This window comes from Clinocottus analis, unplaced genomic scaffold (genome assembly GCF_023055335.1).
Source record: "Clinocottus analis isolate CAN_PGR_092001 unplaced genomic scaffold, fCliAna1.0.p SCAF_15, whole genome shotgun sequence".
NCBI classification, from domain to species: Eukaryota; Metazoa; Chordata; class Actinopteri; order Perciformes; family Cottidae; genus Clinocottus; species Clinocottus analis.
In genome coordinates this window covers 7,451,804-7,587,074 of record NW_027175876.1, presented here as the reverse complement: position 1 = coordinate 7,587,074, position 135,271 = coordinate 7,451,804, and the positions used below count along the sequence as shown (strand labels likewise).

At 42.1% G+C, this 135,271-nt stretch overlaps 7 protein-coding genes across 13 annotated transcripts in view; 4 read left to right on the top strand and 3 right to left on the bottom strand.

Annotated features, from left to right (window-relative positions):
- Positions 1-21,016: 21,016 nt before the first annotated feature.
- LOC137785638 (pleckstrin homology domain-containing family G member 1) lies at positions 21,017-58,845 on the top strand. Of its 2 annotated transcripts, none has more exons than XM_068577059.1 (17): positions 21,017-21,198; positions 37,046-37,611; positions 42,010-42,110; positions 43,138-43,207; positions 47,635-47,681; positions 49,475-49,625; positions 50,029-50,160; positions 51,097-51,279; positions 51,377-51,472; positions 51,831-51,917; positions 52,328-52,361; positions 52,464-52,556; positions 52,656-52,717; positions 52,872-53,057; positions 53,156-53,275; positions 53,372-55,226; positions 55,946-58,845. In XM_068577059.1, the coding sequence occupies exons 2-17, from the start codon at positions 37,195-37,197 to the stop codon at positions 56,923-56,925; spliced, it is 4,614 nt and encodes a 1,537-aa protein (XP_068433160.1). In that variant the 5' UTR covers positions 21,017-21,198; positions 37,046-37,194; the 3' UTR covers positions 56,926-58,845. The 2 variants fall into 2 exon arrangements, with proteins under 2 accessions (XP_068433160.1, XP_068433159.1); XM_068577058.1 differs by lacking the exon at positions 21,017-21,198 and adding an exon at positions 27,983-28,191.
- A 1,976-nt stretch (positions 58,846-60,821) lies between these two features.
- Positions 60,822-65,527, top strand: tcp1 (t-complex 1). The gene is made up of 12 exons (XM_068577157.1): positions 60,822-60,914; positions 61,422-61,507; positions 61,788-61,916; positions 62,326-62,423; positions 62,540-62,650; positions 62,777-62,958; positions 63,307-63,433; positions 63,697-63,872; positions 64,016-64,139; positions 64,353-64,545; positions 64,691-64,854; positions 65,112-65,527. Exons 1-12 carry the CDS (start codon positions 60,842-60,844, stop codon positions 65,323-65,325), a joined length of 1,677 nt encoding a protein of 558 aa, XP_068433258.1. The 5' UTR covers positions 60,822-60,841; the 3' UTR covers positions 65,326-65,527.
- Positions 65,528-65,595: 68 nt separating this feature from the next.
- acat2 (acetyl-CoA acetyltransferase 2) lies at positions 65,596-70,129 on the bottom strand. Its single transcript, XM_068577156.1, has 9 exons — positions 69,984-70,129; positions 68,774-68,908; positions 68,492-68,673; positions 67,433-67,550; positions 67,194-67,337; positions 66,998-67,120; positions 66,736-66,890; positions 66,537-66,647; positions 65,596-66,459 (listed from the first exon to the last, which is right to left on the bottom strand). Exons 1-9 carry the CDS (start codon positions 70,030-70,032, stop codon positions 66,289-66,291), a joined length of 1,188 nt encoding a protein of 395 aa, XP_068433257.1. The 5' UTR covers positions 70,033-70,129; the 3' UTR covers positions 65,596-66,288.
- A 486-nt stretch (positions 70,130-70,615) lies between these two features.
- On the bottom strand, positions 70,616-76,946 carry wtap (WT1 associated protein). Its single transcript, XM_068577316.1, has 8 exons — positions 76,774-76,946; positions 76,151-76,188; positions 75,983-76,038; positions 75,828-75,886; positions 75,547-75,677; positions 74,494-74,672; positions 71,980-72,134; positions 70,616-71,836 (listed from the first exon to the last, which is right to left on the bottom strand). The coding sequence occupies exons 2-8, from the start codon at positions 76,178-76,180 to the stop codon at positions 71,178-71,180; spliced, it is 1,269 nt and encodes a 422-aa protein (XP_068433417.1). The 5' UTR covers positions 76,181-76,188; positions 76,774-76,946; the 3' UTR covers positions 70,616-71,177.
- Positions 76,947-78,136: 1,190 nt separating this feature from the next.
- Positions 78,137-81,463, top strand: sod2 (superoxide dismutase 2, mitochondrial). Its single transcript, XM_068577412.1, has 5 exons — positions 78,137-78,243; positions 79,223-79,428; positions 79,599-79,715; positions 80,548-80,727; positions 80,801-81,463. Exons 1-5 carry the CDS (start codon positions 78,206-78,208, stop codon positions 80,944-80,946), a joined length of 687 nt encoding a protein of 228 aa, XP_068433513.1. The 5' UTR covers positions 78,137-78,205; the 3' UTR covers positions 80,947-81,463.
- A 16,120-nt stretch (positions 81,464-97,583) lies between these two features.
- On the bottom strand, positions 97,584-123,320 carry fndc1 (fibronectin type III domain containing 1). Its single transcript, XM_068577529.1, has 22 exons — positions 123,245-123,320; positions 122,589-122,780; positions 121,104-121,172; positions 117,430-117,675; positions 117,077-117,175; positions 116,726-116,843; positions 116,418-116,605; positions 115,750-115,857; positions 115,119-115,307; positions 112,836-115,025; positions 112,546-112,661; positions 111,875-111,986; positions 111,349-111,696; positions 109,745-109,819; positions 108,636-108,776; positions 105,915-106,151; positions 104,030-104,138; positions 101,163-101,242; positions 100,828-100,857; positions 99,827-99,988; positions 99,608-99,730; positions 97,584-98,744 (listed from the first exon to the last, which is right to left on the bottom strand). Exons 1-22 carry the CDS (start codon positions 123,318-123,320, stop codon positions 98,629-98,631), a joined length of 5,124 nt encoding a protein of 1,707 aa, XP_068433630.1. The 3' UTR covers positions 97,584-98,628.
- An 8,906-nt stretch (positions 123,321-132,226) lies between these two features.
- otofa (otoferlin a) overlaps positions 132,227-135,271 on the top strand; it is a 64,093-nt gene continuing 61,048 nt past the window's right edge. For all 6 annotated transcript variants that reach the window (XM_068576604.1, XM_068576608.1, XM_068576610.1 and 3 more), the window contains exon 1: positions 132,227-132,569. In XM_068576604.1, the coding sequence (XP_068432705.1) occupies positions 132,488-132,569 (82 nt within the window). In that variant the 5' untranslated portion in view covers positions 132,227-132,487. The remainder of the gene's footprint in view (positions 132,570-135,271) is intronic.

The window sequence follows — 135,271 nt, the reverse complement described above, 5'->3', positions numbered from 1 at the left end:
TGTGATAAAACAAGGGTTCCTGTTCTAAACATTTAGTTTTGGACTTAAAAGCATATTACTAGCATATAAATGAGTGTTTTCCTTCGTTTCCCAACTTGCAATTATGCCTTATGCATGTTGCTATTCAGCAAGAGAAGAACACTTTAAATAAAAGTTTAGGACAACATTTGATACCAAAAGAATTGTGTTGGGCTAACGGCCTTGTTGAAAGAAGAGATTTGTTTAGAATATTTTTTTAGTAACAAAGAAACTGGATTAAAAAACTATTTAACAGTTTGCCCGCAGTGAATTACTCAGAATGTAGCAATGGCAGCATATTAACCGTAGACGGCTACAATGGCTAGCTTGGTAAGCAGGAACAGATAGAAGACAAACTACATTAACAAATCACAACTAGTTGGATAGTAGTAGATAAAAAGTGAACAAATAGTGGATTTAACTAGAGATATAAATGTGTCAGTTAAACTGCAACTTGGGACTTGTACCGGAAGTTCTTGCAAGCAATGTTAAGACCCATTTTTCTTCATAAGACGTGGCAGCAAGTGCTGCAAACATTATTGTTCAAAAAGCCAGTGAGTATAAATTGACGGTTACAGCTAGAAATGGCACAACAACTCATGTGCACACGTTATCAGATGTGCGTAAACATCGTTAAACACAGGAAATATCTTTTTTTGAGGTCCGGAAGTCATTTTGTGTGTCTCAAAGCCCCAAGTCATCTGAGATAAATGCCTGTTTTGAACAGCATCATTTCCTGATGTTGTAAAGTGTTGCATACAACAGGGCACTTAGACGTGAAACAAATTTGGTTAACTTAATATATTTTTGAAAACTACACCGATTAGCAGGATACTCAAAGGTGGAATTCATCATCAAACGATTCAATCAAAACGAAGTTGCACCAGAGTTGCAACTGATTACAATATATTTCAGTTAAGTCACCTCCAGTAAAAGCAGTTTGTCTTCAGGCTATGGAAGGTTCATGGCCGCACACTTCTCCCTTGAAGTCAAAACTATTTGGTCTGTATGACCTCCACCTTTAACTGAAAAAGGGCAGGCATGCCTATACACGTACGGGGAAAAACAGTTATTATCCAACTATAATTTCTTTCACTGGAGGACGAGACACTGACATGTTAAGAGGACAGCAACGCTAAAAGACAGCGTTGGCATTGTTTGTCTGTTCAGCTGTTACCTGAGGGTAAATCCTTACCACTTTCAGGATTTCAGGGGTTTCAGTTGACAATAAAGCCATCTTGCTGTGAGAAAGATGATATTGGATGGAAGGCTGCAGGGCCAAGCCTTCCCTGTGGGACAATAATTTAGGCCGTGACCTCACCAGTGCCGAATATATTACTCACCAGTCGGCAGACCGATAAGTCACAATGTGAAAGGAGAGTCAATTTTTTGATGCCACTATTGTCTAAACAAAGAGATACAGTGTGTATTTAATTTGTATTGTTTTATTCTATGTTAATTGTTATACACCTTTCACCGAGTCAAATTCCTTGTATGTACAATATTGTCGGTAAATAAATGATTCTGATTCTGATTCCCTTATTAAAAAACAGTATCAACACCCACTTTATTTCACTATTTTTAAAGAAAAAAAAGACAGTTCATTGGAAGGAGAGCCTGGGGTATGAGGAAAAAGTACATGATTATTTTCCTGTCCTCACAATGACCCAGTTTTAATTCAGTGATCACAGACACAATCTGTTGCGACACGGTGTTTCTGTGCCTCAACAAACCGAGAAATAAGGCCGAAAGGACTAAGTGTAGTTTTGGGTTTCCTTTACGTTCTGTTTGCATGGAGTGAGGTTACCGTAACCGATTTCTGGTGCTGTCTGCGTGACAAAAACTGTTGTCCAAGGTTTCACATTTAAAGTAACATCATCCCGACATAGAAACATTTTTGAGGTGTCCGATATTTAGGAAAGACAACAGGTTTGTACTGTATTTTATCATCTAAGGGATGTTGAGCAAGCACACTATTTCCATGCAGTACTTCTACGGTTACAGATATAGCTACCTGTGCGATAGAGCATGATTCAAGGTAGTTTAGAGCATAAAATGACCATGGTGCACTCTAGCTTGTCTAATCTCTAAATTGCCATTAAACAACAATTGTAATTACAATTAACACATAGGCCACATATTTAGATCTTATAAAAGAAACCACTGCCTCATCCGGCAACGAGAAGAGATCAGTAATATAAAAGTCAAAGAAACTTTATAGACACAAAGGGAGGATAAAGTTTTAAGTATCAAAAGATCACACCTGGGAATGTAATTTAGATTATTGCTCGCTACAGGTAAGGTCTCCATTATTCTTTGAGTTCATAAAGGAGATTATATAAATAACTGCTTTGCACAGAACGTTCCCCAAAAGGTCAAACCTGATACCTGACATGAACTAAAACAATTTGACCTCAGCTACTGCTTGTAAATCCTACAAGGGCCTTCAGGGCTGGTTCACATACTTAAAACCGCCTGAGTCAACTGTTGGAGAGAACATTAAAGCGTGATGTTGAAAGCATAAAACAACACGTTATGGGCCCAGTGTGGACACCGTAGTTTACACAGGATCTGGGTTTTACTGCACAATGCACCTCAAATCTCATGTGTTGTTTGTTGGCTGCAGAAAACATTGTGATTGGCAGAGATAATTTAACACCTGTATCTTTTAGGGCTTGCGACATACTTGTTTTCCACCACTGGGATTCTGCAGCATTTATGGGAACAATGGTGAATGGAAAAGTAAGTATGCTTTTGAAAACTATTGCACGTGATTGAAGTTACCAGGCAAAAGACCAAAAACTTGTATTGTGCGTGTGTGTGTGTGTGTGTGTGCGTGTGTGTGTGTGTGTCTGTGTGCGTGTCTGTGTGTACACACACGCGCACACACACGCACACACACACACACACACACACACACACACACACACACACACACACACACACACACACACACACATATATATATATATATATATATATATATATATATATATATATATATATATATATATATATATATATATGTATATACTCACACATAACATTACAAACTGGGTTAATATAAAAGATTGCACCTTAAAAATACATTTTAATCATTTCCATTCATTTCCATTTATTTTACAGTTGTTTCTCAGTCACCTTTAAATCATTTTGAATTGCACCAACCTAATGTAAAATACAGTTCGGTTGATTTTCAATTGGGTTGAGAAATGAGTGTCTGTAAATGGAAAAGAACGTGTTTTTGCAGCGATTACTGCGCCTCTGAGGACAACTTTGAACCTCTCGAAGTTCATCCTTCAGGTGAGCCGACCGACGGCGTCATGATGACGCAACGCAACAGGAACCTGTGCAACGTTGTCGAGGTTTTACCACCGACAGGACGAACGAGGACATCGTGTTGGAGCTGGCAAAGTTGCCAAGTGGGTCAACGTGAACGCAGTTCAGTGGCCAGTGAAAGAGAACTTTCAGTCGCTTTCAATGAAGAACGACTTGTTTCCAGCTGCAGCGGCCCGAAAACTCGCTCATTTGCTGTCTGCAGGGATATCGCCGAAGACAAAGAGTGAGTGAAAATGTCCCCAATGGCGAGCCCCCTTCTCTGTGCGTAATGAATCGACCCACTGGCATCGTGTTTTCAGTGCGGCAGGTGTGTCTGCTCGCGCTGCGTGTAAGCAGAATGCAACTGTGCAGGAGAGAGATCCCCGCTGACGGATACATGCTGAGAGATGATCACGGAGGCAGTGATGCTGGAGCAGGTTGCATAACAGGGGCAATAATAAGGGATCAGTAAGACCAGGGGAAACACTGAAAATCACTCTGGACTGTGAGTGTGTGATGGACAGCAGGAACATGAGGTTCTGCTGTCAGGAGAGTTATGCTCTAAACCCCTTTTGGAAATAGATTTTACATAACTGGGGCAACATTTTTCAAAAGATCGGCCACAGATGGAGCTTGTTCTCTGGACACAGTGATTGACAGTTTCAAATCATCCTTTTTTTTTCTTATTATTTTTCTCCCTTTGCACAGACTTCAGGCTCTTATGTAACAACAGCAGACGGAGAAGGGAGACAGAACTGAACAGGTTTTCTTTGGCATCCACAGGTGATCTTCACACTTGAAGGATGATTAATGTCCATCTTCGCCATCAAGTCCTGTGTTTATGATTGACGAGGCCCTTTTGCCACCATCACATCCACTCCTGCTGTTGCCTGCTGAATTAAAGGAATAGTCCGATTTTTTTGTGAAATACGCTTATTCACTTCCTTGCAGAGAGTCAGATGTGAACAATGACATCACTCTCATGTCTGTACATTAAATGACGCTGCAGCCGGGAGGATGCCGTGACCTTTTTGTCAGAGCTGTTTCCAGTCTTATTGCTATGCTAAGCTAACTCGTATAACTAGTTAGCTGCTTGTGGTGTCAATCTTCTCGTTCATGTCTCAACAAGAAAGCGAGTAAACAGACTTCCCAAAACGCCTGATATGAAAACAAATGATTCGGTCATCTTTAAATGTCGGGCTAAGCTGTGTGTGTTAACTCTGCTTCATCACCGACCAGTATGAAGGAATGAGCTGCATGGCAGTTTCCTTCCTCACAGTTGAAGGATGACAGGTGTTCTCCCCACTTCTAAATCTCGTGGGAATGTAATGTGAGATTGGACGACCTTAGCACCTTCAGCCCCCGGTGTGCCACCCTGTAATGTTAAACCCGGGACGGCCCAGACTCTCCTCTCATGTCCCGTCAGTAGTTTGGTCCTGTTGATTTACTGTCTTCCGCTTGTCTTCTTCTGACATTGAGGCTCTGGGTTTATAGAGCGGCATGTGGCTGGAGGAGCTTCTTCTTTCGGGACCATATTCACGTTAACTGCGGGATGAAGACTAATGACTTTGATTTCTTAATGTTTAACATCGGTAGGTCAGAATTTTAATTTGTCAAATACCTGCAAAACTAATAATATCAGTCTCAGCTGTGCCTTGTGTTTAGTGTTAATTCTTAGCATGCTAATACACTAAACTAAGATGGTGAACATGTTAAACATTACCTGTAGAATTATGGCGTAATCAAGGAAATTATCATTTTTACATAATTATTATCAATTTCATTGAATACATAAACATTACGCCTGTTTTTACCCTGAAATGGCTTCTATGAGAAGGGAAGACTGTGCTTCCTGTGATCTGCAAATGAAAGTGTGCCGTATTTCCACATTTAGATTTCAATAGAATTTGTATTGATTGATCAGCCCTAGTTATTAGCGTTGTCGTTGTGTGCTAACTAGCATTTAGCACAAAGTACAGAGTCAGAGACCAGAGGCTCTAAACCCTCTGATCTTGTGTGACGTGGAATTTTCTTTCCACGTTCTTTCTTTGAAACTCGGAGGTGAGATGTTGTTGTGTATCTTCAAACGGCCATCTGTAGCTCTACCGTTCTCACCTTTTGTCTCATGGAAACAGAACCGTAGCGGCGGCGGGCGGTCACGTTCATGATGAGCTGCAGCTGTCAGGTAGCTTTCTCTCTACATCTCCCGGTTGATGTTTTCACTGGAGGTCTTTGAGACGGATGGCTCCACAGGATGTCTTTGGTCCCACTGTATCACGTTTCTCTCCCTTGAAGATTGTCTTAAATCACTCCACAACTTGCCCTGTTTCATATTGAAGTCTAGGTGAGATGTGTGCAACTGAACAGCACTTGTGTGTTTGCCGCCGATGGTTTATAGGAAGAACAGTTCGGTGTGTGCGTGTATGCCTGTGTTTAATATACCTGCCATCCTCATGTCCAGAGTGATCGAACGCTTTTATCTCTATTCTGCCTCAAGCAGTTCCAGATCGCATGTGGAGTTCAAACACACTGCATGCGGAAGAGACCCAACTGCTTTTCGTGTGGGATGAAGCATATCTCAAGGGTATTGGATGACGAAAGCAGTTACAGTACTTCTTGGGAGACTGATATCATAAAAGCAATAGATTAGAAGGAGAGTTCAAAATAATTGCTTGATTCATTTGAAGAGAAACAACTTATTTTCTCAGTTTTTTTTCAGTATTGACTCTTCTGTTTCTGTTCATAGACTGTAGTAGCACTATAATGAGCAGTTTGATGATGGTATTTGTTGGATTTTATTTTCTCATGAGGGCTAACTTTTGTGAGTGTTTTGAATGCTGCCCTGTTTTCCTAATCACTGCTTCAGGCTGGAGCTGAGCTCTCTCTGCCGCAGGAGCAGGGCACTACATTTTTGTATGGGGGGGTCATGATCTTTCACCTGCTGCTGGCAACCCCCCCTGCTGGGAGGTCACATGTAGGAGCTGAGGCGTGATGAGTCGACAAGCGAGGGGGAGCAAAAGAAGGACGATGAGGGGGCGAGAAAAAGATGGACGCCAAATTGATTGACCAACAATGCTGCAAACAGTGAGCGCGCGGAATTGAGATGTCTGGCAGTCTTGCTGAGAAGCCGCCACATCTATCGTCAACCAGCTTTGTGTCAATCAGACAACTTTGGTTTCAGCTGCACAGCTGAATGACATTTTCCTGCTTGTCAAACAGGAAAAGGAAGTAAGCTGTGCTAACAAGCAGAGCATCCAGCTTTTAATTTTAGCTTCTTCATGGATGCATGAAGGCACACGCCTTCACCAAATCCCTGCATTGTGTGAGGTGTAAAAGTTTGCCTTAGAGGGTTGTTACTGTAACCGTTAGCGCGAACCATTTAAAGCTTTTCATGTCGAGGTCGTACAAATGGAAATGCCACCATTAAGACGGGTACCGACGCCACTATCGGAGATTAAAACACCTGGATTTTTCTCACTTCCTGCCAAGACTGAAGATGCAAAAACCCTGCCAGCCTGGCCCGACATGCAAAGCATGTCCTTTCACATGCAAAGCTGTGTGCAGCCTAGCGTCAAGATAGAAATGTAAAGACGAGGTCACAGTGTGTGTGGCGGTGGTGGGTGGGTGGGGGGGGAGGGGCATTTATGTAGGTTCTGATCATCTCTGCATGTTTTCATGTTTTAAGATCGCGTGATGAATGAGCTGCTGCGAGTGCTTCCTGTTCCAAAATTCACACTTTGACGTCACTTGTGTGTACATCTGTGTGCATGCACGCCAGAGGACAATAGGTTGGTGTTGATATCGCCGTGTGTTTCCTGTTAAAAACGCGCACGCGTGTGTGTGTATGTGTGCACGTTTGTGGCTGCTCGTGTGTCCCGGCCCATATTTCCCTAGTCCAGACTGGAGCAGCAGAAGGACATGCAGAGACCTGCTCCGTGCTGCGCTGGGATATTTGTGGACTGTTGTGTTACTGTGAGACAAACTGTTGGAGGAACGGCCCTTCAAAACCAACTTTTTTCCAGGCCTTGGAAGCTGGAGAATCTACACAGGATACTAACTTTCAATTCGTAGTGTGTAACTACACATACATGATTTAAGTAGTGCACGGCGACAGTGAAAACAACCTGTTGGTTATAACCGACGCCCACAAACTAATAGCGCTCTGCAGTTGTGAGATTAGAGGATGAACAATTCTCTCTAAGTGACTCTGTCGAGACTTAATGTCGACGTCAAACTAACCCAACCGCCTTACCTTGGGACTAATTACAGATAACCCACGTCGGGAACCTTGACCTGATCGTACTGACTCACATGTGTGTACACACACACACACACACTCACACTCATCAAATGGACTTGTCTAGCATCCTCAGGTGACCATCTAGCCGGAACCAGGCAGAAGTTTTGTGTTGACGGTCATAGAGTTCTCATTATTTATTAATCATGCTTCTTCATCATGAACTCTGCACTAGTTCATGATGAAGATGAATGATTTTCAAGAATTTGCATAGATTTCTTTCACCAATTTTGAGTTAAGTCTTTTGGTCTCAGACTGGCTTGTTGAACAAAAAAAATGGAAGCTACAAATTAAAACATGTTGTTCATCCTGAATCCCAAAGATGCCTTCGATATGATGAGGTTTCTTTCCATGGAATAACCTCGGCACCACCGCCATAAAACAGGGTGACGAACAAGCACCTTCAACACAATTTCAGCAGACTTCCTGTTTTGGAATTTTCTTTCGTATTGTTCTTTTAAAGTTATTTTTGCATCGTGTTCGATGCTTGTATACAGTTTCAACCCATTTGATGCTTGTATTGAGAAGGATTTAAGTCTTTTTACTAACACACTATTTCAAAAGTGAACAGCTTTTTACTCAGGTCCTAAAGCGAGTTTCTATACTGAAAGACCTCAAGTGAAAAGAATCTTGCAAAAAGAGTTTGAATTCAGACAGCTTTGTGCAGCTGACGGTGCTCAAAGACGGTAACATTTAAATGTGATGTCACATTCTGGCTCAATGCAGAAATGACTTTGGTCATCTCAGATTTTCAGGTCTGTGCCGGTATTTGTGTCTCTGTGGGAATGTGTTTGTGTGTCTCTGGTTTGAATCAGTGTAAACGGCTGAGACGTTTAGATTATAGTGGCACGATGGACTCGACCTTGGCTGTTAAGGGAGCTCATATGAAACCTGCTGATTACACACACACATCAAATGTCCACTTCAGACCTTTAAGGAAGCGTGTGTGGGTAAGTTCTGTCAGTCACGACCCATCCTGTGCATCTGATAACAGTAACACACTGATGTCTGTATTTGTTCAGCAGGGGAAAACATTCCAGAAGACATACCTAAAGGCTGTGATTTAAGTGCACGTGTGCTCTTTCTATACAACTAACAACCACTTAAAGTACTTTAGAGATCTGCCGTAAAAACATGTTTCACGTAATTATAAGCTTTGTCCCAAGGACAGAGAAAGTTTGGCCCACTGACTAACATTTAAAATGGTAACCTTTGAATATATCTTAATGCGTGCTTTCAGAATAGATTTTAATGCCCACCTGGTTGAACAAGCGCCGTTCTTCGGAGAAAGATTGCCCAGATTATAGAGTCATGTAGAATTCCTTTAAGAGCTACTCAGCAAAGATTTATATTCGTACGGATTACAATGCCGATACGAAGAACCACTCAAGCATATAATACAGTGTCAGAATGTGATTGTAATGCAATCCCTATATCGCTGCGTTGCATTTGAGGGTTTTCCTACTAATCTCTTCAATACCTCTCAGTTTTGTATTCTGCCCTTTAAAGGTGAAGTCCACTCGTTTAACGTGATTAACCAATAGCCAGACCAAGTATACAATGCTGGGACGTCAGACCGAGCTCTCAGGGGTTGAGTTGCATGGTGGGTAATGTAGGGCGATGTTTGGACAAGGTAGAAGAATGTGTGTAATAAAAACAAAAACATTACCTCTGGACTGCTGCATTGATGCTAAATTGATTTTGCATTTATTCATAACATTTTGCAAAAATAGCGCAAAGCTTTTTGAACGAACAACTGTTTGCTGGTTGTAGTCACCGCAGAAGCTTTGAGAAGTTTTTGCCCATGCACTTGCCTCTCCCAGCTCAGTCCTCCCTGCAGGTTGTGGCTGTGTAAACTAAATGCTAAGAGGTCAGGGGCAGGGTGAGACTGAAAGACTCCTGCTCTGAATGCAGACGGCTAATTCCAGATAGCATGAAAGGATTCCTAACAGTAGTGGCTATATATGGGAGTGCAGGTCGGTTGACAAACTCACTTATTGCACCAGATGCCATCAGCGCCCGCTAAGGGTCTGTAAACATTAAGAAGGCCTGAATGGTTTTTGCTGTGTGTGTCTAAACTCACAGTACAGTTGAGTAAATTCTGTATAATAAGGGCATGTAAAAAACCCTGCTTATTGTGTGGGTGTGTATCTCTCGTCTGCCTTTGCCCAGCTGGTGCTTCAAGGTTCAATTTATTCCTCCATAAACTCATGGACATGCTTCCCCTCTAATCAAGCAACACTCTTTGAAAAACATAAATATAACATACCTAAAGTATATGCTCCTAATATACTGTACATGTGTGCTCCTAATATATGGTAAATGTTTAAATATTTTGTATCTTAATGCTGTGATGGTTTTGATCTTTTACTTTTAAAAAAAAATAATTCTGCGAGATACAAATAAATTCCCTTTCAAACCATGGTGGGACTGTCTTGTTTAGTCTTGTGAAGAGTATTCCTGGTGTAGTTTCAGGCATCCATCCTTGTGTGTCCTTTTACATCAAGATTACAAATGCAAACACAATGTGGTGCTTAGTGCAACATCAAGTAAACGGTTGGAGAACGTTGTAGGCAGCAGGTATGTAATAAGAGATGGAGACAGTGTCGCACGATTGTTTGTTTTCAGTGGTTCTTCAATGCAATGGATGCCCATCTACCTCCCTATAGTTGCTCACTATGCTCACTGACTTGTTCTTTTCTTCTGATAGTTTGACTAAATCATTATACAGTAATGCAATAGTTGTTCTGTTTGAGCGATCGAGCAGCTTCAAGCCAAGTTTCCAAGCTCCATATGGAGAGCTGACCCTCAAAGGCTTTTTTTACTCTCTCCATCATGTCACTCTGTGAAACAGTCCTGTAACGTTCCATCAGATGTTTCCTACTGGGGGGGAAAGAGACGGAGAAGAGGAAGGAGCGTGCCAGCATGGGCCAGAGGTCACCAGTCCACCAGTCAGGGAATGTCCCATGACAACCTGCGGCATTTTTATGCCAGTCAGGTGGATTCCTTGCTAAGTTTATCAGGTTGGTACAGTTGGAAACTATGTAGGAGTTGAATTTAGTAGTAGAAAAGAAATGCCTCTAATTTTATTGAGCTAGCCACAGGTAATCTGTGAAGACGAAGAGGTTAGGAAGAGGGCTTTGTGGATTTGTGGATAGTCACTTCTCCGTCTTTAAATGCTGGACAATATTACACTTCACTAGAAAAGCTTCTTATGATACAGTTGATGAGGGAGACAGTTTGTTTATATTTACTGCACCTTTTTTTAATAATTTGAATACCAGTATTAAATTCTTGCACTGATGGGTTGTTGCACTTAAGTCTGCTATATAATGAGGTTGAACCATAATGTGAATGTGTGCCATTGTTGGCCTTAGTGCCTCTCTCCTTCCTCCCAGTGTGCTCCCCAAGGCCCTCTATATGCGGCTGGCTGCTTTCCTCCCTGATTTTGTTATGTCTACAGTCCTCACCCCAATACACTGCACTATTTCTGGCCTCCATTCATTTAAATGTACATGTGAAAGAGGCTTCCACGTGAAAGAGAAGAGTGAAAGAGCGGGTGAGTCAGGCAGCCTATTAAATGCTCACGAAAATATAAAGCTGTGGGGAGAAAGTTGGCGAGTTGCAATAAACCTTTTTTCATCCTCTGTAATAAAATGGAGACTAACCTTGTGCAACCAAAAATATCCCAAATAAATTGTAGTTTTCGGCCTACAGTTCCAAATCTGTTTCCACTCTTTGCATTTGCTCACGAGTGTTTTATAGCAGCAGGCTGAGTGGAGTGAGCAGCTGTATTTGGATGTCGCCAAGGCCTGTACCAACGCACACATCCACTCAGCTGTCCATGCAGGAGGGATGTATGAAGCATGAGGTTTGTCCTGCTCAGCGGACTCTTGCATGCCAGTGTGTCATCGTTTTTATAAATGGATTTAAACAAAAGTAAATGAATGATACCTAGAGATATCTTGAAACAGCCCAGTCAGTATGCTACTGGTATTTTCATCTTGAATATTTTGAATACAATGTAATTCATGAATATGCAACTGCACGAAAAAGGAGCTTTTCTTTTGTACGAGTTTTGTTCATGCATTGTATTGTATATTAAATAACCATTAGCTCAAACAAATGTTGATCAGTGGAATAACACAAAATAATCTACAAGAATGTGTATCGTGTCAGCCGCCAGAGAAGGATAAAAACAAAACCTGGGCCAAAAACATTACTCCGTAACACCACTAGTGGTTAAAAACTAAGGCCAGAAACGGGGGCCACCAATAGGGCCTGACCTGAAGAACCCTGACACGCACACACACATTAACACACGCAGCTGGACAGCCTCCACCTCCATGACTTGACAGTAGCTCTTAATGTCTTTTGCTGTGTTTTAGCAAGTCTGTCAGCACTCCAAAAAGGGCCATGGAGTGACACAATGATTGTAATAAGGAGAATCCCCCGTAGCATCTGTATGGCTAAAGATTCAGACTGTTTGTGCGAGAGTGTGTGTCTGCGTTAGGATGCCAACATCTCTGTGTGGTAAAGCTTTTTGAGCCACTGAACTCTGCACACTGAGCCATTATTGTGGCGCGAACAGTTTCACTATAAGCTGCGTCATTGTCTGCTTGTCAATTTGTGTATGCCTAAAGAGACCGGAGGGGGGTTCTCACCCCGACGATAGCATAGTCTGAACAGGCCGCAAACATAAAAGTAATTTATTTCACTGAGACAGAAGAGCGAGAACTTCCCCCTCCTTCCTCCCAGCTTTCTTTTTTCTCTCCTGTGTCCTCCCCCTCATCCAGCTCTCCCACTCAGCAGCTGTTCCTCTCACTTTCCGTCCTCCCTCCACCCCACCCTGCACCCCTGCATGCTCGCCCACCTCCCCCAATCGGCCCCAGTGTGATGGCTTTGTTTTATTGTTGGGCAGGGGAACCCCTGCCTGCAGTGGGGCAGAGGTCTGACCCCCTCTGAACGCTGTGGCGTAGCAGTGTGGATGACCACATAAGCAGAGGATTAGAAGGACATGTGCTGTCTAAATATGCTTCATGAAGTTTTTAAGCTTAGATTTGGCTCCCCCAAACCCACACCTGTTTCAGAAACTGAGCTGAAAACACACTTCTCTGCTGAGGTGGCAGATTGCCCTTGTGTTACAATTATAGTCCTGTTATTTTGTTATGCTGTTCAAAGATGTTTAATGTTGAATGCTACGTTTGTGTTTCTCACATTTGGTTATTACCCAGACCGCTTTGGTCAATTTATGTTAATCTCATAAGCTTTAATTGCGAGTGTGGTGTTTGACATTTTCCCTAAATATCACCTCCTCCGAACCAATATTTTTCTTGTTTGCTTAGCTTAGAAAAACATGTATCGCATGTCAGCTCCAAGATCTATCATGCTGCTGCCAAATGGGCCGAAAAATCCCCAGTCAAAGACTGGAAACAAACATCATTTATGTGTGGTGTTGACAAACGACTGTTTCCTGTGCAGAGAAGAAAATATGTAGAGGGAGCAAAAACTCCGGAGCAGACTATTCCTGAAATACAAGCCAAAAAGTACAGCACCCTCATGAAAACACCAGGGATGTGTGTTTTCCCGCCAACCACCAACGGGCCTGCATATGGTCCTATAGGAAGCTCGTATTTGTGTCTAAGTGTGTTTACTGAAGAAATGCTCTGTTCTGCACTATAGATTATTATCTCCTTAAATGCCCCATTGCTCATTTTGTTGTGACTGTTGTTGATCCGGTTTCAGCTCACAAGGTAGTCATTATTAGGTGATTTCCTCCAGTACATGAAGTCCCATTTAACATGTCTTTGGTTGGGATTATATTTATTCATTCTTTGTGTCTGTTCTTGATGTTGTTGCACATATTTGACCTTTGTTGGACTAACTTTGATCTCAACAGTTAAAAGCCGAAGTAGAGATGCAGTTTAAGTGCTTAAATGCAGTTTAAGTAACGTGTGGAGGGTGTAAACTACCTTAAAGTGCAGACAACATGTTATTGTGTACCTGAGTCTGATTTAAGGATGTCCGTGAGATGGTTGGGTCAGTGGTTTGAAGATGAAACCACAGTGATTTCCTGTTGCCTGAGTCTGCCTCATCCCTGTACCCCCGTCGCTGGCTGCTGGAGAGTGAGGAAGATAATGGCTGTTTACCCCGTAGGGACCATTTTGAGCAGCTCTTGTCCTCATAGAATCTAACTACTAAAGTAAATGGCTATAAGCAACGTCAAAGTTGTTAAAGTTTACGGGACTTGACGGTCATTGCATGTCTGTGTTTGTTTGGAGCGAAGTCGATCTTACAATATTTATCCCAAACAGCCTCGACTCGTTGTTTTATTTAGATGTGACACGTGGTGTGCTGTGACCCGACAGCCTCTGGGCCATGACGGTTATGAGCTGTCCGGTGGCTTTCTAAAGCCCCAAACGGACTTCCTGTTCTATTAAAGCTGACATGAAACAGACAGGCTGTAATGAGCTGTCATCTCCAGCACTCAGCCCAAATATCCAACTGTGCCAATTGAACTAACATACGGCATCTGTGCAGCTCTGTGTGAGGGCGCGTGTGAATTAATGCATGTCAGGATATGCGCGTGTGACTTGTTTGTTTGTGGGCGTTAGCTCCTGTGTGCCAGAATGTCGCGGCTGTGTAACAGGTGGTATCAGCTTTTGGAGTTGGTCATTCGGTCCCTAGAACAAAAGCTGTGGATTTTTCTGAATGCTGGCTTGTGTCACACTCCTGTGTGTGTGTGTGTGTGTGTGTGTGTGTGTGTGTGTGTGTGTGTGTGTGTGTGTGTGTGGTCAGCTATACCGACTGGCCATTGTGCCCTTGGCCCTCAGCAGATGTGGTCTGAACAATGAGCAGGGTAAATAAAAGGAAGTGGTGTATAAATAGCCTCTTACGTCTGCATGAGGGGAGTTCTTGTGTTGTGTGTCTGTGTGTGATCCCCTTTGATGTGGATGAATTGTACTTTGGGAAGTTGCACTGTACGGACACACCGCAGGCACAGTTTGCTGAACTATCAAACTGTCGTGAATTCCAAGCCCAACGGTATTTCATATGGATTTGTTTTTGTAGCTGATGTCTACTTTTTGAAAATATGTTTTCTTTTGATGCGAGTTCTTCGAAGAATATGAGCTACTTTCAGATATTTATTTTCCATCTGTCAGCAATGCGATCTTTTACTTGACAGTGCTTCATAAGCATCCCGGCAGGCCCTTTACGAGCACTGAAGCTCAGTTAGAAACTTCTCTCTGAATCTCGTCCTGGTGATAAGTGCGCAGGGGAACAATGCTTAAAATAAAGAACCCTCCTCCCTCTCCCATCCAGCGCTCTTCTTGGCTCTCGTGTATCCAGGCCACATATAGACCGGGGCCGTGCATTCTCACCAGCGTCATCATCTCACACGTCCATGTGACCTTTTTTTTTCTTGCTCAGTCACTTTTGCTTGTTTCGCAACAGTTCAATTCAAGAACGAGTTCATTGACCGAAGAGAGAGAAGAATTCATTCTGGTTTTGGTAACTGATCAAGTAATCAAGCAAACGCCCCATGTGACTTATTTCACCCACCTCATGTATTAACTTTTTAATCTGTTGGTCAGACAAAATAACACCGTAGTCCAATAGTTATCTTTAGCTCTGTGAAATTGCGATATAGTTTTGAAATTATATACACTTTAAGGTGCTCAATACAAAACGTATCTCATGTAGCTCAACAGGTCCCAGCGTGGCGATTGCTGAGCCGACGGCTCGTAGCTAGCAGTAGTAAAAGCGCTAACAGTGCAAACAAGGGCGACAGTGCTGACCTGCAGGGGAACCGGAGGCTTGGTGCTACGCCTCCATGATGATGCCGTCGGTCGGGGGCCGTTTGAGCCCAGTGCAGAGCAGCGGCCATGAGGTGACTAGTGAGGCAGACTCACACTCACATGCACTAACAAGGCCGGACTTTGTTGACACAGTGCTCAATTAGCTTTGGATCCAGCATAACTATGTCAATTCCAACTGCCGGCTCATAGAGAAAAAGATGTCATCAAGACCCTATGCACGGTATTACCACGCATTATTAATGCGGAAATACTGCTTTTCAATTTTAAATGACCACTTTAATGGCATTAAATAAACAGGAAGTGTTCGGCTTACCCATTGGACCTCTTCATTTTATTACTTAAAAAGCCATTTATAAAATAAATTTCACTTCAGCTCTACAGACAATTGATTCAGGCAAAGCGAGCAAAGCCCTCAACTTGTTTTTCTAAATATCATTTGTAAGAGGTCTAAAGATCTGATAGCTGCCTTGTATCATAAACTCTGACTGTAAAAGAACCAAAAACATCCGGTTTTGAATCGCTTGTTCTCTATGTATTTACGATGTTTTTAATTTCGCCTGATGAAGATCTCAGGACTGGAGGAGGTTCTCTCCCTGTTGTGTTTCTCTAGCATCTCAATGTTCATGTTGGAGTCTGTGGATGTATATTATCATCTCCGTTTCTCTTGGGGTTAGAGAGTGCTATCAGGGTTTCTGAAGTTGTTGACGTATTTCCTTCCTCTCGGTCACATCTGGGTCGAGTTAAGACCCGTCACTAACATCTGTATCCATTGTAAACACAAGGGGAGGAACTTTTTCCAGTGAGAGAGCCTTTTAACAACTTCGTTTAGGAGGACTGTCGATGTATTTGCAGTGTTGGTGTCCGGCTGTTATTACAGCGACGTGTGACCTCATACTTGTGTGTCAGCTGGGCCACAGCTTAGACTGCTGTTTATACAGTAGCTTGTAATTGAGAGGCACTGGCCTGCGGCTCATGTTGCTAAGCAACTATTAAAAACCTGTTATGCTAATACTTGAAATGAATATCACTCCACGGTTTAATCTCTCCATAAGCTAGACTGCATCTGTGAGACATTCACATCAATGAAACTGCGTGCACATAGTCTCACACCAGTCTGCCAGGGCTTGCATGTTATCAATTGTTGTCTTTCAACACAAAGTTCCTTGTAATTTAATAATTATTCAAATGAATTCTTAACAAACTTAATAGTGCCGGTAAAAAGCAAGATAAGAAACATTTGCTTTCGGTCATACAGGGTAAAATCACCTGCATTGTGGCTGTATGGAAAGCAGAAAGCATGTAATTGTTCTAATCGGCTTCATATATGCAACTTGACTTTGTGCATGTTTTTGTGTGCAAAAGGCAGAAATGCGAGACTGTTGCTTAAAGGTTTCATTTATTTATTCTGGAAGTCCATCAAATGGAGTTTCTGCTCTCAGAGGAACTTGTATGATTTAGTGTGGATTTTTCTGCCTGTTTTGAAGGGCTCAATGAAGACGGTTTAAGGCTTACTCCTAATTTTGGGCTTACTGGTTACAAAACCCACTATTTACTTTATTATGGTGGGGCGAGAGGGTTAGAGACAGAGAGAGGGGGAGTGAGAGACGATTGGAGGAAAGTGAAGCCATGTAGCAAAAAACAAGTTAGAAAATTGAAAGGAAGGGATTGGAAAAGGGCAAAATAGAGGGAAGCATTACAAGGAGACAGACGGCTGACGCTCAGAGGGAGGGTACTGTTCGGGAAAGGAGCGATTTTCTTTTGGTACTGTAAATAATAGCCCCTGCTTGAGTTGGACGGCTTTCATGGCTCCTTTTGTGCGCAGTGACATCTTAGGTTCCCTAAAGAGAGAGGAGGGCTCGGCTTCCAGGGTTTTCACTGGCATGGGAAAGGCAGAGTATTAGCCCAATATGAATATGAGAGAAATAAAGCCTCCACAGGTCAAAGGGAACCGACCAACACACACTCCTGGCTCTTTATCCCACTGAAACCACATAAGCAGACATGCAGGCACAAATGCACACACACACACACACACACACACACACAGACGCACACATCAGCACTGCGTTATCTTATTCTGAGCATGAATGTGTTTTGGCTCCTATTTCTAACAGCAGCCCAGCGGTTGAATTGTGGCCTCTCTTCTGTTTCTAACTATAATGGAAAGCTTTTAATCTTAATGCCGAACACATGCACTCCCTAAGATGTCTCGTTTACATGTACATAGTGGAGGCAGTATCAGTTACACTTTTTCAAAGAGCACCAAGAAATATTATGTAAATCTAGGTGTGTGTTTGTGTTTCAGAGCTGCTCACATGAAGCTTTTGTAAAGCGCAGCACTTTGACAAAAGTCGGATAACATTCATTGTCTCTCACTTTCAATATACTTCATCTGGTCCATGTTGGTAGGGCGTTTTATTTCTTAAAGCTTAACATTACACTTTGGTCCACTCTGACCGATTTTTGGCACTAATAATAATAATATATTGGCCTTCGGTGTTGGGCAGGAACACATACTAACATAATATCGTAATGTGATTACTTCATTCAAACACGAATTATAAAGGATTACAACTTCAGTAATTACGCTACAGAAACTAATCTTGGTAACATTTTAACAATTAAGGGTTTTCTTTTTCTTTTTCTTTCAATAACTTTGATGGAGTTTGTATCAGTTTCTGACTGCTGCAGTCAGCGTGCGGCTGCAGCTGCAGGTTTGGCGAGGTGGTTATCCTTTACCAAAGAGTTAAAGTCAAATGTGCCCCTGTTTTGTTTGTTCAGCTATTTTTAATATGTGTAACATTTTACCGTATGTCAAAAACAATTGTTAAATAAAAATGCTTTCATTTTCTTAAGATTAAAATTGTTTTGGTAATTTATCTTGAATTCATGTGTGGTCACATACTGCCCATCCTGCTCATCTCCTAAAAACCTATTGCTGATCGTTGGCTGGTAGTGAGCAATAAAATGGGTATTTGTTTCTGTCATCAGAGGAACAAAGATCACGTAAACAAACTAGAACTAAGTTTCACTCGTGAACATTTCCTGTGCTGTAAATTAAAAGCCATCAGGAAATCTCTGGGCGGAGGAGATAAAAACGTGATGTTTGGTGACGCTGTAATGACAAAACCATCACATGAGTATGATTCACCTGCAGATGAAATCACATCCTGTTTGATTCCCTCATCAGTAAACAAGCACGATGACCAGCCGGAAATGATGGTGGAGAAGAGGGAAGGGGTTTTCCTTCTGCTGTTAGGGAGGTCCTGAGCTGCCATCTAAAACCAGATTTCCACTTTTATTCTGGTTTCCTGTTGGAAAAAACATTTACTTGTCGACACATGAATGATCCCAGAGTATCCATCAGTTGCTTCAGACAAAAATATATTAACCTTTTTTCATTTGATCCAGTTATTTTAATCTAAATTACCGACTTTTTTGAGCGGCAACTGCTGTTTATTTAAAATGGGATATGACTGATTTCCTCTTTGTGATCAGAGTTTAATGCGGCATATGACTTCAGTGTGCAAGATTTTGTAAGGCCGCATATAAGAAAATAATTAGCAATCAGAAATCACAAATTTCGCAATTAGTTGATTCATAAGTTGATCAGAAAATATTTTTTTAAATGCCGGCAAGAGCCAGTGCATTTTGCAGAATGCAACTTGTCTCTTTTAAAGGATTCTTTTGAATTTCAGAGCAGATCTTTTTCAGATAAATTTATAACAAACAGACCCTAAATTTGCCTCAAATAGCGTTTTATGTAACCTCTGAGGGTTTTAACTGAGTCCAGATCTCTGCTAAATGTGAATACGCTGTTCCTCTAAATGTATATCCTCACCAACCACATTACAAGGTCCCATTAGTCACAGGATGAACAAGACTTTGAGGAATGCGTCAGCCATTGAGGCTTGTCATAACCATATATTATCAGATTTTGGACATCTCAAACAATCACAGGAAACCACTGAAAAGTAAATTTCATCCAATTGTCTGCGTGGGACACGCCACCTGAGGAACGCCACCCGTCTTATGCTCGAAGCAGAATAAAAACAATGACAAGAGCGTCCAGTTGGCAGCGGGCTATCGGCTTGTTTTTCCTCGGTGCTATCTATCGCCTGTCATTGTCTCTGCGTGTTTTAAAGTGCAATGTGTGGTGTTGGCTTACAAAGGATCGAGACTGTGTTTGTGGGTTTCTCCAGGTTAGGATAATAGCAGCAAGTCGCTGACCCACATCAGCCCTGTTTATACTGTTACTGGTCACTGCATGAGGGGGTCACTGAAAGCACGGTTAAAAGATCCTCCAGTTGATTGACGTCTGCTGAAAGTCACTGCATTGTGTGTGCGACCTACTCATGCGTATTTTTAAGAAGATCTAGGTCATTTATTTTCAGAGTTAAGTACATCTCAGTTGGTTTCTTATCAAAGGTCAATGTTTGCCACCGTCTAAGATCGCACAGCAATCCGTGCAGTTTTGTTTTCCCTGGAAAAGCTTAAGACCGGTGAAAACTAGGAAGTGAGAAAGTGTGTGTGCTGACCGGGCCAGGAGCTGCTTTATCAATCCCAGGAAGCCTTGCAACAAGGAGGCAGGAACAACCGCCACTGGCTCCGAGAAAGGGGACTTTCCTCCATCCTGCTCTGTTAGGAAGCAGAACAATGACCAAATGACTCGCACACACACAATGACCACTGGCGTGGATATTTTCTGTGTGTGCTCATGTACACACCAGCTCACAGCAGGTTGCACTTTGAGCTTTGAGGCCTGTGATCTCTGCCCACTGGTTGTTTGTGGGGTAGTCTAACCCTTTACCCTGACCCGATATCCAAGAAGCTGTGGTATCGAAGATGTCACTCAGGAGTCAAGACCAAGAAAAAGGCAGAAAAAGGGGCTCTAAACTGATACTGTGTGTAATGTGACCCACTTGTCATGTTTTTTGGGGTTAGACAAGACAGCTTGTCCTCGTTTCCTCTCCTTCTGCGTCAGCTTTCGGTCACACATACCCACACCCCTCTCCTGTTAATCACTATTATCTCACATTCATTCTGGATCGCCGTCTCTCCCCCCTTCTCTCCTCGTCACAGTTACAGCAACACCTTGCTCTTGCTTTTTTCCAGTGTTAATTTCACTTGTGCCACTTGCGTCGCCTGCAGTGCTGGCCGCTCTCCAGTTCTTGCGGCTCACCCACTCCGCAAAGTGAGCAAGGAGAGAGAGAGAGAGAGAGAGAGAGGGCCCAGTTGGAAAGAGGGAAAGAGGCTAGTCTTGCAGCAGTAATTGGTCAGGAAGTGGGCTGCTTAGATTCTCTCTCTCTCTCTCTCTCTCTCTCTCTCTCTCTCTCTCTCTCTCTCTCTCTCTCCCCCTCTCTCTCGCTCTCCTCCTCTCCCAGTGGGCAGTCAGTTCAGTTGTGTTTTGTGTCCATCTGTTCCTCTCTCTCTCTCTCTCTCTCTCTCTCTCTCTCTCTCTCTCTCTCTCTCTCTCTCTCTCTCTCTCTCTCTCTCTCGCTCCCTCCCTCTTTCCTCTGTGTCCCTCTTTCTCTCTGAACTGATCTCATAGAGGGGTGGACCTCGAACCGGGCGACCTCGACACAAGCCCTACCTGCGTCTCTCTGAAGCCAGTCAGCGTTTCTACGACTGCACGTTTAGTGTGAAACTTTTTGAGTGCCTGAGCTATGGATCTAACGTGTGATGAGAAGACACTGGGATACCAGCGGCTGAGAACAGGCTAACTGCGAGGATGGTCTCTCTGAGGTGAGTCGTCACTGTCTTTAATTTATCATCAATGGTTCTGCTCTTACAACGTTCTCAAACGTCACAGAGCAGAGTTCTTCTTCACAGCCAAGCTCTTTATTTAATCATAATTACAGCGGCCGACTCCACCAAACCTCCAATTACTCGGTCCAAAGTCTCAATTTGACGTGACTCTCATGGCACCTTTGCCCACTTGTCTAATTAGGAACCACAGTGCTGTACTGAAACTGTCAGGTAGGCTGAAGTTGGGGGGGTCAATGCTGAATTGACATATTATAATATATAATAAGTATAATAATATATTCATCTTTGTATTAATGAGATGATGATCAACATGTTTTTGTTTATGTTTGAAGACCCATCTACCGATTTGTAAGGGGCATACATTTTAACATATGTTGTGGTTAGAACAATATAAAGTTGGTTACAAAATAAAATGAATAATTTGTCAGCTGTAACCGGAAACTATAGTTATTTCATAATGTAATCTTATTACAATAACCCACAAACCTTTACCTGTGTGTGTGTGTGTGTGTGTGTGTGTGTGTGTGTGTGTGTGTGTGCGCGTGTGTGTGTGTGTGTGTGTGTGTTTTCATACACATGTGTTCTCCTTCGTGGTGTGTCCTCATTCTGGGAGCTCTAACTGGAGCACTCGGCTTCTGAGGGACACAGACGGACTAAACGGGATGGACTCATTTTTGTCACCTGTTTCCTGGTCATCTGACTTATTTTTTATAGTGGTTTCTTGTACTGTACAATAGATCAGACTTTTATATATATATATATATATATATATATATATATATATATATATATATATATATATGTATATATATATATATATATATATATATATATATATATATATATTAGTAAAACCGGTTCAGATATTATTGATAACCTGGGATCAATACTCTCTATCTCCTCTTTAAATATAGATATTTAAACAATTAACAGAAGTGTGTTGTTTTCGGTTACTTCAAAAACATAAATATAAGCGCCATATACAGCACGTCTTAATATGTGTGCATAGACATAAGTGCATTTTACTCTCAAAAAGATCATGCCACATTGTGTATTCTCATGGTATTGCAAACATAGTAAATCTACCGTTTGTGCACAGTGTTATTTTAGTGTGTCACGTGTTTCCCTAATGGGAGAAAAGCCCCTATCTCTGCGCTCTGCTGGTCTCCTTTCCTGAAGCGAGACCCTAGTCCAGCATTTTAATCTGAGGCCAAACACAGCTTCCTCCATACATCCGCCACATATGCTCCCTGAACACACAACAACTCTGCAAACACACAGACTCAATAGAAAGAACATGAACAATGTATTGCTTTATATAGTGTTGATAGGTAGAAATATCTATCTACAATCCCCGCAGCCAAACATATTCACTTATTAGAAATGAAAGTTATCGTTCCCTGTTGTGAACCACCTGTTTTTCTCCTCTCCTCCTCCTAATGATTTCCTTCTTGTCTGTTAATGTGAATACCAACTCGCTGCATAGTTGAAAACTGACATTATCCCATCGTAAATACTTTTCCTGGGTTCTGCTATGGCCGTGGTGCCACCCTGCTCTATCATTAGCTGCGGCTGTTGACCTTGTTTGTTGTTGACGTAGCAGCTGTAGTTATTTCTGTGTCACTGTTGTTTAGTCTGCTGGAATGGCGAAGACGCTCCTTGTTTTCTTGGGACGCTCCTCCGGCCAATTTTGAGGGATTCCTGCTCTTGTAGAAAAGCTGGAGCCGTTGCCTCAGTGAGGTTTCTGGCCGGCAAGAGGCAGAAATTCCCCGGCACTGTGAGCCGGCCGCTGCAGCCGGAGGGAATACCGTCCGTGAATCTGTTAATGTCATGAATCTGGGAAAACGGTAAAATCAACGCAGGATTTTTCAGAGTTGATCAGGATTGTAGAGTTTACACAGACGACATTAGCCACGGGACAGAGAATGGAAGTTTCTTACTCGTTGTGTTGGTCAGAACTCGGTTCATAATTTATGGACTTTGGTGATCTAATACGACAAAATGTGCTGTCACAAGTGAGCTGCAGCGCATCACTAACAAAAGATCTCTTTCTTGCATCGGCCTGATATAGATGCTGTTCTCAGAAGAATGAATTAAACCCTTTGAACCTCACTTGTTGCATTCTGACAAGAGCCAAGCTAGCAGCGTCCCCCGTTGCCAGTCTTTTTGCTAAGCTAACTAGCCGCTGGCCGGATAGCTTCATATTTAACATGCAGATGTGAGAGTGGTGTTGATCTCCTCGTGTAACTCTCTGCTGCAAAGTGAATAAGTGCATTTCCCAAAATGTCAAACTACGCCTCTAAATTTACATATTTCTTTTAGCACTGAAAAACGTTCCCTGCTTTTAGTTGCCGCTACTGCTTCTTTGTCAACAGATGAGTTAGTCACTTCTGATTGCTTAGTAATAACATAGACATTTGCTGTCTTATTAAGACTGCCCCCTCTTAGTCAATAAGTCAACTAATAGGACATTATGGTTTTACACATTAAACAATTAGACATTAATGCTAATCTAGGAGTCAACAACATCGTGTAAGTGTTTTGCAAATGAGAATTTCTTTGGTCAAATTCACCTTTTCTGACTACCAGGTTCAAACAATTAGGAAAAACATTGTTGTTGGTTTTAGCACGCATCAATAAACCAGTAGTGCTGTTTATTAAACAGGATCACGATTGGAAGGTCAACACAAATGAGGTCATCCTGCAGCTCGGTAGATCTGAAAACGCTTCCATGTGTCGCCGTTACATTTGGAGGACGGGTTTGTCAGTGAGGAATGACTTTTACTTAAGGAGGGGAAACTGTGTGTGAAGGGGTTAATGAAGAGCTCAGGCGGCATGAACAAAAGCTTTAAGAGTTGTGGCACTTAAGGAATCTGTGTGTGTGTGTGTGTGCGTGTGCGTGTGCACGAATGTATGTGTGTGTAAGAGAGGGAGAAAGAAAGAGAGTGTGTCTGCAGATGATCCATCTTGCCAGTGACAAAGACAGACCCGGTCACAGAGGGAGGGGGAAACTGTATATGAATGACCCCTTTACCCACAAACTCCTGTCATTAGTCACAGTCTCTCTGTCTGAATCCATTTCCCTCTCCGTTCAGTCTTCCAATGAGCTCTATAGGTTACCACAGAAACAGCCTTCACTTTAAACTGTGGACAGCTGAGAAAATGAAGAAGCTGTCAGGCTGGCTGTCTGAGCATTGAACCTCGTTTCACACACACAGACGCACACACGCACACACACACACTCACAGCAATAACATCCAGGCCGCAGTCCTCCTCCCTCCATGACATGTTTAAGTGGATAAGGACAGTTTTTATTTCTGAATACACACACATACTAAAACATTCTCAAGAGGCTGCAGTCTTTTAAGTGGGAGTTTACAATGCTGTTGGAAAACAAGTGATTGTGTGTGCACACCAGTAAACGTTGAATAAAGTGTGTCTGAACCCTGTGCCCTGCTTCCCTGTTTGCACTGCCCAAGTGTTATGAGGAATGGGGTTGCTTTATTGACTATACGCATTTTCTTCCTTCTCTCTCTCTCTCTCTCGTCCTCACTGTCTTTCCACACGCCACTTTGCCTTGGAGATGAATGCCTCACTGTCGCCATAGTGACCACCATGGCGCTGTGGCTCCCGATCAGCTTGGCAACGGCGCAAACTCTCAAACCATCAATTCTGACTCTGGGTGCTTGGAGTGAGTCTGAGGGAGAGTCTGCAGGGTGTAGCTTGTTGGGAGAGAGGGCTGATTTGAGAGGGCTGTAATGCAGCAGAGTCGAGTTCGGCCGGTGGGGAAAAACTCCTCGTGGACTCGACTGCATGTCGTGCAGAAACTTTGAGTGTTGATTAATCCTCTAAAGGGTGCACCTGGAAACAGGCAAAGCATGAGGTATGAAGTCTGGGAACTTGCAGATAACAAAATGTCGTAAAAGTTGTCGCAGAGATCTCCACAATTTGTGTCCTTAATGTGGAACAACCTCGCGAAACATTGGATCCTACATTACCCATAATGCAAATCAACAGCATCTTTCACTAATTTTACTTTTACATTTGTTGATGCAGACGTTTTAAAATGAGATACAAAGATGGATTACTGAGCGGTTTGGTTTCTGGTAGGACTGTTCCCAGTCTTGCTAAGCTACGCTAACCGCCTCCCGGGATCACTCTTCTTATCCAACTCTGTGATGTAAATAAGCATATTTAACAAATGTTGAACTATTTATTTAGGACTACCAGCCAAAACCAAGCAAGCCGTCATCTTCGACTCTGGGACATTGTGACAGGCATTTTACAAACTATTAATGACTATTAATGAATTATAATCAACAGATTTATATCAATAATGAAAAATGATCATTGGAGCCACAGGCTGCTGCAATCTTTCTCTCTTCCGTCATGGAAACATGTTCACGAGGACCTGTTCAAGCAAGTTTTCTTTTACTGAATCAAGTCTGTAGTCAAAACATTGAACTAATCTTTGATTGATATCAATACGCTCAGCCTTTCCGTCTCCCCGTTCATAACTGTTAAAACAACGTGTAGCAGCTCATATAGCGATCGTCGTAAGAGGAACAATATTGTTCCTCAGGTCCATCTCCTGCAGGGAGGCCTGGGAGCATTCAGGGGGCATCAGATAAGCCGGACTGCTGCTGTATGCTTCTGTCATCAACAGGTCGTGCATGGCTGAACCGAGGAGTTTAGAGTGTGTGTGCATGTGTGTGTGTGTGTGTGTGCGTGTGCGTGTGTGCTCTGGAGGTGGCAGGGGGAGGTGGACACTATTTGGATTGGGAGTGGAGATTTAGGCGCTTCGTGGGTCAACGGACCCTCAGCCCATTAAAGAGAGGGGTCGTGCTTCTTGGGGTCGTGTGTGTGTGTGTGTGTGTGTGTGTGTGTGTGTGTGAGGGAGCGGGTGTAGTCCAGTGGGTCTCTATCATTGTATGGTGAGGTGAAGGGGGTGGTGTTAGCAGGACCCCATGCTGCTGCGACCAGTCCCTGTCTTTAAAGAGAGGCGACAAATAGTCAACACATTTGCTTTAGTGCGAGACACTGAGGGCCCATTGTCTCACGTGTGTCTTCTTTATGGGACACTAAAACTGTCCTGCTTTCTGAAATTATACAGGTTTAGAGCAGAGGTTCCCAATCTGGGGCTCGTAACACCGATGAGGGGCCAAAAGATTAATCTGAGGGGTCCTTAAATGAGAACAAAAACATGCTACACATTTGTTTATTTGACCAGACCTTCCTCTAAGCTTTTTTACTTCCAAATTATAGTATGATTTTAGTTCCTCAGGCTTCCAAACTGCTTTTTAAACTCTGGAGAATCTCGCTTTGCAAACTATCAAGAATCAAAAGTTGGTATTTAATATTTCAAACATTTCCTGAAATAAATCGTCATTGAACTAGGCTCTTTTACTTTAGTTCCTGTTTGCCTGTTTGTGTTAACGCAACGTTAAAGGGTTGGAGGGATTCAGTATTGCACTTTGATTAAGTCTAAGACTTACAACAGACATATTAAGGACATTTTCACAATGCTGAGATGCTCTGACTTGAACTCCCTTGTATGAGTCAAGTTCCAAAAGAAATGCCATAATGCAACTCGTATTATCTTTAATTAAACTCTCCGTGGATCCACACCTCAATTTTGTAACGCAGCCTTCATGCTGTTAAATGCTGCGGCTGCCTCTTCCTCCTCTGGACGCCGTAACTCATCCACACACTATCCACACAGTGTTCTGGTTTGCTTGGCATAAAGAAAAACAAATTGTTTGATTCCAGCATGACAATTAAAAAAATGGGAGGTTTAATATTGTCCATTTGCATACGCTACCCACATTGAAATTATACAGATGGTTGTATCCCTTTTAAGTCTTGAGCCCAAGATAAAATAATCCCGATGATGACAACTGTGAAGAGTATCATGAACTTAATTTGTAAAATCAGCAAAGGGTGCCTTAAAACACACACGAGTGTGCAGTATTTTGTACATTTACAAAATGTGTATTTGTATAAAAGCATGTTAACAAAAGCCAAACCGTTTGGGAACCCACTTCTGACATTTTGTGCGCTCATCGGGTCCAGCCTCTCTCTGATGTGGGACACAATGAGCGGTGCAGTGGACGAGGAGCTTTTGTTTGAGCTGGCTCTATTGATCAGCCGTAACCCCCCCTCACCTCCTTGTAAAGTGTGTGTACGTGTGTGATCTCTGGAGCTGTGCGCAGTTCAGCCGCCTGCTGAGCGTGCAGCAGACGTACACACACAAAAGGTGTCGCCGGCCCTGCGAGCATCACGAACCCAGCTCGAAAAGTTAGATTTTGGACACAGCGAAGAAGAGGCAGCAATGGAATGGAGAGAGGGAAGATAAAAGAAGGGAAAGAAAGAGAGGAAAAAAAGAGAGGAGGAACTCCCAGCTCCTTGTAATTTGCTCAGGGAGAGAGGGAGGAGGAGTCAAGGGGAGGGGAATACCCAGCAGGGAGGGAGCAGTAGAGAGCAGAGGCCATTCACTCTGACACACACACACACACACACACACACACACACGCACTCACATGCAAACACACACATGAACACTTTTAGACACACACATGCATGCGGTGGATGTGTTGCCACAGGAGAGAGAGAGGGAGGGAGAGAGGCATTCAGACAGAGTAGATCCTTAGCAAGCTGAAGTGAGAGAGAGAAAAGACATCAGCCAGTGTGTGCGTGTGTGTGCGTGTGTGTGTTCGGGAGAAAACCTGAGATCGTATGCTCCTGTCTGTATTTTGGGGGAGCGGACTGCAGAAGAAAGGACTCGCAATGATTTGAGAATCTAAGGGGATCTCTCCCGGCTTGAGCTGCAGCAGACTGTTGGGAATACTCTGGATATGTGACCTGCTCAGGAAATCCTGCTCACCTTTCAAATCTCTGCCTCAATCAAAAAAGAAAAACTAATTCACTCTAATTTCTGGGAAATTGGAGTGAAAAGCACAATGCCTACCGGTAAGCAGCAGCTTTCCTTCTTCTTTTTCTTTATATGTGTTCAAGGACGTTTCCCGGCATGAACAAATTAGAGGCACAAAAGTTTTCTGAAGTGAAGTGATTCTGCGATGTGGTGGGAATGTCAAAGGTGCTGCATGTCTACAGGCTGAATCAAACAGGCTTTAACCATATTCATGAATAAAATCCTGCCTTTGCATGCCTCTCTAGGGACTTCACGAGGCTACTGATGATCAGAATGAGATATCACGTATGGCATCACAAAAACATATCGAAAGGTTATTTTCACGGGCCATCTGATCAAACTTCAGACAGCAACTTCTCAACTGAAGGTCCCTTTACAAGCCAGCGATGGCTGTTTGTCTTAGTGGCTCTTTTGTGTGGAGTGTGTGATATTTTTCCCTCGGCTGACAGCGCTGTGTGAAGTGCCTTGGAGCGTCCGTCTCTCTGCAGTACAGCTGTATGAACAGCGTCTCCGGCTTGTTTTCTCGCCCCCGGTGTTGAATGGAGCCTGTTTGCTTTCTCGCAGACTTTGCAGGATCCATTCTTAATGAGGCTGAAACAACGGTGCGCACCGCTTTCACCATCATGGTGGTTACATGTTTTAACTTTGTTAGTAGTTGCACAAGTCATTAAAATGTAGGCTCTTCAAACTAAAGACCCATATGGTATGAATTTGAACCAACAAATAAAATGGACTACTTTCTTTCTATCTCATATCGCTTCGGGCCGGCACATGTGTCACTTCCCTCTCTCGTGGGGTGTAGCTTTGACTGAGTGTCGAGATGCCATTCTGCAGCCTGTGACCCAAATTAGAGCCTTGAGGGCAGCAGTTGGGGGTGGCTACAAATGGGGATATGGGGGAGCAGAACAGAGAAGAGGAGGGGGCGGAGGGGGAGGGGGGGAATAATTACTGTTTAGAGCAAACTCTTTGGTTTCGAGGTGCCGGAGACAATGGACCCCTCCGTCCCTCTCCTCCCACCCTGCGAGCCCAGTCCCTCTGGGAGGACATCTGCCCCCCATTCTGAGCACTCGCGTGCAAGGAGCTGCAGCCCTGTCGAGGCTGGATGGCTGCCGAGTGAAGGGGCAGATCCCTTTTTTTTTTTGGGGGGGAGTAATCTGCCTGATATAGAAAACTAATCAACAGTTCTTCAATGTCATTCTTCAGTGTTCAGGACGTAACGGTGAGCGACTGAAGGGGATGCAGAGAGTCCAGTGGCGAGCTTTAGGCTGCAATCCAGTCGGGTCAAAGAACGAGGCTAGTGTTTCACGCGCCGAGGGAGGGCGAGGGTGTGTGCAGCCACGGTCGCATGGGTGTCCCAAGGGTGGGTGGGAGAGTGTGTGTCCGGAAATAGGGGGTGTAAGTTTGCAGGGGGGCATTTCTTTTCCCACAGAGGCTAAACACCGGTGCTGTCAGCTAAAACTATGCTGCTCATTTGTCGTTGACGTCCAGAGAATGTCTCCCAGACTCACAACTCTTCAACACAACCCGACGATAAGGGATGTCAATCTGTGTATATACAATGTGTGAATGCCACCGCCCATGGCAGATGCTTCAGTGGTTTTAGTTTATCGCGAGAAAAAGCCATTTGTTGCAAATTAGCCTCCCAGCTGTGTGTGTGTGTATGTGTTTACTTTAGCCATGTTTTGTGAGGCAATGAAAACCACAGGAGTCTATTAAGTCCCACCAAGTTTAAACTCCTGTGAAATTCTGTCTTGAGATGGCTGGAGCTTCTGCAGTTTGTTTTGCACCAACAGTAATAAAGACATGTTTGTTTTCTTTTCATCTTTTCTTTCTCCATCCGTCTTCCGAAAAAAACCATCTGCATTATAATGTGTGAGCCCGGCCGGCGCAGCTCTTTGTGATAAGTTGCTTGTTGGAAAACACCTCCCGTCTCCGATGCCATCCTTTCGCGTCTCTCCCACCTCTGCCCTCTCTTTTTCCTCTCGGCTCCTCGGCAGTCGATTGGCTGCGCTGTGAAATCCTGAGTGACACTTTAAGGTCCTTAGCGTCAGTTGAGATCAGGCCTGCGTCTCTATCAGAAACTGAGTCTGACCTCGAGGTGGACGCAGCGGAAGATGTGAGGCCGTAACTAAACAAACAGTAAGGATGTGTGCGCTTCATCATGCTGCTGTTTCTCTGCTCCGCCTGCAGGGAACAAACACTCTCAGAAGCTTGTTTTTGATGCTTTAAAGATGAGGAGAGAATATGGTCGAATACTTTTAAGGGTTAACGTACAACAAAAGACTTGATTCAAAATGAGACGGAGCAAGTGGGAAATGGAAAAGAAGGGGAAAAAAGCACGGGAGTGGGTGGCGTTTGACCTTTTGACCTTTCTTCTCATCTCTTCTTCCTACTTTTATTCCTTCAGGTCCTCTCCTCCTCTCTCAGTCACACATGTCCTCCTCCCACCCTGTTTCTCCATTTTGTTGTCTTCTTAAATCGCAGCTTATAGTGTTCCCAAGATGTTGCCAAAGAGAAGACAAAAACCACTGGACTATAACTCTCTGAGATGCTTTTGCTTCCAACATGGACTTGCATAAAATCTATCCTGTAACGTCAATGATAAGCCGCATGAAAATGAACTCAGTGGCCATCTGGTAGACTTTTGCAGCATAAACAAGAACACACACGAACAAACATGGTTAATTAAAGGATTCATGGGCTGTACGAAGTGTGTGGTCAGGTCCTGTCTGGGACAAAAGCTTCAGGCTTTTCCCTCAAATGTTGGTAAGTCGCAGATAAATATTGCAGCTGTTTTATTCTGACTATTTCAGGCGTTGTGCGGCTCAGTGGCCAACAGTCGAAGGTGGATTAAACTCTTAAATGTTGCATTCAATGTCTTCCTCACGCCCTTATGAGACCAGATATAGCACCGTTTCCAATTGTCTGCTTCAGCTGGATATTTTCTGGCTTTTAGTTATTTTTATCTTAAATTAATTGTATATTTCCAATGAATCTTTTATTGTATCTATGCTTGGCATGGTTTGAGCCCATAGGAATGTCTTGTGGAGCTCCCACAGCAAACCTTGAGTTACTTTATGAGTTTAAAATGGGGAAAAAAAGGATTGGCTGGGATAAAACGAAGATGGCAAGAATAAAGACAGGGAGTCTGGATATAACTGATATTAATGAAAAAGGAACGAGTGAGCAAATTGAAGCAAGAGGGAATAAGAGTTGAACAGAAGGGAAATAGATGACGAGAAGAAAGCTGTGAAGACGACAGTCTTTCACCAACTGACATGATGATGTTGACGTCTCTCTTTCTCATGCTCATCCAAAGTGTCACAGTACATTTATTTTGTGCAGAAAATAAGTGGTTTTACGGCTCAGTGATGTAGTGACTACTTGTGGATTGTGCTTTGGCCGCCGTTGGTTGTGGTTAGTTTTGTTGGTGGCGAAATGGATGTGAAGAGAAAAAGCTCTCTTCTCATTGCTTCTCATTCGCTAGAGTTATATACAATTAGAGGGTGTATGACAGCTAATATGACATTTTCATTGCAAACTGCCTGGTCCTTTATATTTCCTCTGTCAAGACAGTTTGCATTTTTGTGTCAAAATATCAGAAATGTTGAATGTAGTTCTATTCAATGTCCCTCTGTCTGGAGTTGACATGTTCTCTCCTGGGTGGGTTCCTCCGGGTTCCTCCTGTTTTCTCCCACAGTCCAAAGACTTGCAGCTCAGGTTAATTGTCTGTAAATGAACCTTGTTGTATGTGCCCTGCGATACATTGGCGACCTGTCCAGGGTGTACCCCGCCTTCGCCCAGTGTCAGCTGGGATCGGCTCCAGCGCCCTCGCGACCCTGAGTAGGTTAAGCGGTTTGGATCATGGAAATGTTTTTGTCAAATACCGATGTCTTCAATTGTCCGCACTGACCGTCTCAATGCGGCCCATCATTCATGAGTTTGTCTGCTCGTTCATTGGTCACTAAAGTCATTCCTCTTCTCCAAACGGACCCTGAACCACTCGCTCTCTTGCACGACAGTCCTCCCTCCAACAATCCAAAGTTCAGCTAAAAAGTGAACCTTTAGAGTTAGCCAAACCACCTGGGTATTTTCCAAAGCTGGAGTCCTTTCGGTATGAAATCCCCACTTTGATTTTCCAGAGCTGTGTTTTATTGGTTAGGGTTACTGCCTCGAAGTTGCGTGTAGGCATTGTTTCTGGAGCCAGAACAATACACATTGTCAGTTTTCTACAGTTGTTTTGGACCAAATGATTAACCAAGCATCCCCCCAAAAAATAAAAAATCTGCAAATGTACTTTAAGATATATCTTGAGGTTTAAATGTCCACATAGGATGTTCACATGACAATTATACAACACCGTCAGTGCTGTTTGAGCTACTAGTGATGATCATCAGGGCCGTAAAGAGACGAGGGTGCTGACAGCTGTTTGCTGACCACTCCAGCTTAAAGAGCACTTCAGGTGACCATAAAGAGCTCCACTGAAGTGGACGATTTAAGTGTAGCGTGAGTCATTAAACCTGGCTGGGCTGGGAGTGAGGCTTGCGTGACTGACTGCAGCCTTGTGGGTCATACACATGCACATGTGTGAATGAACACGAACAGACACAGCGTGCAGATGGACATTTAAACTAGTCTGATATTGTGTTGATTCATTCTTATCTATCTTTGCATCATCGTTAACAACTGATAATGATAGATCATCAAGTTCAATTCCTTTTATTATTGAAGGAGTATGTGAAGATAAGGTACATGCTACAAAAACACCCACAAGATCTCACCACAAAGTCCATTTAGTGGCTGTCGGGGAGTTTCCAACTGTATTGCAGTCAGATTTAATCGGTGTTTCCACAACTGGGAAACTTTTCTTTGCTGCAACTCTGCTAAAGAAGAAGATGCGACCAAAATGTCCAGAACAGCTACTAAATGGAGCTTGTGCCAGGATTATTTGGTCAAATATGATGTTCAAGGTCAAACATTTTCAATATATATTTGACTTTCAATCTGAAGTGACTCACTACATGAGGGTGTCTTCAGCTCACAAAAGCGTTCTACACATTTCAATGTCATCCAGATGAGCTGCTGAATGTATCAGAATATATCGAAGAGTATTTAGCCTTTATTACGTCCAAGGGTACTTTGAAGATTTTCATTTCACTTGGATTCTTGAATAAACATTTATTAAAATACATTTTTCTTAAATCTTGTTCATCAAAATAAGCAAAAATACATCTTAGAGGTATTTGTTAATAATAAAAAAAAAGAATGACAAGAGCAAAACACCACATGTGTAGTATATTGCCTGTGTTTTGTACCCGCTGTGCACTTTGTCTGCTTGGTCTTTATTCTGGCTCCTCGTGGCTCTCGCTGTTTGCCTTCCAGACTGGCCGGATTTTCAACTTATTGAACTTGACTGAATAATAAAGCGGCCCAGCTCTTTGTCTTTTTCATGTTAAATGAAAGCCAGAGATTGAAGCCAGGTTCTCTCTCGCTCTCTCTCTCTCTCTCGCTCTCTCGCCAGATTGTTAGTGTGTGTCTCTCTCTCTCCTCTAATCCTTACACATAAACACACACAAAGAGGAGAAACAGTCCCAACCTGCATGCTGAGGAGCATAATTAGAGATCATTTACAAGGATCAGGTTGAACATAATCTGGACAGAAGGTAACTGAAGCTCGGACATCTTTGCTCTCTGTCTGTCTGTCTGTCTGTCTGTCTGTCTGTCTGTCTGTCTGTCTGTCTGTCTGTCTGTCTGTCTGTCTGTCTGTCTGTCTGTCTGTCTGTCTGTCTGTCTGTCTGTCTGTCTGTCTGTGTGTGTGTGTGTGTGTGTGTGTGTGTGTGTGTGTGTATTGAGAAGAGGGGTGGGGGTGCCAGTTGTCTGTGTGTGTGTACAAGAGCCAGTTCACCCAGGAAACAACCAGGGTGTGCCCCAAACATGAAGCTGGAAGGTGGGAAGGAGGGGCTGGGCAAACACAAGATGGAGCAATATCTCTTTGAGGTGTTTGGGTTTCATGGCAAATGGAGAAGCGTGTGTGCGTGTGTGTGTGTGTGTGTGTGTGTGTGTGTGTGTGTGTGTGTGTGTTGTAGTGCAGGTTGCACGTGTCCAAACTCTGCCACTGATATCTGGCCTAAATTGATGGTGTTGGACCATTAAGTTATTAGCTCAGTTAGTGTTATCTTTAGAGTGATAAACTGAATGCATTTTGTGTGATACACACACACACACACACACACACACACACACATACACACACAGTATAGATGTACATATATCACTTACTGTGATAAGGAAAGATATATTATAGATTTGTCAAAGGGCAAAGAAAATGGCAAGTTACCCATTAATGTCGTGGTATGTAATCTAATAAAGGCCTTTGTGCATTGTGTACGCTAACTTGAAAGCAGTTTATTGCTTATCCAAAAACCAAGGCTGTTGGTGTGTGTGAGTTTGCTGTTTTCACCCACCAGATTCCTTCTCCTGTCTGATCTGTAATTGTTAAAAAGTGGGTCAGGATTAGGAGTGCAAACATTTGGATGGATAGACACAAACATGGCTAGTGAATTAGTTCCAAACTTGTCTGAGGGGAAAAAAAAGTTTTTGAATGCTCCAATTCCTTCCTGCTTTTCTTGGCAAAGCAGTGGAGCGAAATAAAAACTGATTCACCGCTTCAGTTTCCTTCTGAGAAACTATATAACCCAAAATGTTGATCATTTTGTATTCCTGTGATACTCATGTAAGGTTGTGTGAGAAAGCAGCACTAAGCAATACTGAACACAATGGATAACCGTATGCCACCTGCCGAGCATCAACAGCAGCTCGATGCAAAGAACAATTAGCTGAGGAAGAAAGTGGAGCATTCAGTTGCTGAAAAAACAAAACAAAGGTAAAAAGAGAATGAATATTTTACTTGTTCAGATTAGAAAGATCTGTGATTAGGTTGATGGGTGTGGGATTAGCTTAGGACCTAACGGAAGAAAAGACTGAAAATGTACAGCTTTCAAGCTATTCCTTAATAATCCACAACTCCCAGTGACTGACGATAAATATGCCAATCAATTTGTAGGGTGAAGTTTTAAGCTTTTCGAGGAAAAAGTAGCTGGGAAAGTTTAGATTTGATCATCACAGGCCCAGCTAGAGCAGGACAATCTGGTACCAGCACAGTCGTGGTTGCCTGAATCAAACCTCTGATTGCTCCATCGCAGACCAGTCAGACCGGCTGCCCGAGTGATTTCAAAAGGAGTGTCACCATGGCAAAAAAGACCTCCAAGGTACCTATTTGAAAGGTGAGAGAGCGGGATTCTTTGAGCTTGTTCTCAGTTTCACGTTTCATGTTTTCAGTCTGTGATCTTCGATGCTTTGAAGTGAGACAGGTTTAGCCTCAGCCGGCGATGCTGGCAGCGAGAGAGCGACACTGTCCTGTAAGGCATCGGATCTCAATGTTGCCACAACACAGGTGCTGCCGGGTCACCGGTACATCAAGCTTTGATGATAAAGACTGGTGTCAAACTCCCACAGAGCTGGTATGAAGCCCTCTCATGCCGTCCTTCCCTCGCTTGTCCTCTCCGTTTATTCGCTCCCCATTCTTCCCGTCACAGCTGGCCCTTCTGTGAAGCTAGACTTTGGAAAACGTTGAGGGGAAACTTGGAAAGCATCCGTCTGATACGCTGCATGTGTGGTTTCACTTCAGCTGGCCTTGGCTGAGGGGCCTTGGGAGCCGGTAATCATATCTTAACGGATCTCTTGGCGGACACAAGGTTTTGAGCCAGTTTGGCACCGGCCTGACGCCAAATAGACCCCTGCACACACACAAACGTGTCTCTCCATTGAAATAGGGCTTTCATTCATTGCCTCCGAGCGGAGTGTTCTCAGCATTACACTCCTAATCTTGTCATTGAACTCGATCTTTTTTTCTGTCTTGCTGCAAAAAAAAATGCTCACGCACACACACGCATGGAGTTACTGCTCGCACAAAAACTTTAGAATTCAAAAGTTTCTTTGAGTGGAACTGAGGACAAATCCGGGAGGGCCGGTGGTCGGCCGTGTGGCGGGTGGTCAGCCAGACTGTGGTCAGCGGGAATGTCAGGAACTGGGATGCTAAACAGAACGACACTGTAGGAATATGAAAGTGGTGTTGTAACATGCAGAGGTTGCATACAGTGAGTCCCTTTAGCACTTAGGAAAAGAAATACAAGGCCAGTACCTGTCGAACGTGTGAATTTGGTTATAATTTGAACGGCTCTGCTGTGTGACTTTACAGCATCAGCAAATCATTTGGACATTACTTTTGAGAGCCATCTTGTTACTATAACAAATATGTTTTACTCTTTGCCTAAAGTGCGTATTATAACTCACGTCATTTAATCATTATGTCAGATTTCAAGCACTGAGCTAAACAGCACACAAGTGTGTTTATTTGCATGATTTATACAAAGGCATAAGGGTGAATATGACAACCATAAATTCAAAATGCAATAACCAGAGTCATTGTTTCGAGACATTAAGACCAACAATAGCACAACAACTGGAGCTTTGTGGGCGTGTTGCTACAAGTTAGTACCGACAGAAGAGGAAACAGAAACCAGGAAGTCCAGTGTGAAACTATATTAAAAACAAGACAGAATACTGCAGTCGAGCCAGGATTTAGCAATTTTGGAAGGTTGTTATGATACGGCGATATCTTCTCTGTCATCTCAATGCTTCCAAGGCTTTCCATTTTAATTTTGGACAATGTACTGCAGCACAACCTTTGCTGGAGCTCACTGCAGGAGAAAATTAGGAAGTTATCGTTGAAAAATACATAAATAATTGAGCATGAACTAAGATCAACCGATCAAAACACTATTTCCATATTTAATATGACTTCTCTTTTTTCCTCCTTATTTTCCTCTCTAGACGATTACAACTACCTGCCTGATGCGTTGCCTCCTCTTCCTGAAGTCCCGGACTCCGGCTCTGTCCTGAGCTCCGTTGACTGTCCGGGCCGCTGCCTCCGCTACCCGGCCTTCCGCCTCACCTCCTCGCGCTACAGCTCCGCCCTCAGCATGGACTCCTCTCTCGACAGCGCCGAAAGGCCCATCAGTTACAGCTCCACCTCTTCCTCAGCATCCTCCCGGGACAGTCACTGCTCGCTGGGCAGCCGCTCCACCCTCGTCCCCACGCCTCACTGCAACCCAGTGACCCCGGACCGGGACTCTGGGGCGATTCGGTTGGAACTGGTCCCCGCCCGGCAGCTGGGATGCCAGGAGGAAGATGAGGGAAACGATGGACGAGTGGAAGCAGGGAGGGGACAGAGCGGTGGACCGACTCTGACAGAACATTCAGAGCCTGAGGTTGGTCCAGATGGGCCAGGGGAACGGACAGGTCAGGTGCAGGGACCCAGGACGTATGTGGACCGGGTGGTGCAGGAGATACTGGACACGGAGAGAACGTACGTCCAGGACCTGCGCAGCATTGTAGAGGTGAGGAACCCTCAACCACAAGAACATCTTAATCAAACACAACCAGGATGCAGAATGATTGGACACATTGGCAGGAATTCAAATGTGTATTTGCACATTTGGCAGAACATCAAATGTAAAGTGAGGCCTGGAACAAATTTGTCTTCATTGTGAAGTGTGTGTGTGTGTGTGTGTGTGTGTGTGTGTGTGTGTGTGTGTGTGTGTGTGTGTGTGTGTGTGTGTGTGTGAGTGAATTTAACATCTTTAATGAGAAATAATGCAGATTCTCTTTCTTGTTTTATCTGCATGATTTCAATGATTAGAGGCCTGAGGACAAATATGATGTAGAGACGATTAACAGACCAGGATCGCAGAAATATCTGTTTTTGCCATACAGCATTTAAACTAAGACTATGCCCCCAGAAATGGGAGCATGCAGTTTGAAGTTTTTTGAAGGTCCCAACTTTGAAATGTTTCCTGGCTGACCCAGTTGAGGCCCAAGCAGCAGCAGCAGTGGAACGCAAGGAGAAACATGGGGCTTTAAATCACCAGATAACACGCATCCCTTCGGTCTTTATGTTTTTTTTTCCCTCACACACGTGACGTGACACACACAACTCAGTGCCTGCTAAAGACCGCCAACACAATAAGGTCACCTGCACTTGCAGGAGAGGTTTGGTCGAGTTACACGACACCGGTGCCTTTTGTGCCGCAGGCACAGGCACACATTCAAAACTTTCGACTATTTTAAACACACCGACAATACTGTATGCACATACTCAAATAAATACACTCTTTTTGTGAGGTTGTCTTTGAACTGCGAGGATACACATTGCCTCTCGTCGGGGCTTTAGTGGCTTTGTTAAGGATTGGGTGCAGTGGTTTGTATCAAAGGTTGCTCTCCTTTCTCTTTGTTTCCCTGCTCAGCTCTTTTTGGTTCTCTGTGAAAATTCAAATTCATGTTGCGTGCAGTAAAAAATGTGGCGCACACATGTGATGTGTGTTTTGCGTTTACGTTCTGCAGCTTAATTTGGATTGATCGTGGTGTCAAATCACTGTTTGGGTGGCAATTGCTGTGAGCATGCATGTGTTTGTGAGCATGCGTGTGTTGGAGTGTTACCCACCTTTTCCCATATCCTCCTCTTTCACAGTGCTTCCTCCCCCACGCTAGAGTGTGTGTGTGTGTGTGTGCAAGTGTGAGTCTGTGTCTATTTGTACATGTTTGTTATTTGAGGTTAAAAAAGTCTATGACTGTTGACAAAAAAACCGACAGGAAACTCATATTCCCAAGAGAGGAGATAAGTAGTGGTGGTTTGGTTTTTGTGTTGTTTTTTTTCCCTTTTACTCCTGATCGATGTCCCAACCTCTCCTGCTCCTCCTTTCCTCCCTTCTTCAGGACTGGAAGGTGAAGGAAAAGGGGGGCGAGATAGAGGAAGGTATGTCGAGGGACTTAACTCTGAGATAACAATGTCCAAAGTAGGTTAGGAAAACACTGAACAGAGCTTAGGAGCTGTACTTAATAACCCTGCAGACCACCTATTCCCACTATAGCAGCGGACCACCCAGCCCTGAAAGACCACGCTTACATGGCAAGACAGCTAATTCTTCACCAGTACTTTAGAAATAGACACGTGCGCTCAGCCTTTGTACTGTCCTATAAGGACAGTTCCAGTGAGTGCACAGAGGATGGATGCAAAGATTGTATCTGTGCGAATAGGGCTTTTAACATGACAGTTTACACATACTAAGGAAGACAACCGGAGCTGCTGGACAGCATTTTCCCATCTGTTATCAGCGCCGTCCGACATGAGCTGCTGCTGCTGCAACCCCCAGTAATCCCTTTGCCCGTGCTGCTTCCTGCCGTGGAAGAGGGTGTGACAGCTTCAACCCAAATATTTAGCCAGACTCTCAAGGGCTCACCTGGGGTTCATCTGTCAGCGACACACACACACACACACACACACTGCAACACATGAAAACAAATGCAAATAGACAACAGAGTTACAAGAAAAGAAAATATCTGAACCAAATACAGGAACATGTTGCAAAAACAAGGAAAGAAATAGAAAGACGAGGAAATCAACCAAATACAGAAACGCTGCGAGTCCTTCAGAACACAATGGAAACTGGTTGCAGATTAACAGTCGTTTCCTGGAGACACTAAAAATACTGAACGCGGCTGCCATATTTAGTGTCCCATTGTTTTGTAACTCATTTCTGTTGCGATTTGCAACTGTTCTGTATTTGTTTGCGACTTTGCAGTGTTTATCTTCTGTGGTGAAGCTGTTTTTCTTCATTTGCTATGGTTTTGTCTACTTGTGCGTCTTTCCTTGAGTTGCAGTGTGTTGTGCGTCTTAGGTCCACTGGTCACATCAAACATTGTTTGGGTGTTAGTTCGTTCTGCGTGATTACCCCTCCTGGGCTCGATCAGTGTGTGTAATGAGGCCAAACCGTCATCCACAAACAACCTCAAAGACAAAGCTCTGATACTTCTTTCGCTCCTCCTCCTCCTCCTCTTCATCTCTTTCCCCCTTAATGCATCACCAGGCCATTTGAAGCTGACCAGGAATTTGGAAATACAGTAAGGTCCAAGGGAACCTCACTTGACCTGCATAAACATTGAAAGTAATGAGATTTGGATGTTTACACTCTACATTGTCTGAAAGCAATCACTTCCTACTTCGGTGTGTATGAAAAGAGTGTGTGCTCGAGGAGGTTAATTGTTAACACGAGAAAACATCAAGTTTGTACTGTGTGTGTGCGCATGTGTGCGTGCGGGTCCGTGTGTGTGTTGCCCATTGTTGAGCTCAGTCAGGCTTTGCCTGAGTGTGATGATTGAACAGGTCAGGCCAAGTCAGATGTGTGACCCCGCAGCTAATAAAGCATCACATTACACATTCACCTCCAATAGTCAACAAATTCTAAACATGACCCTTTGACGTGACCCCACCCCCAACATAACCATCAACACGCCCGATAGCCTCATTATGTTACTTAAATCCTTTAAAACCACAATCTCGCCCTAAAGCTCCTGTTTTACCTTTAAACCCTGAAACATCCAAGATGGCTGTCATCTGTCATCTCTCCAGTCTTTGTCTTAGCTGAAACTATAGGCAAAAGTTCTCTCTCTCTCTCTCTCTCTCTCTCTCTCTCTCTCTCTCTCTCTCTCTCTCTCTCTCTCTCTCTCTCTCTCTCTCTCTCTCTCTCTCTGTCTCAGTCTCTGTGTGTGTTGAAATGATCAGGGTGTGTGTTGATGGCAGCCTGGTACTTTTCTCAGTGTTGTAACGTCTGCCCTGCCTAGTGACAGACTGTGGTTACTGTACTGGATTCTTCCTCCTCCTCAACTTCTTTCCACACCTGCTCCTGGTTTAAAGTACCCAGACGCATTGAGAACATTTTTGTGGATGTGTGTGCAGTGTGAGTGTTCTTCAACAGTGTTGTCTGATTCATTGACTCAAGACCGTGAAGACGATGATGACATTGTGTACAAACAGCAACGCAACAACAACAAATGAATTCCATTTGGAAGGAATGAAGTGCAACAAAAGCAGCTGTTATTGTTCTCACAAAGTCGTGTAAAATCAGGAGGCCGCCTGCACACAAGAAACAATGCTCTGCTGCTGGCTGCTGGTCTCTCCGTCGCTCGCTCCCCAGCTGTGGCTGGTGTGTAATAAGCCTTCTAATGGCAGTGATGGAGACAGTGATAAGAGCCAGAGAGAAAGATCCTCTTGAATAGACTTGCACTGGTTGTTCAGCGAGTAGCCATGTTAAACCTGCTATTCAGCTCTTTGCACTAAACAACAATACAGGGATCAGGCAGGGCCTCGCGCAAATGGCCTCTCATTACCTACATTACAGCAAATAATGTGGTGTTTTCCAAAAGCATCACTAGAATTGTTGTTGTCTAAACCTAAGAACAGTGTTTTAATATTTTTCTATGAGGATAAAACATGCTGTTGTACATTGCTGGGTAATGTAGCCTACACAATGCTGAGTATAAGTATAAATGCTCTGATAAATGAAGTGACGTAAAAGATAGTTTCCTTTAGCTCTGGAAGCAACTGCATCCTACAGCGGGAGGATTGAGCCTCCTGTAGCTTTCAGTGAACTTGTTTAATTGATACATAATTTAAGTTTACGTTACTTTGTTGCTGGTACTGAAACACATGAGCCTGTCATCGCCGGATCAAATGACAAATGCAAATTATCTGCCAGACCAAATACATCACAAGGCTGTCCAACCAAAGTGGCCCAAGAAAATAACCAGCTTTGAAAGCTACTGAGGTGAAGTCTGTAGGAGTTCCAGTCTGTGTGTGTGTGTGTGTGTGTGTGTGTGTGTGTGTGTGCGTGTGCGTGTGCGTGTGCGCGTGTGTACATACACATGGATTAAAACGATGTTCGTTCTCTTTCTCTCTGCAGGACTACTTGGAGTGTATTAGTAATCAGTCTCGGCTGGCCTTGAGCTCTGAGGATAAAGGCTTCCTCTTCGGCAACATCCAGGACATCTACCACTTCAACAGGTACAACGTACGCTGTGATGGAGACTTTAGACTTAAAGCTGCGTTTACATCGGAGTGGATTGAATGGGAAAGATGAGAAAGAGCCCCATGCTTACAAGTTTTTATAGTGCTGGTCGAGATAGGGTTAATGTGCTTCGACAATAACACTGTAGTTACATTTCTATTGGGCTTGATTACCTTTAACCACGGACTGATGTGAGGTATCTCCGTGATGCTTTTGGCACTTCCATAGCATGAAACAGTAAAACCTATGTTGCAGAACAATCGGTGCCATTCTAAAAATAAAAGTTAAATTATCAAGTTTGAACCTTTTCTTTAAATTCCCGAACAATACAAAAATAAACAGGATAGCAGCAGATCAGTTTCAATGTTTTAAACAACATTGATCTTTCAGTTCGCTAATGAGGCCTAAAATGAGGACTAAAATCAGCTCTGACTGTAAATAAATCTACAGACAGCTTTATGTCTCTCTCAGGCCCAACAGACAATGTACTGCTGAGAAACGGGACTGAGCCACCTGTTAGATTCTGGGAAGGACATTGTTGTTTTCAGGTGTGTGTGTGTGTATATAACAAGTCACCGGCACCGGTCTGAGCCGAGGTGGCGAGTTGCGCTTCAGCCATGGTGGTCTTTCTTCACGCCGATGCATTTCTCAGCTGTCATGCGCAGACAATCTGGCCAGTAAAAAGAAACATAAAAGCAGTTTATAGCGGTTGCAATGACCTCATGCTTCAGCCATGAAACAATAACTCCCAACAGTGGCCTTTTTTCCACAGTGTGCAGTTACACACACATGCACACACACTCGCACAACTACACACAGGAGATGCCTGTTTGAATTCATGGAAGTTTCTCATTTGTTCGGCGCCAATTCCCCCCAGGTCTAATTTCTGTCTCTGACTTTTGCTGCTGAAAAACTGTCTGGAGCAATGAATTGTAGGAGAGAAGTTTATATATAAGGACGCAGGAAATTGTGCTGATTTTTCTCGTCAAATACTGATTTCTTTGAGTTCTTTGTTTGTTTAAGGGATCTTCTTCATGACCTTGAGAAGTGCAACGCTGACCCAGTCGCCATCGCAGAGTGCTTCGTATCCAAGGTGAAGATGGTCGCCTTGCTGTTGATGGTTTTTTGTTGTTGATGCTACTACTTCAGTGGTGTTGTTACATTGTTGTATTTCTGAATACTTCTTCTACTGTCTGTCTCCCCGTCTTCACTTCTCCTCTCGTTGAAACTTGTCCAAACAGCTGGTTTAGACATAAACACAGGACAGACATTGAGAAACACTTTTAATAAGTGATAAGTTGACAAAATTCAGGAGAAGACGCTGCATGAAGCATTAAGTTCATTCAGGCCACTAGCATTACTTCTGGTTGTTGGAATGTGAAGCAACAGGAGGTCCGGGAGGAAGGACAACTCCAGAGGAATTTTAAGGGCCGTCCAAATATATAATCACGTTTTTTGTTCTTTTTTTTCACAGAGGGGAATAATAGCAGTGCTTCATAAAGAAAAAGTAGACTCAGCAACTCTTGTCAAAGTATCACTGGTGCCTCTGTCTGGGTGTTTCAGCTTTTATTCACTCATCAACCCCCCATGCTCCTAAAAAAAAAGAAATAGGTTTGCCTGATTATGTCCCATGATGATGTGCTGCATTCCAGCACTTCCTCTTTTACACTTTACATTCCCTCCCGACCCGACTGCAATTACACCGATACCACAGAGCAACTGTCTGACCATGTATAAAAAAACAAGTCGCAGTCAGCATCCCAGGCTCCCTAAATACAGCAGCTGTTGTTTAGACGGAGCAGTTGCGCCGCAGCCCACAGCTCCACTCTGAATAATTAGCTGAGATTCATCAACAAACCAGCATGACGGCGTCTCGTTACCGACTGAAACATGGAACTGCGTGATGGACTGATCTCAGATAATCCCCCAATTTGGAATACGGACAACCTATCTGGAGTTTTATTCTGTACCAGAACAGCATTTATTATATTAAAAAAAAGAAGATGTATAGCTTTCTTGTAGCCGGGGGTCAAAAGCCAACTGAAAGTAAGGCCAAACCACATCCTGCAGGCGCCTCCTGCCTCTGATGACGTTCCTCTCACGAGACTCGTACTCGCACTGCAGGTGTCCATTAAAACCATTTATAGTATCCCTCATTTTTACTGGTAGCACTGATAACTTCCTGCTCCACGTCCTGTCCAACACTCATGTGTTGTGTTGCCTCCTGCTAATGTTAAAGCATGACGACAGTTTAGCTACAGTACGCAGGTTTAAACTGATGCGTGCATGCTGGCCAAGATGTAACCTGAAAATAGTGCATTTGAGTTTGTCAAATTCTAAAACAGACCTTACACCAGTGGTACTGTTTTACTGTTTATCTATATTACTTGATTTTGATCTTGTACTGCTGTAATCCTGTCATTTCCCCACTGAGGGACTAATACAGGATTATCTTATCTTCTCTTATCTTACACAACCTGAAGTTTACTTTGCAATGATGCGTTTCATTAACATCAAAAGTTTCTTCTTGACCTTAAAAATCTTACTACAAGGTGCATTAGTTTCTCTGGAGCCTCTGCAAATGACATTTCTGATGTTCTTGGACATGACTACAACTAGACAAACTTCCACTTTTGAGGAAGATCATCCAATACAATCTAAACCTAATGGACGAATGTATCCGTGTGCGTGTGTGTGTGTGTGTCTCTTCATCTTTTCGCACACTGACTTGTGGTAAAAGGTTTGTCACCAGATCAGTAACTAGAATTCTTTTGTTTTTCTGACAGTTAGTTATGGTTGCTAAGACCCGGAAAAAACGCAAAACCTCTCTTTCACTATCTGCTGTGAAATGCAAACACACACACGCACACACACACTTGCAGTTAATACTTTTGTGGTCCGAGCAGCCAAGAATCACAACTTAGCTCAGTGTTTGAAGAAGAGACAGATTGTAAATCTCCGCTTCTCTCTCAGATAATTGGCCATCTCTCCTCATGTTCCTCTCCGTTGGACTAAGTCCTAGCGGTGCTATGTGATGAGTAAGCCTTTAACGTGTTTTATGGGTTGCTACATGCTGACTGAAGCACAGGGAGCACTATTACAACTAGAACAAGAAGCTTTACTTTTTCTCGCCCCCGGTGAGTGTGTTGTGTTCATTGCTGAGCCGATGACTCACTGTTACCGGTCCAGTCTTGACAACTCGACAATCACTGCTGATGTATGACTTTCTCCTCTTGAAAATGATCAGTGGGTTCTGATACGACTCAACCTTTTCAAGTAGCCACCACTCGAAAATGTAAAAAATCACTCTATAAACATATATTTCTATACATATAATTTGTATCTTGATACTCTGGAAAAATATATTTTTTTATCATGTATGGGAGCCAAAACTCTCACATGCAGCATTTGGATATGATGATTATATGATTTAGCTGAGCTGTATATATTACTAAAAGGGAAGTTTATTATAGATCTGAGCTATTTCAGGGTCTGCTGGTTTCCTGGTTGGGTTCAAAGAGTGTGTGCTGACATGTCAGCTTTAATGACAAAGTCTGTGTGTGCAGACGTGCATGCTCGGCACAAATTTGTACTCCATAGAAGCATTTATGTATCTTGTGGTCTCGTGTCCATGCTCCAAAGGGATATTAAGAGTGTGTATTAGGAGTGTGTGTGTGTGTGGATGCGTGTCGTCACAAATCGATGGTGGCACATCTGGTTGTGTTTAGCCCTGGTCTGTGGCGGCAGACTGCTGGAGACGACGAGGAGAGCTCTGCTCTTCAATTTAGGACGGTTCCCACGAAGCACCTCGGGCTAACAAATCATGAGTCTGTCTGCGTGCGCTTGTGTGTGTGTGTGTGTGTGTGTGTGCATTGAGTATATTTTGGTGGGAGGCAATGTTTGGGTTTGTGTAGGTAGCTTGAATTGCTTTCTGTGGCTTGAATAGCGATGTATATTTACCTCCAGCAAGAAAGATAAGAATCACACAGACAGTATGCAAAGTGTAAGTTCACTATGAATCGCTTGTTATGAAATGTGTGTGTCCACATTGCTCTGTGTGTGTGTGTGTGTGTGTGTGTCATCTGCCCTGTGTGTTTATGATGTCGCTTCCTGAGAGCTGTCCGCATCCTGCGACCCCCCCGCCCCCTCTCCTCCCATCCCTCTCCCCAAGTGTTTATGGACACAAATAGAGTTGAATTGCTCTCACGTTATATCATCAAAAGGGGTTCATCTCCAGGCCTCCGTAAGAACATGATGGGCAGAAAAGGCTTTTAAGAAAAGTGAGGAAATGGCCCGAAAAGATCAATAAAGAGTTGACATAGCGACCAGGAGACAGAGTGGCCGTATGGAGACAGAGAGCATGTGAGGTTTCCAAGAGCAGAGAGTGTGAGCGTCGAGCTTTGAGAAGTCACGTTGTCTCTGAAGTCTTTGATGTTCAGAGAGGCATGCAAGGTGGGAAAGTCTCAATTAAAGGGGCGGCGATGAAGTACGAGGGGATATATAATCTGAGCGCTCAGGGCCGTTGGGATCAACAGAGACTCAAAGGCCAGGACGCAAGCTAATCATAAGCTACGGGGTTGACTTTCAATTAGTAGCAGTGAGCGGAGGAGAGAGGATGCCTTGTCTGAGGGCTCCGAGTGTGTCGGGCCGTAAACATGAAATAAGTGGGCCAGTCATCAAAACTGTACCGGACCACTGCATCGTTTACTAGCAGTAGTTTGGTTTGTTTGCTTTGATTACAAGGCACATATACTTTATATAACATATCATTTAGCAAGCTGTGCTGCTGAGTTTCGCAAATGTAAACCAAATGTTCTTGTTCCAGTCATCCAATGTGTTCAAACCCATTTAATATGATTTGAAGATTTTATTAGCAGACTCTTGCATTGGTTGTGTCATCCAGATTTGGCTTTAAGTTGTGCCAAATGAGACTTTTCAAATCATACTGCAATTAAACTCCGTTACAAAACAGCAATGGTGGGACCTTGACAAAAAATGATGTAGACGTGATGTTCACTGTGATGTAATCAGGTGTAAATCTGCTGCTACTCCACATACCTCCCTACGAACACACATTGGCCTAATTAAATAAAACTAAATTATTCTTTTTAAAGTGGAAGAGTGAACATGGTAATCGTTTCTGCTCGTATTGTGACTGTGAGCTTGTTAGAATGAGGAGTCTCTTGAGTCTTCATTTATTTCCTGTCACTTAAATAAGGAAATACGGATTGACAAGCCGACCTCACCTGACAAGATGTTACACCCGCAGTACACAACCCAACCTTTACTTAAAGACGACGCGTTTCCATTGAGACTGAGAGTTCATTGGAAATGAATGCAAAAGAATCTCACCAGTCCAATAGTTGCCCTGGAGCATTTTTGAGCTTGGAAATAGCGGGTCCTTTAAACATTGAGACGAGGAGACATCTACATGTGTACTGCAACGAGACAAACTCACTTAACTTAATTATTTCCTGTTATTGAAATGCATCAACTAATTTGTTCTGTTGTGTTTTACAGAGTGAAGAATTCCACATTTATACTCAGTACTGCACCAACTACCCACAGTAAGTCTGCTTATCAACCATCTACCGCACAAAACCTTCTTCTTCTTGTCGTCCAGTCTTGATCTCAGCTCCACACACTATCTTCCCAGCGTCTCACGTAGCTCCATTGTATTTCTGGCTCAATGCCTTATATCCTTCTCCCCTCCCTGATAAACTGACATGCTCCATAGAAGTTATTTCAGCAGGAGTCAAGGTGTCTACCTTCAGTTGTGCCTCAGGGTCTCCCTCCCTCCCTCCCACGAGCCCAATTTCCTGCAGTCTTTTATTCGCAGGCTGTTGACAGAGTTACAGCTCAGACTGACAGAAGGAGTAGTATAGGTGTCACCTTATCATATCTAACGCCGTTAATGTTTTTTTTTTGTACAAGTGTGGTCCTATGGGAGGAATGGCGTGTTGTGTCAGTGTGTATATTGTGTGTGTGTAAAACGTGAAGCTATTCTTCATGCCAACACACACTGCGCCATCCGAACACACCTTCTCCTCCGGCTATTTTTTTCTCTCACAGTGTCTGATCAGAAAAGCACGTGGGCGAAGAAACTAATTACACACTAATGATGACTAATTGTGTGTGTGTGTGTGTGTGTGTGTGTGTGTGTGTGTGTGTGTGTGTGTGTGTGTGTGTGTGTGTGTGTGTGTGTGTGTGTGTGTGTGTGTGTGTGTGTGAGAGAACGGGCTATTGTCAGCTGTTTGAGATGGACCTTCTCCCACATCCACACCACAGCTGGTGACCCCAACCAGGGTCACACACGACAGACACACTCACATGGGAGACACACACACACACACACACACAGGCTGCAGATGTATCATGGTCATGCTGCACTCTTAAGGTCGGGTTTCCTCCAGAACAATATGAGGCCTGTGTGTCGCTTCACTGGAATTCAGACATGCACGTGCATGCGCACACACACAGAAGACACAGAAAGAACGTTTTTGGCAATTCACAACTGACATTCACTTGTCTTTTTCCACTGTGCATATGTATACGCACACACACACACACACACACACACACACACACACACACACACACACACACACACACACACACACACACACAAAGCCTCCATTTTTTATGAAAAAGGCTCTTTCTTCACACAGCTAACTAGCTCCAGTAACCAGAAAGTTTTATCGTGCTGCTGTTTTAGCAGAATATGTAATATGTAATACGGATTGAGACCTGAGGCAAAAATACGTCGGAACAGTGATTGCCTAACATCATTTATTGACCGTCAGTGGCATAAAGAAATTTCAAGCAAATTGTATTTGAAGAGTTTCATCTGATGTAATACACCTGCATTGAGAACGTTTAATGTACATGTTTATCATTTTTAATGCGTGAATTTACACAATAATCAGAGTAGCTTGTTTAGAAAGGGATCTTTTAACGTCAGTCTAAGCAGGAGGACAGATTACAGCAGGCAAACACTGCTTCAATGTACATATGTGAGTTTTGCTTTATGGCAGAATGTGATCATATCTTTTAATTTAATGTACTTTACATTTGAAATACGGACAGCCTGTATAGACATGCACATGTGAATGGATTATTTCGCACTCATTTAGATTTCATAAAAGGACTCAAATTGATAATAGGATATTAATTTCAACAAGAAGCAAATAGATGATCATTTGTAATCTTCAGACACCATGATAAAAATCATTTCTGTCTCTTCCTTTTATATATATATTGTCCTTCAGGACATACATTAACAACTCCAGCTTGTCATCATGTCAAATTAAGCTTCACAACACACCCCTGATGTCTTATTGGCTGCACTCTGTCTCCTCAGGTCGGTGGCTGTGCTAACAGAGTGCATGAGGAACAAGGCGTTGGCCAAGTTTTTCCGCGAGCGGCAGGAATCTCTGAGGCACGCCCTGCCCCTGGGCTCCTACCTGCTCAAGCCGGTGCAGAGGATCCTCAAGTACCACCTACTGCTGCACGTACGTGTGTCTGTCGTCTCGCTCTGCAGCAACAACAAAAAACACTTACGCGGAAACAATTACGCTTTCCCCACAGAAATGCAAGCACAGGCACACACTCGTCAGGTTGGCGCACACTAATGTTTTTTTTTTTCATATACCGATACAAATGGATGTGTGCAGTTGAATAGCAGCATTTTCTGACTCGACCCTCTCTGACAATCTCCATTGGAGAAGCCAAATGTTTGGACATATGGTGCTCAGTATGTATGTTCCTGTGTATATACTTTGCATTAGTGTGTGTTAATGTGCAGAAACGCACACACACACACACTTGTGCCTGGATGAGGACACCCCTGTGCATGTGTGTACAGTATGTGCATGTGCTGACTCCAAGCTTAATGTGTGTGTGTCGTCCGTGCAGGAGATCGCCAATCACATGGAGAAGGACACGGAGACCTACGAGGTTGTGCAGGAAGCCATAGACACCATGCAGAGAGTGGCCTGGCACATCAACGACATGAAGAGGAAACATGAGCACGCTGTTCGGTTGCAGGTACGACCAGCTCAAAATAAGAAAGATGCCTGAAACAAAAGATGTACGTTTATTTGGGACTGTTGGTGGTCAAACAGGTGTTGACCCGTTTGCTCAAAACCTCTCCTGAATCCATTAAATGATGAGCGTGTGATCTCCCGCGTGACGTATCTTTGCAGACTTCCCACGTTCTCATAATTTCTCCACCTAAAACCGACGCAATGCTTTCAAACCTTTTCAAGGAGCCAAATCTTTTTATTGTTCTGCAGGACAGTTATGTGAAGTCTAGCTTTGAACCAGCCATGGCTCTGATCCTCCCCACGTCTTACGCAAGTCTCTGCGTTTTCCACTAGGCTAATGATGGCTTGCATAAGAAGGGCACATAAAAGGGAAGCTTGTTTCTTTTTATCAGCTGGGAGCCAGAAGGGTAGGATGAATACAGGAATGTGTGTGGAAGCGTTCGCTCCGGAGAAAGGATCGCTTGATGGAAATTACATTTTTGTTGTATTGTCCTCTTCATTATTATTTGCTTGTCAGCATGTATTTCTTTTTTTTTTGTGGTGCTTTTTTCAACCTTCTGTTATGATTGGTTTCAGTAGCACTACAGTCTATTCTTCCTCCTCCTCATCCTCCTCGCTTTTTCTTCAGAATTTTAACTTTTTAGGAATGAATTTACTGAATGTTTTACAATGAAATCTCGTGCTCATGTTGCAGAGCGCCTTGTAATTATGTTTTAAATAGTGCGATACAAATTAAGTTATTTGTTGTTGTTATTATTATTATTATTGTTATTATTATTAACACTTGACTCCCTACTTTCTGCATTTTTTCCCCATTTTTTTATTAAAGCAGATCACTTTTATTATGTGTGGTCGGTTATTATTATAATTCCGGCAACATGTTTCTAAAAGAACCAAAGGACTCCGTTCACTCTGTCTATTAATGTGCTATCTGCAGGAGATCCAGAGCTTGCTGACCAACTGGAAGGGCCCTGATCTTATCGGCTATGGAGAGTTGGTTCTTGAAGGAACATTTCGTTTGCAGCGAGCCAAAAACGAGAGAACTCTCTTTCTGTTTGACAAGCTTCTGCTCATTACCAAGAAACGAGAAGAAACCTACACATACAAGGCTCACATACTGGTCAGTCATGCTACTGGAAGCATGACTCGTATTAAAATGTTCCTCCTCAGTGAAATCATTTTTCACACGACTTCTTTCCTCCCGGTCTTTTCTGCAGTGCTGTAACCTGATGCTGGTGGAAGTTATTCCGAAAGAACCACTGAGTTTCAGTGTGTTTCACTACAAGAATCCAAAACTTCAGCACACAGTCCAGGTACAACAACATTACATAGGAGAGCGCACACTTCATTAAAAAAAAAAAGTCAAAATGTGACTTTATGTTTTAGTTGAACGGTGGAGCAACATTAATTAAAAAAACAACAATAAAAGCCGAAAGCGTGAGGATCATTTGCAGGTGTCCGGGCAATGAGTTGCTCAGACATGTTGAGTGTTTAGAGGGTAATGGCAGACGTTGTTATTTCCTAACCACTGTGTTTTGGACAAGCCCTAAAAAATATAAGTTAATCTGCGTGGCGTAAGAAAGCCGTGTTCCAAATGTTTCAGTGTTTGTCCCGACCTCTCAGCTGCGTCTGGTATTATCTTCTCTCTGATGTTTTGCGCTCTACCCTCAGGCCAAATCCCAGCAAGACAAGCGCATGTGGATCTTGCACCTCAAGAGACTGATACTCGAAAACCATCCGGCCAAAATCCCTGCCAAGGTAAGAGCAGCTTGTCTCCTGACAGCTCCCTCGCTGCTCACTGATGGCGTAAACACAGACTTTGAGTGGGATGTATTGGAGATGTCACTCCCACATCCTTTCTCCTTCATCTTCACCCCCTTGCTTTTCTCTTCACTTTTCTTTCATGTGTTCTGATTCTGATTTTCTGACTTTTGTGGCTCCTCATCTGCCTTTGGCTATGTGCAAGTGGAAAATCAGGATTCCTCTCCAGAGGTGAAGGTCACTGACTAAGTTTGCTGTGATTGCATAAAGGGGCTGATTGTTGAGTGTCAAACTTAAGCATAATAGTAGCGAGACGACTGTATTGTGGCGCCACCTGGTGTCAAAGTGTATGTACAGTCATTATCTAATCTGTTGAACTCACTCTTATTTTCTAACTTGATTTTTAGGCTAAGCAAGCAATTTTGGAGATGGATGCAATGCGTAAGTAACTATTTATATATGTATAGTTTATGTTGCAATTTGATGCTCTTTCACTCCGTTTACGAGTATTTAATTCATTTGTGTTTTCTGTCATTTCTCCAGATCATCCAGGGTTTCACTACAGCCCTGATGGAGACAAGAAAGATTCCCATCATATCAAGGAGGGTCCAACTCCTCGTAGAGGACGCAGGAAAGGTAAGACAAGAAAGACATTGACTTTTTGTTTTTCATTTGAATGGCACACGGCAAAGGTTAAACTTCCTAACTTAATCAATAAATCCTTTGATTTTCCAGAACCTCTATCCAAATTATTGAAGAATGCCAAGCAGAATGCCGCGAACACAGATGGCGAAAAGGTGAGTGATAGCCAGAGATGACGAGCCGTTATGAGAAGCATGAGTTCACTCACTCACACACACACACACACACACACACACACACACACACACACACACACACACACACTAAAGTTGTTGAACCAAACTCATGAAAAACCATTCTCCTCTCCAGCGAATAAGTCTGAGTGCCACCCTGCTCTCGCCAATGTCCCAGCTGGCTTTGGGCACCATTGGTCGCAGCCGCAGCCTCATCAACCAATCGCAGGAGTCCCTGGACCCTGGAGACCACTATGACCACAGTGACCGAGAAGAAGAGCCACATCAGCAAGATGCTGATGATGAAGATGACAGTGGCCTGGTGAGTTAAAAGCTGCCCAACGAGTGATGTTCTTTACATATACACTTCCATGTCTGATCCTTCAAACATGTTGTTAATGCTGAAAACTCTTTATTCAGGGTGGCGGAAAGCGGCTGCGGGTCCCTGGCAAAGGCAGTAGGAAGAGGCTGAACCCTCAGGCATCTGTCGACAGTATAGAACAGTGGAAATCCTTCAACATGAGCCCTTCAGACCTACAGGTATTAATCACAATGACACTAATCACAATGACACTATTCTGTCTATATTGGTGTTTTAAAACGGCCTCAACAACTTCTGCTTTCGTCCAACCACAGAAAGCCAGAGAATCCCTAGTGAGGGAAGGAAGTCACCACCCGCCGCTTCTCAGGACACGTCGCGTAACAGAGGAGCCTCCAGACACCCCAATTCCCTCCGTTGTAGTCACAGAAAGTGACCATTCTGTGCGAAACATCTGGGCCGACCACCGGGCTCGCAGGGCCATGTTCCCCACCCGCCAGAGAACAATGCAGCCGGATGATGAGGACGAGGACATCTACCAGATGTTTGTACCAACAGAGCCAAGCGGACCAGAACCAGAGGTGCCCTCGGAGAGGTCAGGGGCCACCTCGTCCCCCAAGACAGCGCGACCCTGCAGCTGGCACGTCGAACAGCTGCCCACTGTGCAGGTTGACCCTCCACCTGATGGGAGCCGAGTCCTGCGCAGGGCGAGCAGCGCCGGGGAGAAGGCTACAGAGGCTCGACAGAGCCCTGATGATGACCAGGCCTCTCACAGCAACTTGGAAGTGATCCACACTGAATCCTCCAGCAACGAAATATCTGGATCATCGTCAGCCGAGCAGCTGACGATAGACGATATTGAAAATGTGTATGACAACATCAGCTATGAGGACCTTAAGAATATGGGCCTCGTCAGAAGGGACCCTGAGGAAAGCCAGCCACGGAAAGACACTTCTGCAGATGCACAGAGTCTCCAGGGCCAGGCCGCAAGGGTACAAAATGCTTCAGAGACTCCTGCGGTCACAGAGCCTATTATTGAACCAGACATTTCCTCAGATAGCAATCGGTCCTTCACACAGGACGGGAGGCAATTTGGGACATGTGAGCTCAAGATAGTAGAGGAGAACATCTATGACACCATCTGTTTCAGGGAGCCCCCATCAACAGAGCTTAGAGGAATGAATGAATGCGATAAACTCAAACAACAGAGTGACAGTCTGTTGGCCTCTGAACAAGACTTGTCTGAAAGCATTGCAGGGTTTGTATCCGAGGAAAGCCTCCACTTTGGAGAGGACGAAGGACCAGACACCTCCCACCCTGTCCCATATTTCTCTGAACCAGATTATTCCTCATCGTCTGCCTCCGAGACTTTCTCTCAGCGTTCACAGAAAGGGGATAAGATGTCAGAGAAAGTCGATGAGATCTGGAACGATCTGGAAAACTACATTAAGAACAATGAGAAGAAAGCTGATAGACTCCCAGCTGCCTTCCCTGTCAGTGCCAGTGAGTCGCCTAAGAAGGCGTCCCCAGCCAAAGACAGCCACACAAAGAGCCCCCCTGTAATTTGTCCTCAAGCAGCCAGCCCTCCAACTAAGAGCTCCCCAACACATCAGCCTAAACCCCCACCTATCACCACCATGCCATCATTCACCATCCCACTCATCAACTTCCCTGAACCTCAAAGTGAAGGCACCACTGCAGAAGAACCCTACAGCCCTGCGCCGACATCACGCCCCCTTCCTGTCCCCCCAGAGCCTCTCCCTGGCACAGTGAAGAGCATCCGTAACAGACTGGCACGCCTCAGCAGCGGCAGCTTCCGCCTGGAGGACGACGACCTGGTGGAGCTTCCTCAACGAAACACCCCTCAGAAGGAGCTTCCCCTCAAGGACCTTCATAGCTTGTTTCCAGGGGAGCTGGCCGGTCTGGACGCCCCCCTGGCCTCCTCCTCTCTGCTGTTGGGGGAGTCTGTGGACTTGGAACAGATGGAAAAGTCAAAGAACCGCGTGTTCCTGATGGCGCGACAATACAGCCAGAAGATCAAGAAAGCCAACCAGCTGCTGCGCATGAGGAGCATGGACCCCGGAGATCCTTGTAGTCGATCCAGAACTGAAAAGAAACAGAAAGACCTGGCAGCCATCTTGGAAGAAAAGAAACAAGGGGGCACTGCCATAGGTAACATAAAACATATAGCTATTAGAACAATTGTTTTGAACTCTACAATTATTGATAGTTGTGACTTAGAATACTTTGTTCTGGCTAAACATGAACTTCTTTCCCAGTACCGAAACTCAGGGTATCTGCCAGTACCAATCTGAATAGAGGGCCCTATATTCACCCACTTTCAATATCTATAGACTTTACTTCATCAAACTAAGTGGCATCATTCTTTTGTGGGGCTATATAAAGCGTTATGTCACGTCTTAAAGGGATAGTTTGGGTGTTTTGAAGTGGGATTGTATGAGGTTCTTGTCCATAGTCTGTGTATTACCTACAACTTGAAGAAGCAGACACGAGTACTGCAGTATACAGGGACAGAAGCTAAATGTATATTTTACCTAAAATAAAAGCTTATCTAAAAACGTAATGTATGTTTATGTTTACGCTATATTTAGAAAATGTTCGCCAATTAACTTTGACCATGAGGCATTCAGTTCCTCCTGTAGAGACTGCATAGCTATGCCTTTGTCAACGCCACAAGATTCAATTGGAAACGTTAAACTGTACCTTGCAGAAAACCAGAGTTGCTGGTCTTCTGCTGTCTTGATACTCAGATTCATCAAAATCACTAAATAATAATGTTTTGGTGCCCTGGTGAGAGCATAGATTTATGCAACAGCTTTATTGGAAAAATGCAAACATCTCACACCTTTACATCTGTCTTCCCACTCCAGGTGCAAGGATAGCAGAGTACTCGCAGCTCTATGACCAGGTAATGTTTAGGGATCCTCCCGGTCCAACTGGCCCACATCACTCCCATCCAGGGCTGCCGTCTTCTCCGTCCATGCCTGAGACCTCCCTGGAGGAGGACTGGCTCCACTCCACTTACAGCAACGGAGAGCTGGCCAGCTTCATGTCCTCGTCCAGTGAGTTGGATGATGCCCGAGCGTCTTCTACCCCGCAGCGCAGACTTACCTCTACCTGCTCCATCCCTTCTCTCAAGACCTCGCCCCCATCTCCAACTACCCCACCATCCCAGAGATGGAGCTCGTGCGTGTCGGCGCCGAGCGAAAAAGAGGAGCATGTGTACAGTTCCATTAAGAGACATCCTTCCTTTAACGCTCCGTCTTCTCCATCCTCAAAGTCTTCCCCATCCGGTCACTGTCAGTCACTTGGCTCTCTGGGCAGCCAGCAGCAGGAGAAGAACCAGTCTGGACTCAAATCTAACGTACCCACAGACAGACTTCATGGCCCCAGTCTGGGTCGCGCTGGTCGGCAAAGTAGTCTCCCAGAACGTTCGAGCCAGGGACACTCGGACCTCACTTTACATGACGGTCAACAGGTGGTGGTCCTCAACCGGGCTTCTGCGCTGAGCATATTCTCCACCACCCAGAACTACCTGACTAATTTTAAGGACGATGGGGAAGATGATGATGACTATGTAGAGATCCGCTCTGAGGACGAGAGCGAGCAGGAGCAGGACAGGTTGGCAAGGCGAAACGGTAGCTCGGCAGTCCTTTCCAATCAGAACCGGAGTCGCGTCCACTCCCAGAGCCTGCCGTGCACACCGGGGCACTCCTGCGACCCGCTGAGGTCAATGGACCGCGAGCATCTGGAGAAGTACCTGTGGAGCGAGCCGCAGCAGAGCCAACCCAAACTCGGCCAATCTTTGAGGGAGAAGTTCCAGTGTCTGAGCTCCAGTAGCTTTGCCTGAGTCTATACGACAAATAAAAGCCAAATATATGTAAACATACAGCATATAGCAACAAAACAGACACTGCTGCTTTGCCTTGAATACCATCCATTGTTCAACATCTCAATCCATAAACGTAACACATCTCTCAACGTAGTTCAGAAGTACTTTCTTTGATTGCAGTCATGTTTGTAACAACTTAGGTGAAATTCACAGTTACAGAACTTCAAAGTAAAGGATAGCTTGCTGTTAATAGTCAAAAGCCTGCAGGTGAGTAATTTGTAAAGGCATTCAGTGTGACTGAATGAGTTTTAATATTCAAAGGAATTCAAACTTGTATTGCTTTACGTGTGCGCCTTGTAGAGATAATTGGATCATAATAATTGGTTCTGCTGGAGGACTTTGTGCCAATAAACTGTTGTACAGTTGCAGTAGTTCAGGATATCTGTTACCAATTGTAAGGAATAAAATCTTGTCTGTGCCCATCGTCTCAAACCGAAGTAAGAGCATCAACAAGCTGATGGTCTTTGGCGGATCTTGACTCTCCACGTCAGAAGTACCTCTTTCTTTTAATCTGTTAAGGTTATTTTAACTGCTTTCTCAGCACTAGTTGATCTTAACTTGTGTAGGAGCTGTGAGACACAGTGGTGGCTCGTGTTTTTAATTGTGCTTACACTATCAAAATGCTCTGAACAAGCAGCTTTACAAAGTTGCAGTTCACATTTGCTAATCAGGCTAAATTGTAACTTTTAACAGCTTTTAGCAATAATTGTTACAAAAAGGATGCCGCTGTAAAGTAAACATGTTGGCTAGTATCCAATAAGTTAAGTACTGTATAACTACACTTAAGACCTGTAAGTCTGTTTAAAGTTATAGGATTACACTCTACCTGCCAACTTGGTCATCAATAGGATATCACGCTTTTAGATCAAGAGAAGACGCTGATATTTTAAATCTATAAGAAAACGTTCAAAAACTTCATATTTATTTTGAATTTGTGATTAAATCAGATGTGTTTGCGTGTTATGGTCTCCATGTCTTTACATGATGGCAACTATCATGTAAAATGATGGCATCCATCATGTAAAATGTACATCTCCAAAAGTGGATTCCTTTTTTATTTTCAAATCACACGTTTTAATATTTAGTTTTTAAAGGGACCAGGAAGGAGAATAATGGAACACAATTAGTGAAATACTACACTGTATTTGATGTATTTTGTTTTTCTCTCAAATGGATAGTCTTACTTTGTTAATCTTGGGGCTCTCCGAGCAATCACACTACTGATATTGCATCTTCAGTCACGGAAAGAAAGTCACAATGAGATAGTTGTCACTCACTTTAATAATGTTCATACAACACAATTGTTTTCTCTACCAGAATTTACCAAATCACACTAAATTTGTCCTATTTATTTGAAAGCATCCCTGTTATTTTGGCCTTCATCACTATTCAAGTCTCAGACAAGTTGTAATGTAAAGTATTTATTATTCAGATTTTGGGGCGCAGACAAAATTTGATTCAAATACTGTGAATATTTTCAGAAGTAGGTTTTCTATCACACATTGCTTAACATGACATAAGTTCCAATTCACAACATGTGAAAAGTTAAAAAGCACAAGATCATGGCCGAATGTTAATATCAGGAAATATGCATCAAAAGCAAGTTAGGAATATGAAGTATATGTTTTTTTTTCATTGTACAGTTTGTCACTGTTGGGGATTGTCTGTCTTCATTGACTCTTTTTTTTGCACTTTTCAGTCTTTTTTTTACGTTTTATTTGTAAACACTTTGTAAAGATGTACATTTTAGGAAAGTTATTCTTGTATGCGATAGCTATGCTTTATAATGGTTTAATGTTTAAGTTAAGTACTGTATTTTTTTAACTGCCTAGTTGTCATTGCTCAACAAAACAATGTATTGGAGGTAATAAATTCAGATTAAACTCATTTGTGTTTTTGAGTTTTTCAGATTCAATTTATCTATATGTGTGTGTATGTATTGTGTGTGTGTTGTGACTCTGGTTTCACGTTGCTCTCGTCATACATTTGGACATATGATATACAATAAACAATATAAATATAAAAAAGACATTAACGACAACAGAATAGTGCAAATAGTGCAGATGGAGGTGTCTGATTAGATGTGCATCGGAGTGACAGCCATTAATAAGAGTCCATTCAATAGTTATAAATATGGTACAATAGCTCATATTCATTCACAGCGTATGTTAAATGATATTGCTTTTTCAAAGAGAATTAGTAGACATTCAATACAAGCAGAGCAGCCTCAAAACAAAACAAAACAAATAAAAACAAAACAAAACAACAATAAAAACAAAACATAGTCCAATAATAGATACCTATGGTAAATAACAATATAGCAGTATTTTAAAACAAGTATATCTATTTTTAATTAAAGTGGCAAGTGTATTTTAATAAAAGAAAAAATGTGCAGGGATGTTTTAAATTGTTCTGCATGTCACTGCGGAGGGAAAGAAACTGTTCTTGTCCTGTTAACAAAAGAAGCTGTTCTACCCTTTAAAATATTACTCAACATACAAAAGCCCTAAACAACCTGGCCCCTTCTGACTTTTCAGACCTCCTTCCCCTATTATGGCAGAGTAGAAGTGCATTGTCTTTGAGAGGTTGAACTTCTTCAGCTGCCTCAGGAAGAACATCCTCTGCTGAGCCTTCTTGCTAATGTTCTTCTCCCATTTCAGGTCCTGTGTTATCGTGAAGCCCAGGAAGAGGAAAGACTCCACCATGTTGACGGGGAAGTCCCAGAGGGTGAAACAACCCAGTGTTTACTAAAAAAATGTAAAAAAAGACAGAAAAGCGCAAAACAAGAGTCTATGAAGACAGACAATCAGTGAAACAGGAGAAAATGTACAATGAAAAAAGAACATCATATACTTATTTCTAACTGCTTTTTAACTTTTCACATGTTGTTATTTGGAACTTATGTCATGTTAAGCAGTATGTGGTAAAAAAAAAAAAAATTTAAAAAAAGGAAAAAATATTCACATTGATTCAAGTGTTGTCTGCCGGCCTAAAGCCATCTTTTTTATAAATACTTTACAACTTGTCTGAGGCTCGAATAGTGACAAGGGTCATGATAACAGAGGTGCTTTCAAATAAATATGACAACTTGTTTTTGTTTTTTTAAAGAGTGTGTGGTAAATTCTCAAAAAGAAAACAATTGTGTTGTATAAACATTATTAAAGTGATTGACAACTATCTCATTGTTTTGACTGCACCAGGTATCCAGGTGTTAAGTCTCTCGCCTGTTGACTCATCCCCACAGGAAATGAGTACCATATTGGTGTAAAGAAAGAATGCCCACACAATTATTTAAAAAAAAAAGTCGAATAAGTCCTCCATGTATATCCTAAACAATAATACATTTTCGAGGCCAAACTAAATATTGAAGTTTGAGAAATTCCTCCAAAAAGTAAACTAAGAATAACGTGTCAAAAAACTAAATGATGAGATGTAGATCAAACAAAATGGTATGAAAGGAAGATAAACCTATTTTAATAGAAGAAAAAAAACTGCAAAACTGTCGTCCTCTAAATACTTCCACAGCAGTTGCACTGTGAAACGACACATGAACGTTGTGTCTAAAATTAACAGCAGAGGCCGCACTTGCAGCCCATCATAAACTAGCAAGCGCTAAAAGAAAATGGTAGGCATGGTGGGAAATGTAGTTTACAAGAAATATGACACCGCGTTTTTCTCTAAATTGATAAGGGAACCGGTTAACGTGAAACATTATTATACAATCAATGTTGACACCCATTACATAATGAAAATCATTTAAAAGTAAATTTCCAGGTTGTTTTTAATACATTTTCTTCTCGAACTTTCTGCTTAATGCCGGTTTACCCATAGTGCACCGCGTCGCTTCCTTTCTTCGTGGTTGTGTCTCTCCAAGATGTCGATGTTAGATGGTCCGTTAAATGTGCTCGGCCAGAGAACAACTGGCGAATCTGTTCGCACTCAAAATGGTGGGTTATGGTGTCCTTTTACTTGGTGTTGCACCTCCGCTTCATGTATTTTAAGTGCTTCACGAATGCTCGATGTTAGAAGTGATTTAATTTACTGCGTACACCACACGTGTGGCTAATGCTAATGCGAGCTAACTTTTATGTCAACTTTAAGCCTCAGCCCTCGCTCTTGTGTAAATTCCGCAAAGCACATAAAAGCCTGCTCTTTTTTGTAAACGTCGTGCACTTTACTTGAACCTCGCTCGTTGTGTGATAATCCCATTTCAGTACTTTCCATTCTCATCCTTTGAATGGACGGCTATGCTAATGGGGTAGAAAAATACTGTCATGGTCTGAAGGTGTGGCTCCGAAATAACTGTGAACCCCGCCTAATAATCTGACAGAATATGCCATAAATGGGAGTATTATTTCAAGTTAAATCAGACGTGTTAACGGGTTCACCCGCTCTTTTAATGTGAAATAAAATGTTATGAAGTGCTAGTAGCAGCTTCCCTCTTGTGTTTGCAGTGATGGCCGCATCATCCATCGCCAACATCGTCAAGAGCTCGCTGGGACCAGTTGGCCTCGACAAGATGTTGGTGGACGACATCGGGGTCTGTGTCACATTCAACAATATCTATATTTATACAAATGTGCATGCCATTGCCGAGTAAACACAGATATAATCAGTAACATTAATTCTGGACCTGGTATTATGCATGCCGGCTCGGTGGACTGACTGCAACAGTATAATTGTATCAATTACACCTGTGTTAACCCTGCTGTGACATGTCAACATCACTGTTAAAATGTCCATTACTTTGTAAGTCTTTATACACAATGGCGAATAATGTGGCCCAAGTTGCTCATCTCCCATATGTTATTGTATGACAGGATGTGACCATCACCAACGACGGAGCAACCATCCTGAAGCTGCTGGAAGTGGAGCACCCAGCTGCTAAGGTCTTGTGTGAACTGGCTGACCTGCAGGACAAAGAGGTCGGAGATGGGACCACATCTGTGGTGAGTAGGTTCAATAGTTGCACTGATTTGGTGTCAGAGCTTTGGGATAGAGTGTTAAAACTCTTTATACACTCACAGGGGGAATGCACTGCTTGGTAAAGACACTTCTTGTTGCAGACTTTACACTGACTTCAGTTTGTTGTAAAAAGTGAACTGTAGTATCCTGTTATAGTACCATGCATCTGCCATTATTATGGATGCATGGCTATGCTAACGGGAGAGAGAAACTGTCCTTCAGTATCTGAAAGGGTTGAGCAGCCTCATTTCTGCCACCCCTAAAGAAATGATGGTACAATGTGAAACTTGTACCTATTTCCTTTACATTTTATTGGTGTATCAAAGTATTATCAAGTTGAATACGAAGCAAGTGTCGGTTTGTACTTACATTTGTTCTGTGACATTCTTTTAGGTAATTCTTGCTGCAGAATTGCTCAAGAGTGCCGATGAGCTGGTAAAGCAGAAGATTCACCCCACATCAGTCATCAGTGGATATCGTCTGGCTTGCAAGTAATATGCACTGTGAAACTACTTTTGTTTGTTTTTTAATCAACATTGTTTATCGCTGGGGGCTTCAGATTTGTCCATCATTTTTTGACGTGCAAACTTGTCTTTTCATCTTCCAGGGAAGCAGTTCGCTACATTAATGAGAATCTCACTATCGGAACAGATGACCTTGGTAGAGACTGCTTGGTCAATGCAGCCAAGACTTCTATGTCTTCCAAAATCATTGGAATGTATCCTTTTTTTCCCCTGCATGGTCCATAAATTGTATTGTTTAGACTTGAATTTGTGGAGTATGCATGCAGTAAGTAAATGTTTTTGAGAGGAAAGCTGTATCTGCCTTAACCCTGATGCCTCAGTGATTCAGAGTTCTTTGCTAACATGGTGGTGGATGCTGCCCTAGCAGTGAAGTTTGTGGACAACAAGGGGGTGGCCAAATATCCCATCAACTCTGTCAATGTGCTGAAAGCGCATGGTCGCAGCCAGAAAGAGAGTTTCATGGTTAACGGCTATGCAGTGAACTGCACAGTTGGATCACAAGGTTAGTTGTTAATATGCTGGTTGCTGAAATTTCGACTGTGAGGATTTACTTTACAGCATTTGGTGATGCCACATGCATAACCATTTTACCCTAGCTAGTGAAACTCCCATTTAAATTTGCTGCTATGTCTCATTTGATAGCGTAAGCAGTGATACGCGTGGGAGACAGTGAACTGGATTGGAGGGATTCTAGACCCAGTAGTTTCTAAACTGGGTCATAACTTTTCAAACCAGACAATAGCATAATCTCAAAAGTAAAATGTGTTTTTACTATTATATATTACTGTTATGTTTTATGGTATTGGGAGTTGTAATTACCCTTGTTAAACATGTTTTGTTTTTTACACAGGCATGGTAAAGCGTATTGTCAATCCCAAGATTGCTTGCCTGGACTTCAGCCTGCAGAAGACCAAGATGAAGATGGGAGTCCAAGTCCTTATCAATGACCCAGAGAAGCTAGACCAGATCAGACAACGGTACTTACTATCTTTCTTTCCCTTGCACTGTCACAAATGCATCCTTATGAATAATCCCATTTAAATTTGCTGTTATCCTGAATCAATAGTTTACACAGTGATACGCGTGGGAGAAAATATATCCAGCCCCAATATAAAGCAGCAGTTTCTAATAGAGCTGTTGTACTAGTATTGTGGGCTGAACAATTGTATTGTATGTATATAGTATTGTATCTAAATATAACTGGAGAAACTGAATTGAACATTGCGTTTTGTTGCTCCAGGGAATCTGATATCACCAAGGAGAGGATCCAAAAGATTTTGGCAGCAGGCGCTACAGTTATCCTGACCACTGGTGGCATTGATGACATGTGTCTTAAGTACTTTGTCGATGTAGGAGCCATGGCAGTGAGACGGGTTCTCAAGAAGGACCTTAAGCGCATTGCCAAGGCAACAGGAGGTAGGATAGAAGCTCACTGAAGTTTGTGCTGATTTGCTTTTTGTGTTACATCTGTGTCCATGTGTTAATTTCTTGTTCAAACCCTTTGCAGTGGTTTGAACTATTAAATATTGTAGTGACGTTTTTTCTTCTTCCATTCTCAGCCACCATCTGCCCGTCTCTGACCAATCTGGAGGGAGAGGAAACATTTGAGGCCACTATGCTTGGCCAGGCAGAAGAAGTTGTGCAAGAACGCATCTGTGACGATGAGCTCATTCTTGTCAAAAAGTAGGAACAGCAACGCTATGTTTATACCTCATGTTAACTATGAAGTACTCCTCCTGTTTGTAGTACTACTACAATTATTTTTAGCACTCAATTGCACTTGAACAGAGATAATTATCTGTATATGTAGACTGTCATTCATTTCTGTCTGCAGATAAAGTCTGAGACATTTTAACTGTACTGGTTCTGTTTTCTCCCAACTTTGAATCCTCCTAGCACCAAAGCACGCACATCAGCATCCATCATTTTGCGTGGGGCCAATGACTTCATGACTGATGAGATGGAGCGCTCACTGCATGACGCTCTCTGTGTAGTCAAGAGGGTGCTGGAGTCAAAGTCTGTGGTGCCAGGAGGTGGCGCTGTGGAGGCAGCTCTTTCAATCTACCTTGAGAATTATGCTACCAGCATGGTGAGCCATATTCTGTAAAACTTTGTATGTTACTAGTTGGTATTTGGGGTTGGTTTTTTAAATTTTTTTATAGTGACTCTTTAGATAGTGGAGGTTGTTGCCCTGTTTCTCCCCAATACTTATGTTAACATGTATGTTTCTTCAGGGTTCCCGAGAACAGCTGGCTATTGCAGAGTTTGCACGGTCTCTCCTCATCATCCCCAAGACGCTGGCTGTAAATGCAGCACAGGACTCCACTGATCTGGTGGCCAAGCTACGGGCCTTCCACAATGAGGCTCAGGTTAATCCTGAACGCAAGAATCTCAAATGGTGAGTCTTTTCTTCCTGCACCAGTCATGAAACCGGAAGATTTTGTTTCCATTTAGTGAATTGGCCATCTGCTCTGGAATTGTTTAAGGCAGAGTCAATGCTCACTTTTTTGTCTTGCACCCAACCACTGTGTTCTTTAAGTTCTCTTATATGAATTCAAATTAAACTCTTTGGTTTGTTGGGAGTAAAACATTCGAAGAGGTCCCCTTGGGCTTTGAAAGTTTACATTCAGTATTTGACTACTGTTTGTCTTGTAGGATTGGTCTGGACCTGGTCAACGGCAAGCCCAGAGACAACCGTCAGGCTGGCGTGTATGAGCCCACCATGGTTAAGACAAAGAGCCTCAAGTTTGCCACTGAGGCTGCCATCACCATCCTTCGTATTGACGACCTCATCAAACTGTTCCCAGAGCCTAAAGAGGGCGGTAGTAGTTACCAAGATGCAGTACGGTCTGGATCCCTGGATGGTTAAAAAGCTGTGATCGGTCCTGATATGTTCACTTGTATTTATACATAAGGAGCACTTCATGGCTGTTGCTCTTGTGTAGGCCGTGCACTTTGCTTGTTTACTGTTCTCCCACTCCCTTGCTTCCAGACGAACGTATGTGATGGTTTTTTTCGGACACTTAATAAAAGCTCCAATGGTTGTAGATGACCGTTGATTTGTTAATTCAGATTGACTAGTGTCTGTTATTGTGCCATCGTAATAAATTTGTTTCAAAGAAGTCATGATTCTATGGCTTATAATTATTTATTGATATGTAGACAGCTGGACATTCCTCAAATATGCCATGTACAGGAAGCACTAAATTGGAGAAGGCTAGCATATTTAAACATTTGGCACTTAGATGTGTTTCAAAGCTGCTGTCTGCATCATACATAAGAGTGCACTGTTGATCAGAATCAGTTTAGAGCAATTTAAACATATCAAACATATAATCACAAGTAAAATGATCTACAGAGAAGAAGGGACGTCTTTCAAAGCCTGTCCATAATGGGCACTCGTAAAGCCTTTCATTAGCAATTTGTTTCACTTTGAACTGAAAGCAGGTCATTTTAAAAGGAATAACATTGAGTCTTTGACCGCTTGCCAGCAACTACTAATACAGTATGGTGTCTACTTAGAACAGGTTAAAGCTGTTAGTATTCACTAGATTTACATTATTTAGACATTTTAAAAACATTAACTTACATGCTACACAACTATAACCTGAGGAAGGGTTCATTTAATTGAAGTTCACAGTGAAAAGGCAAGCTACTGTTAAATAAGTTCCAACAATTACAACTATCACATGTTCCTCAAGCCTAGTGATGGAAGAACCCAGGTAAACCATTTTATATTGTGTCCCACAATGTAAACAATGAGTTCAGTATCCCTTATATGTTAAAGATGTGATAGAGTATAATCCAAGAAGCAGCATTGGGTTTTTTCATCTTAAACCCTCTCCACGCACATGGCGATGCCCATCCCTCCTCCAATGCAGAGAGAAGCCACGCCCTTATGGCCTCCGGTCCTCTGAAGTGCATGCAACAAGGTCACCAGCACTCTGCAGCCGGACATACCGAGAGGATGGCCCAGCGAGATGGCCCCACCACTCACATTCACCTGAGGACAGACAGCAGAAGTGTTGCAATGCTGGTCGATTCTAGAGCGAAGTTTTAAAATCTCAAAACGGGCGTTACCTTGTCTAAATTCACACCGAGCTCCTTAACCACAACAATAGACTGGGCAGAAAACGCTTCATTGAGCTCGAATAAGTCCACTTGGTCTAGCTGCCAGCCGGCCTTTTCGACCTATTGGATCAGAGGACGACAACAATGACGGAATAATAGAGAAGGTACATTTTCTCAATTGTTACATTTTGGGGCCTCGAGTTCTCACCGCCTTCCTGACGGCTGGTATCGGTCCAGTTCCCATGATGGATGGGTCAAGGCCAGCTTGAGCCCAAGTTACGATTCTGGCCATGGGTTTGAGGCCCCGTCTCACAGCCTCCGATTGGCTCATGAGGACAGTTGCTGCTGCGCCATCATTAATACCTACAATTTAAAGATGTGGCAGACATGTTTGGATAATGACATAAGGCTTGGTGACATCGTCTCAATATGTCAAAAATGAATTAATTGTAGAACACCAACTGTCAAACCTGAGGAGTTGCCAGGGGTGACGGTGCCGCTGCCATCCTTAACAAAGCAGGGTCTGAGTTTGGTCATGCTGTCCATGTCGAGGCCGTGGCGAGGAAACTCATCCACCTTCACCTCCACGGGACCTGAAGAGGACACACTATTGTTACAGACAAACGAGACAATTTCTCAATAATAAAAAAATCGATGCCAGCTCACCTTTCCTGGATGACACCATGACGGGGACAATCTCCTGATCAAAATGTCCGGCTTTCTGCGCAGCCTCCGTTTTGTTCTGGGACTGGACAGCAAACTGGTCCTGCTCCTCCCGACTGACCTTCCACTGCTTTGCCACATTCTCAGCTGATGAAAAAAATATTGTCAGAAGATTTACCGCGACTCTAAATACTCATCAAGATGTGTGAGAATCAGGTGCGTTTTCTCCCCGCCATGCACACCTGTGATGCCCATGTGGTAGCCGTGGAAGGCGTCCGTCAGGCCGTCGGCCACAATGGTGTCCTGCAAGGAGACGTCGCCCATCCTCACTCCTGTTCTCATTGGCAGCGTGTGAGGAGCCTGAGGCGGAACAAACAGTGAAGGAAAATATAGTCAAGGAAATATGTCTTTCCTTGCATGCTGGAAAACCTTTTAGTTTATTATCCCAGATGCTCTTGGTACAAGTATTCAAAGTTGTATTCACTAAAATATTCTTTATCGATCATTTTCAATGAGAATAATAAGTAGAAACCCATGTGTCAAATAAATCTACCTGTGGGAAAGTTTCAATCACAAAAATGTCAAGGGTAAAAAGAAGAATTTAAAAATGCAAAGCTTCAAGTCCTGCTGTTTGAAGCATTCAAATATATGAAGTTTAGAAGAAGAGGTAGTCATCAGTCATCATTTTAGACTGTTCCGACAAAAGATGTGATGCTAAAATGTCCAATAGAATATTTTACTGTATATGTGTAGTTTTGCACTAAGTTTGTCTTTATTCAATATTTTGTTTTATTCAATGTCGGTACAATATTTACACTTTTTATTAAGACCCTTACTGCCCTTATTTCTGAGGCAATCAATAACTCGTACAACACACCTGGACCCGCGAGAATTTTGTTCAATCCTTATTACGAGTATGATAAAATTGTCGAATGTCACAAATTCTCCTCAATAATTACTCATTAATCTATGAGTGGATATATTTTTAAGGTATCTTTTACAATACTATATGAATTTGTAAACACAGAGTTTGGTACCGATACTGAGAAGATTGTACCTCTTAATTTGAGAAATATCCTTTTTTCTGCAAACCTATTTTTCAGTTTACTACAAGACCCAATGTTCTTCATTATGAAATGTTGTACACACACAAGCAGAGCAAGTAAAGAAAATTTGTGAATTACTTATATAATCAGATACTATAATTATTATTATTTGAAAAACACCTACACGCTCCATTATCCATGGGATCTGATTGTAATTTCCTTTTCCTCTCCGACGCCCCTCGTGTCATAACCTACCCGGCTCATACTCTCCATGCCGCCCGCCACCACCACAGTGGACTCTCCAGTCTGGATGGACTGAGCTCCCAGACACACGGCCTTCAGGCCAGAGCCACACACCATCTGGCAGCTCCAAGCCGGGACAGGGTAGGGGATACCGGCCCCGACACTGGCCTGCCGCGCCGGGTTCTGCCCCTGACCTTAAAAGGACAGAAAGGGAGAAGAAGAAAAAACGTTGGAATCAGGGAAATAGAATATGGGACCTGTGCCAAACTTTGCATTCACACTTTGAGCTTTCACCTGCTGTTAAGACATGTCCCATGATAACCTCAGAGACCTCCTCCGGCTTCACCCCAGCACGTTTCAGAACGTCCTTGATCACAACCGAACAAAGCTCAGGCAGAGGAACTGTGGACAGAGCACCGTTCAAGGACCCTGTGTAAAAATGGAGTGAGAGATACAGTAGCATGAGCAGACAGTCAAGGACAGAGTGGCGCTCAACCCACTGTGACAAACAGAGGACACGTCTAAATACATCTGCTGGAGCAGAAATGTGATTAAACACAACACGATTCATTTCGCCAGAGTCTGCGACAGCAGTCAGACGGCTCACTTATATCACTTTATCTGGCTGTTTGTGAACAGGATGTTTCTCCCGATTCATTTTCACCTTCACCTTATCAGCCAACGATGTGAGGAGATGGGAGGAGTCACAGAAAAAGCAAGGTACTGAGAACACCTTGATCAGGTTCATGTGACTTGCCACCATAGAGCAGGAAATGCAGTAGTAGTGTATCTATTACTCCACTTTCCTAATGCTTGGTTAATCATATTCTTTTAAATATTGAATGCCCTAATTTTCCCTACTAACTCATTTATTAATTGGCATTATTTCAGAACTACACTATACTTAGTATTCATAAATGATCATGGTATGTTGGCTGAAGGTAAGTAGTGTCAAGCGGGGCATCGCTGGCTCTTATCAGATTGACAGCTCAGTGGATCACCCAGTGGATCACCCAGTGGCTTTAAGGGAGCGCATGTCCTTCCAACAGGGCAGCTGAGGTGATCACAACACAGTGGTGGAGGTTATCGACGTTGGTTCTGACACATCTTGGCAAGGAAACACGCCCAACTGGCTCTGCTGCGCTGGGCGTCTTGTTGGTGACCAATGGTGGGGCGCTCGTGCTCCGTGGCACTATGAACAGCCAGCCAATCACTGGCCAGAGGACACTGCGCGCACGTGCGAGAACCAATCAGAGCTCTGCAAGAACCGACCCACGTAATTGAACAACATCCACCACTTTGCCAAATTAAACAAAACCCGAGTTGATAGTGTACATCTTTGAGAGCAGCTCACGTGTAAGTACAGACAAAGAAACATAACGGCTACATTCATCATTAATACAGTTCACGCGACAAAGAGCCACGATGTAGCAACAGCAGAGCGGCAAGTCTGCAAACTGTTTGAAGTCAACGTGTCCGGCCCTCAGCGGGGTGTCAGTCATACCTATCGGTGTCCGTGCTGCAGACACGACGACAACAGGCTCGGGGTTCATGTCGACAGGCGGCTGGCTGAAGATGGAGTGGTCTACTTGCTCTCGTCTGTCTGGTCCTCACTGACTGCGCTGCCTGTCCTGTCAGACCTGCGCCCAGTAGGATATGTGCGAGTGTGACTGGTGAGGGAATGCACCACAGCGCCCTCATGAGTGTGGGAGGATCCTCCACTTCATCATAATGCACATTTTCTAAATATCTTTTTTTTTCTTCTCTTATGCTTTCTAAGTATTTAGCGTCTCGCATTGGGCATGTTGCTTTGAATTATCTACATGTGTATTTATAATGACTTGATCTGTATCCTGTTCTTTTCAACTGTGTCTGGACACAGCAAATACTCACATTTAGTCTTATTCCTTGTTGCCCAAATTGTATTCATCCGAGATGTTTAGAACATGTTTAAAATTAAGACCAAATAACTCAAGCAAAACACATTTCATTACTTACTGAAAAGGCCCCTTTCAGACCTACACGGGTAATTATATGAGGCCTTTAAACAGGTATAGTTCAGATGAGCCAATGTTATATAAGTATTATGTTTCTATATTAGTTTATTGAAGGGTAGTAATAATGGGTTTCACTCTGTAGTATTAAAAATCTTTATTGGTATTTGGTCAGTACATGAAAAGGACTGAAGTCAGAATAATACGAACATCGCAAATAAACTACTCACAATTCAACAGAGTCTTTTGAACAGAATTTTTTTGTCAATGAAAAATTAAAATTGCATTAAAAAAAGAAAAAAACAAACAAACAGGCCAACATCTAAAAATGACCTTGAATATTGCGAAGCTACTGTAATTCAGTGATACTTACTGACTTTTGACGATGAGTTACAACACCAGATGCCTGATTTCAGTGTCAAGAGCTCAAGAGAACAGCATAGACATGCTCAAACAAACAGCAGAATGAAACGTACTAGTTTTAAATCATACCTCCACTCAATTCAAATCTAACATTAACCCATACATGTTATATCCCTGTTTAGCAACACAAAAGTGACAGAGGCATCACAATAGGCAAGGGGAGGAGGGGGAAAACAAAATGTCTCGGACAGCAGCGCTGCGTTACCAACTATGCATTTGTTGCCTTGTTTGTATATTGTATAAAAAAAAGAAGAGGAAAAGACAGTACATGTCAAAGTACATTACAAAACCGCACTGTCGCTCGTGCTGGAGTCCAGGCCGTTTTGAGTGTGCCGTGACCCTGCAGTCCTGGTGCCCTTGGTTACCAGGGCGGCCTTGTCCTCATGGGTGTCGGTGGTGGAGTCTGTGTCATTCGAGTGCTGAGTCAATGATGTCTCGCTGCCTGTCGGGGAGTCCACGCTCTCGTACCCTGCGCTCAGCTGGCTCCCGAAACCCCCAGGTCCTCCAACTCGCCCAGCAGCAGTCTGACTCCCTGACGCCTCCTCCGAGTGGTTGGACAGTTTGGTCTCGGTCTCACCGGGGCTGGAAACCACTGGGGACATGGGAAAGTCTTCCTCAGTGCTGCTGACCTCCCGGTACAGGCTGGGTGTGGTGGTCTCGCTTCTCTGGGAGGAGTTGCCGTTGCTTGGTCCATTGGAGACCCTCCCGTAGTCTTTGCCCATTGGTTCAGAAGGTATGCTGGCCGGCTCAGGCTGGGCGGACGGTTCAGCGGACGAGCAGGAAGCAGCGGGTGAAGTCCTGCTGGGTCCTGCTCCGGTCAACGCCCCCTGTGTTTGAGTCAGCTGCTGACGGGAGTCCTTCAACTGCTGCTGCAGGACGAGGATGGTGCTCTGCATCCCCTCCACCTCCTCGTCGAGCTGGATGATAAAGTCATTCAACTCTGAGAGACACAGAGATCGGGAACAGACAAAGAGCAAAGCTCAAAATCAAATCGTCAGTAAAATGTTAAAGGACGGACATATGACACGCGGTTCCATTAGAAATGGTCGGGCGGCGAGATGTGGATGCTGTTCATGTTCTCACCATCTTGACTGCTCTTGAGCTCCTCGCTGTACTTCTTTTGCAGGGCCAACTCGGCCTCCAGCTGGGCGATGCGCCCCTGGGACATCTGCCGACCCAACTCCTGGTTTTCCTGAATCAGCATTCGACACTTGGCCATCAGTTTCTTCCCCGTTTGGCTGTAAGGGAAACAAGTCTCACATCACGCAGTGAACCAGGAGACAAACACAACGAGTAAAGTGATGCCAATAATCTGTTCCAACGGCTAAAGGCCAACTAACTCTAACCTGGCCAGCCCTAGTGGACTCACAACAGGATTTTCATTATATTTCAATGCAATATACAATTACTGACAAACCTGTTCGGTACAAATAAATGTAAAAGTTTATACAAACCCATATATTCTCTCTCCAACTGAATAAAAGGCAAAATGATGAGTATGAAAAATATTATTGTTCAGTTCGTGAAACCCAAAACAAGCTACCCAGACCCACATTTCTGTGGAATAAGGCATTCATTCTTAAACTAACTTAATTCACCAGGTTGTATGTTGAAGAAAGATGAGCACTTTAAAAAACAGTGGCAATTCTGTAGCAACCAACTTCTCAAATTCAAACGCACCCGCTACATCACTATGTGTGAATACAGAGCAGAATAAAAAAAAAATTTAACAGTGTGATATTTGACAGGCTACAATAAACCCTCAAATTGAAATATCAACCCTTAACTATGATTAACAAAATAAGAAATATTCACTACAGAACCAGGCACTGGTTTTGTGTAGTCACTTTAAAAACACAGGAGCAAGTACTTGAGCAGTAAAATCAAATAGCACAAGGCGCTGCTTCCTCAACATGTTGAGAGATTCTCCAACAGTCCATCACACCCATTAGATTGACATTAGCTGTATGTGTGGCTATGCTTTACAAAAGCCTGAATCAAGAAGTCACACTTGAGAACAAATTACAGCCATATATGTTATGTAAAACCATAACTAACTGCCATCTATTTAGTCTATAAATGCCGAAGGAAGTCATCTGGCCAGAGGGAAAGAAAAGATTAACACCAACAGCAAATAACTTAGCAACTGAACCCTATGAAGGTCGTCATCAGTGGCCACAGCTCAGAAAACTGATCAAAACCATTTGGTATTCTTACTTGTCATAATAATGCAACTGTGCACTAATTAGTTAACTGCATTTCTTCTCAATTGATAATTAGTATTATTCATTTCCCTCGAGGACTGTGGCTTGTAGCTCTTGAAAGGCAGCGTATACACTGCCTGCTCCAATCTCACCGTCTCACATTTGTGTGAGAGACCGGAGTATAAATTAGGTTTTCAAGACAGGAAAACACATAACAGATTCCACGTGTTTCATTCTGAATACAGTAGCCAAAGATCTATGCCATACAGGTGAGAATAAAAGGTATAATGAGCTGTTAGCGTAAATGGCTGAGGGAGAGATTGTGAGGTCAATTGCAGAAATACACAAAAACACAATAAATACATTCTCATCAACTCATGACATGACTGTTAAAGACATTTGCATTCACAAAAACAGGACTCAGTGCACCTACAGCAGTGTGTTTCAGTGTGAATCTAGAAATTAAGCAAAGCTTAATTCATCATAAAAGTGCAAATATGTACACAGGTGTAAACAATCAAAGCCAATCATGCGTCTTGGTTCACACACTGCAGTAAGTGTTTGTTTTGGAGAAACAAGAGAGAGATCAAATGAAATGGCAATCAAAAGAAACAAGTCACAAAATAAAAACATGTAAATACACTCTACCGTGAGTGGGCCCATGTTCAAAGACACAGGCGACTGGACCCTCATCCCTGAACCACAGTCCCTCTGTGGACCGAGGATCTGGCTCCGCTCACAGTCTCAACATCGTTTCTAGTGGCTCTTCCCCCCCACAGTTACTTTTAATCCTAGAAGCTTTCCTCATGTTACTGCAATGCATCTAAAAGTCTTTACGTTTCTCAGGCCGACTACAGGGTATGTGTGTGGTGTAATCCACAGCTAAATGTCTTTATAAACCAAGTTTGGGAATTGTCTGTAAAATGTTCAATTGTTTTTTTTAGGCTAGGGATGCTCCCTGCCTGACTCAACTTCCACCATAGCCCCCGTATTAAATAAGAGAACTGTCTGGTTTGAGCTGAGGGGGCGGGGAGGGCATATCCGTGTTGGGAAGTGAAAGACCACCTCTTCAGGAACAGTCCGGACTCCTTCAGGCCCTTGGACGGTGAGGGGATACGAGGGGAGAGAGCTGAAACACAAGTGTCACCTGACCATTCTGTCTTTTCACTTTAGGTTATGTGATATGTAGCTGCCGCAGTGCAAGAGTACAAAAACAGTTTTGTTTTGCAGTGACTGGCTTTCTGTAAAGTCTGAGCCTCGTGGTGAGTACAGCATTTGTCAGCCTTCCCCCCCACCATAGTCCCTGCATGCCTGCAGTGAGAGTGAGGGTGGGGGGCATGAGGAAGTCTTGACTGTTTTTTTTGGGAGGGGGGGTTATTTTGATTGTCTTTACCTATCAGGTGTAAATTTCCAGGCACTCAGTTCATTTTGGGCCTGCTCCAGTTTGTCTTTAGTCTGTTCTAGTTCAGCCTTCATTTTGAGGAAAAACAAGTTGATGGCTGGGTCCACCATGGATGACCGCAGTTGGGCTGCACTTGGCTGCTGGACTTGCTTGAGGTACTGGATCTGGGTCTGTAGGATAAAACAAACAGGTGTTACTGACCAGTAAAGTGTATTATACCACTAAAAAGTAAGCAGGTTTCATTGTTAGGAGCAGCAGTCCTTTAGCTTTACCAGTTTTCAGTCAGTAGAGCCACATTAGCAATTTCTTCCAAAATCAGCTGCACGAAAATGTTTAGTTCTAAAATCCAGCTACGTTTATGGGGTTATCAACAACTTTTCAATCTTGAGCCTTGGGAAAATAAATTGGGCCTCCAGACCCTTAAATTAAGATAAGGACTAAAGCCATTTCGACATGTTGCCGCTTTAAATAGTGTGATAAACTTTGAACAGACTTTAGATTCAGATAACAAGATAAAATAAATTATAGTCATAGCTATTAATTTAAGATTAAGCCGAATTACATCAAAGCCAGTTCACATCTTTATCAAAAGCTTTGGTTAGATATGAGTTGCTTTCCTGGACACAGCGAGCGAATCATTTTCATTCAGGGAAGACCAGACGAGGTCAGAACAAACAAAAACTCACCTGCCACAGTCACAGCTACGATGACCTTGAATTTCACATAACTTTTTTGCTTTATTTACATGAGGCCAAGGGTGTAACCCATAAGCCTCAAAGATAGGAAGTTTACTATTTCAACTCAATGGTTAGAAGGAAAAGTGAGAACAAACCTTCCTAACCTCTATGTGTGTGTGTTCTCGTCCAATGCCCTGTTAAAATGGCGTGCTCTCGCTTAAAGCCACTGGTGATCCACTGAGCTGTCAATCTGATAAGAGCTGAAGATGCCCTGCTTGACACCGTTCACCTTTAGCCTACATACCATGATAACTAATGAATACTAAGTATAGTGTAGTCGCATTAAGTGTAGGAATAGGACACGTACTGTGCATTCTTGCATTTCCTGCTCCTTGGTGGCAAGCCGCATGACCAAGATGTTCTCCCGGCGTGCAGACTCCTGCTGCTGCTGCTGCTTGAGCTTTTCCTCAGACTCCTTCAGACCCGTCGCATCATTGGCTAAACCGGTGAAGAGGGGGAGAAAGAAAAAAAAATCCATCAGGAGAAACATCCATTTCACAAGCAGCCTGACAAAGTGATATAGTGAGTGCACTTGTGAGATACACATTGTTGTGCGGAATACAGTTTAGTAACAGCAGATGCACTTACAACATAGCTCTGTATATTTTGCCTCCAGGACCTGGACATAGGCTTCATGCTGTTTCCACCTGAGAGGAGCAGAACATGTGTAAACATTAGCAGCTCAATCTAAATAGATCCAAGAGTCCCCACAGAACAGCAGCAATCGTAGCGCTGTCATCTACCTGGCACACAGCTCCTCTCTGGTCAGGGTCTTCATGTCAGATTCACTGAGGCGAACCTGAAGCAAAGAAAAAAAGGGCACTAGTTAAATAAAATACATAATTAATTAAGCTCACATTTTATACACGAAGGGGCTCGTGACATGTGAATAAACTAGAAGTGGCAATCACCTTCTTGGGTAGAGGCTCCTCGTTGGTCATGGTGAACTCTACAAGTAAAGCAGGAGAGATGAGAGAAAGAGGATCATTAATCACAGCTTGGTGTCGTGTTTAGGAGCCGCTGCAACATCTTGAGCAGCAACGCGTCGGCTGCCCACACGCAGTCAAACATGACATGTAGGCTACAATAAGTTTGCAAACTTGCTAAAAAATAATGCTACGGCATACGACCAACAGATGCAGCTCGCGGTGTGTGTGGCAGTCGAGAAAAACTGCACGGCCGACCAAATAAAAGTTAACACTACCAGTCAATACGAGCTGACGTGCCTAATGTTAGCTGGTGTGGCAGCAACGATGCCGAGGAACCGAAATAAGCGAACCAAGGTGAACTCTCCGGGGCTCGTGTCGTTTAGCATCCGCTGGCAAAATAAATATAAGCTGTAAAATTACAACGCGGGGCAACACAATTTTCCTTTATGTTCAGCCTGGCAGCATGCAATTCTTGGCTCTGTTTTCGGCTCCTTGTTATCACAAAATGGCGGTGAAGGAAATGACTCCCTCCCTTGCGCTCCTTTTCCTGAAACTAGCGGGCTCTTAGCTGCAGATTTCGGGCCTTCGGTCATCAAAGCACATACCAGGCCCGTTTCTTTCGACGTTTCTGGAACCTCTCGGCTTCACGGATTCTTCACAAGTGGCGAAATTGCGACTATGTTTAAAACTAGCTGTGGATTTATGTGTAGTTGGCTCGCTTCTGCGTAATCACCATCATCTTCGTCACTGACGGGGAGAACAGTGCTGCTGCACTCGCGTTGCTGCAGAGTACAACCAGAGACCGCGAGAAAAAAACAGACATCTCACTCGGCCGCAATTTTCCGGAATCTAAAACGTGACTGACAGAGGGGAACGGTGCTGCTCGCTCAATTCAGCTCAACAATATATTAACAATCAAATGGTAATAGTTTTTCATGGAATATGATATTTATTGTAAGTTCAGGTTTGTAATGTATGTGCTCTTCATAAATGAGTATATTTGAAAGCTGCGTACATGAGAGCTTAATCAAAGATTCATTAAAAAGAGTTGTATATTTTAAGAATCAATGAATGATTGTTGACAAAAAATCGAGTTCTATCATCTTAATTATACGTATTTTGATGGTTAACGACACCTTTGAACTCTTGGAACATGATGTGACTGACATTTTATGAACCAAAATGATTAATTTAGAAAAAAATGTGCAGCTAAATCTATAATGCTAAACATTAGTAGCATGCTTAGTGTAGTTTATTGTGACAGCAGTTGTTGTGAGTTGAGGCTTCCCTTTCCCTGGTGTTCACTGATTTTTCAATGATGGAAATTTGTGTTATATTGGTAGCGTGATACGTGTACTGTATATTAACTCAGAAGGTCCGGGGATCACGATTTTATTTTGGCCTTTTTGCAGGGCTGCAGACAATTGTTGAGTGACAAAATGCACTTATTTGCCCATATTTTTCCGAAAATTGTGAACCCACCAATCCAAAATACTCAGACGTCGTCGTATTTTGAGTGATTCATTTGTCCTGATATAGACGATCTTTGTCTTGCCTCCACTGTGGTAGAAGAGTTCACGTGATCTCGTTAGTTTTTTAGTAGTTTTAATAATTGTGCTAAATTGTGCACAATAATTACAATGGCTATACTATATTTTATTATGTACAATTTCTTTTCTGTGTGTTTTTTTCCAAAACAGAAACACAATTCAATACAAATTACAGAAATGACCAGAATAGTTCTAAAACCAAATATGCCCTTCTTGAGGTATCTTCAGAATCTATTGTACTTATATTAATTCCGAAATACCAAATTTTCTTTATCACGTTTGTTATCATATATAGACTATGGATATTTCTTAATAAAGGAGGGTAGGCTATAACTGTCGCAAGGTTCATCTCAATCCCGCACACTCCCCTCGACACCCCCACAGTACGACAATAATGGTACAGTCGGCTTCGCTGTCAAGTTGAACTCGCACATTTCAAGGGCAGTTTCTCGTGTGTCTGCTCTCTCCTGACTACCCTGTGATCACTATGATGAACATGTTGTGCAGAGTTGGCCAAGTACGCAGGTAAACTGATATCAACTTGCCATTAAAGGCCATTTGTCTTGATCAACGAGCACGAGGATTCCTGCTCGCAGCGTTTGTTCCTGAAATTGAGTCAGTTGTTTATTGAAAGCTAACAGTTAGCAGGGTGCTAACTTGGTTTAGCAGCGAGGCTTGTGGCGCACAAAATGAAGGAGTTTGTTTATCTATTAGTCATGTACTCACAGCGTGTGTTGTGTCAGGGGTTGATAATTGAATGCTGTTATATTTAGACACGCTAATCTGGTGCCACCAGCTCATACATTAATTGACTTAATCCTTGATCTACAATCAACACCTGGCAATTAGCAGGTGAATTCAAGGTAGTTGTTCAAGAGTTGTCAAGGCATAGGACCGCACTCTGCCAGGCTGTCTTGGGCTAACACTGTGCGACTGAATCATATGTACAGGTGAGCTTAGTTGTTATTGTATCTCCGTATTATTTAGAAATATATATAATTGCCATTGAAGGGGAGAACAACCTAAATTATGAATATGTTGTTGGTTTGGTCCAATCAGTAGTTAACTATGCAAAGCCAGAAAACTGAGAAGTTATTCTGAAACTTGTGTTTCCATAGAAAGCCTGAAGCTCCTCCATTGACAATTAATGGAAGACATATTTTGTGGACCCACAGAATTTAGTATATCCCCAAGTGAGCTTTATAATATGTGCAGTGTTTTCAGTTTTGAAGCAAATTATGTAGCATATACTCTGTCGTCTATAACATCTTTTCCAATGACTTGTATGGAGTAGTTTATTCTTTATCTTATAAAGACATCACCAATTTAAATAAGTGTGATTAAAAAATAATGAGTTAAATAATGGTTACTAATATTTTTGGACTGTCATAGATCATAGGAACAACATTAATTTTCAAATTGGCTGTTGTTACCCTTAAACCAGACGAAAAGCTCTTTTATTTCCAATGGTTGGCATGGTTGACCTATGCTCTTTTTCCCCCAGGTGTGTAGCCAACCTCAGCCTACCTATAAGCCAGGTAGCTGCATCAAAGCAGAAGCACACGCTCCCTGACCTGAGCTACGACTATGGGGCCCTGGAGCCCCACATCAATGCAGAGATAATGCAGCTGCACCACAGCAAGCATCATGCCACTTATGTCAACAACCTCAATGTTACAGAGGAGAAATATCAGGAGGCACTAGCAAAGGGTACAAAACTAACTCATTAACTAATTAGTACATTGCTTTTGTATATTAAATAATTAACTACATCAAGTTATCTAAATACTGACAATCAGGGTAGCGTTTCAATGTTTATTTTGGGCAAATGTTTGTATATTTTCTAACCTCTATTAATGTGTGTTTGACTTGTATTTTAGGAGATGTGACGGCTCAGATTGCCCTCCAGCCTGCTCTGAAGTTTAACGGTGGAGGACACATAAATCACACCATTTTCTGGACAAACCTCTCTCCAAATGGTGGAGGCGAGCCAAAGGGTAAGGCTTTTGAAACTCTAAACAGCTTGTCGTCTCATTTTTGTTAAACTATTCTGTTTTGTAGTTAAACCTGCACACGTGATTCTATAACCCGAAAGACTGGCTAGTAGTGTTGGACCTGTGAGTGAACAGCCAACTGAGATTACAGCTGCACTGCTCATTGTTTTAGTTTCATAAGCCCTTACCAACTATATTTGTATGTCTTGCCACCATATTAGTATATAACATAGACAGCCACTCCCAGAGAACAAACTCATACATAACAGTGTAAAACAGCAGAGAGTAAAGTAAATAAGTGGCTCGTGAAGCACCCAGTAAGCCAGGATGTGTTTGAGTATTTTTGCACACTAAACCAGAGTTAAAAGTAGAACTTGTATTGTTTTTGTTTTTTTAATGTTCACCTGTAGGTAGAAACATGACTCCAGAGCTGGGCAGCTGTCATCTCCACATTGTGTTCCACTATGGTTGTTTTCCTTTATCATTCTGCCTCCTAGTGGTCGAATATGGTGTTTAGTCGAGTTGCATGGAGACATCATTTGGCAAATGCAGTATTGTGTGGCTTAACTTTCAGACAATATGAAACTGCCATAGCAGCTCTCTTTCAGATAATATAAAATATATAGACCCTCTCAAACTTGACAACATAACATTCTGAAAGTATCCCCTTCTGTTGCAATGTTTCTAAATGCAGTTGCTAACGGAAAGCATAAGGTCTTTAAATTGTAAAATAAAGTTAACTACATTTTTTTTATTTTTTATTATTATTTAGCTTTTTGACTTTAAATATCTCGTACTTCCCTGAAGTAGCACCTGTCTGTGTCATTTCCCGTAGGGGAGCTGATGGAGGCCATCAAGCGGGACTTTGGCTCATTCCAGAAGATGAAGGAGAAGATGTCAGCCGCTACAGTGGCGGTGCAGGGCTCTGGCTGGGGCTGGCTGGGCTACGAGAAGGAGAGTGGAAGACTTCGTGTCGCTGCTTGCGCTAACCAGGATCCCCTGCATGGAACTACAGGTCTGTTGAAACCCACTTTGATGGCTTTGTTTTCTAAGTGCCTGATCTTTACCTCAGTGTCTCTGACCCTCAGGTCTCATCCCCCTTCTTGGTATCGATGTATGGGAGCATGCCTACTACCTTCAGTACAAAAATGTGCGGCCGGACTACGTTAAAGCTATCTGGAATGCCATCAACTGGGAAAATGTGAGCGAGCGTCTCCACTCCGCCAAGAAGTAGAACCTGATCTTCAAATAGTCACGTTCATTGTGACCTGGGTAATATTGTAATTGCAAAAAAATGTTCAGCTTACGTTACATGGAGCACTTGAGTGATGTTTTTTTGTTTTCAGATTTAAGACTGTTTGGCTTTTTCATATGATCAGCTACATTTAAAGTTGATTAAATTAACTTTAAAATATGTCCTATGTTGGTCCAGATAATGTTGCCTTCATGGCGAACTCAAAGCCCTGCACACACAGTTTAAAGAAAACTTTAAAAATAATTTGAACTACTTTTTAGCTGCTCTCTGTTCATGACTTGTACTTGTTCAAGCGCACAAATCGGCCACCTTTCACATCGAGGCTGGCTATTGTTTATCAACCAAATACTGTCTGCCAATCGTGTGAACTAGGTGTCGGACAACCAGAGTGCATATTTGGTGAGTTTCGTCGGAATGAGTAGCAATAAATTCAGACATTGTTATTGCAGTCCATGCTTTTGATGTATTATAATACAAAATATATTTCAATTGTACAGGCTTGATGTTTGGGGCTTCATTCTTCCATTTCTATGCACTGTGATGGACAATCCACAAAGATAATTTAAGCTATTGATGCAAAGTTATTTGTCAGAGAAAATAAAACATGGTTATTGAAGCAGTCTATTCCTATAATCATCATCTTCTACATAATTAATGGACAATTAGTTTCCCCCACTACTTTTCTTTGTTTCTCTGCCTTCAGTCCATGAACCTGTCTGAGCTGAAATATTAGACTTGAGTACTTTAGACCCTGCTTCCTTAGTGTTACCAAAAGAGGGCAGTGCTTCCCAAGTTGTTCTGCTGTTGATGCTCTGAGCGATTTTGAGTTGAATACACACATTTCTCAGCATAACAACTTTATTATCAAATGCATTAAAATGAAAAATATATGAAAGTTATGTCATCTTCTGGCTCAAACAGACTTTCAAAAGATCACCACCTCTTCATCCATACAGCGTATTTGAACAGGTTTTAGCAGTAAAAGTACAATGTGATTTATGAGTTTCATGTAGAAAAAAGAATGGTTTTCTTCAAAAAGAAATATCAAGGACTTTACTTTGACTGAACAAATACTTTCCAGCTGGTTTATCTTCGGTCATCCAGTGATGTCGCTCTTCCTGTTGGTGATTAGCTCTGACCACTTTGCTAGTGCGAATTTCCTTTTCGAAAGTTCTCTCTTTTTTTCCTGGGAGAGAACTTTTTAAATTCTCTTTCAAAGTGATGTCGAGTTAAACTGGACACGGAGTTCAAGCACGTGGTTACACACAGACTCCAGTTGTGAGACTGGAATCAGCACCCTTTATGGTTGTGTTGTGTGTTTTGTGTTTTTTTTGGTTGGGATTGTTAAGTAAAAAGTAAATTTGATAGTTTTGATTTACACTTTGCAAATGCATCAGTTATTAATTACATATTGGTTGTAGCTTGACTCTATTGTGACGTGGATATTGATTATTCAATCCGGCCCACAGGTCTTTTGAGACTTGAGCTGCGGCTTACAGCCTGTGTGAACCCAGACGGATTAATGCCAATTTTCTTCATCCGGCTTTTGGAATAAACAACAACGAATTTTTTCAAATTTATCTGAGCCATAAATACAAGTAGACAAACTAGAATAGTTTCATTTGCGAGTCAGTGCCAGCCTTTAAAAACAGAAGTCTCCCCCTTTTCGTGAGGCGATGATTTGTCTAAATGTGGCCTACTTTAGCTCTGTAAAGGTTTCGGGCGTGCCAAAAATTATTCCCCTCTTCCACAACTCGTAAAAAAGATGGAACTCAATCAGGATAACGTTTCTTTAACCTCTGGAAGGGAAGAAAGAAAAATATTGGGATTGTGTGACTGAGTTAAACTCTTCTCTGGAATCTGTCTTTCTTCTTTCTCCCCTCTCTCTGTCTCTAGTGCTCTTTTCTACAAAACTATTACATGCACAACTCTGAAATATATTTAACTTCGTGAAGTCTCTATCAGGCACGTAAGGAAAATCCACAATACTGCCTTGTTTTTGCACATATTGATCAGAAAGAACTCTCAATTGCTTAAAAGAAGATGCTTTTGTTTCTCTTCAAATACACAAACTCAGAGAAACAAGTTCCTCTGTGTGGTTTTTCAGTGGGCGCACACAAGCATACAATGAGACTTTTTGTTGTTGTTGGATTAGTTGTGGAACTATGTGCTAATCACATACTGATTCAAATGATGGTCTGAATTACCACACAGTGTTGGAACACAAAGGGTAAAAGTACTGACGGATGGATGTATAGCTGGTTGGATAGATGTAACGCAATACATTCCCAGGAGTACTAGGGAAGTATGTAGTTACCAGACGAGTATATGGATTGTATAGTGTAGTTGTGTATGGGGTGTATCCCTGTAAAAGTATGGGATTAAAACCAGTTAGTTCCTAACACAATTGGATGGAATTATTCAGTAAAGCAATTCAATTGTAAGTAATGAACTTTTTTAAAGAAAAAAACAGATGGAGAAGTATTGAAAATAGCCGTTCTAATGCGAGCAGAACATCTGGTCTGCACTGGAAGGTTCACTCGCTGGCACAAGGATCAGCACGAAGATGATTGATTTGTGCCACTGAAATAGCTGAAACTAAAGGCATAATATAGTTTTTCTTTTTAAATTGATTGTTCAAATGATAACATATTGGGGTGTCGACCCGCACACCAACAGTTCCTTCCGGTCAGACGTTCTCCGACCTTGTAAAGGCCTAGCCGGTGTCTTCATCTGAGAAGCCACAGCGCTGTGCGGTCTGTCTGACCTTGAATCGAGCGCTTGGGTCCACGATCATACTCGACCCGTTCCCGTCTTCACTGGTACTCACACAAAGCCGCATACGCCACCACTGCACTAAACAGGTAGCATGTAGTTAGCAGCCGCTATCTTAGTGGCTCACTGTTAACATTATGGGATTCTTTTGTAAACACAAACACTAAGGGCCAGATAAATTAAGATTAAAAAGATAGAAATGTGTGCTTGTGTCTCAACCTCAGACTATTTCCCCTCCATTTACTAGATTCATCTCTCTTTGTCCTCCCTTGCGGCTCTCTTTCTTCGTTCTCCCGGCCTGGGACTGTTGCCTAAGTAACGAATCAAACACAATGTGTGTGTCATAGTAGCATTACTCCATTACATCCTGTAATTACTGTTAATATCTTGAATAAAAGCCCATGAACAGATACTTTTTATTTGAAAACCTTCTATTGTGTCTCGGCCGTCATCCGTTCGTGCACAACCAAAAATCTCTGCAATCTCTCCTCTACCTCTCCGACTCTAGCGGCTTTGTCATCACACTTCGAGGCTCCTGACTATTATCCACCTCTCAAAGCTGTCACACATTGTTCCCTGATGTGAACTGCTTTCCAGGGTTTCTCTACACAAGCTGTCATTGTCCCATTTGGACCGAAAGCCAATAGAAAAAGTGAAGTGTCAGCGTTAAGGAAGTCAAACTTTCCAGTATTTGCCGCCCGTTGTTCCTGGCACAGAGGGTGACGGAGCTAAATTCGGGGCACCCGTTTGGGTTTGAGCCCGAGTCTGAGTGCTTTGGAGGGGGAGCTCTCCACCAGGCGCTGAGAGCTACAGCCAGAAATTGCAATAGGTCTGAGGCAGCAGGGTATTGTAGGAAACCTTTGATACCTCAGCCTGACAGGGTGATTGATTCATCATGGCTGCTGAAAAGCGTCCTCAAGAGCTGGAATAAAGTGTAGGTGTATACAGTACGTTTCATGAGCTCTCTGTGACTTGGACTCTTCTGCTCCGGTTTTATTTGATTGTTAACATTTCTACACTTGAAAATCTCCCTTGGAGAAACAGTGCTGCAGCTATCTGTTATTTTTGTCATTGCGTATTCTATCTAAACCTATTTAATGCATTTAGGTTTCATTTGGCATTCAAGTTTTTTTTCACCACCTTCCTGAGAAATATACAAACAGTTGCTCAAGGAATTTGGTTGAGCCCAACTTGAGAAAGTCTTTGCTGAAAGGAAAAGAGAAGAAAAGATTGTTTTAACAAAGAGGGCGTGGCTGTGTCTAGTTAATTTGTCTCAGTTATGTAAGTCATCTGAGGCGTGTGGACCTCGTTAGAGCCCGGGGTCAGTTAGGTTTATCTGGGATCGATCCAAACTTCCCATCTTTGATTTTTCTTTTAGAAAAGTGAAACTTTCTCCTTGCTGCCAAATGCGTCTCATACAAGGAAGAGAATTATAGACCTGTGATCCTTGTATCCATTACACAACAATAATTGCACATATGTATACTCATAACGCCTCACCTTTGGTTTATGGATCATTTTACAGGTGTGCAGATCAGAGAAAACTGGAGACAGTTTTGAAGCGTGAAATAAAAAGCTTCAGAACCCAGACACCTTGTTTGTTGTTTGGAAAATATTTCCTCTGCCTGTACTTTTTTTTTTTTCCATATCCAGAATTTCTGAAGCTGCTGTTTCCATTTCTGTATCCATCATCTTGGCAATTAAGCCTGTTGGATTTTGATTCAATAATCCCATTGGATTCAATCAAGCGAGCGAATAAGTCTTCTCTCATCCTTTGCTGAGAGTCAGCACTCAGGAGATCCTCTTTGGCTGGCCGCTCAGGATGTCAGAGAGGAAGAGAATGAAAAGAAGTGAAGAGTGTCTGGAGGATACCCAAAGACAAGAGTATTATAATACAATAGGGTGCCTTCATGTGCAGCAGACTTGACTTCCTGTCTGGGAAGGAGACGTCACTGTTGCACCGGGTTGAACTGAAAGTGATCATATTTAAATGCATATGGGTCTCACTTGGTGGCCTCTTATGACCAAAAAACCTCCATAAAAACAAAAAAAAACATGTTCCACCTTCTTTACCATGGCTGAGGAGGAACTAACTGAAATTGTGATTTATATTCTTTTTTCTGATTTACTAATCTATGAACATTAAACTAGAGATTTTTGTTAAACTGGGGCTACATGTCATCATCGTGGGATTATGTAGCATCAGAAGAAAGGTGTGTGTTGGGAAAAAACAGTGGTCATATATTAACAGACCTGATTTGCTAGAGTATATATCAGAATATTTCGATGTAATGAAGATTTGTATGTGTGAATATGCACATGCTGTTTTGATCCTATCCAATTCTAAGTAAATGTTTACGTCCTCGGATTATTAACATTTAACAACACAATACAACGAAGAAAAAAAAGAACAAAAATGTTTAAGACAGAGAGAGATTCTGTAATTGTTGAATAATAGTATCCTGATGAAAGTTGTATGTTCCTAAGTGAACACAAGGTTGAACAAGACATGAATCCCACCAGCAGTACCTTATATGCCGACACATTGAGCTGTGTCTCAATGTTTTCTTCTTAACCTTTACAAATACAGCGTGGAAAGCTGGCTATGTGTGCAGCTGCAGACACTTGGGGAGGTTCTCCTTGTAACACATTGACGCTGACTGGAAAACGGTCCCTTCAGCAGATGTGCATGCAGGAGAAATAAGAACATAGAGTGAGTCGAGGTTTTCTTTCGTTAAGCATGTTTCATGAATGGAGCGCAGGCATTTGTTCTCATGAAACGTGTGACTGCGGCTATCAATTATTTTAGTGACTAAATGTTCTCCCCATTATTCTATTGATACATGTAATTTTACTTGGTTTAATTATGTAGCTGCTTAGAGCTAGTTTTAGGGAGTTTACACCTCACATCTCCCTCCCTAATATATTATATTGCCATGAAAACATCTCCTAAAACTGTATTTATTCAAGCTTCTCAACAAAAACTAAATCTTCCAAGAATACACAATTGAACGCAGCATGATCACGGTATTTATTTAATTTTTATTGAACAGATTTTGAAGGCATCATAATAATATCCTCCTTTACCGCAAACCTGTAAACTATTAATGACTTTTAGGAATTGGCAATCGTGTCAGGCCCATATTCAATTATTTCATACGTCCTCTTTCAACCGCTGAATACACCTTCTGTACATTGGAAGTTGCCATGTGTACCTTTCGGAAGCAAAAAAGTCCAACAATAACGCTTCACCAAGCCTTTTCACAGGTGTGCAGAAAAAATAGAGACAAGATTTGAACTTTAAACTTCCTGTTTTTGTTTCCATTCCTCACAAAACCTTTTGTCTATACAGAACAGCATGAATGTCTTCAGGAAAATACTAACAGCATCTCAGAAGTGAAGGTTGTCTTTTTTTTTGAGCGAGAATCCATCAGAATCCATTCCTCATTGTGGCCTGTTCTATTTCATTGTCTGTCTAAACACATCTCCACATGGAAAACTAGCAGCAGAAACCAGAACGGAAAAAATGACTTGGTCACAACAGAAGGTATTTTGAAGAGACACACACACAAAAAAAGAGTTGAAGTCAGAAGCTACTTCCAATGTCTACATGGTAGATTGTTCGCCTCCTCTCCACAGAGTTTGAAAAAGTAATTTTTTATATTACTTTTTCAAACTGTGAATCTCCCGTCTCAGAGACCGTTTTGTTTCCTCTTCTTGTCTTTTTTCACCTGTCCTTCACAGGTCAGAATTCTGTTTGAAATAATGTCGATTGTGCGTGCGTGTGTGCGCGTGCGTGTGCGTGCGTGAGTGCGTGCACGAGATGGAGATTGTCCTTGCCAGGGGTTTTTCCATAGTCACTGCTGTATTCAGAAACAGATGCAGTACTGGCAGTCAGACCGGTAGTCGGGTAGAAAGGCTTAGAAAATAAGCCCTCAAAGCATTCTTCCAGTTGTCCCAGATAATTTCACACTCCCTCGCTGCCATTGCTGCTTCTAATACAACCTCCTCAGCTACACTAATTCCTCTTGTTTTACCCCCACTGCACTATTGTACTGTCAGTCTCAGCCTGTTTCTCATCTCTTTCTTTCACTTTTTCTTCTCTGGATTAAGCTTCTCCAGCTCAGCAGTTGCCCTTTTCAAAGCCAACATACTGATTCATGTCATTATTTAAGAGACAGATTTCCTGACATCTAAAATCCTCCAGTTTTATGAAAATCTTCTATGGACAGATTTAACTAGCAAGTAATCAAACCTTTATGCCGGTCCTTCACTCTTCCTTTCTTCCCTCTCTTGACTGCTCTGTGTCCTAAGAGGTGATTCAGCATCAGTCTAAATATCTAAAGCAGCAGGTGAGTGACCTCATCTTCACACAGATTTGTTTGAACGTGTTTCGCAAAAAAATGAATTGAAGGTTCAGAGAAAATAATCCAAAAAAATAGCCGCCGAAACATGCAGAACTAAAGCAAAACAAGTAGAATGGAGGCAACAAAACAGGAAGCAGGTGAACCACCTCACGTATGGGGTAAGTTTCAATTCATGGCCCGAAATCTCAAATTACACCTCACATCGGCACAGGAAAAACAGCCAACCTGCCAACTAGCAAGCTCACCAGCCAACCAGCTAACCAGCCAACCAGACATCCAGCCAACCAGTCATCCAGCCAGCCAACCAGCCAGCTCCTGTCGTGATGTGACTTTTCCGTCCAGAGCTGTGGGACTCAGCCAATCAGCCTGAGAAGAGCGAGGCCGGTTCTTTCACAACATCTCCTGGCTTCTCTGTCAAGGATGTTTTTTAATACAGTGATTAATAATAGACAGTCAAATATTGCCTTGACTTTGGGAAACTGTATTCTAAATTTTCCATGCATGACTTACCTTTCGCTTGGGATGGCTTTTCAAGACGTGATGTTTTTTTCTATTTTTTAAATCCAGATGTATTGGTGTAATGCATTAAACAAGAAGGGATCAGATGAGTACATATCGTCAATCCCCACTTTGAAATGTGTAAGTCAAATGATCAAGCATCACTTCCAGTCCTTGAGTCGTACATTTTTGTACTTGCATCACTTCTGTGTCGATACTTGTTTGTTTCATCTGATTGCAGCGTGTGCCTGCACACACGGAAGTACTTGTGTGTCTGTTTATATCACATCTGTTTGTGTGCCTTTGTGTATAAATACATCTTGTCCCTGAAGTGCGTTCCAATGGCAGTTATATGATAAGTAACAAGGTCTGCTGGTTACGTATTTTCTCAAAAGCTACCGCCTATAAAACCAGATTGTTTCTATGTGTTGTTGTGTTCTCTGGCTGTCTGTCTCAGCCACCAGCAGAAGGGTGTAACATTTACAACACCAAGAATTCAGACAGGGTGGGAGTGAGTTTAATAGATTCATGGAAATGGAGGCGAGTCGCAAAGAAAAACAAGAGCTAAATTTAAAGGCGACCAAGGCAAGAGTCAAACTATATTTGCAAACAATTCTTCAAACTTGTTTTAACTAGCGCGGAGCACAAGATTAGTCAAAGTCAGCTTACATGTAATAATGATATTCATAATGTCCACATTTCCAATATTCAAAGGGCTATAAAAACAGATCCTTAAACTTGTAAAGTGACATTACAACATAGCCTTGTTCAAAGTGACCCCTGCTATGTTCATGTGTATGGCCTTGAGAATTGACTGTGCAGTTTGGAGAAAAGTGACTTCAAAGTCAGCTTACATATAATAATGATATTCATAACTTCACAATTTCCAATATTCAAACTGCGAAAAAAACAGACCCTTAAACTCGTAAAGGTAAATTACAATTCAGCCTTGTTCATGATGACCTCTGCCATGCACATGTGACATTTGACCTTGAGGATCACAGCAGCTGAGAAGCATCATTCAAAAGCCCAGAGACATATTGGGAAACATCCCAACGGATAACGCACGTGGCAAAGAGGAATAAGTCACTTCTTTAGTTTGTCTCAGTTCAATAAATGAGCTCAAAGAGAGTCATAATGCACCAAAACAGTTTCCATTCCACGCTCACATCCTGACGTGTCTGCTTTACATTACGCAACTTCCAAGCCTTCTTCATATTTTGTGGTCAAAGTTAAACTTTTTTTGTTGACTTCAAGCTGTTTCACCATACGCATGAGATGTGATGTGACATCCTATCAACTGATCTAATATGATAAAAGTTTTAGCACCAATTACCAAATCCAATTACGTTACTGCGGCATCAAAAAAGGTCACCTCCGTATTAATTGTAAGAGACCAACGAGTTGGTCTCCAGGCGGAGGAGAAGGGATTACTGCCTTGATAACTTTCCAGAAAAGTAAAATCCTGCTTCAAAGGAGTTCAGACCGCTGTGCAGTGTCTTGGCATCTGATAAGCCTTCAAACTCAATTTCCTGTTTTTTTTATTTTATCTTTTTATTGGTAGAAATAGTGTCTAGTGTTTTTTTACCTCATCTTGGAGTTGTCTTGTCTGGACAACAATAACTGCAGGCAAAGAGAAAGCTCCTTGTGATCATGTCTCATCTCTATCTGAGGAGAAACAAGGACAACAAACAGTCACTCTGCTGTTTGCAAGTGTTATTTTACCCAACACAAATTAGGATTAAGACGGATGATTGTTTGGTTCGGCCCAATGGTGACCAATAGGTTCCCCAGACCAGTCATAGTAAAATAAACATCTGCTGAATGCTTTTATGCTTGAGGCCAAAACATATATATTTAATTGGTGCTAAAACTTAAGTATAAAATCATGTTGACAGAGGCCCAATGGTGCACGTTGAGAGTAATACATCCAATTCAGCTACAACATTTCATTTGTGTCTATGGTACTTTTTCCACACAATCATGATGGGTCATAAGTCATATGAAAGTAGTGTACAAATTTAATTATATCATATCTTTGAGTTCAACAATAGAGGCCACTGTGTTGGAAAGTTGACATGGAGAAAAATTATATCTAAAACAATAAACTTGTCAAAAGTAGATACCCTTGCCAACATTGTGTTTTGCTTATGAAGAAAAGCTGCTCCTGGCCATGGTCTCCACTGGCACAGACTTTTCCGATGACATATTTTCATCGGCTGCAGAGTTGGAGGACAATAATGAAGTAATAGAAAATTTGAACAAGTTGACGAGTGGAGGTTATTCAAAGGTTTGCACGAATTCCCAAGGTCAGAGCAGCGCATATCCGAACAGGAGGTACGTTCTGATGTCAGCTAAGCTTTTGTTGGCTGCTATATGTAAGTTACGCTTATCTTAACTTAAAGTCTAGAAAGGGGGTAAAACAGCAAGCTATCTCTGTCACAAGCTAACTGTCAGCACAAGGCCTCTGTGAACACGCTTTTACTTTGGCTTTTGAAGAAAGCAAGTCAGTGTACTTCCCAAATGCCACATTATTCTTCTGAAATCTAAGCAAACAACAAACTCAAGAACTCTTTCTACCTCATTATCTCTCAAATCAGGCCTAGCAGAAGTATATGTATGTTTTTTTTTTAAGATAAATGTGATAAATAAGAACATGTTTACATTCTATAAATGAAATAGACAAAATTATATTTTCTGTGCTTTCTCATCAAACAACATATTTCTTGATGACTATGAGGTCACTCAGCAAATTTATTACAATTTGGGTCTTATTTATGTTGTTTCGTCCTCCATTTATATCAGTTAGGATTTCACTGTAACTACTGACTGATAATGATAATTTATGGCACAACAATAAACTTGGTGTGCACACAATCAAGGAAAAAATAGTCGGTCCAGATGAACCAGGAAGTGGGTCTGTAAACTGTTGATGGATGTTTACAACAGTAAACATTCATCAACAGTAAACATCCATCAGACAATTTGGATATGAATTCCACCATTTGAACTTTGTGGGGTATATTTCAGACTGAATGATCTGACTGATCGGGTTTCTTGCCACGTCAGACTACTTTTGATGGTGCCACCAATTTTGCTTTTTATTTTGTCGAGTGACAACAGCAGTGTCAAGCAATCAAGCATAAATTAAACTTCTTTTTCCCTTTTTTTCTGAAAGAGTCTGGTATTAGTAACTTCCCCTCAAGCTTCAGGTCTGTTTCTTTTCTTTTACTTTCCTCCTCAGTACTGAAGACCAAACAATGTTCCCCTTTTAGTGTGGTCAGCTTCTCAATACGTCACCTCAAACTAATGATTTATTTACAAGGCCATAACCCTCATCATATGCTAAAATGGGCAAAAGAAATATGTAGCTTTAATATAATTTGATTATAAAAGTCCAAGACAAAAGGAACTATGGCATCTAAAGTCTCTCTCCGAGTCGCTCTCAATGTCTAACTTTGACTTCATTAAGGGTTTAACAAGGACTGTAAAGAAACCACAACTCAGTCAAGCTCTTTCACTGCCTACTTATCAGATCTATTTAAGCCAATCACGCAAGGTAGGATGACATAATGTTTTAGTTCGCCAAGAAAAGCCATGGGAGCAATTATCAGTTCTAACCCTTATCTTTGTGGTTTATGGGTCAGTAAAAAAAGTATTTCTAGAAGCTGCAGGATGAGGGGGTTTGCTCATATAATTGAGTAAACTGACGTGTCATGAAAATGTGCATGTGTGCTATGTATTGACACAAGTGCAGTGGTTTATGAGCAGCAGATGAGCAGTTGGTATGTGTCATTGTAATGACTCAGAGGATACGTTAAATGCACCTCAGACCTCACACACAGTCACAGCTGATGCGCTCGAGTTAACGACGCCTAAAATCTTCTGTTTTTTCAAGCTTGTTTCCATCACACGGAGTAATTTAATCATGAGTTAAGCTGTTGACAGCACTTTCTCAACCAGACCTAATTATCTGTAAATTAGTTTGCCTTTAAAAAAATAATGAGGCTATCCTTATTCAACTGCCTTATATTGTGATAGGCCTTGGGCCCGAACCCTAAAACAACTGGTCTTTCATGTTTACTTTTTAACGTTGAATGAATGAATATTGGCATGTTCTGGGTAACAGAAACTGAGTTTAAAGACTTCCACAGTTTTTCATGCCATTAATTCTGCCTCTAATTTCTAAGCTCTGTGTCGCCATATTGTGTTTTTACTCTTGCATCTCCATAAAAGGAAATGAGAAACTGAGGTTTATATTTGACTCTAACTTCTTCTGTTTAACTTTAACTTTCAAGAAAAAGTAATGCTGGTTTTCAACTCCCCTACGATCACCTCTCAATTCCCCCTGCAGAGTTTCTTAGGTCTATGCGTGACCTATCATGTGCCAAAAGAATGATATAATTGCAAGGCACCACAGGCTGAGTTCATAACTGACTTTTACAATGAGCTCAGAGTAGTGAACAAGAAAAGAGCCCTAACGTTGATCCAAACCCCATTAAAAGAACACCGAGCTTAGAGCACAACAACAGGGTCTCTGTCACTGCAACCTGCCTGTTATGTCATCTTGGTGTTCGGTAAATATTATGTCTCTGAGCAATTGAGAATGGGCAGATCTTTCATCGGGATTAGACCTTTATTCTTGATGAAAAGCTTGTTTATAGGGACAAGCCATTTCCCTCTGTCTCCCTCAGTCTCTCTATTGTTTATGGCTCCAATCATTCCAGTTGATACTGCCGATGATACTCGATATCCTGGATTCTCTGCATAGCCCCTCTTCCAATGCATGTAACATTGTTTTTATCTAACCTTACAGAGATGACACCGGAGAGTTGTATTGTCAAAGTGTTTAACAACCTCCTTGTCCATCATGAGTAGTGTTTGCTTGAATTGAAACAGCAATAGAAAGTCATTTCAGGTCCTTCATAAAACAAAACTGTGCAAGTTTAGAACTTTAACTCAAACTTGATTGCTATGTTTTTACCAAAATCCACAGAAACAAATGAAGCAAGAAACATGAAGGCTTTTAGATGCCTCATAGGTTTAGTCACAGTATATTTGAAGTGGATGAAACAAAAAGAAAACACATCACAATCAAGTATTGCTTATCTAAAGCTGTCTGAACACATCTACAATTCTTCATTTTGAGTATCGGTTTCTCACCGTATTTCCCCTCTTTTTCGCTTTTCTGTCTTCAACTGATTCATCTTGCGATGATTTCAGCTCTCTAGAATGAAGTCTAACTTTTTCCAGCCCAAACAGCGCGTGACCCACTTCTATCAGAAAGCAACAAAAAAAGCAGCATGTGGAAAACAGTTAGAAGACCTGCATTCTTTCACAACCACACATTCTTTCATGTAAGATTTTAATGGTTCTGTAATTAAGCAAATTTGTGGAGTATTCAAATGTATGAAGATTAGCCTTTTCTAAATCAATACAATAATGACAGAGAGAGCTACTTGTTTGAATAATATCTGAATTCATATTATAAGATCCACAGTGTAAAGTCAGCTGGGCCTGGACTCAATCAAGCCAGCGTGGCCTTTTGCCCCTTTTTATATGAAGGATCTGCAGTTTGCTCTTTGCCCAGACCTTGACAGAAGATCTGACATACGATGAAAATTGCTGACACATGATGTTTTAGTGCCGTATCATTGTGGGCGGATGTCTTGGTGTGAGCTTGGCTGTAAAGAAGCAAAATTCCAGCAACTTTGGGCAAATTAACAAGGCAGATTTTGTGTGTTTTTGTTCATGATGTTGATGCCGGTAACCATTTCGTCTCTCTGTCTTCTGATGTCAGGTTTTGGCTTCTTGATCAAAGCAGATGGAGCAAATTGAAATCCAAGTTTTAATCAAGTAAAAGTTTGATGCTGAAGAATGAAGTACATTTCTAATGAGAAGAGAAAATGACGACAACATCAGTGATCCTACATTTGATGAGCCAAACTCTTGTCTTTATGTGTCAGGCAGATTTTACCCGAGGACCACCCAGTCGAGAAAAACACAGACTCCACCAAATAGATTGCATATATGATGTAATTGTGGTCTTAAATAGTCTTTTATCAGTATGAGCTTCACTATGTTGGAAAGTAGAGCTCAGGGAGCATACAAAGCTTCTTAGTACAAAGGATTGCTCTTAGTGACAAAATTCAAGGACATTTTTTGATGAATTATAACGTTTTCGCGCCACTTACGTATATAAACGAAAATTGATAAAAGCTGAAACATTTTCAGAATCAACCGCAGCGCCTCACGAAGGAATCCCCCACTACAAAGTCTCTAAAAAAATAATCAAAGATCATGCAGATTGCCACTAAAATGATAATAGCTGGTCCACCTGTTGTGGACTTTGCCCCTTCACTTTCATCAGCAGGTGGCAAGCACTATACGGGAGTCGAATTGTCACCTAAAACACACCGCACTGCGATGCTCACAGCTATAATGTTATTGATGAATTAATATTCTCTCTCTCGCTCTCTATAATTAATATCATCAAGCTATGTGGATTGCATTCAACTTAGGTGCTCCAATTTCATAGCTTATGGCTACGTTTTAGATTGATTTTGTAGTTTTGTTTTGATCTGTAGAAGTACTCCTAGTAATACAAATACAGGTATTGCTACACACCCACTGAGATTTGTAGGCTAGCTTCCATTATAGCTCTGGCAACTCGCCGGAGTAGCTGCAGGGCTTACCGAAGGGTGAATGAAAAAGCTCCCAAAATAAAATAAAAAAGTGTTTCAGCTTTTCATGCTTTTTTCACACGCTCGTCTAATTTTCTTTCTATTTTATCCCCGCCTTTCAAAATGTCACAGTACATCTTCACAGCAAGTTGCAAATCCCTGACAGGTGTAATTATAGAAAAATCGAGCTGCGGGGTAGCAAATCAAAAAGATATGCTTCCTCAGGAGTTAGTGCACCAAAGCCGTGACATTGAAAGTTGAACTTGCATTTGATAGTTAATGAGGAGGAGACGCTGTATAATATGCCGAACAGGATGCCCAGACAGTGTTGCTAACATGTAACGCAAAACAAACTTGAGCTGATACATCGGTGTTGCAGTCAAAACTTGAAAACAGCACTTATACTGAGTAACTTTAAAACCTTTCAATGGTTTTACATTTACTTTCTATAACTGTTCTAAAAGCAACCCGCTCTTTTCCCAGAATTCTACATCAATATTCATTACTGTGAGGGCTGTTTTTAGTTCAAAACCCATTGGTTTGTATTTTTATTATGATTAATATGCTACTAAAAGGCGTCAATTAGGATCTTCAGCATCACATGCTGCAAATGTTGTGTTTCAGGTCTTTCCAAGAAGCAAGGCCTCTGGGAAAAGCAATGGAGCAGAGTTTAACTCTTGGACCACACTCCTCTTCCCCTACTTGTGGTGCTGCTCTGTCCTCTTGTATTGGTTTTGGTTTATCTATTCCTCTTCTCCCCCCTGACAGCAGTCATATTTTTTGACCGGAACACACACGCACATACAAGTTAGAGTGTGATTTTATTCTCTCTAACATCTGTAGCAGATGTGGAAGCCCTCATGTACACGTCTTGAAGCATGTGTCTCCTCCGGTCTCCTCTTTTCCCTTTTTCTTTTTCGTCTCTATTTGGTCCAGTTGTTCCTCTTGATCTGCTAAAGCACAAAACTCTTCGACAGATAAAGATTCATGCGTCACATTTTCGACACAGGGTTCCACATTGTGCGTTGTGCTAGACAGTGTTATTCACTCCTCAGGTCAAATGACAATGTGACTTGCAGCCAATGAAAATATTTTGGCGCAAAGAGAAAACATGTGATAGCAGAGGCGTTCATCCACACTCTGTATACCTGGAAAATATGTTTGAAATATGACAACCATCCAACAAAGTGTTGACAAATTGGTCATTTATTTCTCCAAAAACAACGACATTGGAGCCAACCTCAACAAACTGTGCTCCTCAGATAAGGGGCTGCCGGTTAGACCTTTGATACTGAACGTTAAAGTAAGAGCTGCATCAACTCTGCTCTGTGGGATGGAATGAAAGCCATGTTTTTGCAGGAATCCTGCACTTCTATGGCTAGTAGGCGATTTGTTGGTTTTTAACAAGGAGGACTTGGTTTGTTTGTTTCACGGCTATATTTCTTGAAATAACCTCAGTTGACTTCACCATTCTCGGCTTGCATACCTACAGAGTAAATGTAGTATCAGCAAATGGACTACAGCATATTGATACAGTCTATTGCCTGTTGTTATATTCCTGGATGACTGATGGGGTTTAATATGAGTTATACATTGGGTTTAGCTTTGAGGCAGATTTGTGCAGAATGTGTTGAAAACCAGTAGTGCTGCTGGATATCATTACATTTTCTCACTGAGCCGAGACTGACAGTAACACATTTTAGACAAGCACTGTCAAGGGCAGCACCGGCGCTGCTGTCGAGCTTTACGGAAAGAGCAATACATTTTGAAAAATCCCATGACTGGAGAAATGATTAATTGGCAACACATAGAAAAACGAACCTCGCCATTCATTAAGCCTTATTTGTTTTTTCACCTGGTTTATTATGGTGCTGACCCAGTTATGATCATACGTTTATCTTTTTCAGTCAGTTATTTTACACAGATGGATAATAAAATGTGTTCAAACAACACAAGTATAAACACTATGATTGGCTCTGGTTCTCCCGTGCCTCCCTTTCCTCTAGCGGCTCTCCAGCAGCGCGATGTCGGTGAGGAGAAGTGAGACAAAGTTCTGTCCCAATGCCGAAGGAGATGATGATGATGATGCAGGAGACCCTGCTGGAGTCTGAGCTGGAAGAGTTTCTGGTGAACCTGCATGACTTTTTCTGATTTTGTGTCAAATCCGACCTGGTGGCACCGATTAGAAGCAATGCTAATATATATATATATATATATATATATATATATATATATATATATATATATATATATATATATATATATATATATATATACAGTGTCATTAGTAACTGAGACTGTTTCATAACCAGTAAAGTTCCTCACAGTACCTTTCTTTGAACATTTTATTTGTTAAGTTCCACCACTGACTTCAAGCCAAATCTTATCACGGTATTAAAGGTATGCATAAAATAAATAAAAAAATCCAATTTGGACATTTATGGGTTAGTGTGTTAAAATGCCACTCTCGCTTCCCCCTCACCTGGTTCTTCGACAACATGTTGGTTTTTTTTCTTACATTTCATCAGATTTTAACAGTTGTTCTTCCAGCTGGCTCATCCAATCTTTCTCTGTTCCTCACATCTTTCATTAGGTTGATTAAAGAAGTTTATGTTTGGAAGCTTTAACTACATAAAAATGTGGCAGCAGGGGAGTATGATATGATTCATGTTTTTGGATGGCTGTGGTTTCCATAACTGTTTATTCAGTCTCCCACAATTCCTGAGCAAATATTTGGTCTTTTATTCTTTGTCTGTATACATACAAAACTTACACAGTAACTTGTATCGAATTCTGGTGAATTCCAAAAGGATGTTAAAAAAAAAAACAGGATGATGGTTTAAGAACACAAATACACAAACACAAATTAGAAGCCAGTACATTAGGAAATACAAATCTCACATATGAAAATGAACAGACCTATACACACCTTAAGTGCCCATTCTTACAGTTTGCTTTGCAGCTTGTGCTTTGGTCCAATGTCACTGTTTTGACTGAGATAAATACCACCGGGTGAGGAACTGTCTTTGGGATAGTTGAGAATAGTACAAGGACACTTTAAGGCCAGAGTTACACGAAGCAAAAGCACACATGCTTATTTTTCCCCTAATATACAGACTGCTATATATAAAAAAAGTGCATTGTAATGATATACATTGAGTTGTTGAGTTAAAAAGTAATATATTCTCTTTCCGTAACGCATGAATTTATGAATTTGTAGTGGTGTCATTTTATTGTGGTAAAAGTCTGTTTTTAATGGCAGGACCACAGACGGTAAGAGCCTGCGACAGGATACAGAAGGGTTGCCCACGGTAACAATGTCTCCCAATCCTCCTGCTCTACCACTTCCCGGGGATGGGCACCCCACATTCATACCAGCCCACGAATGGATGGGGTGTGCGTCGACCGACAACTCCAAATGAAACCGGCTGCTGTCTGTAGGCGCGATAAAATCCTGCAAGAGAAAGAAATGAGAATGTTGTTCATCACCATTTACAGAAATGTACCGGGAGCAAAAAAGATTGAGAATGTCTGGATATCATCAGTATGAAGCACTTGTTGTGGAAGGTAGGCAGTTAGCAAGTACAACAAAAAACAGCAACAAGAGAAGGGTTTTATAACACAAATATAATGTCTGCCTTCAACTACTTAACCTTAATAGGCCAAAGTAACTTTGATAGAAAACTAAAGCAAACTACAAACAAATGATGTTCAAGTTTCAAGAGTAGCACTTTATAATAACTACACGCTATTTAACATTAGTTAAGCATGATTAAAAACTTCATTCATCATTTATAAAGCATCCAACAAATGGGGCATCCATCAATTCTAAAGTATGAAAACCCATTCATGAAACGTATAATAGTCAAGCTTATTAATCAAGAATAAAACATGTATGACTGTGTTTATGAATTGCATACTAATGAGTTACTCATGAGTGTTCATGCTGGAATAATGCTTTATAAATGCTAAATTAAGTGTTTACTCATGCTTTACTAATGCTAAATAGTGTGTAGTTATTATAAGGTGCTACCATTTCAAGTTTTCTCATTATGTAATCACATGACCTGAAACAAATAATAGCTAGGAACTTATGACATTAATCTAAGGAGTTACGGTATAATGAAAAAAACGGTCTGCGGTAATGAAAAGCATGTAGGATTTCGGCCAAAACATGAAAAAACTCTGTTAAGTATTAATTTAAAAAACTACAATGCAGCTATTTTCAGCATCTGGTCCACGAAGGAGCCAAAGAGCCAGACTGCATGGAATAGGTCCAGTCTACATATCAAGGCCACACATGTGCAACTTGTTTACCTTGTGCTGAGGGCAGAGTATTAGAGAGGTAGGCCGGACCTGTCCTTCCGTCCCTGTAGGAGTCCACAAACTGGCAATGGTCTTCTCCCTGGCCAAATGTATCCCCGATACTGTAAAAGGGTTCTGTCGGTAGAAAAAAGGGAAATGGGTATCGTTGCGCAGGGAAAAGTACTGACTATAACAGGTTTTAATATATACATAGGTGATGTCATACGTTACCTCTAAGACCATCTCCCATGAAGATCTTGTATCGCAGAGAGTTACACAAAACCACACCCACAAACTTCCTGTACCAGGTCCGCTTGACGTACTGGCTGCCCTTGCAGCTGCTGTGGGCGGAGTTATACTTGAAGGAAAAGGGAATCCAGATTGGTTCTCCACCTGAGGAGCAGAGGAGGAGATGGATATGGTTATGGCAAAGAATATGCATCCTAAGAATAGACGCATTATGCATACACATGAGGAGGACGAGAGGATGGAGGGAATAAAATCCATTTTGTTCAAGCTGAAAATAATATTTGGCAGTATATCAAACTTGATCACAAACTCTTAAAGTCAGATATTAAATGGCCAGGCACTAAAGTAACCAGAAGGCAGGCAATTTAGAGATACATTCTGTTTATAACCTAGATGATGATATATACAACTTTTGGTTTACAAACTGGAAGGTTTACAAACTGAAAGGTTCAGAGCCAAAATGGGGGATTGTTGGTTCACTGTCTCTCGAGTCAAAACTAAATATGAAGATGCAGCGTCCAGTTTTTGTGCCCCAGGCCCACATATTTAAAACAAACTCCAGAGAAAATGTTCGGTTTGCTTCAACTCTCAGTTCTTTAAAATCAAGGTTTAAAACTTTTCTGTTTGGCAATATTCTTTTCGTAATTTTGGGATTATTCATTAATGTCTTGCTCTGTACCGCAATTTCTATTATCCATCTCTTCTTTTTTATTAAACCTTTGTTTTTTGAATAACCTCAAACATTTATTTGGGATTTCTTCCCTGCACTGTAATACTTATTGGCAAACACAGACATCGTACAATGTTTTTACAATAAGCGTGTCATCCTTATGACTATTCAGAATGAGGTTTGCCGATACAAACTAGCAATCACTACTCATCATAAATGATTCAGTGGTGAAAATGGTTAAATCCTAACCTTAAAACGGTAGGGTATGGCTTGTTGACCTTACTAGAGATGTGCAGTCGGTGCATGGACTTACCAGGTGGTCTTTCAATGAGAAGAGGATCGTCTGAAAGAAAGAATGTGATCATTTCACAAGGGAGGAAAAGCACACAGGCAGGACTGCAGGTTTAATGCATTCTCCTGATATTAAGAATGAACTACCTATAATGCACACAACGCAGAGTAAATCTGTAAGTAAGTCTCTTTTTACTGTAAGGATTCTTTATTTTGCATTCCAGCACATTAAATGTCACCATAGCAGTGTTGATGCAGTACAGACAGAAAATCTAAAGCCTGTTTGAGTGCAGGTTGAACTGCACTCAATGAGGCATCTCAAAGTGTTATCTTTGCAGGCGTTGACAGATTACACACCTGATTCGGTGACATAGGTGAGAGTATCGCTGACGGGTCCCAAACCGAACACATTCTTGGCCTGCACTTTGAAGTAGTACCTGAATAAAAACAAACCACCATGTCAGGATTTGCATGAGAGAGTTAAAATGTAATTCTGCCCGAGTTGTTGTGGCTGTGTGAAAGTGAGGGAAATGTTAATGACCACAGCAGATGACTGGGCATGCTTCAGGCCGGCTGATTTAAGAGTAGTCTGTTTTATATTCGTATGATTCCAAAGTGAGCGCAGCACAATAAAATGGCTATTTGGCTTGTGTTGAAGGGAGAAGGAGGGAAGGGCGCTGAGGGGGAAAAGAGACATCTCGACACGTGGAGATTAGCAGATAGAGGATGCAAATGGAGACAGAAGGGAGGAGGGATATGGAAAGAGTAAAGCACAGGGCAATACATATATTCTATATACATATATCTATATATGTTAAAAAATAATGAATAAATGTGTGGAAAGGAAAGAGTCCTTAAAAAATTTCTCACACAGAGCTTTAATCTGGCAGTGACTGAGCTCACTTAGTCTCCAGCTGGTGGAGGATAATAAAATCCTATCAGATTTTTAAAAAAACAACCCCATTAGTGAAAACTTTGAAAGTTTGCAAACTTTTCCACTGGAGCTGGCTGGTGTGTTTGTGCAAGTGTGTGTTCACTGATGCAGTATTGTGCGCATATGTGCTTCCTTTCAATCTCCTTGGTCGCATACAGTAAGTTCATGGTCTGTCAATTTCTCGCAAATTTTTTTTTTTACCACGTACAGCCTCGAGGCCTGGATCCAATCACCATAGCCACGTGACACCAGTGACCAAAATATATATCGCCAGAGAGAGAGAAGGCAGCAAGGCAGCTGCGGATAGATGATGTAATGAAAGAAGAAATCGGAGAAGGTAGAAAAAGAAAAATGTGAGTCATAATGTAAAAACAGAGAATGGACCACAGAATTCTACATTGAGTCAAGCTGGCCATTTCAAGCTCTCAGCTTCATCGGGAGCATCGATCTTCATCCTCGCTTCAGGTGACAATCTACGTGGCAACTGCACATACACTCGAGGCCCGATTCAGCCTGACTATATTATATGCTCCTTAGCATATATGATAGTTCAGCAACAACAATTATCAATCTTGTAATTTAATCGATATAAACTGAAAAGTGAGACACAAAAATAGCATGAACCAATGTTTCAAATTAGCTCTGTATATATTTCATCAGAGATTCAGATTCATTGTGCAGTTAATACCTGAATACAGCAACAACTAAATGATTATCTTCATTAATGATTAGACCTCATCTAGAGATCCATTTTCCAATAGATTATTTAAAAAAACAGTACAATTTCCCATTGCTATTTCATCATCAAACGTCTTGTTTTGCTTGACCGACAAAGAAGAGAATGAAGCAAATTCTCACAAAAGCGGAACTCATTCAAAATTAAGTCCTTTGTAATTCACTCCATTTATCAGCAGAAAAACTCGGGATCAGAGGAAATTTGTGCACATGTGGATCTACTTACGCGTGTGTGTGCGTTGAGGCTCATTGTAGCTTAGCAGTTCCGATAGGAAATGCCAACACTGTCGCATAAGCCATCCCAGGATCAACAGTAACCACGCGAGACACACTATCGTGAATACAAACTGGTTGCCAGGGAGGGAATCCCTCTTTGCAGACTTTACCCAATGCACACAGCTCAGTTTGTGTTCAGCAGCAGCTGTTTGGTTTACTAAGGCCCAAGATGAGACCCTCATCATAACGCCTCAAGCAAAATGTGAGACTCCACTTTGCGAGAGGATACTTCTACCCTGATGAACTCACACATCTGAAACTGCTTTTCCACCAGATTCCTGTGTGACAGCCTGCGAGATCTAAACGAACAGTAGAAGACAATTTACAACTTGCTTCATACGTTGACGAAATTATAAATAAACTGGCGTGTGCCTATTCTAATTCCTTAGTCCACATTAAATGTATCGAACAATAGAATTGCAAAGAAGCTAGAGGACTTTAAAACATGCATCTTGTACATACATGTATAACTCGCAAGCAAAAGGTGCAGAGCTATAAATGAAACAAGACGTTTGAGGGCTTTGGGTAACAACTTTCCCTTCCTCTCATGGGCCCATGTGCTAAAAGTGGTTTCCATGCATTTATTTGGAAAACCGCAACCCGTGTCCTGTAAGACAGTGTTTTGGAAACGCGCTCTAATAACTGAAACAGACATGTGACTGTGTATGTGTTGAAGTGTCAGATCATGTGTGCTGTGTTTATGTTCCATTACACTTCCAATATCTCTTCAGAGTTTTACAGCATGTCACATTTTGGTGCAGATTCAGATTTTTTTTGTACCTGCCTCCATTGAGCCAAACTGATTTACCTCACTCTGTGAGGGTTTTTTATCAAATCTTATCCAAGCACTACAGTATCAGCATCCAACTCACACTCTGCTCTGATCATTGGCAATCTGGTTGAATATCACAATTATAAATGTGTTCCTACATAAACATGGACTAATACCAACACCAACAGACGCATACGCATGAAGTCACACACAGACATGTGCATTATGTAATGACAGCTTATCGCTATACACTCAGCCACAGCCAAGCACCTGCACCCGAGACAGCAACTTCGTCATACACATTACATGCAGGTCATGATAGGGGATCTTTCAACAAAGCAAATCTTTGTTTGTAAGTATCACTTTTCCAATGAGTCCCATGTGGGATATGTTACTGTGAATGAATCACCATGAAAGCTTTGTGTACGTGCTAGCATCAGCCTCCCTCTAAGCATTAGCCATGTATACACAATGATACAAACACACACCAGCTGGGTTATGTGTTACCTAGAGTTTGGTTTGAGATTCTCCAAAGCCAGGTGTGTCCCGCTGGAGGGTTTAGAGGACCATCTATTGTTGAGGACATCGTCATATGAAGCGCTGTGGACCATGTAGCCTGCAGGGAACAAAACAGAAGAAAAGGACAGAGCTCATTAGGTGTGAGAAAGAAAACTGAAAACGAAATCACTGCTTCACGCGATAGGTTAGGAAGACATTGTAAACTTGTAAACTGTGAAGCTAAACAATTTGATGTGGTTGAACATTCAAAGAATGCTTTCACAATCACATCAATGCATCAGAGTTAATTGAACCAGAAGTTGGGTTTAGGTAAAAAAAAAAAGAAAAAAGAAGTATGCCAATGTCACTCGTCTCTTGAGTCCACTTGCTAACAGCTGTTTCCATCCACTTGTTTTGAAAGCTGTGACCCGTAACTCCTACTGTAAGACAAGGTTGTGCAAACCCGCCCTAATAATTATAACAGCATCTTGTGATTGGATATGCATATGTGAACTGTACCTGCAGATCATTTCAGCTGTATTTACTCTGTATATCTCTGTGATAGACAATACATACATTCACATAAAAGGGACTATGAGTAAAACGGTTTTATCACACACAAAAGCAGCGAAACTGAGTTTCTGGAATGCATGACATGTAAGATAAAACTAATTGACAGAGAAAGTATTTGAAATGGGAGGAAATAGGGACGAGGTGCTAAAATATCCAGTGTGTGTATGTATGTATGTATGTGTGTGTGTGTGTGTGTGTGTGTGTGTGTGTGTGTGTGTGTGTGTGTGTGTGTGTGTGTGTGTGAGAGCTGAGCGAAAACACCAGGGAGAGCAGATGGAAAGAAAGTGGAAAGAAAACAGTAATGGTACAGACCAACTATCTGTTTTACACATCTGTGGATGGACCGGCCCACTTCATGACCAGGAGCTCGTTTATTCCTGCCAAAGAAAACGTACTGTCTCTCTAGCTGGCCAAGCTGCTACCTTTGATAGTCCACCACGTCTCATACAGTTTGCTGTTATCTCCACTCTCTGCTTTGTCTCACCCTCCCACCTTTAACTTCTAGGGACAGGAATTTTCGTTTTCACTTATAAACTCTGCAGAAGCTTAAGAGCACTTTTCCATGTGCTCAATGCAGCCTTTTCATTATTTACTAACAATAAACTGCTGACGTAAGATCCTGAAGTCAGACTGAGGAGGGACGTTGGTAAAATGTTAAAGGCATATCTAAAACCACACCAAATGAAAGGTTGGTGAAATGGAGACAAATAACAGTAGCAAACAAAGGTACTGCAATGTTCCTCCAAAAACAATAATGACATATTCACTTTACGTTTTTATCAATGCAATCACTCGACTGCTCACAGTAGAGAACTACATAAAATGTCATAACTTATTGCAGTATTGACCAAAAAAAAATGCCCAAAGCGAAAATAATTATTAGCCCGTCAACATTTTATATTATCTGCAGCTAACTTATGGTTAAGCCCTATGCTAACTTGAAAGAAAAATCAAATTAAAATTGTGCTGTTCTTTTAGACTTTCAAAAATATTATCTGACCAAATTAACACAATTTTGATTGTGAAACAGGTAATTTGATGCTCAAAACAAACGTCGCCAACCGTAGTGTCGGAGTAGGGCTATGCTGGAGACTATGAGCACAAGTTCAACTGGGACAGACATGCAGCTCATGCAGCTCGCTCTCATGTGCAACCCATATGACACAGAGAGGGCTGGAAAGGAGAAAGACGGGGCCAGACGGCTGGTAAAATATGTATGGGTCTTGTGACGGTGGTGTGGCCCACCAATGCAGTGGGCCACATGTATGATGTGTTTCTAAACAGAGATGTGACTTTACCTGGATGGAAAAACATATCCTACCTGACACCATATCATCAATCAGTGGGCGACCCCAGTCCAGGATGATGAATGAGTGGCAGCCTTCCATGGCGACCACAGTGAGGTTGTGAGGTTTGTTTTTGGGAGGCTGATTCTGATTGGCTGCCAGGCTGTCCTTCTTAATCAGGTCTTCGAGGACGTCAACCTGAAGATACTCCAGAGCCTCCGTCAGGGAGCAAGGAGAAGCCGGGTCCTTCTGGATGTAGTTCATATAGGGAGCTGATGGCAAGAACAAAGAGATGGAAAGGAGGAGTTACTTATTTATAGCTACATCGCTGCCTCATATAGCCAATTAATTATGAATAGAAGTATGTATCTTGCAGTATTTAGTACGGAGCATAATATAAAAGATGTTAATACTTTTCTACGATTTAAAATGTTTCGGTCCCATTCAGTCTAGTTCAGTTGTTTCATAGTCCTTTTTAAAAGTGGGGACCAGGCTTATGTGAATATATGAGCCTCCTGGGCATCTTGTGTCTCCCTTTGTTCGTTTTCAAGTACTCTGGAACGGCCAGCTGAACTTACAGCTGTGAATACTTCAGTTATCCCACTATTCCTAGTGTGACTGCGTTTTGAAGGGAGCCACTGGAGCCTGGAGTCACTCCTACCTTCCCAGATGATTGTCCCTTTGCACATGCCAAGCGTCTAACACATGCCAGTAGAGTAGCTTAACACATCAACACATAGCCCCTGAGGCTGTATAGGTTTAGGCTTTCACAAGCTCCTACTGTATGTATATATGCAATCATATGGCTTATGTATTACACACTCATACACTGAAATACATGATCTGTCGTCAAGGTAAGCAAATTTATGAGTCCGTCTATACACAGGGTGCTTGTAAGGCTGCATTTCTGAACAGCGTCCACATGTCCAGGATCAGTGCAGGCTCATACGCACAGAAGATCCAGATGTTTTGTCCTTCTGTCTATCTTCTTCTGCTTGTTGAAAAGCCAAATCCAAAAACACTGACAAAAAATGTTTTGTATGAGCCAGACGTGAATCAAATGACACTGGTAAACAGTATCTGGGCAGGTCAGATAATGTCAATTATATTATCAGTCCAGTAAGGCATAAATTAGCATTTTAATAGTCCAAACATCCTGGTTCTCATTTTCTAGTCCACTGTGGCTATGTACTTACATCTGGATCTGACTGTAAAGCAGATTCATACAACTGCTAAGAATTATTATCTCCGGCAGGAAAATCATGCAGTCGTGTGAGTGAATGATACAAAGCATGTCGGTAGACTGGCAAGCTGCTAAAGTGAACCTAAACTATATTAAACTTATAAATATGAAAGAGGATGGCTCCTCATTGAGCCAACAAAGCTTATCTCATTGCTTCGGTCAGCACCTTTAACTTTTTTTAATCATTTTAGGAGGAGTAGCAGCGTTGCTTTTTTTTTTACCAAGACAGATGGTTTCCAGAGTTAGTTATGCTATTGTCACTTTGTTGCTTCTGGATCAGATGATACTGATAGCGCTCACATTGAACTGGTAAAGACACGGACATAAATTTTCCCTTGTTTTTGCACACAAAGATCCCTACAACTGTGACAGTTAAAAGTTGCATTTAATCTGTCAATACATATATCCTCTTTGTTAGACGAGTAACCGGCGCAGCATCAATTTGTATCCAGAATGATAACCCCTGATTCCTATTGGTCAGAATGTGTGTGCGTTACTTTACACTCCACCAATTTTAAATGTCAAAGTCAAAATACTTGCTACGAGATGTGTTACATAGCTTGTGAAAAACAATTATCAAACTATCATCTCTCATGTATCTTGGCCTGAGTTGCCTTATGGGAAGTGTAGGCATTTTTAGATGATGACCAATTCTAAGGTCTAAATGCATATTTTGGTTTCCACTGTGTTGATTATCTTCCAAAGCCATTTAGTGAGTACTCATGGTATTTGTCTGTATATGTAAAATTTCAGTCTGTGGTTACAGTTTGTTCCACAGTTGTTATTTTAACAGCTGAAACACAACAAAAAGCGCTAATGAAAGGACCTAGATGCATTCTTTATTTCTGTCATGAGACTGTTTGTGCAACCAGATGAGGTGATATGGAATGAGAGGCCAAGTAAGCACGTAGGAACAATAAAAAAAAAAAAACGGGGCAGAAGTTTACTGAAATGATGTCTGGAGAGCATGAACAATGTGTCCTCAGTGAACTTTGCTGTTTTGATCCAACTACGGATGGATGGAACCAATTTGAATCAACTATTATAGATAAAGGTATTTATCCTTGACTTTCTTATCAAGAGACGTATTGTACTTATTATGTTGTCTGGTAAAGATAATATGCGTCTTTCTCTGGTATTAACAGTCAACTGAACTCATTGGCACAAATACAAATATATACATTAGTATGTTCTCCTGCTTTCTTGAAGAGAATGGTTACAGAACAAAGCATAACTTATTTTATATTTCAGGCGGTTAGGTTCCTTCTTGCATGCACCGTTAAATCTAAAATCTGCTCCTTTAGAAAAAGGCTGTTTTTAACACATTAGGTGAAAGTATGATTTTCTGTCTGAGGGTGTTAAAGTGTATTTTATGAAAGAGATAGAAATGTGATATTACATTTGAAATGTCTGATTAGAGCTGCAGAACAAACTCAAGGTTAAACTCTGTAAGAGATTACATTTAGTCGAGCACACAACAGAGACAGTACATTTGTAAGTGTTGATTGATTACCTGTGAATCGCTTCTTCCCACTGAGGTCAAACTCAGACGATGGGCCGTGATTGAATGGTCTGGTGTCTGGATGAGGAGTCGGGATCTCTGTTGTGGTGGTGGTGGTTGTGGGTGGCAGGGTGGTCTGGACAAAAAGCTCATCTAGCAACAACACATGTGTCAGTGAGCTTTTGATTTTAATTCATTTATATTATTTACAACCAAATTCTACAGAATGCTACCGTGTTTTATTAATCCTTCGTAATTGGCACCATGACCTGTGGAAATAGACTCAATTAATTGTGAGCACATGTGTGAGCTCACATTGAAATAACCCTTTCTTCCCCAAACACCCAAAGCAGTATTCTTATGTAATGATTGTCTACCCATATTTTCCATCTGAGGGGGACTTGAAGACAACGGCCATTTCACAAGTCTCCAAGACAGACAAATGGGGCAAATCCAATTAGTTCCTTCAGCTTTCATCACTTTGTTTTTCCCCGTGCCGCACCAGTGGGCCTTGGCATTACATCATTGTCCACACACATGCAACCAGCTTTGAGCCATGGCAGGGAAATTCTAAGAAAATATTGTAATGCGCAAAGTGTCTTCTCTAGCAAAACCCCCAAAAAGAAAGCAAATATCAAATGCTGCTCACATGCAACAGAATCCTTGATAGATCGTTTTCACGTGTGGTGAAATTAGAACAATGGCTCACATCAACCAAATGCTGCAATTTCTTTTTTTAAGCGGAGTTTCATCTATCAAATTACAAAGCAATAATAAGAACAACGAATACATTGCATTAAATCATAAGCTAAGACATTCACTTCAGCTTAGTAATGCAGTTCACATGGTCAATTCTTTTGAAAACAAGTGATTAAAAGCAGACCATAATGGAAAAATATCCCAAACCCCAGCCATGAACCGAGACCAGGCCAAACAAACAGACAAGTAGAGAAACAAAGTGAAGACCACAGGCAAGGCAAAGAGGAGGAGACAGGATGAGCTAGCAAACACATAAACAGACAATACACAAACAGTTCAGGAAACAGTTAACAAACAATAAGCATGCAGTGGAGTTAAGCCCAGTAGCGGTAAGACGGTCCCAAGCCAAACTCAGCCAATACCTTTCTTAAGAACTAAAGCATCAGGCAGCATGGTCACTCTAACCATGTAGTCCATTTCCATTCCTGAGGATTCCTCTGTCAGAGAAGTAGAACAAGCTGTAGCATCAATGTCACATGACCTTGTTCATATTTCTGAGCTAGCATACACACATTGACATGTGCACCCACGCTTCCATATACACAAACCTACTTGAATACATGCTGTAGATACCAGCATTAATACACAGTTTGACACAAATGTAACTCTGACTATATTTCTGGTAAGTTAATTGTGTGATGAGTTTGGGACAAAAGAATACAAAAGTATAAACAGTTTAGACTTCAGCTGACAGTTTGCTTGGTGTGTTTGCGATTGTACATGTGCCTGCAGCACTGTAAGGTACAGAGCAGCCAAATCATTATCATACTAGTATTTAGTTACAGTGGTAAAGTTAACTATTATACTGCGTGTCATCATAAAAAGACAATTTTGCCATTGTAATAAGAAAAGCTTCACAGTAAAATTAACTTTTTTTGTATTGTTGTTGGAGCAAGAACAATATCCCTGAAACTACACTGCAGATATAAATCATCATTATGTTGCTAATTTCCTAAATAGAGAACAATACATGTAGGATCACACTAGAAATCTATTTATTGTCTGGCAAGATTTTATTGTGTGTTAGTCCCAAACCTAATACTTAAATGTTCACCTCGAGTTCCTCAGTAAAGCTGCAGCTTAAAATATGTTCTGTTTATAGTTTGAAAGTCTGACTAATACAGTTTATGGGTCATCATTTGCACATTTACAATTCATTTGAAGTTAATAATGCAACACAAACAACAATGGAAGCTCTGTGCTCACATAGTCAGATTTGTTTTGGTGTATGGGGTACTTTCATGTTTTAAATACTGTTTTGATTGATTGTCAATCCACAACTGATCCTGTAGGCTTGGTTTAGTTCAATTATTTTCAAATGTGTACTGTGTTAACTAAAATACCCATGGGTTGAGTGTTTGTGCACGTGTTTTAAGTATATTTCATTCATTGTCTTTCTACAATAACACGGATGGCAATGTGCAACTGATAGCTCGCAGTCTGTTTAAACCAGCAGTACACTGAACACATTGAGGCACCAGATGTGCAAGTCTGCATGTGGTTTCTGGGGTCTCAGATCTACACAAGCACACACACACACACACACACACACACACACACACACACACACACACACACACACACACAAACACACACACACACACACACACACACACACACACACACACACACACACTATACTGACTGATCACACAGTTAAGGCACACACACTTGTCAAGTTATAGGACTCTGTGGGTACAGACAGAAAACATGTATGGCCTAGGCCTCGAATGAATATGACAAACAATACAACTGAACAATTCAGTGAACATTATCTAGCTTTTTTCTTCAGTTATGTGGAAAATCTATTTACTGAGCTATGTTGCACGTTAAGGGCATTGCAGTATTTAGTTTAATCAGTTTTCTCATGGATAGATAGATGTCTTTCTAAATTAATCTTTTAAAAATGCTGTCCGCAATGCATTATAATGAATTTCAGGGACTTGTGCCTTTCTCAAAGTCTTACCTTCTGGATAACAGTTCAATATTCCTTCTTCATCCAGCGCTGGATACCCGTATTCATCTGTTTTGGAGACGGTTCCAGGTGGACATGTTGGGTATGCTGGTACAGTGGTAGACTCCTCTATGATCCAGTCAGTGGTGGTGGGTTCAGGTGTGGTGGTAGGAGCCATGGTGGTGGTGGTGGTGGTGGTTGTGGTTGTCGTGGTCCTACGGTGAGGAAGGTCCAAGCCAAGTACAGGTTTCCCTCCAACCATGAGGATCTTATCTTTAGGATTGACTACAGGCCGGCTATCTCGGCCGGCCCCAAACAGAGCCAACCCTTCCTGGTTTAACAGAGGACTGCCCATGTGATCTGGTGGTCGGTTGAGTGGAGGAGCATAGAATTGGAGAAGCATACAATTTATTCTAGCAGCTTACTTTATTGTTAATACCAAGCAAATAATGAGAATTATTCAAGCATGTTCTTTTCATATATTCAAGCTGTATACTGTTTGTTTAAATGTCATGCAAGATTAACAGAACTATGTCACCGAAAATTGTGCGTCCGTCTTCTCCAAGCACCACTCTCTTAGGCCTGCCCTGGGAGTCCTGGAGAACTTGACCATCTTGGTTCATAAGAACCCCTTGATCCAAGTCTACTATCTGGAGAGAAAACAAGATTTGCCAAATCCATACAGCAATTCATATGGATAAAATCTTAATAACTTCCTCATTCTCATTGTAAAATGTGGTAAAGACATAGTCTGAATCACTATTTTGTATAAACCAATTCAGTCAACCATTAAAATGGAAACTGTAGATCTGTGTCATTTCAAAGACATTAGTTCAATGTTTTGGTTTTGTGAGATGAGAAGACCAGCAGCCAAATCACTAATCTTAGCACACAAAACTGCAAACAGGGGAGACTATCTTTTGAAGGATCCATATTTCTCCATTTCCAGTCATTATGCTAACCTAAGATAATCATCTGATGGATGTAGCTTTATATTTAATGTACATATATTAGAGTAGCACCAATCATTAAATCTAACGTGGCAAAAAACTGAATGAATGCATTTCCCAAAATGTTGAACTCTTCCTTAAAATGATAAATTACATCAGTATTTTATGCTACTCCAGAAGAAAATACTTCAGAAGAAAATTCCTGACAATGTAAGACTACATATATTGCCACACTCACTAAACCATTAAACATAGTTACCCATTTGGTTCCATCAGGTCCCGTGATAAACCTTTGACCAACAGCCTTGCTTATTCCACGAGAGGCAGAGGAATCGTTATCACTTGTTGCTGTCAGGTTTGGTTGCCCATTTTTACCTAACAATTGTACAATTTAGGACAAGTTATTTTGTAACTCAATAATTAACTGATTATTGCAGCATAACATCTACAAATGATTGATCAGTTAGATTTTTGCCCAAGCAAAACCTTTTGAGTAATATAGTAGCAGACAGTGGCACCGAGACCAACTTCTAATCACATGTACTTTACCATTTCCATTTGCAGGCTTGAGTTGTCTTCCATTGGTTGGTTTCCCTCTAACAATGGGATACCGAGGCCGACCTCCCTGGGCCCTGGATGACGATGAAGATGCAGACTGGGAATTGCCTCCAGTTAATCCCCCTGTCTTTGTCACAGTAGTGTGACTACTAACATCACGATCTGAGGTCAAAACGGGCTGGGGCAAATTTGAGGAAGAGGAGTCCGATGATGATGAGGAGGAATCGGATGTTGAAGAACCCATCCGTGAGTTTTGCGCTGGTTGTGGTCTGACAGGAAGCCTCGATCCACCAAACTGCCGGTTAACAAGCAGAGGAGAGTGTACCCTCCCATTCCCTCCGGCACCAGGGCGCCGGTAAGATTGAGTGCCTCCAGACGGGGATCCAGGTCTTGTCCTGGAAAAAGTTTCCCTTGTATCCACACGGCCATTGTCCTCTACATGTCTGTTGGGGTCAGCTGACGTTAAAGTAACTTTATCATTTGTTCTACTGATTTCTTTACTCCTTTCATCGAGATAATCTTTATCATTATCATTTTTATTGTTATTAGAGGTTTCTCTAGGGACTGCCTCATATGAAGCCCCGTGTCTACCTGAATGGGAATCAGAATTTGAAGAAGTTTCTGCTAAAGAGATAGATGATGATGATGATGATGATGATGATGATGATGATGATGATGATGATGATGATGATGAGGTAGTTGGGTCTCTAGTGTCACCAGAGGCTGTATTTGTATTGGTAACAGAAGGCTTAACTGAACCCACGGCCACCCCATTCTTTAGTGAATCATGAGTCCTCAGATCGTCACTAGTCTCCTGTATCATTGATACTGCTGCAGCACCTGTGGCCCCTGACACCCGAGTAGGTGTCCCCCTCAAAATGGGTCTTCCAGCCCCCATGGAAGATGATGTCCTGGTCAAGGCGGTCCTGTCATCCTGCCTGGGTGATGATGCTCTCGTCCCTGAACCAAACCTGCCTGGGTAACGACTCGCTAGCCAAGGGAACCTTTCAACCAATGAGGGGCTAATTCTGGTCCGAGAAACAACAGGTTTTTCATTACTGCTCTCTTCCCTTGCCTCATCCTCCCCTTTCTCCTCCTGTGTGGGTTGTGGTTCAGAGCTAGAAGTAGGCTCTTCAACTTTGATTACTTCAGTGTCTTTGTCATTGACGTCATCATTTCCCTCACTGTATGTTGTATCTCGCTCAGGCGATGTCCTGTCTGGTAAAGTGGACTGTGATGTTGCTGAGCCATGTGTGTTTGAAGTTGCTTGGTTTCGAGTTCTGCTTGGTAAATTCAACTGTGAGGTAACCGCAGGTTTGTTACCATTCAGCATTCGAGATGAATTCCCTCTAAACACAGTTCCAGGATGTCTTCGACCGTAACCATATCTCGAGCCCAATCTAGAAACCGAACCTCTTCCAACAGATTTAGCGTCTGTCTGCTGTGAATTGGTCTGTTTGACATCTGTAGAGGAGAGTTTAGTATGTGTTACGCTGGGCTTATTGTAGGTGTCTTTGCTCACTGGGTATGAGGAAGCCACATAGTCCTTTCTATTTGCTGCAGACTCTTGAATATGTGAAGAGGACGTAGACGATAAGGAGGAATCAAAAGAAGAGGAGGAAGGGGGTGAGGTGGAAGAAGAGTAGGATGAAGAGCTAGGTGAAGAAGAGGAAGAAGCTTTGGATCCTGGTTTTTGATGAACCCTGATCTTAATGGGCCTCCTGGGCTGAGGTTTAGGACGAGGTTTAGTTGGGGATGGTGTCGAAACTTTGATGCTCGGGGTCTCAGTAGTCAGAGGCCCTTCATCATATTCCACTTCATCTTCAAATTCAGGGGAAACATCATTGTCTGGTTCTTTTGTCTCCATGGTTGTTGTCTTTTCTACTGGAGATGCCGTTGTCGATATTTGCTCTTCTTCATCCTCCTCCTCTTCTCTATCTTGAACTCTCCCTCTGTTCCCTGTGTTCCTGACTGAGCCCCTTACAGAGGAGAAGATGCTGTGAAAGGAGCGTGACTGGGAGAGTGGGCGAACACGCCTGTTGGGTTGAGGGGTTGTGGTTGGGTCTTCTGTCACCTTTGTTGACCGGAGGTCAGATTCATCATGGTCGGTATCCTGTTTGGAAGGAGTTTGGACAGTCCTGCGGCTGTCCGTTTTTGAGAACGATGAGGCACCGCTGCTTGCTGGCAGTTGACAAAAATTGACATGAATGTAGGATGAATAAAATGTTGAAGCAAACACGCCCACACATACTGTTTATCGTAACATTTGCTTACATCCTGGCATGACAACACTGAGGACCTTGCTCTGTGGTCCCTGACCCCTCCTGTTGGTGGCTCTAATCTTGAAGATGTACCGATCTCCCGGTGTGAAACCGTCTACGGTGGCTGTGGTGCTGCTGCCACGGTACGTCACACTTTTCATTCCAAATGGCTTCATGGCAGGAGCATAAGACAGGATGTACTCTGTGTGTAGGTAGAGCAGACATTACTGTTGTGAAGAGAGGTAGTGTGAACATTCAGGAGAAAACAGGAGAGGTAGTGTGAACATTCAGGAGAAAACGGGAGAGGTAGTGTGAACATTCAGGAGAAAACTTCAGTTCCAAAGTTCAAACAAGAAATTATTGCCCTTTTCCCAACAAACCCATAGAACAATGGATATGCATCAAGTAGTACTATGACAACAGCTTGCTGTACATTACCCAGGTGTTTAGTATTCAGCATTTTCAATATTGCATGCACCAATTAATTACAGTACCAACATTGTCAGTCGGAACCAAATATGTATGACACCCGACGATCTTTAAGTTTGTGGGCAACATTATGGCAGAAAATGAATGAAACACTAACGACATTTGTTTACTTATTTCATTGCAAAAATGAATGAATTTATTCTTCTCGGCCTGACCTCTTATCCTCCCATTGGGTTCTTCAGGTGGATCCCATGTTGCTATGACAGCAGTACCTTTCCCTCGGAGTGGCTTGACCTCAAAGTTCTCTGGTGGCCCAGATGGTGCTAGCAAGTGAGGAAAACGCAAGTGAATGTCAAGACAGCATGAAGAGGAGGGGTAACAGGACCAAAACCAGAAGCATAAGGGAACAGGGTGAGGAAATTTCTGCTTAAAGAATGTAAAAACAGTGAGTTTGTGCCAGGAGGCTTTAACTGAGAGAAGTACTGTTCTGCCATATGCCATACATTGTCAGGAACCTTCCTTTGCGATTATGAATGGAAGTACAGATTGATATCTAAGCTGTGAGCCAGGCAGTAAATGCTGACATTCCAGTGAACCGCAGCTCAGGATTTGCTATGGCATGGTTTAAAAGCTGCAATCATGACAGGGCTGCAGCCAAAGCTGGAATCAAATATCAAATAGGCATTTGAATGCGATGAAGTGTGGTATTGAGGAAATAAGTTGACAAGAGCTAACAGACAGAGTCATGCAACATTTTAGGGAAAATGCTAGGCTTTGGCTCAAGCTTTTCTTCTCAACTCAGAACTCATCACTTTTCCTAAGCTGACTTACAAAATGATATTCTATTAGCAGTTCTCCACTGGCGGTGGCTGCATGTGCATACCTGACTCAGGGGTCCTTTGAAAGACAGAGACGCTCCACTTCCCGTGATTTTCCCCCTGAGAGATTCTGACAGAGAACTCATACATGCCGTCAGCCGACAGGGTGTCTATCATCATCCTTCTCTGGGTGCTGTCCTTGTACTCCCAGCGTGCTGACTCACCTTTCTCCCTGTACTTAATTGTGTAGGATCTGGGTGAAGATTAAAAAAAAGGGACGTTTTAATCCAGTTGCAGGTCAAGTGCTCTCTCTGACTCCGTCAATTATTTTTATTAATTTCCTTTCTTTCACACACACACACTTCGTTCCCACCTGATTACCCCAGGGCTGACCTTTCCCATCTCAACAGCAGGGTCAACCCAGGAGATGAGGACTGACTGAGGAGACATGACCCTGACACTGATGTCCTTGGCCTCGTACTCCGGTGGCTCTGGACAACAGACATAGACATGCACAAAGATGTAGAGACAAAAATGTCGAGCACCAAACCAATATTATAATCACCTTGGTCGGCCTGTGGTTTCTCACATTTAGGGCAGCATAACAAACAAAAATCATGCACTTCCATAGATATCGATGAGGTTATTTAGAAATATTTATAACGCAAATAATGCAGATGAATGTGTGGAGGAATGCAGTGATTCTCTGTAAACCTGCAGGTACCTGGTGTAGTTGTTTTGGTTGCGATTGCTCTGTTGGCGGGTTCGCTCTGGCCCGGGGCTTTCTGTGCCTGCAGTGACACCACATGAACGGACTCAGATGCTATAAATAGAAAGGGATATCAGGCACGGCCAGGGTTTACACTATGGACACTGAATATATATATATATATATATATATATATATATATATATATATATATATATATATATATATATATATATATATATATATAGCTCATTTTCATAGATCATTTTAAATTAAAATGTTGTCACACGTAGTTTGGAATTTACTGAAACTGAGAGCTTTGCCCTTCAATATGGTTGGTTAATGGCATAGAATGTGAGTCCTCTTACTTAGTTTTGCCGTGTTTCGGTTTCTCTGGTCAGATTGAGGCTTGGTGTGGTGTTGGCGTCTCCTTTCCAGCGGGGGAGCTCCTGGCAAAGCTCTCTCAGGCTGCCTGGGACCCGAGGAGGACTGAGGGGCCCTCTTGGGTGTCCTGGAATTAGACACTCCCAATGGGCGGGCTGTTCTGTTCACCCTGGCGGCCCGCTGTATTGAAGCCTGATTTCTTGCCGCAGTTTGTGGAGACCTGGCTTGACCTGGTGGTGGGAGATAATGGACAGCAAAAGTCACCAGAGTTCATGTTCCCTTTATGACCCTGTATCTCAATCACAATCTGTGCTCTGTGCTGGATTTGTCTTTGGGTTGTTGAAACTAACTGCCATGGAAAAATCATTGAATATAATTGCTCAACTCAAGACACATCTGCACACTGATGAACACATAATTACATGTCACTTTCATCCAACAGTGTCAGTTTACATACTCAAGGGACATGGTGCAAATCTGCTCCAACGGCTGGTGCCCTGCTTTAATTCTACCCTAATAGTGACTCCATCTTGGATAAAGGACCCAGACATTGACTCAAACAACCAGGCAATCTCCCTCATCTGGCTGCAGTCTTAAGCGATAGCATTGGCATGAAACAAAATAACTCTTCTTTCTTTCCTCTCCTCCCTTCATGCCTCGTTCATCTGTTTCTCATAATCACTGTCAGATGAGAAGGACCTGCCCAGTTTCTCATCAGGATAGCTGCATGCACAGCTGGGTGTACAGCTCGGTCAGCTCATGTAAGAAACTAGATTTGACAAAATTCAAAGTGGTTATAAGGACAAAAAAAACAAGTGCTTTCATGTGGTTTTCCTTTTCTGTGAACAGGTAGGGTGGGCCAACTGTGAAACGTTTTCCAACATGCAAAACGTTTTCTTCAGCTGAAAAAGATTGAGAGGGGTAGTTTTAGTGCTGGTGGACTTCCACTATGACACTCGTGTATGTGGAGGATACAAACATGACACAAAGAGGATGTGGAGAGTATGAAAGCACACTAGAAGAACTCCCAGGAAACTCCCTTTTTCTTGTTAAGTGTCTCTGTCTGTATCCTTCTGTCTATCCTGCCAGCACAGCTGAGTGCAAGTCTCCCCTTTGGATCCCGACAATTGGCTGTTTAGTAATGCAACAACTATCTCTCTCTGACGTTGCTTTTCCTGTTAAAAACATTTTCTCTCCAAGATCCCCTGCACCTGTACAAGTTTCATGGATGATCTGTTCTGTATGTTCCTCTCCTCTGTTACAGAAAACTGTCACTAACTGTATGTTTTTTTTAAAGACGTTGGATTTAACCAGAGTTAATTTATTTCACCATCATAATGGTAGCCGTTGGTGGCTGTTGTTGCCAGTTTTATGTTTCGTTAACTACAAAACACATTACTGTCGGCAGTTGCTTTAGTATTTTGCTTGCATGCTTGTTTCTAAATCTTAGTTTCTTCAAATTAAATTGTGTATTTTCAGACAGTCCAAACTTGCAATCTTTGTGTTTATTTGATTATGAGTCAAATACATGTTTGACTGCTACTGAGTAAACACTGTAAATAATATCAATAAAATGGGCCAATCCTCTTTTCCATATCCACTGTACCTGTTTGACCGTCTCTACTTTTACTGACTTAAAAAAATAAAACATTTGGTTTTAATCAGCCTAAATCTCCTCTTTGTGTTTCTCTGCAAAGCTGTCACAGTGCATAGTTTGGCCCCGGTGACCGCAGACCACTAAACCATTGACTCCGGAGTGCTCGCACTTGCCAAATCCTTTTTCTTTTCCTGGAAACTCGATGGTCGGAGGTGCTGTGAGGCTGGCCTCCAGACAGACAGACATACCACCGCTAGAGCGGAGACCCACCTCAGTGGATTCAGGCGGATGCTAAAGAATGTGAGAGCTTTCAGTTAAAGAAAATAGGGTTGCTTAAAAGCAAATCTAAACTTTGCAAACATAAATTGTTAGGATTGGTTACATTGCTCAGTTTAGCCACAGTTTTATTCATATGAACCACTTTCAGTGGCTGAGGAAAAAGACTTATCTGACAAAGACAGTTAGTTTGCTAACTGGCAAACCAATGGCAAAAAAAACTTCCATTCAAAATACAACACATATGCTTCATAGCTTCATTTAACATTTGTCTTTATTTATTATTAATTAACAGGCTACTAGCTAGTACATTATCACAAATCTTCATTTATTACACGGGCTAATTTGCCAACCTAAAAGATAATGTAAACTTAAGTTGGATTACATTTTTGGGTTGGCAGTAACTTAAATAGCTGCTTGTGTTTAATGGTTTATGTTGTTGTTTGTTTTAAATTTAAACAAACAATAAAGGCAAACCTTTAATAACTGTCTCATGCATATGATTGCTTGTTAAAAAATGCCAGTATTAACATTTCTGCCATATTAGCTTGACTTCTACAAGTAAATAACAAATGCAGGTAGGAGGAGCTTAAAGATGGAGGCTACACCTTCTCAGCATCAGGCTGTCTCTGTGTACCCAATAGGATAGCACAGTAGACTGTTCTTGAATAAATTACCAGTCAACTTTATGTAAATGAATAAGCTAGTTTCCACAACCAGGGGTAAAGGCAATAGCCTATTTATCCAAACAAAGACCCTTAACAGGGTTTAACATTAGATAACTTAATCTAAGCTTGTCACTAAACGTTATCCGAGCATTACTTTGCCAGAAACACAGTAGGTCATTGCATCCATTGACTGAGGTTAAACTCAACAAATGTGATTATCTGTGTCTCCAGAGCGGCTCCGCCTTAAACAAATACAACTGAAAATCCAGAGTGGCACAGTGGTTCAGTGGTTAGCACTGTCGCCGCACAGCAAGAAAGTTCCTGGGTTCAACTGCTGGTCCTGATCCTTTCAGTCTGGAATCTGATGGGTTTTCTCCATGTTACCCATTGCCACATAAAGACTGGCCAAGTCTAGTGGTTTGTAAAGACATATTTGTCCATGTGGAAGACTAAATTGTCCATGTGGAACAGTACAAACACACATGTCTATTTGTGTCGCCTTGTGTCTAGTAAGTGTTAACATGACATAGGCTTAAATGTACAGATGCCCCATTACACCACACAGAAATAAATCAATAATGAATTAACACATTAAGTTATAAATAAAAATAATCAAAAAATGTACACGATTGAAAACTCTCTTTGAGATTCATTTTGTATTGATTGATTCATTAAAATAATTGACTGTGCATAACAATATGTCAACACAGTACACTTCACTAGGTGGATAATCGTTGTACAAGCAATTTTGTCTGCTACTTATTTCCCTGCATTTTACAGTCTGTTGAAAGCAGTGACTTTTAATATATGTGATAATTACCTTACCTTCCATACAAAGGGAAAATTTAGATCACCAGCAAGAAATACGGACCTAGCTAAATAGATGGGAACTTATGAGTCATGGGCAAGGGAGTGGAAAGGACACAACAAGTGAGCCCCGTGACATTGCATTGGGAATCATCCCATTAGATTCAGCGGTTCTTTTTATATCCATGATGACAGCGGATCATTTCAACAAACCACTTTTAATGGCTTTAACTACAAATATGTACGGCTGTTAACTGAGGCACACCACTCCCATCTGATGTTGATGAAGATGCCTTGAGATCAAATTTACCTGCTGATGAGTTCCTGACAGGTGCACCGCCCAACACAGCAAAGCCGTCCAGGTTAACCCATTCAGGGTCTGAAAAAAAAAGGAAACGTTAAATGATGTGGCCAACGGAAACGTGACAAGCAAGCCGTACATTATAGAGATTTGAAAAAGGAAACTCAGATTTACAAAGTAATTTCAACTTTTTATTTTCTGTTGTATACTTTAAATGTCTGTAACTAGTTTTTCATCTTTTCAGTGATGAAAGCTTCCCCCCTTACACCCTACGTTGATCCAATCCTCGAAGGTCATGTCTCTGTTTTGCTGTCTTACTCTAACAGCGAATGGCCAGTGACATTAATGGTATACAGGCAAAAACAGCATGGTGTTATTTATGACTACTGATGCTCCTCTCATGCTGCTGAGGGAACAACACACTCGATCTGCAAGGAATTTCTCGAAAGGCAACAATTAGCCGCTGCTCGCTCGCAAGAGAGTTATTACAAAGTGCACAAGAGATGGAGAGACCACAAGGCCGCCACAGCACACTCTAGGCGACACAAACACACACACACACACACACACACACACACACACACACACACACACACACACACACACACACACACACACACACACTCACAGAAACACAAAAGTATCTAGATGCTCATTAGAATGCAAAGACACACAAAACAATGCATGAGTCAACACTTGGATCCACCCTCTCCTTGACCACAATCACAACCACACATACACATGTCGAACACACAGCAAGTGACCACAACAGAGGGGATTGGGTTAAAGGAGCTGAGCTGTGCTTGGATGTGGAAAAGAAGGGTTGGCTGCAGACTCTGAACTGCTGATGAAGTATAGCTTTAAGATGCCAAGCACAGAGGAAAATGGAATAATGACAAAAGCAGGCTAGACTGTGTCAACACTGCAAACTGTATAGAAGCACAAGACTTGACTTGTGTTTTACAAGGCAGGATTAGGAGTGAAGGAGCCGTTAAGACCTAAAAATAATGTCCTTCTTATGCTTAAAATAACCGCTGTCTGCAGAGCTGCAATGATGGCGGCCGGTCACGCACACCCAACACCCCATGCTCGTACTTTTTGGTGACAACAAATCCAATGATGAAGTTATTCTTTTATACAAATCAATAGTACACGCACATGAATGCGTAATCTTTCCCTCCCCGCATCTCTATTTTGCACACAGCTTCGCTCATCCCGCTCCTTCGTCTTGGCACTTGTCGTAAGAAAGTGCTGAACTCTGAACAATTACCCTATAGTTTTATTCAACCCTTATTTTTTTGCTCTCTGTGCATTTGTTTTCCTCCTAATTACTTGTTGGGTTTGCAGTGCAACTTCAAACCTCTTAGAAACATACTTATCAGCTCCCACTTGAATTGTTCACGTCACATCGTCTCGAACATCTTCAGAGTCTTGTCTCTCATTCTGTCTTACTCTCACCCTGTCTTTTGAACTTTCTCTATGTTTCTGCCTTACCTACATCCTCCAGTAGATGCGAGCGACTGTGCTTTCCTTTAGTGAAGCGGTGAGACCTCGTGGGTTTGTTGGAGCTGATGACGAAGCGGTCCACAGGTCTTCCATCCAGATGAATTGAAGGCTCCCAGCTCTCTCTCAGGCCCTTATCCAAAGCTGTCTGTTTCCCATTTTGGGACCGCAGGGGCTTCTCTGCTGCAAAACAAATGACGTCAGGATCTTTAGTCTCTATAAAGTTTATTTGAACAGTTATCCGTCTATATTCCTTATCATAAAGGCTTGCTGCCCCCCACACATTGTAGCAGTATATGGTTCTATGTTCAAGCTTAGTAAGCTGTTAAACCTCTTGCCACCAGTACAATTTACTCTAATTTACTCAATTTACTCTAAATATGTAAAGATTTGCTGGAATAGCTAAAGGCTTAGGACAATAGGCAATATTGAGTCTCCCTCTTCGTTAGATTAACTCGAAACAAAATAATGACATCCAACAGGCCTAGAGTACGCATAGAGAATAAAGTAAAGCATTGAGCGTGACTTTATCACAATATAAATGAGCTGATATGAAAGCAGAAAAGCTGCTGAAAGGTCTGGAATGGGACTACGTACAAGCATGGGTAATTAAAAACAAAACACTGGAGATTTTCAAAATAGCTGACTTGATTTATCATGGGAAAAATAATGTCCTTGTGCCTGAGAGCTGGCATGGATGCTGAACCTCAGCTGACTCAACATAAGTAAGGGGATAATAATGACTGTGCACCAGACTAAATCTGATTGGATGTTTCTAATCAATGCCAATCAGCCAATACAATACAGATGTTATCGCTTGTGCTTAATTAATTGCAGCATGTTAGAAAAGCGTTGTCTAACACATCACGACAGAGCCTTGTTTCTGTCTTCCTGATGGAGGTGAATCCAATATTCTCCTTCATTTAGCTTTACTTTAAAAATAGCAGCTGAAAAGGTGCTGATGAGAGTGTTGAGGGTATTGTTTTGGACTAAAGGATGAACTGAAAAATGCTGAAGTGCTCCAAAAAGCTAATGGGAAAAGCAGAGTGTTGTGATAATGTGGTGCAGGGTGTATTGCAAGCCGGTAATTCATCACTGTTGCAAAATAATTGTCAGTGTTGTGTGTCCGCATCATAAACAGCTGGTCTGTATGACTGTCTGTTCATAGCAGCTGTTTCAGTTTAGCGTCGTCAGAAAATGACTTTATCGCTTCGAATTCTTGTTGTCTGCAGGTGTGCGCCCAGCTGGATTTGCACTTTCATTTTTCACTTAATTTTCTCAGTCGGGCCGTCTTGCGCTGCAGTTTACAGATGATCGCAGCACTTCAGAGACCTACTTTGTTGTGTCTTTATTAAGTGCAGAAAAATCGTCTCATGGCTGCCCAGTTAGCACAGACCCTGAGATACAGACTCAGACTGCAGGAAGGGGTTTCCCAAAACAAAACACAATCCCTCCTCATTATATCCTCATTAATGCAGGGTTACAGTCGAGTTACTTTTATCAGCTGGTAGTGGCAGACTCCATAGACACAAGTCTGGAGAAACTTCAATCACTCCTAGCCTGCTTTCAATAAGGCCGTGTATTACGTAGGGAGGGATCTGCTCCTCTGTCCAGACATCATTCTGTGATTTGGCCTCTTTGGAAATGTCCAAGGGCAAACCAGATATTTATGATTAAATCAAGACTCTTTCGAGTCCAGCAGATGCATGATTGCCATCCAAGAATAAACAGTTTTGGAAGCAGTTAAGCAACTGAGCTGTTGTAACATCATAATCTTACGGAGGGAGGCTTGGTTTTTAGGCGTTGCTATGGGAAACCTGGACAATAATATAACATTAAAAGATGAACGTGTGTGAGTGTGATTGAGTGAGACAGTGGAAAGTATTAAGTATGTAAAGAATCAGGCAGGGCCTGACGGTCATTGTCTTTTAATGATCAAAAAATGTGTGTGATAAAGAGAGTGAGACACAGACACACACACACACACACACACACACACACACACACACACACACACACACACACACACACACACACACACAGGTATGTGTACTTTTGTAAAAGTAGCATATACAGGTAAGCCCGAAGGTAGAAGAACTCCACAAATACTTGTGCTCATGCACCTGCAATGTGCTCCACTTTTAAAAGAGCACCTTCTCACCTCACACACAGAATCCCAGGCTCTGACCCCCAGCTCACACCTAATGTCTTTGACATTAACACCTAATAACTGTTTTCATTCACAAACTACCATTAGGAGCAGCGGTGAAGGAGAGCGTGTTTGTTGAAGAAGGTACGTGTGGACGGTTTAACAAGGAAGTGTTTCAATGTGAAGCTAAGACTGTTAAGTCTGTAAGATCTAAGAAACAAGACCGAAGCCACCGGAGATCAATAAAGTCTAATATTTTTTTATTATACATTTGTCTTGTGTCTTATATTGTGTTGAACGGGGCTGGATGGAGAAACAAACTAACTTCTGATTGGTCGGACCAAGTCACAAAAGCCATTAATAACTGGGCTGGTTCACTCAAATATATTATTTATTATTGCAGGGCTCAGGCCTTGAAAACGTTTACCAGCAAACAAAGATATAACAAAGAGTCCGTATAAAAACCTGTTGCCAGCCTATTCTGTATCATCAGTGACTGTGACGGTATCCAGTTCGACGGTCTGGTGATTGATATGCCAGCGTGCCTATGGTCATGCTCTCAGTCTGGTGTGTCAGCTTTATGACCATTTTGATTACTGGGAAGAGTTTACTGAAGGTCAGAGGTCAGAGGGAGGCTGACAGCGGTGCTACAAATAATTCTGTAGCCCCTGGCAAGCTGTGACACCCAGCCCCCACCCAGATGAAATGAATGTTTCCCAAAATGTAAATACGTCCCGAAATGTTAAACTATTCTTTTAGAGGCTCAGATCCAAGAAACTAAGTGAGACTTGATTACATATAACAATACATTTGAGCTGCCTCTATGCACATTATTTCATCTGGTGGGGGGCTTGCTGTCAGAGCCTGCCGGGGGCCGCAGAATTCTTTGTAGCACCTCTGTCAACCCTAACTCTGACCTTTTGACCTCTGACCTTCAGTAAACTCTCCCCAGCAATCAATATTGTCATAAATCCGACACACCAGACATCAATCACCAGATGGCCAAACTAGATATCGTAATTGTAACATTGTGAGTCAAGTCTTATTGAAAAGGAAAATGTGACAGAGAACACATTTTATTTCAAGCAACAACCTGAAGTGAGTAATTGTTCAACTTTGGAGGGTTGCGTGCATTACATGTGACATTTACCAACAGTAGCCGACCAGAACAATAACAGTCTAAAAACATATCTTTTATTTTAATGCTGGAGGTCAAAAGCTTGAATCAACAGACTTCCCAAACAATTTAAATGTTGCATCCCTGATGAAGACTGACTTCTTGTGCTGTGACAGGTGTGCTCAAGGCCCAGGTGGTACTTGTTTAAACAACTGGAACCGCACTAGAGATGACATCATGACACTAGACACGCCATCGCTGGCAGCTTTGACAGGCAGCCAAGTTGCAGGTGGGTGGGGGCACTGGGTCAGGTGATCAAACATGCCCAGTATTGTGGAAAATATGACGATATTTGATCTGCGTCATGTTTTCCCAACGCAAAGTTATAAAGTTCCTGCTCCTAAACGTTTTCTGTAAGATCTGTCACCGGGAGCTCCTGTAGAAGTCCAGCATGTTAAGTGGAGCGGAGAAATTAAATTCCACTGGCGTGCAAAGACATGATTCCTTCTTTTCCCCTCACTCTCTGTCCCAATTACCCTTCACACTCAGGAGTTGATGGACTGTGGCGGCATGGAAGATGAGACACTATTTATTAGCCAAATAAATCTGTTCTCTGTGTTTGGACTGCTGCTGCTATAGGTGTCCAGATATTCCCACATGCCCAACTACATCCACTTTTGTAAAGAATTTGAGACTGACAAGCTAATGACGTGAGTGGAGAAAGTTAAGGAGTAACACTTTCCTCTCCCTTAACTATCAAAACACCCGAGAGGGAGACATTTACCAGCAGAGCTGCTCAGTGGCCTGCAGCAATGAAGTGTGTTGGTTGTGAGTCGCTCCCAGTTGTGAATGTCTATCGGTGAACGATTGAGAAGAGAAGCAGGGTGTTGCAAAAAAAGTGAATGACCACTCTAAAAATGACTTCCTAAAAGATGGAAGGGAAAACGACACATAGGAAAAGATCACAAAAGTCAGCTGCCTTATCCAGAGAAAGCAATGGCCTCATGCAATAAGTGCTTACAGTTGAGAAAGAGGCATATACAAACTTATAATCAACTGAAAAAATAAGAACTGAGTATGTTGAGGAAAAATGGAGAGAAAAAATGTAAAGCTGCTGAAACGTGGCCTTTAAACTCACTCAAAGCAGTTGGCTTCCAAAAGGTTTTATGGCACTTTTGATATTTTGACTGTCTGGATGATGTGGGCGTCTTCTCCTGAAATTGTGTTTTTCAAATAGTGCTTAAGAAACTTTCAAACATGTGTGCTGCGGTCTCTGTGGCTGTCAAAAATAGTACATTCATTTGATACATCACCAGGCTGACATGGATCAAAAAATGTAATACACAAATTAAAAAAATACATTTTCTTGTGCATAAAAACACATTTGGAATCACTTATAATTATTTTGCTGTCAGAAAAGAATCACCCACTCCTCTCTAATAGCTGCTGATTGATATGCAACTCTGTCCAGAGGACTTGTGAGAGAAAGAAAACTTGAGCGTCCAACCACTCTCCCACGAAAATTAATTTTACAGGCACGTCATTTATCAGCCACAAATCTGGCATGATACTCCTCAGCAGAAAGCACAATGATGCAGTCTGATATTTATCATCATCCTCTAATTGTCTCAGCTCTTCAGCATGTGCCTATGATGAGGTAAGCACTTGTTCCATGACTGCTGCGAAGAGGACAGCTTCCCAAATCACATTTTCCCCCCATAAAGTAACAACAGTGCAAATACTGTCAAAGTCCTCATTTGCTGTTGTTAAACACTCACACTAACTATTTCACAACTGCCAAAGATGAATCAACAACTCTAATTGCATTCTAAATAGAAAATTAAACTTTTTTTTTTAAGTGGAAAAATGACATTTGGAGCATCTGGGGAAATGTTTATTCCTCACGCGCACAGAAATGGATATGCACGTGCAGCTATACTTCCTACAGTAGTGTGTCTTTCCTTTTAAAACAACAGCATCAACATTCTGACTAAAAAACAACATTTTATTGCCCTAAAACTCGCAGATTGCAGCAGAAAACAATAGCAAATAGCAATAGCAAACATCAGCTGTTTAATCAATCAAATGTGATCATTTGACCACACGAGGAGAAAAGCATGCAGCACTGCCTCTGCAGTGATCTAACCGAATAACATTTGAGTGCAAAACTTTTTGCACTTGCGTTTCTTGACAAAAGTATGCAAATTGTTTACCTGCCCAGCTGCATCCTGGTGCGCAAAACGTAACGAATAGCGCCAACAGCGTCCTGCTTGCGGCTAAAGCCATATTGAGAGTGGCGCGCTGCTGCTGCGGAGCGACGCACCAGCTGGATGCAGAGGGCTGGGACACTGCGGCCCTCCCCTCCTCTCCTGCTGCATGCAGCTTCTCCCCGTGAACTCTCTGCTGCTTTATTTCAGCAAGAACAACAACAAAAAAGCGTTTAAAAACAAATAATGAACTCCAACTCCACACACCTCTGCAGTCGATTATTGATTCAACTCTGTGGGAGAACAACATGAATAGAGAAGCATGCTCTCGTGATTTGATTTTATGCAAATACAATGTTTTATTCCGTAACAGTATGTATTCTTCTCCTGAGATCTTCGAAGACACTTTTTAATCGAATTGACCAAATGTCTCCCTCTTCAGGGAGCGCCGCTGATTTGATTCAAAAACATAAGCTCAGTACAGCAGGTGGAGGGAGAAATCAAATCAAACCATTCGCGCCAGAATAATTCAGATGAGTTTTGAACATTATATATCCACAATAGTGCATACTTTTTCTGATAATGTTTAGGTTTTGCTTTTTGTCAGGATATTTCTTCAGGGTGGAGCTGTTTATCTACAAACCTGTATGCAAGCAGCTGCACCTGTTCTTTCTCATTCTTGCAGACCTGAACCACTTCAGGATCAAACATTTCCATGACACCATCGCTTAGACTGTGGGCCAAGACTTCGTCAACATCTGTCGGTGCACAATTAAATTCAAAAAGGAGTCCCTCGACCACGAGATGGCGCCACAAGACACGCTTTTAAATGCCGGCGACACTACAGCCTGTGTGCAATAAACGCAAGATTGTGACTAGAACTCGATATTCAGTAGCAGCATTAGAGTTGAATCTCAAATGTCCTCCCTGGTATTCATGGGATTAAACTGTCTCATAACTAAACAGCATTTGCAGTGAGGATAGTCAATTCGTTGATGACTTGTTAACTTTGTTTATGCTCCAATAAGACGAAGAACAATGGATACATAGCATAATGCACACAATGCTTTGTTTCTGTTAAAGATAAACATGTGTGATTCTGCCAGATGTATAGCTATTATGATTCTGTAAGGTATGGTAATTATATGTTTTAAATCTCTTTGTCCTTTACTTTGCCCATGGTTACTGTCACACTAATGTTGCAGAGGTTTTCCGCCTCACCGGACTTCATTGAGCCCGTTCTGCATGTCAGAGCTCTTGATGTTTTCAATGCCTTTTCTGGACTTTGCTGTAAAACCTCTTGACCTTTTCGTTAACAGCAAACGACCAGCAGCAAACTGACAGAAAAGCAATTATTGAATTTCGTCTCATAGCCCAGGGGTTATTCGATCAGTAATTCACACTCAAATAGTTTGCATGAATGCTAAGCAATTGCCTTTTTATTGTTAATAATCTTTCTATCATGGTCTGGGCTCATCACACAACATCAAGTGACAAAAGCTTTGGTTGCTTGTCTGGAGGTGCTGGTTTACCTCCAGACCAACATCTCCCTCTGTTGGTTAGAGTCTTTATCTACACCCGGGAAAAGATGTCAACAGCCACTTATTCATTGCCTCTTAAGCCAGAGTCTGAGGAGGTCAGACAGGGCTTGATTATAGACGCAGGTTTCACATAGCTGCTCTGAAAACTACTGGGGACAACTCAATCTCTTCAGGCTTTTGTTGTATTTGTTACTGAGAAAAGGGGCTGGAAATTAACCCCAAATCAATACATGTGTCAGTTTTCATCTTTGACGCCCTAAGGGGCGAATAAAGTAACTGCAGTCTATCTTGGCGATGTTGTCTCTGCATTAACAAAAACAGCAGAAACTAATTACTAGTGCTGATTTAGTCTCTCTCTCTCTCTCTCTCTCTCTCTCTCTCTCTCTCTCTCTCTCTCTCTCTCTCTCTCTCTCTCTCTTTCTCTCTCTACTCTCTCTCTCTCTCTCTCTCTCTCTCTCTCTCTCTCTCTCTCTCTCTCTCTCTTCTCTCTTTCTCTCTTTCTCTCTCTCTGTCTCTCTCACATACACACACACAGACACTACTGCAGCTGCTTCCAATAGTGCCCAAGTCAGCACAAAATATAATATATTTTTTTAAGTGAAAAAAAAACTTATTGAAGAAGATAGTTGTCTCTTTTACACACTCTCTTACACACACACTCTCTCTCTCTCTCTCACACACACACACACACACACACAGACACACACACACAGACACACACACACACACACACACACACACACACACACACACACACATGCACGCACACGCACAGAGGGGGCGAGATAGTTGGGTGGCTCCTCAGACGGCTCAGTATACAAAGTACACGGTGTCCAGTCTTGTTATACTTGCCTGAGGGTTATTGATGTCAAGTCCTACTATAAGTCCCTCAAGTGAGGTGACGTGGTGATGCTTGTGATGAAATAGGCCATCTCAGCATCTCGGACTGCATGTCTAGCTGAGTTATCTGATCAGAGTGTTGCGTTCCAGTTCAATCAGCTGCTTTACGTTATCTCTTTTGTCATTTGTGTACGAGGAAAGTGTTCCATTAGGCTGTTAGTCTAACCATTCTCTCTTAAACATACATACAGTGCATGTGTTGGTTATACTATAACTTGATGTGTTAGCTATTGTTTTAAGCTGATTGCTGCTTAATGGCAGCACGACTGCTCAAGAAAAGTTTCCCCCTTGGAGACAGCAAAGTATCTTATCTTATTCCTTTGGGGTGTATTCAGAGATGATGAATCGATGAGCCAGCTTTATTATTCCACAATTCTTTTGTATGTTTCCCTTATTTTCTGGGCGAGTCAAGGGAAAGAAAAAGAAACATCCAATTAACTGTCTTCGACAGTAACTAAAAATAGAGGTTCAGTAACAGCAAGCTTTAGGAGAAAATTGCTCCTTAAGGTTGTTTAGATGTGCACTCAGATGCTTGTTTATCTGGTACACGTCGAATACAACAGCCCTGCATTAAATCATACCTTCCTGGAGGTTTTAATGTTCAGTTTCTTTTTGTTAAAACTGTTTAATTATGCAGATTCCAATATGATCTTTTGGGGAATGTATAATTTGGGGTGTTAGTGAGCTGTATTTGTTATTCTGTACTGTTATTTTCTATTAATTTGTCCACCTCATTTATGTCAAAGAATAATGGAGGAGAATAATGAAGACGACACACATGCCAAATATACATGTCAAAGGGATAGACTGCATTGTCACAATGCATATTTCCGTGAGCAGATCATTTGATTTATCTGACAGACAGTTCCATATCTCAGGCGGGACAATAAGCTGTGCTGATAGCCTGATTTTGTCCCTTTGTCTGCTGGGAAACATGTTTTTTTTTTCTTCGCAAAACATGTTGCATATTTCAAAAAGGCTCGGGCAGGTGTTCTCAAATATTTATGTTAAGTACTCCCACACATGGAAGATGCCAATGCGATAGTGCTCTGGGTCTGCTCGACCAACATCTAGTGATCCTTCGGGTACCTGGACTCGAGGACACTCTTGGCCCAGCCAAGTTACAGATACATGAATTACAGCCAGCAGGTATATGGCCCAATGTCCGAATGGCAGCAAGTGGCAAAGCTCATGTGACCTGACCTTAATTTATCCATTTAGGGGGGGAGAAGTTGCACGGTGACTGCTTTTGTACAACGATCATAAAGAATAAGAGTTTATACACACGACGTTTTCAAGATGGTCTTAAGATGTTTTTAAATTGTACGTCTTAAATGAGACATGTCATTATTTATTACATGCACTCAAATGTCATTACACTCTGTATTTAGTAGCACATACAACATGTAGATGTCTTTAGTGTAAGAAGATGCCAATCTCACTTGAATAGTTCCTTTATGAATATAATGCAACAATATCTAAATAAATTCAAGAGTATGTTCTTACAGACCGGTCAGTCTGCAGAGAACACAAAGAATATAAATCTGGTATAGAAGGACTATAGACGATTTTTCCTCCCTCAAATGCCAGAGCTGAACTGATATTTTACAATTAGAGCATCCACCATCCATCCCCACGCTGAGGCTGAAGCTCACGCACCCCCGCCCTTCCTGCACGACGAGCAGAGTAAAACCAAGTGCCAGTCCGGAGATGCGCGACAGACCCAGCGACCAAGGAGCGAGAGGACATGTTAACTGGAGCATATCATTAATTCGCTATTTTTGTTTTCGTTTGTTAAACACAATCCACATCATTCTCCATGCCGCCCGTGTGGAGGACCATTAATGTGTCCAGGCGCAGGGAGAGGACCGCCTAAAGATCGTTAAACACAGATTGCACCAAATCGGCGCAAGTTTTTTTTTGTTGTTGTCTTCTTTCGTGTGGGGTGAAACTCCTCCTCTGACCAGTGTGGACTAATGATGGCTCTAATGGTTCACCTGAAGACGGCCGATCACCTCCGGGGGAAAGGTGACAGGATCGCCAAAGTTACATTCAGAGGTAGGACAACGTGTCTGAGTTGTGAAACTGATACAGCCCCTGTGTGGTGTGCCCAGATTGGATCGATGTTTCTCATCGTGATGGGGGATAGTCAGCGGTCCCGGTTGCGTAAAAAGTTGAGGAAACCCCTCCTGGATCAGAGCGCAGCGGTGATCCCTGGAGACGCGCTGCGCTCTGATTCATGCATCAATGGGCTTCTTCTCCAAAGATGGAAACTGGTCAAATCTTACAATTAAGGAGAAAAAATAGAGTACATGAATCTCACTAAGTAACTCGTTAGACTATACGACACAAAGAAACAAACCCCGGGAGTTTTTTTTCTTCTTTTTTTTTTTTTTTCAAAATGTAGCTTATATAATAATTTGGTATACTCCCTCATATCAGATCATGTATTTGCTTATATGTTTAAAAGTACTATAGAAACAAACTGCATTTGATACAAAATTTATTTACACTCATGTTAATGAGATGAATGACATCATGTTTCATCAGCTATTATATTTCCAGTTGTTTTTCCCATCTGTCAGAACATGGACTTCCCTTGTGAATTACTCACATGTAAATTATTCATAATAGCCACGAAAAAAAGCCACAAAAAAAGCAATGTCTGCACCTCCCTGGGACTGTCGTTGTGTTATTATAGTGTTTTCTCATGCATATTCTCTTGATCGGTCATTTAACTTGTAAACCATTAAGGGCGAGAAGCCAATACTGACTAAACTGGCATTGATTACTGAAGAAGATATTGGAGATGGGTGTCTCCTTCATCGTATCTTGAATAATTTCCAATCTTCTGTTCCTTTGGCATTCCATAACTCCTGTGGAGTCATTAGCCCAACTCCTGATCTGCTCTATTGTTCAGAGGAGAGAGGCATCGCTGTAGGATTTGGAGGGAAATTTGGAGGGAGTTCAGAGGATTCATTCATCAACATCAAACGCTTCTTTCTCTGTGAGAGAGAGAGGTGTGTGTGTGTGTGTTTCAGCACCTTGGATCGATTAGTCCACTCTCGTACAGATGGCAGGCGTTCAATCCCACCCGAGCTCTGATCAGACTCCTGCTGAGAGCATCGGTTTTGTGTGTGGTGTTACAAGACCACCACCCCTTCTTCCTCTCTCCACTGTGCGTGTATGTGTTTGTGTGTCTTTGTGCTTGACTGTCTGTGAGTTGCATAGAGGATGGCTTTCAGTGTTGTGCTGCAGGGAATTCACCAGGGTCTTGATATTACATGAACCGTATCATCCTAGTCAAGGATCACGTCGCCTGCTCTTTCTCCCATGGGCAAACTGTCAGCACAGCAGCTACAGTTCATCTGCTTTCTAGATTGTTAGCCTAAGCAACGGTGTGTGTGTGTGTATTTAGTACCCCATTGTCTGCCCTATATATCTTGTTCAGTCAGTGCTAATTCAAATTCTGCCATTATACACATGTGGTTTTCACTGATTTTCACTGAGGCCAATGTCAAATGCGTACTATATTTCAAAAGAAAAAGTGAAGATAATGTCTATCGAGCTAAGAACTCAGGGCTGCAATGTTGTTTGGCAACAGCTATCAAAATATAATGTGACATGAAGTATGTTTAAATCATTAACCTACCAACTCCTGAGGGAAATATCTGGGGCCTTAGCTGCATGTTCACCAGCTAACGTTAGCTAGCTGTAGTTGCTACTGCCCTTGTGTTAAGTGCACAAGATAAAGTACGTAAAGACCGCTGTAACGCTTTTTGCTGCAGGAGAGCGCACACACAAACAGCCTAAAAGAGAGAAATAAATAAGCATCATTGATTCTGGTCTGTTGCCATCATTGTGCTTTTTTTTCTAAACTCAAGTTGGAAATGGAGAAGCGCTACAGCGGTCTTTACGTGTCATACCGCATGTACCGCATACCACTGGAAAGATCCGCTTTTTAGCATTCAGAATCCTTTAGAATTACGTCGTCGAGTGTTAACTTTTGTAGAGTTTTTGTAATTTGTATTTGGCATGTCACTTTCTGTCGCTGGAGACAGGTTTCATACTACAAGAGTTTTAGAGTTGTAAAATTAACTGGAGCTGCGTTCAGAGTATTTTTCATCGGCATAACGACGCTCATCAGACCCACGCTACCACGGGGTGAACCTGTAAACTCCACACAGACGGACCGCCGGGGATCGGGGATCGACCCCTGGGCTCTCTTGCTGTGACGGGACAGTGTTAACCTCTGCAGCCCCATTAAGACATACAAATCTATTGATTGATGATTGACTGATGTTGATTGACTTTATATGTCAGTTCTTCTTCATCTCGCAGTATTTGTATCAGTCTTGCGCCCCCAGTTTCCTCAATTGGGGTGAGTTTTTAAGTCATGCTTTTTTGCTGCTAGCCTGTCAGTAGCATTTCCTGAGGGCTTTCAGCTCAACTTCCTGTCTGGAGAGGAAGAGGTCTGTAAGCAAGACCCAGCCCCCTCTTGAGCAAATCAAGCCTTGACAGGCCAGTGGAGCGATGTTATGTAAGGCTGACTCCACAAAGAGACCTTAACCCCCATTGTACAGAATCCACCGTCATCAATATTTTGAGAAAATAAAAGCCACAAATCAGTCAATCGATTGCATTCAAGGTGTAATACAAAAACAGCAGTAAAAAAGACTATAAAGCTCCCTCTCCAGTCAGGCTCAGATAGTTTATTATTACATGTTACCATGGGCAATGAAGTCTGCTTCAAAGGGGAG

What these genes read in the sequence shown, in the direction of transcription:
- acat2 (XM_068577156.1), bottom strand. Translation starts at nt 70,032, where the DNA reads ATGAACCCCGAGCCTGTTGTCGTCGTGTCTGCAGCACGGACACCGATA. An exon ending in CTACCACATGGGCATCACAG is followed by an intron (nt 67,338 to 67,432) that starts GTGTGCATGGCG and finishes TTTTTTCATCAG; the next exon opens with CTGAGAATGTGGCAAAGCAG. An exon ending in TACCAGCCGTCAGGAAGGCG is followed by an intron (nt 66,648 to 66,735) that starts GTGAGAACTCGA and finishes CTGATCCAATAG; the next exon opens with GTCGAAAAGGCCGGCTGGCA.
- fndc1 (XM_068577529.1), bottom strand. Translation starts at nt 123,320, where the DNA reads ATGTTGAGTCAGCTGAGGTTCAGCATCCATGCCAGCTCTCAGGCACAA. An exon ending in ATTGAACTGTTATCCAGAAG is followed by an intron (nt 109,820 to 111,348) that starts GTAAGACTTTGA and finishes CTTCTCTGACAG; the next exon opens with AGGAATCCTCAGGAATGGAA. An exon ending in TACTCTGCCCTCAGCACAAG is followed by an intron (nt 98,745 to 99,607) that starts GTAAACAAGTTG and finishes TTTCTCTTGCAG; the next exon opens with GATTTTATCGCGCCTACAGA.
- tcp1 (XM_068577157.1), top strand. Translation starts at nt 60,842, where the DNA reads ATGTCGATGTTAGATGGTCCGTTAAATGTGCTCGGCCAGAGAACAACT. An exon ending in TGTTGGTGGACGACATCGGG is followed by an intron (nt 61,508 to 61,787) that starts GTCTGTGTCACA and finishes ATTGTATGACAG; the next exon opens with GATGTGACCATCACCAACGA. An exon ending in CTGCACAGTTGGATCACAAG is followed by an intron (nt 62,959 to 63,306) that starts GTTAGTTGTTAA and finishes TTTTTTACACAG; the next exon opens with GCATGGTAAAGCGTATTGTC.
- sod2 (XM_068577412.1), top strand. Translation starts at nt 78,206, where the DNA reads ATGATGAACATGTTGTGCAGAGTTGGCCAAGTACGCAG. An exon ending in AGAGTTGGCCAAGTACGCAG is followed by an intron (nt 78,244 to 79,222) that starts GTAAACTGATAT and finishes TTTTTCCCCCAG; the next exon opens with GTGTGTAGCCAACCTCAGCC. An exon ending in TGGTGGAGGCGAGCCAAAGG is followed by an intron (nt 79,716 to 80,547) that starts GTAAGGCTTTTG and finishes CATTTCCCGTAG; the next exon opens with GGGAGCTGATGGAGGCCATC.
- wtap (XM_068577316.1), bottom strand. Translation starts at nt 76,180, where the DNA reads ATGACCAACGAGGAGCCTCTACCCAAGAAG. An exon ending in AGAGAGGAGCTGTGTGCCAG is followed by an intron (nt 75,887 to 75,982) that starts GTAGATGACAGC and finishes TGCTCCTCTCAG; the next exon opens with GTGGAAACAGCATGAAGCCT. An exon ending in TGGAAATTTACACCTGATAG is followed by an intron (nt 72,135 to 74,493) that starts GTAAAGACAATC and finishes TTTCCCTTACAG; the next exon opens with CCAAACGGGGAAGAAACTGA.
- LOC137785638 (XM_068577058.1), top strand. An exon ending in TCGTAGAGGACGCAGGAAAG is followed by an intron (nt 52,557 to 52,655) that starts GTAAGACAAGAA and finishes TTGATTTTCCAG; the next exon opens with AACCTCTATCCAAATTATTG. An exon ending in ATGAAGATGACAGTGGCCTG is followed by an intron (nt 53,058 to 53,155) that starts GTGAGTTAAAAG and finishes CTCTTTATTCAG; the next exon opens with GGTGGCGGAAAGCGGCTGCG.